The sequence below is a fragment of the Elephas maximus genome, chromosome 1 (genome assembly GCF_024166365.1).
Source record: "Elephas maximus indicus isolate mEleMax1 chromosome 1, mEleMax1 primary haplotype, whole genome shotgun sequence".
NCBI classification, from domain to species: domain Eukaryota; kingdom Metazoa; phylum Chordata; class Mammalia; order Proboscidea; family Elephantidae; genus Elephas; species Elephas maximus.
Window position 1 is genome coordinate 88,264,182 of NC_064819.1, and position 144,179 is coordinate 88,408,360.

A 144,179-nucleotide genomic window follows, 5' to 3' on the forward strand; every position below is an offset into this window, starting at 1 on the left:
TGGGCCTTTGTCAAATATCAGCTGCTCATACGTGGATGGATTTATATTTGGGTTCTCAATTCTGTTCCACTGGTCTATGTGCCTGTTGTTGTACCAATACCAGGCTGTTTTGACTACTGTGGCTGTATAATAGGTTCTGAAATCAGGTAGAGTGAGGCCTCCCACTTTCTTCTTCTTTTTCAGTAATGCTTTGCTTATCCGAGGCTTCTCTCCCTTCCATATGAAGTTGGTGATTTGTTTCTCTATCACCTTAAAAAATGACATTGGAATTTGGATCGGAAGTGCATTGTATGCATAGATGGCTTTTGGTAGAATAGACATTTTTACTATGTTAAGTCTTCCTATCCATGAGCAAGGTATGTTTTTCCACTTAAGTATGTCCTTTTTTTAATTTCTTGTAGTAGAGCTTTGTAGTTTTCTTTGTGTAGGTCTTTTACATCTTTGGTAAGATTTATTCCTAAGTATTTTATCTTCTTGGGGGCTACTGTGAATGGCATGGATTTGGTTATTTCCTCTTTGGTGTTCTTTTTGTTGATGTGGAGGAATCCAAGTGATTTTTGTATGTTTATCTTATAACCTGAGACTCTGCCAAACTCTTCTACTAGTTTCAGTAGTTTTCTGGAGGATTCGTTGGGGTTTTCTGTGTATAAGATCATGTCATCTGCAAATAGAGGTAGTTTTACTTCCTCCTTGCCAATCCGGATGCCCTTTATTTCTTTGTCTAGCCTAATTGCCCTGGCTAGGACTTCTAGCATGATGTTGAATAAGAGCGGTGATAAAGGGCATCCTTGTCTGGTTCCCGTTCTCAAGGGAAATGCTTTCAGGCTCTCTCCATTTAGAGTGATGTTGGCTGTTGGCTTTGCATAAAAATTGCATAGATGCCCTTTAGTATGTTGAGGAATTTTCCTTCAATTCCTATTTTGGTGAGAGTTTTTCTCATAAATGGGTGTTGGACTTTGTCAAATGCCTTTTCTGCATCAATTGATAAGATCATGTGGTTTTTGTCTTTTGTTTTATTTACGTGGTGGATTACATTAACGGTTTTTCTGACATTAAACCAGCCTTACATACCCGGTATAAATCCCACTTGATCATGGTGAATTATTTTTTTGATATGTTTTTGAATTCTATTGGCTAGAATTTTGTTGAGGATTTTTGCATCTATGTTCATGAGGGATATAGGTCTGTAATTTTCTTTTTTTGTAATGTCTTTACCTGGTTTTGGTATCAGGGAAATGGTGGCTTCATAGAATGAATTGAGTAGTATTCCGTCATTTTCTATGCTTTGAAATACCTTTAGTAGTAGTGGTGTTAACTCTTCTCTGAAAGTTTGGTAGAACTCTGCAGTGAAGCCGTCCGGGCCAGGGCTTTTTTTTGTTGGGAGTTTTTTGATTACCGTTTCAATCTCTTTTTTTGTTATGCGTCTATTTAGTTGTTCTACTTCTGAATGTGTTAATTTAGGTAGGTAGTGTTTTTCCAGGAATTTATCCATTTCTTCTAGGTTTGCAAATTTGTTAGAGTACAATTTTTCATAATAATCTGATACGATTCTTTTAATTTCAGTTGGGTCTGTTGTGATATGGCCCTTCTCGTTTCTTATTCGGGTTATTTGTTTCCTTCCTGTATTTCTTTAGTCAGTCTAGCCAATGGTTTATCAATTTTGTTAATTTTTTCAAAGAACCAGCTTTTGGCTTTGTTAATTCTTTCAATTGTTTTTCTGTTCTCTAATTCATTTACTTCAGCTCTAATTTTTATTATTTGTTTTCTTCGGGTGCCTGATGGATTCTTTTGTTGCTCACTTTCTATTTGTTCAAGTTGTAGGGACAGTTCTCTGATTTTGGCTCTTTCTTCTTTTTGTATGTGTGCATTTATCGATCTAAATTGGCCTCTGAGCACTGCTTTTGCTGTGTCCCAGAGGTTTTGATAGGAGGTATTTTCATTCTCGTTGCATTCTATGAATTTCCTTATTCCCTCCTTGATGTCTTCTATAACCCAGTCTTTTTTCAGGAGGGTATTGTTCAGTTTCCAAGTATTTGATTCCTTTTCCCTAGGTTTTCTGTTATTGATTTCTAGTTTTATTGCCTTGTGGTCTGAGAAGATGCTTTGTAATATTTCGATGTTTTGGATTCTGCAAAGCTTTGTTTTATGACCTAGTATGTGGTCTATTCTAGAGAATGTTCCATGTGCGCTACAAAAAAAAGTCTACTTTGCAGCAGTTGGGTGGAGAGTTCTGTATAAGTCAATGAGGTCAAGTTGGTTGATTGTTGTAAGTAGGTCTTCCGTGTCTCTATTGAGCTTCTTACTGGATGTCCTGTCCTCCGAGAGTGGTGTGTTGAAGTCTCCTACTATAATTGTGGAGGTGTCTATCTCACTTTTCACTTCTGTTAAAATTTGATTTATGTATCTTGCAGCCCTGTCATTGGGTGCATAAATATTTAATATGATTATGTCTTCCTGATCAATTGTCCCTTTTATCATTGTGTAGTGTCCTTCTTTATCCTTTGTGGTGGATTTAAGTCTAAAGTCTATTTTGTCAGAAATTAATATTGCTACTCCTCTTCTTTTTTGCTTATTGTTTGCTTGATATATTTTTTTCCATCCTTTGAGTTTTTGTTTGTTTGTGTCTCTAAGTCTAAGGTGTGTCTGTTGTAGGCAGCATATAGACTGATCGTGTTTCTTTATCCAGTCCGAGACTCTCTGTCTCTTTATTGGTGCATTTAGTCCATTTACATTCAGTGTAATTATAGATAAATAAGTGTTTAGTGTTGTCATTTTGATGCCTTTTTATGTGTGTTGTTGACAATTTCATTTTTCCACATACTTTTTTGTACTGAGACGTTTTTCTTAGAAAATTGTGAGATCCTCATTTTCGTAGTGTTTGACTTTATGTTTGTTGAGTCGTTATGTTTTTCTTGGCTTTTATCTTGAGTTATGGAGTTGTTATACCTCTTTGTGGTTACATTAATATTTACCCCTGTTTTTCTAAGTAAAAACCTAACTTGTATTGTTCTAGATCGCCTTGTATCACTCTCCATATGGCAGTTCTATGCCACCTGTATTTAGTCCCTCTTTTTGATTATTGTGATCTTTTACATATTGACTTCAATGATTACCTGTTTGGAGCATTTTTTTTTTAATTAATCTTAATTTGTTTTTGTGATTTCCCTATTTGAGTTGATATCGGGATGTTCTGTTTTGTGACTTTGTGTTGTGCTGGTATCTGATATTTTTGGTTTTCTGACCAAACAATATCCTTTAGTATTTCTTGTAGTTTTGGTTTTGTTTTTGCAAATTCTCTAAACTTGTGTTTATCTGTAAATATCTTAATTTCGCCTTCATATTTCAGAGAGAGTTTTGCTGGATATATGATCCTTGGCTAGTAGTTTTTCTCCTTCAGTGCTCTGTATATGTCGTCCCATTCCCTTCTTGCCTGCATGGTTTCTGCTGAGTAGTCTGAACTTATTCTTATTGATTCTCCCTTGAAGGAGACCTTTCTTTTTTCCCTGGCTGCTTTTAAAATTTTCTCTTTATCGTTGGTTTGACAAGTTTGATGATAATATGTCTTGGTGTTTTTCTTTTTGGATCGATCTTAAATGGGGTTCGATGAGCATCTTGGATAGATATCCTTTGGTCTTTCATGATGTCAGGGAAGTTTTCTGTCAGCAGATCTTCAACTATTTTCTCTGTGTTTTCTGTCCTCCCTCCCTGTTGTGGGACTCCAATCACACACAAGTTATCCTTCTTGATAGAGTCCCACATGATTCTTAGGGTTTCTTCATTTTTTTTAATTTTTTTATCTGATTTTTTTTCAGCTATGTTGGTGTTAATTCCCTAGTCTTCCAGATGTCCCAGTCTGCATTCTAATTGCTCGAGTGTGCTCCTCTGACTTCCTATTGTGTTGTCTAATTCTGTAATTTTATTGGTAATCTTTTGGATTTCTACATGCTGTCTCTCTATGGATTCTTGCAACTTATTAATTTTTCCACTATGTTCTTGAATAATCTTTCTGAGTTCTTCAACTGTTTTATCAGTGTGTTCCTTGGCTTTTTCTGCAGTTTGCCTTATTTCGTTTGTGATGTCTTGAAGCATTCTGTAAATTAGTTTTTTATATTCTGTATCTGATAATTCTAGGATTATATCTTCATTGGGGAAAGATTTTGATTCTTTTGTTTGGGGGGTTGGAGAAGCTGTCATGGTCTGCTTCTTTATGTGGTTTGATATCGACTGCTGTCTCCGAGCCATCACTGGGAAACTTGTTTTTCCAGAAAATCAGCTAAAAAAAAAAAATGAAGTCAGATCCCTATCAGAACTGCCTTTGGATTATAACTGCCACCTTGTTCCCTGTAAGGATGAAAGCCCAAGATTTGGATCATATATAGCTGGTTCTGTGTTTTTAATCCAATTAGGGATGGATTTTTTGTCCCTGGGTTTCTTGTGGTTCCTTCTCTCAGGCCGGAAGAATGGGTTAGGAGAAGACCAAAAAAGAAAAAGGGAAAAGCAAAGCCGCCGCGGAGCCTGAGCCGTTCTCCCTCTGGCTCAGGAAATTCCAATGTTAATGAAGCCGCCTGGGAAGGGTGGGGGAGGGTTCAGAGAGATAGGAGAGTAGCACCTCGGAATATAGCCAAAGTTGCTTGTCTTGCTTGGAATGACTATTTTATCTGAGATTCCCGAGGGGCGTGTCGCCTATGTGTCCTGGCTGTGTGGAGATTGCCCCCAGGGTTCTGGCCTGCTGAAGCCACGGTCAGATCCTCCGCTGCCAGTCCAAAGCTCAGCGTCAAGGTTCCCCTGCTGGGAAGTTGCACTCCTGGCTCCAAAATGAGCCGCTGCCTCCCGGGGACTTCTCGTCCCACCAGCCGCGTTGCTGCGCCGGCTCCGCGGACCAGCTGGGCCCCCTCCCGGGGTTAGTTCAGGGAAGTAGGGCTGTGCCCCGTGCTCGTGCCATGACAGCGCCCAGTCAAGAGCCCGGTGCCAAGGTTCCCCTGCTGGGATGCTACACTCACAGCTCCAAAATCAGTCGCTGCCTCCCGGGGACTTCTTGTCCCACCAGCCGCGTCGCCACGCCACCTGCGCAGACCAGCTGGGCCCCCTCCAGGGTTCAGTTCGGGGGGTAGGGCTGAGCCCCTTGTTTGCACCATCACAAGATTTTTGAGTTCAGCTCCCCTGGGCCCAGAAGCCCGGCGCCAAGGTTACCTGACTGGGACGCTGGCTCCAGGCTCTGAAAACAGTCGCTGCTTCCCCGTATTTGATCGTTTTCGGTCTCTAAATCTGTGTTTGTTGTTCAGGGTTCGTAGATTGTTATGTACGTGATCAATTCACTTGTTTTCCCGAGTCTTTGTTGCAAGAGGGATCCGAGGTAGCGTCTACCTAGTCCGCCATCTTGGCTCCGCCTCCCTCCCTCTTACTTTTATATCTAAATGCAAAAAAATCACCTGAAAATGTGGTGAAAATAAGATAATCTTTGTCCAATCTTTCTTTAGTATATGTAAAACCATATAATTTATTTTCTCTACTCACAGAAAGTGCATCAAGTTTTCATATAATGGTGGTAACAGAGCAGGTAGTGTCATTTCCAAAAGGACAAATACCTCTTGTGGTAGTAAAGAGTAACTTTTGACTTAGAGAGACAGAGTCTATGTCCTGTTTCCTCAATTTATTTACCAGCTGTATAATCCTATGCAAATTATTTAATCTGTTTGAGCCTCAGTTTCTCCATGTCTAAAATGAGGGCAACCTCAAAGGCTTATTGTGAGTGATCTAAAAAACCTGACCCATTGCTGTCAAGTCAATTCCAATTCATAACAACCCTATAGAACAGGGTAGAACCGCCCCCATAGGGCTTTCAAGAAGCTGCTGGTGGATTTGAACTGCCGAACTTCTGGTTAGCAGCCTGAGCTCTTAGCCACTGTTCCACCAGGGCTTCTAGGAGATAGTTAAAAGGCGTAAAGAAAGAGCTGAATAAGTGTCAGTTATTTCTATTATATTCTGTTGATTTTCTTAATAATAAGTATGGTGTAGAAGCCGTGGTGGCGCAGTGGTTAAGCACACAGCTGGTAACAGAAAGTTAAGTGATTCAAACCCACCAACTGCTCCATGGAAAAAAGATGTGGCAGTCTACTTCTATAAAGATTTGTAGCCTTGGAAACCCTACTTTGTCCTATGGATCATTATGAGTCAAAATAAACTTGACAGCGATGGTTTTGTTTAAGTATGATGTCATACCCTACCCAGAGATGCCTCGAAAGAAAGGCCTGGTGATTGGCTTCCAAAAGGTCACAGTTTTGAAAATCCTATGGAGCACAGTTCAAATCTTTACACACGGGGTCACTCAGCAACTTTTTTTTTTTTTTAAATTCACTTGATGACAAAGGCCTGATAATCTACTTACAGAAATCTGCCGATAAAAACCCTACAGATCACAATGGTCCAATGCCCAACAGATTGGGGATGGTGCTAGACCAGACAGTGTTTTATTGTGTTGTGTATGGGGTCACCATGAGTTGGGGCAACTCCACAGCACCTAACAACAAGAAGTTCACTTGTAATAGTCAAATGAGCATCTTTTGGCATCTAGTCAAATAAGTTTGTAAGTTGTTTGATTTAAACACGTACTTTTTCATAAACAAGCCAATACTTACTAATTATTCTACTGTGATCTAATGATTTTGACTCAACTATAATATTTGACTCTTGCTTTGATTTCTGTGGTTTCCCATTCCCAGAGTATGAGGGAAAACGTATGCCTCCCACTAAAATAAAACTCAAACCTCTAAACAAAGATGTCCTTATCAAAACTTGGAGCTTGCTCCAGTTTTTGTCATATTGTTTACCTTATACAAAGTGGACTCACCTACTATTACCCAAATCAGACAATATTTTGACTGCCAAAGTTCTCCTGAAAAGCTGTACCAGCATGATCCATTATTCATATGTATGATTATCCATATTTATGTTTTCCCTAATATTTATTTTTTACTGACCCTAAATCATCTTTTCACCTTTACTTTCAAAAGTCACTCTTTTCCATTTTCACATTACTTGTTGAATTCCTTAAAAGTAAAAAATATTCATTAAAAGTCAATCAATAAGTTTATATGAGAACAAATGAACCTTAAAGAACTGCCCTTGAATTTCACTTCTAGGTATATATCCACGAAATTGAAAACAGGTATTCAAACAAACCTTTGTATATAAATATTCACAGCAGCACTATTCAGAATAGTGAAAAGGTGGAAACAGTTCAGATGTTCTTCAACAGATGAATGCATACACGAAATGTGGTATATCCATACAGTTGAATATTACTTGGCCGTAAAAATATATGAAGTACTGATACATGCTACAACATGGATGAACCTCAAAAATGTTATGCTCAGTATAATTAAAAAAATAAAAGGAAACTCACTGCTATCAATTTGATTCCAATTCATAGCAACCCAAGACACGGAAGGCCACATATTGTATGTTTCCACTTATATGAAATATCCAGAATAGTTGAAGTCACAAAGACAGAAAGCAGAGTAGTGGTTGCTGGGGCTTAAGATAGGAGAAAATGACAGTGATTTCTTAATGGGTTCATTATATTCTTTTGGGATAACAAAAATGTTTTGGAACTTGATAATGGTGGAAGTTGCACAGCATTGTGAATATACTAAATGTCACTGGATTGTACACTTCAAAATGGTTAAAATTATGAATTTTGTGTTATGTGAATTTTATCTCAATACTAATCTCATTTTATCCCATGGCCTGGAGGTATTATTTGAAGAAAGTTTGAAGTTACAGATTCTATTTCTTATATCATAAGACCACTTAAAATTTTTATTTCTTCTTTTGTTGCATTTAGTAAGTTGCATCGTACTTGAGTTTTTCTACTCCATCTATATATATACTTAAATATATCAGCAGAAAGTTGACCATCAAAAGACAAAATCAAATAAGTTATCTTAAAACACATATAACTAAAAAAAGGCCTGAATCTAGAATATTTAGATGTACTAGACAACTAAACAGGTACTACACACAAGGTCTCTAAATGACCGATAAGCATATGATCATCTGATCAATTTCATTAATTTTATTAAGGGAGAACAGATTCCTACTACATACCACTACATTCCTACTAATACTAAAATTAAAATGACAAAAAATACTGAGTGTTACCATAGATATGTAGCAATTGGAACTCTCATACTATTTGTGGGAGTGTAAGTTGATACAGGAGATATGGTGGTGTAGTGGTTAAGAGCTACAGCTGCTAACCAAAATGTTGGCAGTTCAAATCCACCAAGCACTCCTTGGAAGCTCTACGAGGCAGCTCTGCTCTGTCCTATAGGGTTTCTATGAGTCAGAATCAACTCGGTGGCAACAGGTTTGGTTTTTGGTTTTAGGTTTTAAGTTGACACAAGCACTTTGCAGAATTAGTGTGAAAGGAGCCCTAAGGTGCAGTGGTTAAGCACTCAGCTACTAACTGAAAGGTCGGCAATTGGAACCTATCAGATGTGGCAGTCTGCTTTCATAAAAACTACAGCTTTGGAAACCCTATAGGACAGCTTTACTCTGTCCTATAGGATCATTATGAGTCGGAATTGACTAGACAACAATGGGTTATTAAAGTTGGACATACACAAACTTTATGACCCAGCAATTCCACTCCAAGTTATAGTTCCAAGAGAAATATCTACCTAAGTTCACCTGCTCACTGGAAGACATATACAGAAATATTCATAGAAGCATTATTCTTAAGAAATGAAAATTATAAACACCCCCAAATGTCCATGAACGCTACAAGGGACAAATGAACTGTGGCATATTCATACAATGAAATACAATGCAGCAATAAAAACTGTTCTCCACAGTTACATGTACCAACATGGATCAATTTGACAAGCTTAATGTATAGTGAAGGAAGGGAGGCGTAAAAGAAATACTGTTATATGATTTCATTTATATGTATTTCAAAAACCATAAAATAGTGGTTATATGGGGGATAAAAAAAATATGGGGGATAGGAAACAGTAATTACAGAAAGGGAATTGAGGATTCTTCTGGAGTATTCTTTATGTTTTACTTCTTGACTAGGTATGTTCACTTTGTAATAATTCATCAAGATGCACCTTTATGAATTCTTCACCTTTTTGTACATAAAATAATTTATTAAAAAAAAATCAGTGTATCCCTTCCTTAAAACGAGGGGTTGGGGACTTCCGGCCAACATGGCACCATAGACAGAAGCACCATGCTGTCTCTTCACAGCTAAAACCCGAAAATCTAAGTAAAACAGAGACAAATATCATTCCTGGAATCCAAAGTGTCAAATAAAGAGATAAAGAACTCAGCAAACACTGACTGGAATAAGAAGCTGAGAGCGAGGAGAGGTAACATGCAGAGGTCCCTTATCAGCTAATGCAGCACAGATTCACCATCTTGGACTCCTGTTGGGCATCAGCGGACAGGGAGCATGAGAAAGCAGCTACATGGAGTTCCCAGCAGGAGACAGGGCACCTGGTAACCAGCAATACACACTTTCCCTGCCCCCTTTCTCTCCCTGCTGCTCTACCTGTGAGCTTCCTAGCTGACTGCAGTGGTTTGGCTGGCCAGGAAGTACAGCATTCATACCACTTGGATTCACCCCACCCACATCACAGATCAGGGGAAAGGGAGTACAGGAAAGCAGCTTCAGGAACTTCCCAGTAGGAGACAGAGCACCCAGTAATGAGCAATATACACTTTCCTAACCCCCACCCTTTTTCCCTCCACTTTTTGGCCTTCTCTGTTTCATGCCATCCATAGTCTCTTGGCTGGGAGGCAACTGCTTTCACCCCAGGCCTCTGGGATTTACTCTGCCCACACCATTGGGTCCCTGAGGTGGTGTTTCTTCTTTCTCTTTTTTTGGTTTCTTCCATGCCTCCCATGACCTGCCCCTCCTTTCCATTGAACACGTGACACTGTGCTGGTGGGGTCTCTGGGGCTTTTTTTTTTCTTGCTTGTTTTTCTTTGTTCTGTTTTATTTTGTTTGTTTGTGTTCTTTCTCTTTTTGCGCTTGGGAGCCCCTTCTAGCTGGGCTTCACTGCACGGCATAGGAGCTACTCTCCCAAACTGTGCAGCAGTGTAAGTGGAATAAAAAAAGTAAATTAAAAAAAAAAAGTGGAATACATGGGGGCATTTCTTTTTTTTCTTTCTGTCATTCTTTTCCTTTTCCCTATTCTTCCCTTTCTGTCTTTCTTCATTTCTCAGTTCTCACCTGTGTACACTTGTTATTTTCCTGTCTCCTGAATACCTGGTGCTGTGTAACATCTACGCCGCCTCTAGCCAGGCTATACTGCACAGCCTGGGAGCCATTTTGCTGGCCTTTGCAGCCACACTGGTGAGCTCTTGGGGGATTTTCTTTTCTTTTTTTTTTTTTCCTTTTCCAAATTTTTATCTAGTTACTTTTTTCTTTTTCCCCTCTTTTTTTTTTTTTTACTTTTTGTGTTTCTCCATTTCTCAGTTTCTCATCTCTCCACTCCAACAGCAAGCTCCCTTAGCACTCTTTTTTTCCCGTTTTTTTGGTTTCTTTTGGGCTCTTGTTTCTCCTTTTTCCCATACACATATTAGCTCCACATATCACAAACTCCCTGTCTTTCCTGCCTATCTGCACTGTGCACTGAACATCAGACCCCCTAGCAGCACTGGCACATTCTACCAGAACCTACCTGACACTGACTCCTGGTCTGCCCTGCCGGCCCTAGTATGTGCCACAAAAAACCCATCCCAGCCCCTCCCTTCAGCTGGACCTTCCCTGCTGCACCATAGCTGAATGGCTGGCCCCAACCATTGCACAAAGAGGTGAAAAGTATCATGACTACAGACAAGCAAACAACAAAGAATGCACAGCCTGCTTGCTCAGACATAACCAAATAAAACAAAAAAGCAGGAAAAAGCAAACAAATCTACCATGAAGAAACAAATAAAATAACTACTGAATGTCCTGAAGACAGTAGGCAATATCGAAACATATTTTTTTAAAAAAAGAACAGAATGGTTCCAGAAGGCATCCAAAATAAAACATCTGATGACTCCCAGTAGAAGAAAAGGCACTAGAACTACCTCATAGGGAATTCAAATCTCTAATATGCAGAGCTATCCAAGAGGTGAAGCAATAAGCAGACAAAATGAGGAAAAAATAGACAAATTTATTGAAAAGGCAGACAAATTCATGGAAAATACAGACAAAAAAATGGAAGAAATCAGGAAAATAATAAGGAAGAAAATGCCAAAATAAACTCACAACAAGAAATCATGCAAAAACAAAAATTAGAAATCCAAAAGACAAACAACAAGATTTCAGAAATGGACAGTGTCATAGAAGGGCTGAGGGGCAGATTTGAAATGATGAGAGACAGGATCAGTGAAATGGAAGACAAACACTTGGATACAACTCTGTTTGAGGAAAAACCAGAAAAAAGAATGAAGGGGAATGAGCAAACCCTGAGAATTATGTGTGGAACAATCAAAAGCAAAAATTTGCTAGTGATCAGAGTTCCAGAACAGGGAGAGAAAACAGAAAACACAGAGAGGATCATTGAAGAATTGCTGACAGAAAACATCCCTAATATCATGAATGATGAAAAGTTGACCATCCAAGCTCAATAAACCCCATATAGGATAGACCCCAAAAGAAAAACACCAAGGCATATCATAATCACACACGCTAAAACCAAAGACAAAGAAAAAATCCTGAGAGCAGCTCGAGAAAAACAAAAAGTCACATACAGAAGAGAAGTAATATGACTAAGCTGTGATTATTCGGTACAAACCATGCAGGCAAGAAGACAACGGGATGACATATATAAAACCTTGAAAGAAAAAACTTCCAACCAAAAATAACATCCTGCAAAACTTTTGTTCAAATATGACGGTGAAATTAGGACATTTCCAGATAAACAGAAATTAAGGGAATATATAAAAACCAAACCAAACTTACAAGAATTATTAAAGGAAGTCCTTCAGTCCAAGAACAAACAACATCAGGCCACAGCCTGAAGCTAGGATGCAAGATTGTACTAGCCAGATATGGATGTAGGAAATGAACTCTCTAGGACTATCCAAAACCAAAAGAATTGCAACAGGGAATCAGAGAGGTTAGTCTGTAAGTGACAACAATGTCAGAACAATAAAAGGGGGAATAAACAGTGTAGGTATTGAAAGTTCTAATGGAGAGGAAGGCAAGGCAATATCAAGTAATAATAGACTGGTTAAAACCTAGAAGATAAGGGTAAATTTCAAGATAACCACAAAGAAAGTTAACGAACATACTCATCAAAATAAAGAAGAAATACATAAATTCTCAATAAAAGCAAAATCTACAAAAACAAAAGGAATGAAAAAGAAATCCACAAACAAAAAGAACTTAGCATAGGAGAGTAAAAGGAACAAAGAAAATGTTAGCACCACAAAAAAAGCTCTACAAAATGATGCCAATAAACTCACACCCATCAATAATTACACTGAATGTAAGCGGACTAAAAGAGTCACAGAGTAACAGAATGGATAAAAAACAAGATCCATCAATACGCTGCCTGCAAGAGACACACCTTAGAAGCAAAGATGTAAATTTATTAAAATTGAAAGGACGGAAAAAAATATATCAAGCAAATAACTACCAAAAAAGAGCAGGAGTGGCAATACTAATCTTGGATGAAATAGACTTTAAAACAAAATGCACCATAAAAGACAAAGAAGGGCACTATATAATGATTAAAGAGATGATCCATCATGAAGATAATAAACCGTTACACACCCAATTACAGGGCTCCAAGATACATAAAACAAACTAACAGTTCTAAAAGGAGATATTGATGGTTCTACAATAATAGTAGGAGACTTCAACACACCACTCTCGGTAAAGGGCAGAACATCTAAAAAGAAACTCAACAAAGATACAGAAGAGGTAAAGAGCAAAATCAGCCAACTTGACCTCACAGACATATAGAGAACATTCCACCCAACAGTAGCAAAGTACACATTCTTTTCCAATGCTTATGGAATGTTCTCCAGAATACATCACATCTTAGGTCACAGAGTAACCCCCAACAAAATCCAAAACATTACATAATACAAAGTATCTTCTCTGACCAAAATCTCATCAAAGTAGAAATTGACAACAGGAAGAGTAAGGAAAAAAAAATCAATTACATGGAAACTGAATAACACCGTGCTTAAAAGCCACTGGGTAATAGAAGAAAGCAGAGATGGAATCCAACAGTTCTTAGAATCAAATGAGAATGAAAACACATCATACCAAAACTTTTGTGACACAGCAAAGACATTGCTCAGAGGTCAGTTTATAGCAATAGGTGCACACACCAAAAAAGAAGAAAGGGACAAAATCAAAACATTAGCTACGCAACTGAACAAATAGAAAGACAACAGCATGAGAAGCCCACAGCAACCAGAAGAAAGGAAATAATAAAAATCAGAGCAGAAATAAATGAAATAGAGACTAGAACAAAACAATAGAAAAATCAACAAAAGCAAAAGTTGGTTCTTTCAAAAGAATCAACAAAATTGACAAACCACTGGCCAAACTGACAAAAGAAAAATAGGAGAGATCGCAAATAATACAAAAATGAAATGAATTGGGGTTAATTACAACAGACCCAACTGAAATAAAAAGGATCATAACAGGCTATTATGGAAAACTATATTCCAACAAATTTGAAAACCTAGAGGAAATGGACAAATTTCTAGGAACTCATTACCTATCCAAACTAACACAAAATGATATTGAAAATCTGAAAAGACCCATAACAAGAGATTGAAAAAGTACAAAAAAAAAAAAAAAAGAAAGAAAACCTCCCAACAGAAAAGAGCCCTGGCCCAGATGGCTTCACTGGAGAATTCTACCAAACATTCAGAGAAGAGCTTGCACCAGTACGACTCAAACTATTTCAGAACATAGAAAAGGAAGGGATGTTTACAAATTCAGTCTATGAAACCAGCATAACCCTGATACCAAAAGCAGGCAAAGACATCAGAAAAAAAGAAAATTACAGACCAATATGTCTCATGAATATAGATGCAAAAACCCTCAACAAAATTCTAGCCAATAGAATTCAGCATTGTATCAAAAAATAATAAACCACAACCAAGTAGGAGTCATACCAGGTATTCAAGGATGGTTCAACATTAGAAAATCAATTAACGTAATCCACCACATAAACAAAAGGAAAAAAAAAGATTCACACGATCATCTAAATCGACCCAGAAGAGGCATTTGGACAAAGTCCGACACCCATTCCTGATAAAAACTCTCAATAAAATAGGTATAGAAGGGAAACTTCTCAACGTAATAAAGGGCATCTATGAAAAAACCAATGGTCAATGTCATTCTTAATGGAGAGAGGCTGAAAACATTCCCCTTGAGAACAGTAACAAAACAAGGATGCCCTTTATCACCACTCCTATTTAACATTGTGCTGGTAGTCCTAGCTAGAACAATAAGGCAAGACAAAGAAATAACGGGCATCCAAATTGGTAATGAAAAAGTTAAACTCTCCCTATTTGCAGTTGATATGATACCATACATAGAAAATTCAAAAGAGAATTACTGGAACTAATAGAAAAATTCTGCAGAGGAGCAGGATACAAGATAAACACACAAAAGTCAGTTGGATTCCTATACACCAATAAAGACAATGATGAAAAGGAAATCATGAAAACAATACCATTTATAATAGCCCCTAAAAAAATAAAATACTTAGGAATAAATCTAACAAGAGATGTAAAAGACCCATAAAAAAGAAACTACAAAACACTAGTCTAAGAAACCAAAAGAGATCTACATAAATGGGAAAACACACCATGCTTATGGGTAGGTAGACTCCACATTGTGAAAATGACAATTCTACCCAAAGCAATTTACAAATAGAATGCAATCCCAATCCAAATACCAACAGCATCCTCTAAAGAGGTGGAAAAACTTATCATTAACTTTATATGGAAAGGGAAGAAGCAATATTTAATAAGAAGAATAAAATAGGAGGACTCACACTACCTGACCTCAGAGCCTACTATACACCTACTGTAGTCAGAACAGCCTGGCACTGGTACAATGGCAGATATATTGAGCAATGAATCAGAATTGAGAACCCAGATGTAAATCCATCCACCTATGATTTCCTGATCTTCGACAAGGGCCCAAAGTCCATCAAATGGGGGAAAAGACAGTCTTATAACAAATGGTGCTGGCAACATTGGATGTCCATCTGTAAAAAAATGAAACAGGACCCACACCTCACACCGTATACAAAAACTAATTCAAAATGAATCAAAGGCCTAAATATAAAGCCAAAAACTATGAAGTTCATAGAAATAAACATAGGATCAACATTAGAGGCTTTAGTACATGGCATTAACAAGATACAAACCACAACCGACAACACACAAACTTCAGAAGATAAGCTAGAAAACAGGGATCTTCTAAAAATTAAACACGTATGCTCATCAAAAGATTTCACCAAAACAGTATAAAGAGAACCTACAAACTGGGAAAAAAAAATTTCGCTATTACAAATCAGACAAAGGCCTAATCTCTAAAACCTACAAGACAATCCAACATCTCTGCAACAAAAAGTCAAATAATCCACTTAAAAAATGGGCAAAGGAAATGAACAGACACTTCTCCAAAGAATACATTCAAGCAGCCAACAGACACATGAGGAAATGCTCTCGATCACTAGCCATAGAGAAATGCAAATCAAAACCACAATGAGATGCCATCTCACCGCAACATTACTGGCACGAATCAAAGAAACAAGAAATAACAAATATTAGAGAGGCTGCGAGGAAATTGGAACTCTTATGCACTGCTGGTTGGGATGTAAAATGATACAATCATTTTGGAAAACGATATGCCACATCCTTAGAAAGCTAGAAATAGAAATACCATATGATCCAGCAATCCCACTCCTAGGGATATGTCCTACAGGAAGAAGTGTCATCCCATGAATAGACATATGCACACTCATGTTCATTGAAGCATTGTTCAGTGTAGCAAAAAGATGGAAACAACCTAGATGCCCATCAACAGATGAATGAATAAACTGTGGTACACACGCACAATGGAGTATTACTCAATGAGAAAGAACAATGATGAATCTGTGAAGCATCTCATAACTTGGATGAATCTGGAAACCATTTTGCTGAGTGAAGTAAGTCAATCACCAAAGGACAAATATTGTACGAGACCACTACTCTACTGAAAAGTTTTACACCCACAATAAGGAAATAATCTTTGATAGCTATGTGGGAGGGGAGCAGTGGGGATGGAAAAACACTAAATAGAAGATAGATAAGTGCTAACTTTGGTGAAGGGTAAGAGAGTACACAATACTGGGGAAGGCAGCACAACTTGTACAAGGCAAGGTCATGAGAGTTCCATAGACATATCCAAACTCCCTGAGGGACCGAATTGGGGCTATGTGGCTGTGGGAACCATGGTCTCAGAGAACATCTAGCTCAACTGGCATAACATAGTTTATGAAGAAAATGTTCTATATTCTACTTTGGTGAGTAGCGCCTGGGGTCTTAAAAACCTGTGAGTGGCCGTCTAGGTTACTTCACTGGTCTCACCCCTTCAGGAGCAAGGAAGAATGAATAAAACTAAAGATACAAGGGAAAGATTAGTCCAAAGGACTAATGGACCACATCTCCCACGGCCTCCACCAGACTGAAGCCAGTACAATTAGATGGTGCCCGGCTACCACCACTGGCTGCTCTGACAGGGATCACAATAGAGGGTCCCGGACAGAGCTGGAGAAAAATGTGGAACAAACTTGTGATTCAAAAAGAAAGACAAGACTTACTGGCCTGATAGAGACTGCAGAAACACTGAGAGTATGGCATATGGACACCCTTTCAGCTCAGTAACGAAGTCACTCCTGAGGTTCACCCTTTAGCCAAAGACTGGACAGGCCCATAAAACAAAATGAGACTAAAAGGGCACAGCAGCCCAGGGATATGACTAGAAGGCAGGAAGGGACAGGAAAGCTGGTAATAGGGAACTCAAGGTTGAGAGGGGAGAGTGTTTACAGGTCATGGGGTTGTTAACCAACGTCATAAAACAATATGTTCTGTTTAATGAGAAACTAGTTTGTTCCATAAACATTCTTCTGAAAAAACCAAACCCGTTGCTGTTGAGTCAATTCCGACTCATAGTGACCCTATAGGACAGAGTAGAACTGCTCCATAGGGTTTCCAAGGAGCGCCTGGTTGATTTGAACTGCCAACTTTTGGTTAGCAGCTGTAGCTCTTAACTATGCCACCAGGGTTTACTGCATCTAAAGAACAATAAATAATAATAATAATAATACATCTGCCTAGTTTATACAGTGGCTCTATCAAATAAATTAATGTATGTCTTATATTTATAAAATGTCTCCTATGATAAACATAAATATAGTGGGAGAATATGGAGCCATCATGGGGGAATATGAGAAAAAAATAGTATTAAGAAAGGTTACTTTCACAACTACATGATGTTGTCCTGTTTTTCTCAGAATAGTAAGCACATGTAAAGGGGAAATTTATCTATTTCATAATCTATAATATAAAAATATTATATGGGTTTAATATAAAAATCATCTTGGCAACCCCTGAGAATTATTTTGGCTTCTGATATGGCTCACCTAACTCGCATACCCAAAGTCTGTATTATGTTAGGAACATTTTCCTGATTGCTTCTGAGGGTGCCTTGCCTTCCAGTCCCTCTGGTTCTTCTCTCCTGGACATGTCGGAAGAAGGAGGTGCTAATTTATTTTGAATCTCAGAGGCTTAAACAGAAGGATGAGGCTAAGATGATAATGGACTAAAAACTCATGGGAAAGCTCCCTATGGATTTATTGATTCTATAGATGGCCATAAATTGGAGTTGGTTTCTTGGAATTGACCCTTCAATATATTAGAGAGAGCTTGGTTGATTCTACAGAGGACTGAGAAGAAATCTAAACAGCAAGCCAGTGTCTGAGTATTATGTTCAAGCCACGGGTCAGTCTTCCATTCCTCCCCATTTACCACCTCAGGTAAATGCAGAGCGCTTTGGGGAGGGAAGGAGAACCATAAACAAAGGTCACCTTGTTTTTTCATTTCTTCATAGGATGGGGTGAAGGGAACATTCAGGTATAGAACTGTAAAGTAAGCAAACTAAAAATAATTTTAAAAAGAGTGATTCTACAAGACACATATATTTTTGTTTAAGTGAAGAATAATGGGATTGTGAAGAGTACTGACCTAGGATTCAAAATTTTATATTATTTAAATCTTTGCTTCTAAATTTACTCTGTAAAACTTGGGCAAGTTCTGGAACCTCTTGGTGCCTGAGCTTCCTCTTTTCTAACATTAAAAAAAAAAAATTGTTACTTTACGTAACTATTATGGGAACAAAATAAACATATGTGAGGGGATTGTTCCGAAACCCTGGTGGCATATTGGTTAAGAGCTACAGCTGCTAACCAAAAGGTTCGAATCCACTAGGTGCTCCTTGGAAATTCTATGGGGACAGTTCTACTCTGTCAGAATCAACTCAAAGGCAACGGGTTTTTTTTTTTTTTTTTTGAGGGGGTTGTATATATGTATGAAAGAAATTTATATACACATATAAAGTTTATTATTTAGGTTTATTTAACATTAAATGTGAACATTGTCATATCTGGAAATCTTTGTCATACACTGTTTTTTATGAGGAAAGTTATGAGAAAATACAAGTACTACTCTTCATGTTATTTACCTTTGGAACCTTGCTTTTTCATTTAAATAGTTTTTGAAGTGCTTTTTTAAATCACTCCTCTAGATTCAAGCTTCTCTTTGTGGTATAAAGCTTGTGGATAATAAGATAATGATTTTGTACGGAAACCATTTTAGCTCTGGCAGTCTCATCATTCAGATAAATCAAAGATTGTTTAAATCAATGACAATTTAGAATAAGAGAATCTGACAGAGAATATGGGATTAAAACTATAGCAAATGTCCTTAGACAATAACAGTAATAATAAATATTTATAGTAAATCAGAGGTGTAGCAAACACCTGAGTATACTTGCTATTTTGTCTTATTCATATATTATATCAGAGTCATGCTTAGAAAGTTATTAAAGAGTGTGTTAGGTTGTAAACATTTAAAATAATAGGCTCTACTTTTCTGAAGCTATGTAGTCAGATACTTCTTCCCTGCTCCTGCTTCATCCCTCTGCACACCCCATCTGCTTGAGATCCTTGGAGCCTTCTGTCTTCCTAGTTCCAGTTTCTCACCCTCAAGGGGACTCATCAGTATTTCCTTTACTTCCTATTTAAGTAAAATAAACTCCACTAGTTCCCATAATTTTCTTACACGGTCAGCAACGCAAGAACACCCCATGCCCCTTTCCAGACAAATAAAGCTGAAGTATTGCAGGATTTTGTCTCACTCCTTTCATCTCGAGAAACAGAGTTTAATTCCTGGAATCCAGATTTCTGGGTTTCATGGCGGTCGGGCTGGCCCACCCAAGCTATCACCCTGAGATGATCTTTGAACTTTGAGCCTTGCAGAAACTGGTCTCCTAAAAGTCACTTTTAAGTCCAAGGATAGTCCAGCTATTTGGTAAAGGCCATTTTGCCTTAGGCATTGTGCTCTTTTGAAGAATTACCTATGTGTAGTCAGTTTGAAGGCACAGAAACTACAAAGGTCAGAACAGAGCTATGTTTTAGGGTTAATCAGTACTTATTTTAATTGTTCTTCAAGACAATGCTGGATGGAATCTTAGTGACCACAAGTTGTGTCACTTGAATAAGGTGGGGTAGAAGAATCTTTGAAATTCTCTCTTTGGAATGTTTTTTCACTCTTTAGTTGTAAGACTGGAAACCCTGGTGGTGTAGTGGGTAAGTGCTAACCAAAAGGTCGGCAGTTGGAGTCCACCAGGTTCTCCTTGGAAACTCTATGGGCCAGTTCTACTCTGTCTTATAGGGTCTCTATGAATCAGAATCGACTTAACAGCAAGAGATTTTAAGTTGTAATACTACCCTGATTTGTAAATTGTATATTAAATAAACTTCCATTTCTATTATAGGCTTAATATTATTTTTGTTTTAACAATCTTTATTTATCATCTTTATTCTTTTTCTATATTCATGTATTCAACTGATACTTAACTGAGCATCTACTATGTGCTAGGCTTAATACTGGTATCTTATATATTTATAATTTTCCTCTGTCATCTCTTTTTTCTTCCCGATTTTTTTTCTCCCTTAACTCTACATTCTGAGTTACTTACTGCTATTATTATCATACCATCCTTACTCATTGTTTTCTCTCATGTTCCTATAAATCTTCGATAATTAGGCAATCTATCACGTGCTATTTGGCGCCCTGGTGCGCAGTGGTTAAGAGATTGGCTGCTAAAAAAAAGATCGGCATTTCGAATCTACCATCTCCTCCTTGGAAACCCTACAGGGCAGTTCTACTCTGCCCTACAGGGTCACTATGAGTCAGAATCAGCTTGACGGCAAAGGGTTTGGTGGGCCATGTGTTGTGAAAACCTAAGGTACATGCTATATATTCCTCTTCAATAATTTTACTGTTCCCCTTGAAGTATGTGATTTAACTTAATTCATAACAGTCCAAGTTTACCTCAGAAACTCAATAGCATGTTGAGCCCATTTGGGGGAACTTTCAGAAAAAAATAAAGATTGTGAAGATGAACTGACAGTAATCTTTGAGGATAGGAGGAGAAACTCTGCTTTCTTCAGACTTAGAAATGCAATAACTGAGCACAGAGAACCAAATAATGAGATTCTCAAAGATTCTTCAGCAAGAAAAGAATCAAGATAGAGTGCAGGTAGCATTCTTCAATTGCCCCTTATTGGATAAAGAACTTGGATGCTGATACTGACTAGAGTGCATGATTCTCTAAGTAATCTTGGAACACAGGAGAGGTCTCCCTTTGACCACAACAGATTACACAATATTTGGGGCAGAAATACGTATAAAGATAAAATTATTTCTCAGTGTTGAATCAAAAAAAAATTTTTTTTTATTTCTATTCTAATCCTTTTATCAATTGCTAATGGTATCTGTCCCATTTATTTGGGAATATAATATCATACAAGACATAATCAAATTTCCAAGGCTCTATTCCTAAAGGCTGACTGCCACAGGATGAGAAAGGAAAGAAGAAAAGAAATTGGATAGGATCAGTTTGAAATGATGAGTAACATTATAGAGATAAGATATATAAGATTTACAGAAAGATGTCAAGAAGATAATCAACTTAATTTTCCATAGAAGGTCCCAGGCACCTGGAAATTTCCATAATCATCCCTAAGTAATTCTACCATGCTCATAATACTACTGTTATTGCAGCTATTGTTGATAATTCTGTTTGTATTATATATTATATTTGTATAGTTTCTTTTTTTGGAATTTGAAAAGCAAACTCATATTCAATTCTCATGGAAGCACTGCGGAGTTTATATGCAAGTATTTTGATTCTCATTTTCCGGGTGAACAAACTAAGTAACAATGGTATGAAATGACATATTTAAAGAATATTGGTGTTTAGTAATTATAATAAATGTATTTATTGATTGTTGAGTTAAATCCACTTGAGAATTATCAATAAAACCTTTAAAATGTTTAAGAGTTAAGTGGAGCATAGTTTAACTTTGCTTTGGCTCTTGGGCTTGGAATGCAAAATTAAGTGATGTGCCTAGGTTTGGCTGTGATGAAATATCAGATGATGTGTGTTAAATTGATTTAGATCATAGAGGAAAAGAAATAATGATATCCAGATGCTAAAATAATCTAACACATCATAACACTAAATGAAAGAGTTTAATAGTTGCTGGTTTCAACTAAATTCAAGTAATTAATATGCAGTAAATGTCTATAATGTTCAATGTATCCTGTTACTACCAGTCACAAGCTTACTCTTAAAAATATAATCAATGTAGTCAGGAAAACAGGCCACATACAGAGAAGACCTACATATATAATAAAATGTGGAATATACCCTAAGGGAATTGCAAAAAAAAAAAAAAATTTTAAGTGCTCTGCAGCATCAGTAAAGAAGTAGAGCAGGAAATATTTATCATTTTTGCGTCTGAGATGATCAGTGAAGGATGGTTAGCAACAATGGAGTTTCACATCAACATAAACAGAAGAGGGGAAGTAGGAAGTTAGACTGGATTAGTGAATATGTTTGCATGGTTCCAACCATTGTTATACAAGGTCCTGAATGTTAGGGTGCATTTTATACAATGTGTTAGAATATGACCACCTATCATCTGTCAGTTTGCCATACTATGGTGGCTCTTGGGTTGCTGGGATACTGGAAGTTATGCCATCGATATTTCAAATATTTTAAATATCAGCAAGGTCACCCATGGTCAACAGGTTTAAATCAAGCTTCCAGGCTAAGACAGGCTAGGAAAAAGATCTGGCAATCTACTTCTGAAAAATTGGCCAATGAAAACCTTATGAATAGTAGCAGAACATTGTCTGATACAGGGCTTGAAGATGAGCCCTTCGGGTTGGAAGGCACTTGTCTTAGGCTGGGTTCTCTAGGGAAGCAAAACTAGTAAAGTGTATAAATAGAGATTTACATCAAGGAAACAGCTCACGCTATTGTAGGGGCTGGAGTGTCCCAAGCCCTTAGGTCGGTATAGAGGCCTTTCCCAATTCATGGAGCTGCAGAAGCTGGTGAAACCAAGATCACAAGATTATAAATTGGTATAGAGCCCCAAATTTCAGGGAGCCAAATACTTGAAACTCTCTCTGGTGATTTCACTCAGAAGTTAGGATCCCACAAAGTTTACCCAGATATTTTAAAAGTAGTGTTTTCACAGCAAGCAATGTTCTGAGACTGATTGTTTTTTGCATACGTGTGTATATGTTTTTATCTTGTTTTGTTTTTCCTTTTTAAAAAATCTCATGAAATTGGCAATTAGAATTAAAGCTTGGAAGAGGTAAAAGGAGCCTTGGCATTCCATCCTTTCACTGTACAGATTTTCTGAAGTACTCCAGTCCATGATGTTTTTGACTGGCTCTATGTGAAGAAGACGAAGATGCCAAGATGCCTTGGCTCTGGCCTCTGCTGCTGATCCACCTATCACCTGCATATTGTCACTTGTTGGCCTTTATTTAGGAAGTTCTGCCTTCCCCCAATCTGTTCAAATCTACACTCCGTTTTCACCATTAAATATCCATGACATGTACAGCTGATGGTAGTACTGTTGCAACTTTTTAAAAGAGAAGACCCAAAAAATCCAAAAGGAGTGAGTAGCTAACAGAACACCCATGATGTGAACAAAATTTCTCAACTACTTTGTTGGCAATCCTTTTATTATTTTCTCAACAATATTTCCATATTGCATTGACAATTTTGATTCAAACTTTTGTCATAGTCAGGACATAGATGAAAATGACATTATTTTACCATAATCAGGATATAGATGCAGATTACTGGACAAATGAGAATTTCATGTCAGCATCTCTGGTCCCTAATTCTCAGTGGCTTCTTTTTTGTCATAGATACCCATTTCCAGTAGTGGGTATTTAGAGGTCTTAGCTGGAATTTAATAAAACAGTGTCAAAATGTGGATCAATAATCAGAGCTCACTAAATGATTTCATCTTACTGGGCTTCTCTGACCACCCCTGGCTTGAGACACCACTCTTTGTAATCCTTCTGGTGGCTTACATCTTTGCCCTATTTGGAAATACTTCTATTATCCTAGTTTCTCACCTGGATCCTCAGCTTGACAGTCCCATGTACTTTTTTGTCTCAAATCTATCCCTTCTGGATCTCTGCTATACCACCAGCACTGTCCCACAAATGTTAGTCAACATTAGGGGACCAAAAAAGACCATTAGCTATGGTGGTTGCATTGCCCAACTCTACATTTTCTTGGCCTTGGGTTCCACTGAGTGTATACTTCTAGCCATTATGGCCTTTGATCGTTATGCTGCTATTTGCAAGCCCCTCCACTACCCAATCATCATGAACCAGAAACGTTGCATCCGCATGGCCACTGGGACCTGGATTAGTGGTTTTGCTCACTCCCTTGTCCAGTCCACTCTCACAGTGGTGGCCCCGAGATGTGGACAGAGGGTGATGGACCATTTCTTCTGTGAAGTTCCTGCCATTTTGAAACTAGTTTGTACGGATACTCGTGTGAATGAGGCTGCGCTCAATGTCCTAGGGGCTTTGCTGCTCCTGGTGCCCCTCATCCTCATCCTGGGTACTTACATGTTCATTGCTCAGGCAGTAATGAAAATCCACTCTAGAGAAAGTTATTGGAAGGCTTTTAATACATGTGCTTCACATTTGTTGGTGGTCTCCCTCTTCTACTTCACAGCCATCAGTATGTATGTCCAGCCTCCCTCTAGCTATTCTCATGACAGAGGGAAGGTTATGGCTCTCTTCTATGGAATTGTCACACCTACCCTCAACCCCTTTATCTATACACTGAGGAACAAGGACGTGAAAGCTTCCCTTCGAAGGGCACTGAACAAGGAGTTTTGGGTCAAGAAAAGATGATCTCTGAAAAGAAGACTTAAGATGCAAGAATGGATGTGTTTGCCTTTCAAAAAAGATGTGGGACATGGAAGTGATGAGGAACAGGGTATCAAGTGACATAAATTTCAGAAGCCAAACAGGAACAAGAAATAAATAATTTTACATAGTTTATCCACTTATGGGAATATCTGTTTTACAAAATTGAATCTGACTAAGTCTTGTCGCTTTTCTCCCTAACCCTAATTATGAATTAACCTAGTCTCAAGGGAGAAATAGTGTAATACGTCCAGAAAAAGATATTAGAAAGTTGTATATTTGACTTAAATTATTTATAAATTAATCCCAAGTAAATTAAAAATGAGCCTGTCTTTTGGAAAAACATGGCACTGCTATCCTGAGTTAACTAGAATCCTTACAGATTGACAGAATTTAGTCATCTTCCAACATTCAATGTCCAAATATATTATCTACCTAAGACTCTTTTAAAGGAGTCATGGTGGTACAATGGTTAAGAACTCAACTGCTAACTGAAAGGTCAGTGGTTCCAACCCACCAGCAGCTCCACAGGAGGAAAGATCTGTTGACCTCCTCCCATAAAGATTCAAAACCAAAAAACCAAACCCGTTGCCATCGAGTTGATTCTGACTTATAGTGACCCTATAGGACAGAGTAGAACTGCCCCATAGAGTTTCCAAGGAATGCCTGGTGGATCTGAACTGCTGACCTTTGGGTTAACAGCCATAGCACTTAACCACTATGTCCCCAGGGTTTCCCCCATAAAGATTACAGCCTAGGAAACCCTATAGGACAGTTCTACTCTGTCCTACAGAGTCAAATGCATCAGAATCAACTAGGCACACAACAACAAGGCTTTTTTTCAAGTCACAAGAGCAACTGAAATCAATAGACAATTAGGTTAAAAGCACATAGGAGAAATACGGAAATGGAAATCCACAAAAAATTTAGAGTTGGTGATTTTAACATTAAATTATTTTTGTCATAAACCTTTGTCAGTCTTATGCTTTTGTGTTAAACAAGAATGAGGTCGAGGGCAATAAAACAGAACTTACTCTGTGAGGAGAAGAGAAAGAAAAACCTATAGGGTATTTTGGACAGTGAACGATGGTAGAAAAAATCTGAGGTGGAAAAAATTCTAACTTAAGTTACTAGTGATTTACATATTTGACAAGGAAGCTTCCCTCACCACTTGATTGGGGAAGTTATTCAAATTTCAGTGCAGGGATTATAAGAACTTCATGTCTAATTCAAAATCTTGGTTGATCCGTTAGCTTTATTAAAAATACATTTCGGGGGGCGGAGCCAAGATGGCGGACTAGGCAGACGCTACCTCGGATCCCTCTTACAACAAAGACACGGAAAAACAAGTGAATCGATCACATACATAACAATCTACGAACCCTGAACAACAAACACAGATTTAGAGACGGAGAACGAACTAATATGGGGAAGCAGCGATTGTTTCCAGAGCCTGGAGCCAGCGTACCAGTCAGGTACGGCACAAGCACAGAGACCTGCTCCACCCCCCTGAACTAACCCCGGGACGGGGACCAGCTGGTTCCACGGGCGGCGTGGGACGCAGCCGGTAGGAGAAGTCCCCGGGAGGCAGTGACTGATCTTGGAGCAGAAAGAGCAGCATCCGAGCCGGGGAACCGTCCCGCAGGGATTAGGACTGCACGCAGGTACGCCATAAACACGGAGAGTTGCTCCACCCCCTGAACTAACCCCGGGAAGGGGACCAGCTGGGTCGCGCGGGCGGCGTGGGACGCAGCCGGTAGGAGAAGTCCCCGGGAGGCAGCGACTGGTATTGGAGTGGGGAGAACAGCGTTCCAGCCAGGACACTCGGTCGCGGCACAAGCACAGGGAGCTACTCCACCCATCTGAACTAACCCCGGGAGGGGGCCCACCTAGTTCACGGGGGCGGCACGGCCACGCGGCTGGAGAGACGAGAAGTCCCCGGGAGGCAGCGACTGATTTTGGAGTTGAGAGTGCACCGTCCCAGTAGGGGAGCCTTGACGCTGGGCGTGGGGCTGGAAGCGAAGGATCTGACCGTGACTCCAGCGGGCCAGACCCCCCGGGGGCAATCTCCACACAGCCAGCACACATAGGCGACGCGCCCGCGGGAATCTCAGATATAACAGTCATTCCAAGCAAGACAAGCAACTCTGGCTATATTCTGAGGTGCTACTCTCCTATCTCTCTGTTCCCTCCCCCACCCTTCCCAGGCGGCTTCATTAACATCTGAATAGCCTGAGCCAAAGGGAGAACTCTGATAGGGATCTGACTGCAGTTTTTTTTTTAGCGGATTTTCTGGAAAAACTAGTTTCCCAGTGATGGCTCGGAGACAACAATCCATATCAAACCACTTAAAGAAGCAGACCGGGACAGCTTCTCCAACCCCCCAAACAAAAGAATCAAAATCTTTCCCAAATGAAGATACAATTTTGGAATTATCAGATACAGAATATAAAAAACTAATTTACAGAATGCTTAATGATATCACAAATGAAATTAGGATATCTGCAGAAAAAGCCAAGGAACACACTGATAAAACTGTTGAAGAACTCAAAAAGATTATTCAAGAACATACTGGAAAAATTAATAAGTTGCAAGAATCCATAGAGAGACAACATGTAGAAATCCAAAAGATTAACAATAAAATAACAGAATTAGACAACACACTAGGAAGTCAGAGGAGCAGACTCGAGCAATTAGAATGCAGACTGGGACATCTGGAGGACCAGGGAATTAACACCAACATAGCTGAAAAAAAATCAGATAAAAGAATTAAAAAAAATGAAGAAACCCTAAGAATTATGTGGGACTCTATCAAGAAGGATAACCTGCGGGTGATTGGAGTCCCAGAACAGGGAGGAGGGACAGAAAACACAGAGAAAATAGTTGAAGAACTTCTGACAGAAAACTTCCCTGACATCATGAAAGACGAAAGGATATCTATCCAAGATGCTCATCGAACCCCATTTAAGATTGATCCAAAAAGAAAAACACCAAGACATATTATCATCAAACTCACCAAAACCAAAGATAAACAGAAAATTTTAAAAGCAGCCAGGGAGAAAAGAAAGGTTTCCTTCAAGGGAGAATCAATAAGAATATGTTCTGACTACTCAGCAGAAACCATGCAGGCAAGAAGGGAATGGGACGACATATACAGAACACTGAAGGAGAAAAACTGCCAGCCAAGGATCATATATCCAGCAAAACTCTCTCTGAAATATGAAGGCGAAATTAAGATATTTACAGACAAACACAAGTTTAGAGAATTTGCAAAAACCAAACCAAAGCTACAAGAAATACTAAAGGATATTGTTTGGTCAGAGAACCAATAATATCAGATATCAGCACAACACAAGGTCACAAAACAGAACGTCCTGATATCAACTCAAATAGGGAAATCACAAAAACAAACAAATTAAGATTAATTAAAAAAAAAAAAATACACATAACAGGGAATCATGGAAGTCAATAGGTAAAAGATCACAATAATCAAAAAGAGGGACTAAATACAGGAGGCATTGAACTGCCATATGGAGAGTGATACAAGGCGATATAGAACAATACAAGTTAGGTTTTTACTTAGAAAAATAGGGGTATATAATGAGGTAACCACAAAAAGGTATAACAACTCTATAACTCAAGACAAAAACCAAGAAAAACGTAACGACTCAACTAACATAAAGTCAAACACTATGAAAATGAGGATCTCACAATTTACTAAGAAAAACGCCTCAACACAAAAAAGTATGTGGAAAAATGAAATTGTCAACAACACACATAAAAAGGCATCAAAATGACAGCACTAAAAACTTATTTATCTATAATTACCCTGAATGTAAATGGACTAAATGCACCAATAAAGAGACAGAGAGTCACAGACTGGATAAAGAAACACGATCCATCTATATGCTGCCTACAAGAGACACACCTTAGACTTAGAGACTCAAATAAACTAAAACTCAAAGGATGGAAAAAAGTATATCAAGCAAACAATAAGCAAAAAAGAAGAGGAGTAGCAATATTAATTTCTGACAAAATAGACTTTAGACTTAAAAAGGCTTCACCAAAAGAGTAAAAAGACCACCTACAGATTGGGAAAGAATTTTCAGCTATGACATCTCCGACCAGCGCCTGATCTCTAAAATCTACATGATTCTGTCAAAACTCAACCACAAAAAGACAAACAACCCAATCAAGAAGTGGGCAAAGGATATGAACACACATTTCACTAAAGAAGATATTCAGGCAGCCAACAGATACATGAGAAAATGCTCTCGATCATTAGCCATTAGAGAAATGCAAATTAAAACTACGATGAGATTCCATCTCACACCAGCAAGGCTGGCATTAATCCAAAAAACACAAAATAATAAATGTTGGAGAGGCTGCGGAGAGATTGGAACTCTCATACACTGCTGGTGGGAATGTAAAATGGTACAACCACTTTGGAAATCTATCTGGCGTTATCTTAAACAGTTAGAAATAGAACTACCATACAACCCAGAAATCCCACTCCTAGGAATATACCCTAGAGATACAAGAGCCTTCATACAAACAGATATATGCACACCCATGTTTATTGCAGCTCTGTTTACAATAGCAAAAAGTTGGAAGCAACCAAGGTGTCCATCAACGGATGAATGGGTAAATAAATTGTGGTATATTCACACAATGGAATACTACGCATCGATAAAGAACAGTGACGAATCTCTGAAACATTTCATAACATGGAGGAACCTGGAAGGCATTATGCTGAGCGAAATTAGTCAGAGGCAAAAGGACAAATATTGTATAAGACCACTATTATAAGATCTTGAGAAATAGTAAACCTGAGAAGAACACATACTTTTGTGGTTACGAGGGGGGGAGGGAGGGAGGGTGGGAGAGGGTTTTTTATTGATTAATCAGTAGATAAGAACTGCTTTAGGTGAAGGGAAAGACAACACTCAATACATGGAAGGTCAGCTCAATTGGACTGGACCAAAAGCAAAGAAGTTTCCGGGATAAAATGAATGCTTCAAAGGTCAGCGGAGCAAGCGCGGGGGTCTGGGGAACATGGTTTGCGGGGACTTCTAAGTCAATTGGCAAAATAATTCTATTATGAAATCATTCTGCATCCCACTTCGAAATGTGGCGTCTGGGGTCTTAAATGCTAACAAGCAGCCATCTAAGATGCAGCAATTGGTCTCAACCCACCTGGAGCAAAGGAAAATGAAGAACACCAAGCCCACATGACAACTAAGAGCCCAAGAGACAGAAAGGGCCACATGAACCAGAGACCTACATCATCCTGAGACCAGAAGAACTAGTTGGTGCCCGGCCACAGTCGATGACTGCCCTGACAGGGAGCTCAGCAGAGGACCCCTGAGGGAGCAGGAGATCAGTGGGATGCAGACCCCAAAGTCTCATAACAAGACCAAACTTAATGGTCTGACTGAGACTGGAGGAATCCCGGCGGCCATGCTCCCCAGACCTTCAGCTGACACAGGACAGGAACCATCCCCGAAGACAACTCATCAGAAATGAAAGGGACTGGTCAGCGGGTGGGAGAGAGATGCTGATGAAGAGTGAGCTAATTATATCAGGTGGACACTTGAGATTGTGTTGGCAACTCTTGCCTGGAGGGGGGATGGGAGGATAGAGAGAGAGGGAAGCTGGCAAAATTGTCAAGAAAGGAGAGACTGAAAGGGCTGACTCAAGACGGGGAGAGTAAGTGGGAGTAGGGAGTGAGATGTATGTAAACTTATATGTGACAGACTGATTGGATTTGTAAACGTTCACTTGAAGCTTAATAAAAGTTATTAAAAAAAAAAAAAAAAATTAACCCCAAACTGCACACCCCCATGTACTTTATTCTCAGCCACCTCTCATTTGTGGATTTCTGCTATTCCTCTATCATTGCTCCCAAGATGCTGGGGAACTTAGTTGTACAAGACAGAACCATTTCATTTTTAGAATGTGTAGTGCAATACTTTCTCTTTTGTACCTTTGCAGTGACTGAATCCTTTCTATTAGCTGTAATGGCCTATGACCACTTTGTGGCCATTTGCAAACCTCTGCTCTACACAGTTGCCATGTTCCAGGGACTCTGTGCTATGCTGGTGGCAGGATCATATGCGTGGGGAATAGTATGTTCCTTGATACTCGCATGCTCTGCTTTGAAATTATCTTTTCATGGTTCCAACACAATCAATCACTTCTTCTGTGAGTTCTCCTCACTTCTCTCCCTTTCTTGCTCTGATACTTCTCTCAGCCTGTTGTTGCTTTTCATCTTTGCTACTTTTAATGTGGTGAGTACGTTACTCATCATTCTTACTTCTTATGTGTTTATTGTTGTCACCATCTTGAAAATGAGTTCAGCCAGTGGGCGTTGTAAGACATTCTCTACCTGTGCCTCTCATCTGACTGCCATCACCATCTTCCATGGCACCGTCCTCTTCCTCTACTGTGTGCCCAACTCCAAAAACTCCAGGCACACCATCAAAGTAGCCTCTGTGTTTTACACAGTGGTGATCCCCATGTTGAATCCCTTCATCTACAGTCTGAGGAATAAGGATGTCAAGAATACAGTCAGCAAGATAATGGACACTAAAGTCTTTTCTCATTGACCATATTATTTTAGTAGAATTTGTCCCAAAATTTTAAATAAAGTGTGTCCAAAAAGGCCATTTTAAAAGATACCTTTAAAATTAATACTTAATATTGCCCACATGTGTCTGTCAGTTTCTCGTACTGTGGGGACTTGTGTGTTGCTGTGATGCTAGAAGCTATGCCACCAGTATTCAGATATCAGCAGGGTCACCCATGGAGGACAGGTTTCAGCTGAGCTTCCAGACTAAGACAGACTAGGAAGAAGGACCCAGCGGAGTACTTCTGAAAAGCACTAGCCTGTGAAAACCTTATGAATAGCAGTGGAACATTGTCTGATGTAATGCTGGAAGATGAGCCCCCCAGGTTGGAAAGCAGTCAAAAGGTGACTAGGAAAGAGCTGCCTCCTCAAAGTAGAGTTGACCTTAATGACGTGGATGGAGTCAAGCTTTTGGGACTTTCATTTGCTGATGTGGCACGACTCAAAATGAGAAGAAACAGTTGCAAACATCTATTAATAATTGGAACCTGGAATATATGAAATACGAATCTAGGAAAATTGGAAATCATCAAAAATTAAATGGAACACATAAACATCGATATCCTAGGCATTAGTCAGCTGAAATGGACTGGTATTGGCCATTTTGAATCGGACAATCATATAGTCTACTATGCTGGGAATGACAACTTGAAGAGGAATGATGTTGCATTCATTGTCAAAAGAACATTTCAAGATCTATCCTGGAGTACAATGCTGTAAGTGATAGGGTAATATCCATACGCCTACAAGGAAGACCAGTTAATACGACTATTATTCAAATTTATGCACCAACCACTAGGGCCAAAGATGAAGAAATGGAAGATTTTTATCAGCTGCTACAGTCTGAAATTGACCGAACATGCAATCAAGATGCATTGATAATTACTGGTGATTGGAACATGAAAGTTGGAAACAAAGAAGAAGGATCAGTAGTTGGAAAATATGGCCTTGGTGATAGAAACGATGCCAAAGATCGAATGATAGAATTTTGCAAGACCAATGACTTCTTCTTTGGAAATACCTTCTTTCACCAACATAAACGGCAACTATACACATGGACCTGCCAGATGGAACACACAGAAATCAAATTGACTACATCTGTGGAAAGAGACAATGGAAAAGCTCAATATCATCAGTCAGAAGAAGGCAGGGCCTACTATGGAACAGGCCATCAATTGCTCATATGCAAGTTCAAGCTGAAACTGAAGAAAATCAGAGCAAGTCCATGAAAGCCAAAATATGACCTTGAGTATATCCCACCTGAATTTAGAGACCATCTGAAGAACAGATTGGACACATTGAACACTAATGACCGCAGACCAGACAAGTTGTGGAAGGACATCATCCATGAAGAAAGCAAGAGGTCACTCAAAAGACAGAAAAGAAAGAAAAGACCAAGATGGATGTCAGAGGAGACTCTGAAACTTGCTCTCGAGCATCAAGCAGCTAAAGCAAAAGGAAGAATTGATGAAGTAAAAGAACTGAACAGAAGATTTCAAAGGGACTCTTGAGAAGACTAAGTAAAGTATTCTAATGACATGTGCAAAGAGCTGGAGATGGAAAACCAAAAGGGACGAACATGCTCGGTGTTTCTCAAGCTGAAACATCTGAAGAAAAAATTCAAGTCTCGAGTTGCAATAGTGAAGATTTCCATGGGGAACTTATTAAATGATGTAGGAAGCATCAAAAGAAGATGGAACGATTACACAGAGTCATTATACCAAAAATAATTACATTGTTCAGTCAATTCAAGAAGTAGCATATGATCAGGAACCGATGGTACTGAAGGAAGAAGTCCAAGCTGCTCTGAAGGCATTGGCAAAAAACAAGGCTCCAGGGAATTGATGGAATATCAGTTGAGATGTTTCAAGGAACAGATGTAGCGCTAGAGGTGTTCACCAGTCTATGCCAAGGTATATGGAAGACAGCTTCCTGGCCAACTGACTGGAAGAGATCCATATTTATGCCTTTTCCCAAGAAAGGTGATCCAACCGAATGTGGAAATTATAGAACAATATCATTAATATCACACGCAAGCAAAATTGTGCTGAAGATCCTTCAAAAATGGCTGCAGCAGTATATGGACAGGAAATTGCCAGAAATTCAGGCCGGTTTCAGAAGAGCATGTGGAACCAGGGATATCATTGCTAATGTCAGATAGATCCTGGCTGAAAGCAGAGAATACCAGAGGGATTTTTACCTGTGTTTTATTGACTATGAAAAGGCATTCGACTGTGTGGACCGTAACAAACTATGGATAACACTGCAAAGAATGGGACTTCCAGAACACTTAATTGTGCTCGTGAGGAACATTTACAGAGATCAAAGAGGCAGTTCTTCAGACAGAACAAGGGGATACTGATTGGTTTAAAGTCAGGAACAGTGTGTGTCAGGGTTGTATTCTTTCACCATACCTATTCAATCTGTATGCTGAGCAAATAATTCGAGAAGCTGGACAATATGAAGAAGAATGGGACATCAAGATTGGAGGAAGGCTCATTAACAACCTGCGTTATGCAGATGACACAACCTTGCCTGCTGAAAGTGAAAAGGACCTGAAGCACTTACTAATGAAGATCAAAGACCACAGCCTTCAGTATGGGTTGCACCTCAACATAAAGAAACAAAAATTCTCACAACTGGACCAATGAACAACATCATAATAAACGGAGAAAAGATTGAAGTTGTCAAGGATTTCATTTTACTTGGATCCACAATCAACAGCCATAGAAGCAGCAGTCAAGAAATCAAAGGACGCATTGCATTGGGCAAATCTGCTGCAAAGGACCTCTTCAAAGTGTTGAAGAGCAAAGATGTCACCCTGAAAACTAAGGTGTTCCTGACCCAAGCCGTGGTATTTTCAATCGCATCATATGCATGTGAAAGCTGGACAATGAATAAGGAAGACCAAAGAAGAGTTGACGCTTTTGAATTGTGGTGTTGGCAAAGAGTATTGAATATACCATGGACTGCCAAAAGAATGAATAAATCTGTCTTGGAAGAAGTGCAGTCAGAATGCTCCTTAGAGGCAAGGATGGCGAGGCTGCATCTTACATACTTTGGACATGTTGTCAGGAGGGATCAGTCCCCGGAGAAGGACATTATGTTTGGCAGAGTACAGGGTCAGCGTAAAAGAGGAAGACCTTCAATGAGGTAGACTGACACAGTGGCTGCGAGAGTGAGCTCAAGCATAACAACGATTGTAAGGATGGTGCAGGACCGGGCAGTGTTTCGTTCTGCTGTGCATAGGGTCACATTGAGTCGGAACCGACCCGATGGCACCTAATAACAACAACTTAATGTTCACAATGGCAAGGACGTGGATATTGTGTCAAAAAGACTAAACTTGGCTTTGTCTCTTCATTGCAGGAAAAGTTAAGCATCTCTCTCATCTTTAGTATTAAATCTATGCAAATTGTGAGAACATGAACTGGTTCATAATCTGATAGTGAAGAAGAAAAGATAATATAGATATGTGGGGCACCTTGCATAATCTGAATAAACATTAATTCCATCCCTCCTTCTTATTAAATACTTGAGATATAGTAGGCTCTCAGTAAACACACATTTTTTGATGACATATCTACAAATGGCAGTAAAGGTAAGACATAGGCTTTTCCTTCAAGGAATGCATAATTTGGTGGTAATGCTGGGGAAATAATGAATGGGGCTGTTGTAAAAGACAGGCTAGAATAAATATTTTAAAATGTTTGAAGCAAGGAATAGAGCAAATGCATTTAGAGATATTAGAAATAACCTTCATAAAAGAAGTATTATTTGAAGGTGGCCTGGAGAATGGGCAGGATTTTAGGAGATTCATTTCAGTGAAGAAGGCATTTTATTCAGGAGAGACTGGAATAAACAAACTAAAGGAAATAAGAATGTAATATTGAGTCAATCAATTATTATTGAGTGAATACTGTGTAGTGTATGTGTGTGCTCACACCCATGTCTGCCTGTGTAGTATGTTATATTCAGGTTATTTTGACATGACTGCAAAGTTGAATAAATATTGTCTATATCCTGTGTTTTCAAAAGAAAAAAAAAAAAAAAATACATTTCATAGCCCCTGGCTATAAACTGCATCACAAATACATAGTATCCAAAGATGCTTAGACAAAACAGATTATCAGTTCAGCAGAATCTCATCTTCACTTTCTGAAATGCAAATCAAATCTCATACTTTCTTAATGGATATATGCAGCTCCATGAACAGAGCAATGTACAAGCTGTGTGTTTTTGGAGGGGAAATAATTTATCATCTTTGACTAGTTTCCCTGCCACCAACTGGGAATGCTAATATTTGTCTTAATTTGAATAAGAAATGTGAAAAAAATATTATAAAGCCATGATAATTAAAAAGAACAATGGTATAGAATAGACTACCCAGAATCAGACTCACATATACACCATTGCTGGATTTACGATAAATATGTTGCTGCCATAGAGCGAGGAAAGGATGGTCCTTCCAGTAAACTGTGTTGGGACAACTGAATATTCATATGAAAATGTTTAAAATTCTCTGAAAAGAAAATATGAATTGCTGATCAATATTTAAAAGGAGTCACATCTTACTAACACCCAGGGAATGCAAATTACCAGGTAATGAGAGGCTATCAGAAACATTTGAAATTTAATGATGTAAGTATTATTTATCAAAAGTGTGAGAAGCAGCTAAACTGATACTTTGATGATAACTTACAGCCTTACATGCTTAGATTAGGAAAGAAAAACATCCTAAATATTGACAAACTAAGTATCTAACTTAAAAATTAGTAATAAAAAAAGAAAAATCTCAAGTGCAAATAAGGAAGTGATACAGATAAGAGCAAAAGTTACTGAAATAGAAAACTAAAATTTATAAAGGAGATTTAAAATTGGTTACTCAAAAATATTATTAAAATGTCAATTTTAAAAATAAAGGCTGATAGTCACAAATTAATAATATTACAAATGAAAAGGAACCATAACTTCAGGTAACAGTGAAATAAATGTGTGTGTGTGTGAGAGACAGAGAGAGAAGGAAAACTAGACAATATTTGAAAGTGCTTTTAGTTATTTCTCCCACAGGATATTGAATTTAATATTGTAGCTTTGTGTCCCATAAAGCAATTAATAAATAATAAAATGTTTATTTGAAATTCATATAGTTCCACATTATCTTCTACTTGGTGACTTATGAGATCATGAATTAAGCACTCGTTTTTTCTGAGTAGCAATACAATTTCTATATCATACTCTCCCTTTTCACATATTTGCCCAAGCTTTTTAGCCATTTCAAAGTGCCCTTCATCCATAAAAAAAAAAATTTTTTTTTCATCCATAAGTGTGTTTAATCATTTTTACTTACTTGAGTTTTCTATAATTATTTCAAAATAATGGATTAGGGTTCTTTAACAAGGTATTGATAAACATGAACAATCTTCTGAAAATCCTTCATTGTGTTTTACTAGATTACTTCATTTTTTAAAATAAATACCTTCATAGTGTGAATTCTAGGATCTGAATTAGATATCTGGCTGGGAATATTAACCATCAAGCTGAGTTCAACATTCTGCCAAAAATTATGAATATTGGAAATTGCAAATATTGAAGCTAGGATCTAATATAAAACATGCATGAAACTTCCCCCAAAAGATAATATACTCTCATACACTGAGATTAACACACATCTTAGGATATTTCATATAAACTTCCCCTTCTTCCCCCCATATCAGCATGACTCCTGGTCTTTTCCAATTCAGCATATTCAGCTGTGTCTTAAAATTGTTTCTTTCCACAACACTAATAAGTCCTAACCACATGAGGTGTCCTCTTCTCAGATGGGTCGTATTTAAACACTTCATCATGTAGAAATGCCTTTCCAGACAAGTTCTTCCCAAGCCCATGTAATATTCATGTCTGTATCCTGCACATTGCCTAGCACCATAATTTGGATGTAGTAGATGTTCAGTAAATACACCCAAAGTAATTGGATCTAGAGCTACCTCTCTCTTTTCAAACACAACTACAACCCTTCCTCCTTCTAAAAGGAATAGTGCAAAACTCTATTTCCCGCTGATGAAACACAGTGAGCGCTTCTACTTTCTGTGGCTCTTGAAGGGTAGAGAAATGAAGCTGGAACATTGAGAAAAGGCTCTTAGAGAAATAAAAGGTACTTGGTTATACAAGAGAAAGAATCTGCTTCCTCAATTCTAATGTAATCTGGGAAAGGGTTCTAGGCATTACAAAGACTTTTTGGTCACAGTCCTTCTCACAACTCATCACTCTTTTTACCTCATAACAATATGAAACAAAATATATTCTAATGTGTATTAAGAAAAGAGTTTATTGTATTAATTTATTCATTCTATTAAAGCAATGTACTTCTCAAACAGGTTGTGTGCTGCAGGAAAATTAAGTTCACTAAATAAAAATGATATATCCTTCTGGGTTTGTTAGTTTTACTTACAGGTTTAGATAAATGTCAAAGTAACTAAACATACACATAATTTATACTATTGTTTTGTATTAAAACTAACATAGATATATTATGTAGTGAAAGCTGCATAAATTCTTAAACAAAGCCTCAAAGAAATCTGGTGCTGATGACGGGAGTGTGGAGCTGCTCACATTACCATCTTGTTCCTTTCAAGGAAAAAAATGTTTTAAATGAACACAGTATCAGTGAACTGTGGGACAACTTTGAGCCACCTAATATACATGTAATTAGAGTCCCTGAGGGTGTAGGGGGTGGGGGAAACAAAAACATTTGACAAAATAATGGCTATGAATTTTTCACTTTGTTGAACAAACTATAAACCCACATGTGCAAGAATCTCATCAAAACCCAAGCACAGAAACATGGAGGAAACTCCATCATGACACATCATAATCGAGCTGCCCAAAACCAGTTATAAAGAGAGAAGCTTAAAACAGCCAGAGAGAAAAGACATAGTACGTACAGAGGAAGAAAGCAAAGAGCACAACAGAAATTTCATTGAAGAAGACAGTGGAATAAAACCTTTAAGGTACTTAAAGAAAAAAAAAAACTTGTCAATTTAAAAATCTATTACTTAGCAAAAAAAAAAAAAAAAAATTTCCAAAAATAAAGGCACTACTAATGTATTTTTTTTTTTTTTTTTAGAGATACAAAAGTTGAAAGAATTAGTCACCAGCAGATTCAAACTACAAGAAATGTTAAATATAGCTTTTTGGGTAGAAGAAAAATGATACCAGATGGATGCCTAGATCTGTAAAAATGAAGGAAGACCACCGGAAATAGTTAACTACGTGGGTAAATAATAAGATATTTTTATTACTCAAATTTCTTTAAATGACAATGTAGTATGAAGCTTACAATAAATGTAAAAGTAAATGTTTGACCACAAAACCATGAAAGTTGGGAGGGGATAAATTGAAGTATATCATTGAAATTTTCTCATACTATATGTGAATAGGTGAAATATCACTTAAAGGTAGAAAGTGATAAGTAAGCTAAAGGTATGTAATATAAATGCTAAAGCAAAGTTTCCCCCAAATTCTGTCTCTCGAACACGGTGTTAAATAAAGCCATCTTGCTGCTTACCTCCTCCTGTGTCACTATTGGCTTGCGGCAGGGGGCTCGAATCCGCAATTTGCTGTAACAAATTCTGGCGCCCAACTTGGAGCACTTTGCCGCTTGAGACGCAACCTCCCTGGGCGGGGCCTGGACCGGCCAATTAACCCTTAAGCGGCCGCTGGAGGTTTTTTTGTTTTTACCTCTGAAGAGAAACATTGCCTGGTCCTTATTCTCGCCATGGCACCGCCGGTCCCTAACTGCGCAGAAACAAGGTAAGCAGGGCGCAAAATTGGCTAAGGAAAAACCCCAGGGGCGAGTCCGCAAATCCTCTCCCTGTTGCGCTCAGGGCCAGGGCAGATAGAGCAAACCCAGAGGGGGCTTAGACTCTTGGTTTCTGAAGCAAGTGCTGCTTCGGATGACTGACCCTGTGAGTAGGTTTGCGTAAGGGACTCTTGGTGGCTCTAGAGTCTTGGTTTTGGTTTTTTGAGTGTGTGAACGAGGCTGTCAAGATTACTTCTGTCATTCTAAGGATTGTCTGGGAGGTTGAGGCAGCTGAGGCTTTCAAGATTACTTCTGCCATTCTAGGGATTGTCTGGGAGGTTGAGATTGCCGAGGGTGAATGTGAGGCCGGCCAAGTAGTTGGTGCATGTGTGTATGCATATGTGTGTATTTATATGTGTGAATGTGGGAACCTTACTTGAACTTGACTGACGGAGAGTGTCCAACTGAGGCACGTGAGATACTGCACCGTCTCCGTCGCCGTGTCAGCCCCTATCTGTATAAGGCCGGTTCCCAAATCTGTGAATACTTTTGGTCCCGGTTTTTGGAGCATGACGACTGGTTTCATAAATTTTCAGTAGCATATCAAGCTCAGGTGTTGTTGGAAAAACGTCTCAGTGAGAATTGGGGATCAAAAATCAGTATCTGGGGCATTTTAACTGAAATTAAGTTAAATAACAGCAGAGATTGAATGTCAGGTAAATCAGGCCACAAACTGCATTCAAGCAGAAAGGAGAAGAGCCTGGCCTTCCATCACAGTTGAGAAACTACACCGGGGACCAGGGATGGGAGGGGCATCCTCCATACTGGTACAGTCCCCCTTGGGATGCATTCTGACCAGTTGGAAGCGCTATGGTTATGCCCCAATGACTAAGAAGAGGATGATTTTTCTATACAATAGTGTTTGGCCACAATATAAATCGGCAAGTCAGGAAGCTTGGCCTAGGTTTGGGCCATTAAACTTTAATACAATTTTTCAATTGGACCTGTTTTGTAGAAAAGAAATGGGATGAAGTCCCCTATGTTCAAGTTTTTATGTCACTATATCTGAATATGCACCCTTCTAACCAAGTTCTTTTTCAAGGCAAAGAGAAGCCAAAAGTGCTTCCCGATTCTTCCAGTGAGAACTCCTTGCTGCTTGCTGGAGAGATGCGCTCCGGTTCCGGCTGCGGCTCCTCCTCCTCCTTATGGTGGCAGTGATGCTGCTGCTGGAGGAGGACAGTGTCGGAGGAGGAGAACGCACACTTCCCCGCCGGGGCCAGAACCAGTCTCTAGTACTAGTCCATCAAGAGGAGCAGAAAGGAGAGACACGGAGGAGACGGATGTTGGAGATGCGGCTTCAGGTATGGTTTCTCCTTCTTGTACTGGGCAGGGTACAGTTTTCAGTGAGGGAGCCCCCAAACACCAGGCAGGGCAATATCCCCTTCGAGAGACACCAGCAGGGGTGGGTGAAGCAGGCGGTGCCCAGAGGCCGATGCTGGTATATGCTCCATTTTCCACCTCTGACTTAACGTAATTGGAAAGATCACACCCCGCGGTATCGGAGTGACCCTAATCACATGACTGAACTTTTTCTTTCTGTGTTCTCAACTCACCGCCCTACTTGGGCAGATATACAGACTTTACTAACTACCCTCCTTACAACAGAAGAGCGTCGGATGGTGTTAGAACAGACACAAAAGGAGGCAGACAGACTACATGATTTAGACCCCACTAATGAATCAAAAAACAAAAAACAAGGCCCCCAGGTGTGGAAGCTGTCCCTACCCAGGGTCCGGGATGGGGGATCATAATAGCGCTGATGGGCGGGGTCAACTTCAGCTGTATCGGGATTGTCTTATTGTGGGTTTAAAGAATGGGGTCCCTAAACCTAAGAGCTTGCAAAAATTAAGAGAAATAATACAAGGAGAAAAAGAGGACCCTTCTACCTTTTTGGACAGGGTGACAAATGTTTTCCAGCAATATATGGATATGGACCCTGAGACCCCAGAAAATTCCCGACTTCTGAATATGACTTTCATTTCCCAAAGTGCCCCAGACATACGTAAAAAGTTACAGAAGCTAGGAGGAGGTTTGGACATGCCTATAGGACAGCTGCTCAAAATTGCATTTAAAGTATATAATAACAGACACCAGGCAGCTGAACAAAAGCAGAAACAAAAAATGAAAAAGAAGGCTGCTTTGCTGGCTGCTGCACTGTCACCTCCAAATTCTAGGAAAGAGGAGGGGCCTAGGAAGTGGTTAAGGCCAAAACATAGACTAAGACCCTCTTTGGGGTCAGACCAGTGTGCATATTGCAAAAAGTGTGGACATTGGAAACATGAGTGTCCTGATGCCCCAAAGAAACTGGTCCTGCCAGCCACCTTGCAGGCTTACCAGGAAAGACCATCCCCTGGAGATGAGTTGGAGTGACGGAGCCCAGGGCCGGCCGATATCGCCATTGGCCATCTCCCACCGTGAGCCCCTGGTGACCCTTAAGGTGGGAGGACGCCCCATAGACTTTATCTTGGACACTGGAGCAACCTTCTCGGTATTAAACACAGCCAAATCGCCGCTTAGCCCGCGGACTGCACCGGGGGTCGACATTACTGGAAAATTGAATACTCACCCCTTCCTACAACCTGTTAGCTGTGAAGTTGGAAATGAACTCTCGTACCATGAATTCTTACACATGCCCGAATGTCCAGTCTCCCTCTTAGGGAGGGATATTTTGTCAAATCTTGGGGCTCAGATATCCTTTGGGCCCTCCTGACTTTTAATTCAGATTCCCCCAGAGGCTGCATGCGCTTTCCTAGCGGTCATCCTTAATGAAGAAACAATACCCCCTGGAGAAATCCCTCTTTATATAAGAGTGAGAGTGCACCCGGAAGTCTGGGCTTCAGAACGGACCAGGCCAGCAAAGTCAGCCAAACCAGTAAAGATTACTACTTTAAAGCCCGGAGCCCCAGTTGTCAACCAGAAACAGTACCCGTCTGGTAAAGAAGCTTTGGAAGGCATGACACGCTTGGTGCATTCGTATGTAAAAATTGACCTTTTAAGATATTGTAGGTCTCCCTACAATACCCCCATCTTGCTGGTAGTGAAACCAGGAACAAAGGAATACCAATTTGTACAGGATCTGAGGGAAATTAACCAAATAGTAGAAGATATACACCCAGTAGTCCCAAATCCCTATACCTTCCTTGTCGCCATACCCAGCCAGTGTAAGTGGTTTTCAGTGCTAGATTTGAAAGACGCATTCTTCTGCATCCCATTACATCCTGACTCTCAGCAATTATTTGCTTTTGAATGGACGGATACAGCTACTGGGGCGAAACAACATCTTACATGGCAAGTTCTAGTCTAAGGATTTAAAAATTCTTCCACTATTTTTGGTGAAATTTTGGCAAGGGATTTGAGATTATTAAAACTGAATCGAGGTCTGGTTTTACAATATGTTGACGATATCCTGGTGGCTAGTGAAACTAAAGAAGACTCTGATCAGAATACCGTCTTAGTTTTAATCATTGGCAGAGTGTGGATACGGGGTATCTGAGAAAAAGGTCCAAATTTCTCTTCCACAAGTTAAATATCTGGGATTCCAGATTTCTCAAGGACAGCGAGACTTCCTCCCAGATGGAAGGGAGGCAGTCATGAGGGTGGCAGTCCCTGTCTCAAAGCGAGAGCCAAGAGGGTTTCTGGGAATGGCTGGGTTTTGTCGAATCTGGATTCCCGGGTTTAGAGTTTTGGCAACACCCCTTTATGAAGCCTTAAAAGGAAAAGAAAGGGAACCTTTAGTATGGACTAAAGAATGTCAGCAAGCCTTTAAAAAAATTAAATATAAGTTGATGACGGCCCCAGTGTTGGGACTGCCTGATTTACAAAAGCCATTTGAACAGTTTGTGCATGAGAGGAAGGGGATTGCTGTGGGGGTTCTGACTCAGACTTTGGGCCCAGCCTGGCACCCTGTGGCATACTTCTCAAGGCAATTGGACACTGTGGCTAAGAGATGGCCACCGTGTTTACAGGCGGTGGTTGCAACCTGCAACTTGCTCCTGGAAGCTGAAAAGTTCATACTTGGCCAAAAGGTGACTGTAAATACCCCACACACAGTTCTTCCTCTCTTAGAACAAAAAAGGGGATTCTGGCTTATAGCAGGCCGCATGGGATGGCATCAGGCTATCCTATTAGATAATCCTAACGTTGTTTTAAAAGCTGTCTCCTCCTTGAACCCTGCTACCTTGCTGCCAATATCTGAGGACCCGCCAGTACACGACTGTGTAGAGGTCATTGAAGAAGTCTATTCAAGTAGGCCTGACCTGTCTGATGTCCTGACCTGTCTGATGTCGCACTGCAGGATTCTGACATTAAAATATTCGCAGATGGATGTGGAGCAGCAGGATATGCAGTGGTAACCCTGACAAATATCTTGGAGGCTGCCCCCTTGCCTAAGGGAACTTCAGCCCAGAAAGCTGAGCTCATAGCTTTCAGTTGGGCTCTCCATCTGGGAAAAGGGAAGCGAGTGATCATTTACACGGACAACAGGTACGCTCAATTAGTTCACATTCCCACGGGGTCTTATGGAAGGAGAAAGGACTTCTGACAGCTGCTAATAAAGAAATAAAAAAATATGTCTGAGATCCTTGAGCTTTTAGAAGCTATTCACGATCCCCTTCAGGTGACAGTGGTATATTGTCCAGGGCATCAAAAGTGGCAATCCTTTGAGTCCACTGGAAATCAAAAAGCTGACGTAGAAACAAAAAAGGCTGCCTTACAAGAATGGAGAAAGGCAGGACAACAGTTAGCCCTGATTCCCCATTTAAATCTCATTGAATTCCCCAAACCAACATATACCCCAGCCAAGATTTAGATAGAGCAAAAGAGTGGAGGTTTCAATCTTCACTCTGCTCTAGTTGGCTGACTAATTCTGAAGGAAAAATATTGTTACCAGAAGACCAAGTGTACAACATAATATCAACTCTACATGAAAGCACGCACTATGGAAGAGACACAAGTGTTGAATGGATTCAACAAATAGTTGTGGGACCAAAGGTTCTTAAGACAGTATGTGAGGTCACTAAAAGATGTCTGTTATGTGCTAAAAACAATCCAAAGACAGGACCCCACCCAGCAGAGCCAGGAATCCAGCACCGAGGAACGAACATGGGAGAAGATTGGCAAGTAGATTTTATGGTGATGCCTCGAGCACCTGGAAACTTCAGATATTTACTGGTTTTTGTAGACACGTACTCTGGGTGGGTAGAGGCTTTTCCTTGCTGGACTGAACAAGCTTGAGAAGTGACTAAGGCGTTACTTAAGGAGATTTTTCCCTGATTTGGCTTGCCACTTTCAATTCATAGCGACAACGGGGGAGCCTTTGTGGCCCAGGTAAATCAAGAACTTAGTAAGGCCTTAGATATCACCTGGAAACTGCCCTCAGCATAGAGACTACAATCTACTGGAAAGACTGAAAAGATGAACTATACTTTGGAAAAGACTCTTGCTAAACTTTGCCAAGAAACTCACTCCACTTTGTTATAACCCAGAACCCAGTGTCACTTTGTTATAAAAATTACCAATTGCCCTGCTTGATTTGGGTGGCCCCGCGAAGTGGACTTGAGTCCTTATGAACTTATATATGGGAGACCATTCCTGAAACGGTCAACTTTTCCCACCTCCGTCATGACAGAAGTTGAGAAGAGAGATTGGGTCCGATCCTTAGGAGCAGTGTAAGCAACATTAACAAATATGCCACTTCTTGTTTGTCTTTCCCCTCTGATGTGCCTCTTCATAGGTTCAAGCCAGGAAATTAGGTCCTGTTAAAGGTTTGGAAAAATCAACATCCAGAAGATCAACTGGCCCCCATCTGGTTGGGACCATATGAGGTCCTTGTGACTACTCATTCCTCTCTGAAACTGGCCAGAGTAACTGCATGGGTGCATCATACAAGAGTTAAAATGGCCCCGCCTCCTCAAAAGGAACCTAACAAAAAGACTGAGGAATCCTCATATACCTACACCCCAGTTCAAGGCCTAAAATATAGATTCTCAAAGATTCCAACATGGCTGTAATCCTTATTCTTTTTCTATTCCAGGTCGGGCCTGCCTCGACTAGAAAAGAGTCAAGCCAGGCTCCTACAATTCCCCAGTCAGGAGGCACCTTGACTTTACAAGTAGGAGATACCCTGACTCTCCCTTTTGTTATTTTGACTTTAACTCCTGTAGGTCCTATTTAGTGGATTCGGGAATCCTCAGATGAAGGGCAGTCTATGGTTTGGGAAGCAACTGGGGATTTTCATCAAGCTTCCCCCATGACAGACATTACTCAGTCTAAAAATTGTGATTTTTCTATTATCCAGAATGTTACTCTATCTAATACAGGGACATATCTCTGTGTGAAATATAGGAAAGGATCTCCTATGGATGTCAAAATCAGCTGGGGGCAGGGGACTCATGTGATTATTATTGGAAAAAAAGAATCATCTCACCTTCCAGATGGCTGGGACTGGTCATCTAATGGTCTAGTTACCATATCCCAAGCTGTGGCTAAGGGAGGGAATCTCAGCGATTGCTGGGTGTGCCACCATTTGCCATGATCTGGTGCACCCCTAAGTCCTATGGCTGCCCATTTTTCGACTCTGATAAAATTATGTCTGGGGGTGTGTTAACACACCATTCTCCCCGAACACCTCTAAAGGCGAGATTAGTCCAATATCCTTTTTCCATCCCTTGTTTTTTTCCTCTTTAATCTGTATAACCATAGTGAAAAAGGAAATTGAGAATTAAAATCCCAATTACCCCGAGTACGAATAGGTCAGCAAATTTTCCGGGATTTCCAGCACCTCTCTTCATGCAATTACTCTCTCGTCAACCCTTATTTGTTACATTTTAATTCAAGCCTTCAAGATGTCCCGAATGAAGATTTGTCTTTACGTGCCCCTCCAGGTTATACTTTTCTATGTGGAGGTAAGCCATACCCCAGTAGTGAGTCACCCAATTCCTCTAATTCACCCTGGGCTTGGGCCATCCAATGCTTAAATGGGATCCACTTTGTGGGTCAATGCACCTTAGGGTTCCTATCTTCCCCACCCAAGTCTATTCCACCACCAGCATTCCACATCCATCAAGAAAAAAGCATGATGTTTTCTCTGTAGGTCCCGTTACATTAGAAACCCAGAGTGACAGATATAACCTGGTGTTAGAAGAAACTGGTTTTGGTTGGTGGTTTCTGAGGACCCTAATCCCCGGACTAGGCACGTACCATATGGAAATGGCTATTAAAAACCTTTCAGATACAATCCATTTGTTAGCCATGGGTACAGAAAGAGCCCTGAAGGCCCAGTAAGCCTCCTTAAATTCCCTGGAGAAGTGGTCTCAGACAACAGAATTGCATTGGACTTCCTAATGGCAGAATCAGGGGGTGTTTGCACCATAATTAATAAGACTTGTTGTACCTAGATTAACACTTCGGTGGAAGTGGACATCGGATTAAAAGCAATCCACAAAGTTGCTGAATGGACAAATCCCATAGCACGGCCCAGTGGACTGTGAGATTGGATCTTGAATCTATTCCCATCCATAGGATCGTGGTTAGTCCCTCTTGTCACCTTGGAAATTGTGATTTTAATGGTATTTGTGTTTCACGTTTTCTAAAAATCTGTGCCAAAGGAACTGAGACCACCTTAAAGGCAAGAAATATATTTGCCCTAATTGGCTGAGGGAATTCTCCAGTCGACCAAGGGGATGTTCACCATCTGATTCAATTAGACACTATTGCCTCTTATGCTAACTCTGCTTCTAACACCCACCCTAAATAAACATTCCCTGACTTCATGCCCCTCTTCAGCAGGGAGCAGCCAGATTGAGCGATGCCCCATTTCCCAAGATTGAGAAACCTTCAGAAAAAGGGGGGATTGAAGTAGAGAAAATACACTTTCTGTAGTGTTTTAGTATTAAAATAAGAGAAAATATATTTTCTAGTTAGCTGTATAAGCTGTGATTAAAATCTTTAGTCTTTGAAAATGTTGATTATTTGCTCTGGAATCTGTCTCACGATTGTTCCATTGTAGAAAAACCAATTCCATTGTAGAAAAACAAGGCAATCAAGATTTTTGTTGTTGATTAAACCATGTTTCTCTCTGAGGTGACAAAAACAATGAGCAATACCATCAGGACCTGAGATAATTGAGCAAATCCCGGACCCATCTTGTGACCAAAACTGGGATGGCATAAAGAGGCCTGCAAGACGTCAACAATAAGTCACTTTGTCATTACGTCCCCCTCAAAGAAGAATCAATATTCCTGGGAGTTTCTAAACCCTGACCCTCTTTCTATAAAACCCTTTTGTAGCCCTCTTGGGGCAGACAGAATCTGGGGGAAACTTTGCCCCCTCTGTCTCTTGAACACGGTGTTCAATAAAGCCCTCTTGCTGCTTACCTCCTCCTGTCTCACTGTTGGCTTGCGGCAGGCGGCTCGAGTCCACAATTTGTGGTAATGGGTGTCACTCAGAAAGAAATACCCCATTGTCTCAACTTCCAGCACCAAAGCCAGGACTCAGAGATTTTACCTTAGAAAAGAAGTAGGCTATGGAATGGAAAGCTCAAATTTCCTCCCTAAAGGAACTAATTCTATTTGTAACAGAATGTGAAGAGATTCAAGCTTCAGGGTACTCTCAAAAACTGGAAGTGTGGTGAAAGGCAACTGGAAGAACATTGACAGATTCTTGGAGATACAAGCTAAACTGTAAGCCTGCCATTTTTCCAGAGACAAATGAGGAAAGAGACGGCTGGGAATACCACTCCAGAAGTCAGAAAGTCTTAAACACTAACCTCAGAAACTATCCCCTCTAAGTAGCTGAGCTTGAGTGAAGTAGTCTTTGAAGGAATTCATGCCCCCAGGGCATTGTTGAAAACAAAAGAGCAAACAGCCAACAATTAGCAGAGCTTAACAGTGGGATAAAACCCCAGTGCTGTCCAGTCGATTCCAACTCATAGCGACCCTATAGGACAGAGTAGAACTGCCCCATAGATTTTCCAAGGAGCTCCTGGTGGATTCGAACTGCGGACACTTCGGTTAGCAGTCGCTGTGAGTCCAAATTGACTTGATGGCACTGGGTTTGGTTTTGGTTTTTTAACAGTGGGATGGAAACCCTGGTGGTGTAGTGGTTAAGCGCTATGGCTGCTAACCAAGAGGTTGGCATTCAAATCTGCAGGGCACTCCTTGGAAATTGTATGGGGCAGTTCTACCCTGTCCTATAGGGTTCTATGAGTCCGAATCAACTTCACGGCAGTGGGTTTAGTTTTTTTTTTTGGTAACAGTGGGATAGACATGTAGATGAATGCAATAGAATTGAGAGTACAGAAACAAACTCAGACATCTATATGCTGACTTTTTAGAAGGGTGCAAAGACCATTTAGTGAGGAAAGAATGGTCTTTTCAACAAATAATGTTGGGAAAACAGGATATCCATTTGTAAAAGGATGAAATTGAACCTTTACCTTATATAATATAGAAAAATTAACTCAAAATGGATGAAAGTTCTAATTGTAAGAGCTAAAACTACAAAACACTTAGAAGAAAATATAGAGGTAAATCTGCATGACCCCAGATTTTCCCACTGGTTGTTAGATAAGACACCAAAAGCATAAGCAACAAAAGAAAAAAATAATAAATTGAACTTCATATAAAAAAAAAAAATTCTATCTTTCAAAGGAACCCTGGTGGTACAATGGTTAAGAGCTATGGCTGCTAATAAAAACTTTGGGAGTCCAAATCCACCAGTGTTCCTTGGAAATCCCATGCCCTATAGGGTCACTATGAGTTGGAATCAACTCGATGACAACAGATTTGGTTTGGGGCTTTTTTTTTTTTTTTATGCTTCAAAGAACACTATCAAGAAAAAAAAAAGGCAACATACAGACTTACAGAATAGGAGAAATATTTGCAAATCTATATCTGTTAAGGGGCTTGTATTTAGAACACATAAATAAAAGTCTGTTGGAAACCCTGGTGGTGTGGGGTGGTTAAGTGTTACAGCTGCTAACCAAAAGGTTAGTAGTCTGAATCCACCAGGCACTCCTTGCAAACTATGGGGCAGTTCTACCCTGTCCTATATAGGGTCACTATGAGTTGGAATCGACTCGAGGGCAGTGGGCTTGGTTTTGGCTTTAAAGAGCTATTAAAATTCAGTAATAAAGACAAATAATTCATTTAAAAAATGGACAAAGGATCTGAATAGACATTGTTCAAAGAAGATATATAAATAGCCGATAAGGACATGAAAAGTTTCTCAACATTATTAGTTGTTAGGGAAATGCACATCAAAATCACGATCAGATACCACTTCATACCTATTAGGATGACTACAATCAAAAAGTCAGATAATAACAATTGTTGGCAAGGGTGTGGAGAAATTGGAACCCTTGTACATTGCTGGTGGGAATGTAAAATTGTCCAGCCACTGTGGAAAACAATTCAAGAGTTCCTCAAAAAGTTAAACATATGATTACCATATGCCCAGCAATTTCACTGGTAGGAATATACCTAAGAGAAACGGAAACGTATGTCCACACAAAAACTTATACATGAATATTCACAGCAACGTTATTCATAATAGCCAAAATGTAGAAACAACTCAATGTCCATCACCTGGTAAATAAAAGAACAAAATTGATATATCCATACAAAGCAATATTATTTAACCATAAAGAACGAAGTACTTACTGATACATGCCTCAACATGGATGAAACTTGCAAACATTTTGCTATAACATTGTCAGTGACAGAAGACCACATGTATGATTCCATTTATATGAAATGTCCGGAATAGGAAAATCTAAAGAGGCAGAAAACAGATTAGTGGTTGCTTAGGACCGGGGCTGGGTCGGGGTGGGGGTTATAGTTAAAGGGTACTGTGTTTTCGAAATGATAAAAATGTTCTAAAATTGATTGCGAGAATGGTTGCACGTATCTGTGAATATACTAACAACCATTGGATTGTGCACTTTTAAATGGGTGGGTTATGAATTATATCTATAAAAAACCTGTCTAAAAAAACACAAAAACCACAAAACTTTTTGAAATAATTATACAAGCTTGTGTTGAAAGGCACAGAGACAGTTTAAAAAGAAATGAATTCTCTCCACCCTCAGCCTTCCATGGGCAAGAAACAAGCTGATATAACTGCTTATATGCAAACACAGGCCATTTCTTATGGAAAGTGAACAATGACTGTGGAACCACGAGTCCAGAGTGTGCCAAGCACTGCATGAAGTAAGACTGGGATCTGATCATGGAACTGGTGATATATGCCAGGGTGAGTTTCAGAATTTCTAGGTGCCAGTGACTGCTGTGTGCCTTCTTTCCCTTGCCCATTTTAGAAAGGGGTGTCTGTTGCAGTTATTCTGCACTTATTTCCACAATATATGCTATATGTGTAGGGTGCAGATAACATGCCTCTTTAGTTCACAGGCTTTCAGATTTAGTTCACAAGACTTCAGATTGGTTACTTGAAACTGAGGACAGTTTTTGATGAGCCTTACCTCCATCTGGAATTGATTTAAATGAGATCTTGGACTTTGAGCCAATTCTTTATGGAAAGATACATTGAGGTATTATTGGAAGGGTGTTGTTGTTTGCCACTGAGTTGATTCCAACTCATAGAGACCCTATAAGACAGAGTAGAACTGCACTGTAGTTTTTCCTAGCCTGTAATCTTTACTGGAGCAGATCACCAGGTCTTTTCTCCCAGGAGCGGCTGGTGGGCTTCAACCACAGACTTTCAGTTAGCAGCTCAGCACTTTAATGAAGGGAAGTAGAGTGTATTTTCCATATGGGAGGGACAAGAGGGACAAGAATTGTGGTGGTCTGGGTAGATAAATTCCAAAAATGGCTGCTGTAAACTCCTTCCTTTTTAGTGTGTATATATTACTTCTCATATCAAGTGGTGGAGTTAATTCTCCTGGTCTTGAATCTTGGTTGGGCTTAGTGATTTGCTTTACCAACGAGTGCAGTGGACATGGAATCCAGAGGTGTAGCAGGAGGGGAAGGGGAGCAGAGGGGTGCACTTGCTCCTGTGAGCAAGTTCAAGAGGGTGCCAGACAAGGCACAGAATGATATTCCAAGGTGCCACAAATATGAAAGGTGCCCCAAATATGAAAGGTGCCCGGCTAAGGCAGACTGAGGGTGGAAGGTGTTTCTGTTGACATGTAGCTGCTATCAATGTCTATTCATCTTGAAATTGAGGGCGGGGTGGGGTGTGCAACTTGGAGATTGCCCTTGGGCACTCGAATTGGTGAGGAGGGGAATGCAATTTAGAGATTCCCACTGGGCACTTGTCACCCTCTCCACGTTCCTGGTTGCATCCTGGAAATTCTGGAGCTAGATCACAAGAAACCTTGCGGCTTCCACCTGGGAAATCTCCTTCTTGAAACCTAAATGCTGTGTTGTGAAAATACAACCCACAAAGAAAAGCCATGTACAGGTGCACTAAATTTTCAGTCAACGGCCAGCATCAATTGCCAACTAAATGAGTGACCCATTTTGGGCATTCCAGCTCTGCTGGGTCTTCAGACTGACTGTGGCCATGACTGACATCTGCCTGTAACTGTATAAAAGACCTCATGCAAGAATTTCTCAGCTGAGCCCAATCAAGCCACATGTACCAGAGATACAATAATAAATTGATGTTTTAAGTCACTAAGTTTTGGGGTGCTTTGTTATACAGTAATAGAGAGAGAAGATAGACACAGTGCTTAAGGAATTAGAAATCTTTCCCATCTGAACAAGCTGTGTATGATTTCCAAATTATTATTGAGATTACTTGAATAATAAATTTTGTACTATTATTTCAGTATTTAGGAAAGAATTTTTTTTCTTACATGTCTGTCTTCAGAGGAAAAAATATGTTAAAAATTAACTAAATTCAATTCTACAGAAAGAATTAAGAATAATTGACTATGAGTAAAGCATTGTGCCAAATGGTGTTGGTGACACAATTATTTATCAGATCTGAGTCATTGTCTCAAGGAGACAGTATTTCAATAGAGATTTTTTAAATATTTGAAGAGGGGGTAAGTGAAAAGAGATTATTACCAATGAAGTAAAGAAGTTAACCCTAATCTTGTACCAAGAAATTCCAATCTGATTTCACTTTGAGTGGAGAAGTAGCAGATAGGAAATATTTGTATTTTTTTTTAATCCAGATGTGTGGTCAACTGTTTGTCCTGTATCTATTAATTATATGAAATAAACTTAAGATCAAGCCCAGTTAGAAAAATTAACTTCTATACACTCCATTATCACTAATCAAATCTTTATCCCAAGCCATCATACCACAATCATAAAATCATTTCCACTCATAAAAAAAAAATGTAAAGTACCATTTCAAATTAATCTTTCAACTAATTGTCAATGAGTATCACTTACATGAACTAAGAATAGTATATAAAGGTTTAGTAAAGTCCCTCATTCAGTACATGCTTCTGCCTTCCTGAATTTGGAGACTAATCCTTCCCAATTAAATACTGGAAAAAAAAATCTAAGGATCTCTGATGACATGAGACAAGAACAAGGATATATGCTCTTTGAAAATAATAAAAATTTAGAAATTGAGGTGGAGATTTGCAAATCGTTGGGATCATGAAGCAGGAGATACAGATTAAGAGAAATAGTAAAAAATCTTTAGAATCTTTCAAAAAATCAATTAATGAATTGGCTATTTTATACAAATACTCTAAAGGACTGTTTGTATAAAAGGGACCAGAATACACTTTCAAATATTAAGATTAGAAATAGTAAACTGGAGGAAGATTTGACTCAATATGAAAAAGAACTCTGAAAAGTTTTTGTGTTAAGCCCTAGAATAAGGTGGCATAATGGTTAAAAGCTCAGCTGCTAACCAAAAGGTCAGCAGTTCAAATCCACAAGCTGCTCCTTGGAATTCCTTTGGGACAGTTCTACTCCGTCCTATAGGGTCACTATGAGTTGAAACCCCCTCGAGGGCACCTAACAACAATAACAACAAGGAAGATATATTGGGGTCCTATAGCTGGAGTGGAAAACCTGGTGGCGTAGTGGTTAAGTGCTATGGCTGCTAACCAAAGGGTCAGCAGTTCAAATCCACCAGGCCCTCCTTGGAAACTACTGGGCAGTTCTACTCTGTCCTATAGGGTTGCTATGAGTCGGAATTAACTCAACGGCACTGGGTTTTTGGTATAATTGGAGTGTTTAAGCATAGAATGGGTGACAAATTAAAGTGGAAAAATGGATACATATTTGGGTAGCATGTTGGCCAAGACAGCCCCTAAAATTTCTTCGAAATCCTTATAATCTCAAGAGTCTAAATTTATAAACTCATTGCTGACAAGTTGCTATAAACTCATTGCTGACCAGTCAATTCCAACTCATAGTGACCCTATAGGACAGAGTAGAACTGCTCCCATAGGTTTCCTGGGCTTTAATCTTTAAGAAAGCCAACTGTCACATCTTCCTCTCACAGAGCAGCTGGCCTTTTGGTTAGCAGCCCAGGGCTTAACCACTGCATCGTCCAGGCCTCTTACGAGTTTATAGTAGTATCCAAATTATAAGCATAAAAAAAAAAATCACATGATCCAAGTTGCCTCTGCTTTGTAGCTTTACACAAAGAGGACATGATTCAACCTAAACTGCATTTATTTTGTAATAAACAAATTGAAAAGGCAGTTAAACCCTTTTTGTTGGGAGTTCTTAATCTAAATGACAAATTACAATGCTTTTCAATAATTTTTGTCCAATGAACACAAGTAAACTGAAATTCCAGACAAGTAGATGTGATCATCAAACAACTCAGCAGAAAAATACTCCACAGGAACATGCCATGGAATTACCAGTTTTAGTCCCAGGGTATTTGTAAGAATCCCCAAATACCCAGAGCACCCAGGACCTCTCTGCCTCACCAGACGGGCTTCATAGCCTAACCTCCAGTGCATAAAGGATTAAAATGGCCTTATTTTTCCTCTCCACAGGTCAGATTTTACAGAAAGTGGCTGAATTACAGATACCTGGGTTTGCTGCTCAGTGGTAGCTTATCAAACTCAGAGCTTCTCCTCAAGTTAAGGGAAGAAGTTCCTGGATGTGCTCTGGTGAGTTTCCTTGGGCTCTAAAAAGGAAAATTGCACCGAATAATGAAAAGCCAATGAGCTACTGAATTTGAGTGGGTGAGATAAAACCAGTCATCATTATGTAACTCATAAAAGCTGAAATAAAAATTTATGATCTATGGATTTCTTAAATGGAAGTTAGAAATCAAGGAGAGGAAGTTGTAAACATCTTTCCTTCCAGAAACATCTTGTGGAATGCAATTCCCATCTTCCCAACACAGACTTTCTTTGTGCAACCATCACAGAGGAAATTCGGATGAACAGACAACGGGATGACACCATTTTGTATTTCTTTACTTATTATTTGCTGACCCTGAATGGCTTATAAGAGGTGTGAGACCTTTTATATATCAAAGATCACAGGTAATTGTTCAGATATGGTAGAAAAAAATGAAAAAAAAATAGTACATAATCGAGCTAATTAACCATATTTTCCATCTTCACAAGTAATGATCAATTTAAAAAAAAAAGCACACAGAGAAAGGTTGTAACAGCATAATGGGACATGTTTCCTGTCAAAACTAGTCATCCTAGCTTTCTGTTCTCTCCTATTTCTTAGAAAGAAGTTCTGATATAAATGAAATTCAAGAAAATTCTGAGTTGGTCTAGTTTATATTTTATATTTTGAGAAATACAGAGAAAATGATTTGCAGCCAAAAATAAATGGTTAAGAAAAAATTACATTCCTCTTATCATACTTGTTCTTATGTTTAATAAACATCAATATTCACCTCAAACTATGATAGAAAGATAGGATTTTGAATGTCCTCTTTGTTATAAGGCTGTGAATAAGTTGGGGAGAAAGAAATATTAGGGTTAAAGAAGCAAAATTAATGTAAGATTCTGAATTAATGCTCAAAGTAGAAAGCTAGAATAGCTCTGGAATTTCATTCAAGAAGAAAAGTGATCATCTTTATCTTCTTAGTTAAGAAAGTAAGATGTAGAAATTATGGTCATGAGCTTTAGAACCCACTGAAATCTTATAAAGTAAGAGAAAAATATTTTGTTATGGTATCTAAGCACCAAACAATGACACATTCCGAGTCTCTTCATTTATTTTTCTGCTTCTGCTTATGGTATGAAAGATAAATGTGGCAACCAGTATATTAAACAAGGGTTACATAGATATTTATATCTGATAATGTAATAAAGTTATGTATCATATATATAGATTAACATACAAATTACATTAATAGAAAAATGTGGCAGTCTGCTGCCATGAAGATTTACAGCCTTGGAAATCCTATGGGCAGTTCTACTCTGTTCTGTAGAGCCACTATGAGTCAGAATTGACTTGACAACAATGGTTTTTTGGGGGGGAATTATATATTTATGCATAAGATGCCCTGGTAGTGCAATGGTTAAGCTCTGGACTGCTAACCTAAAGGTCAGTGGTTCAAACCCACCTGTCTTTCTACAGGGGAAAAGGCCTGGTGATCTGCTTCTCTAAAGATTACACCCTAGGAAATCCTATAGGTCGCTTTTGCTCTGTCCTATAGGGTTGCCATGAATCAAATTGACCCAATGGCACACACAACAACAACATATGTATGCATATATATTCAAGAGAAAAAGAAAAATGCAGAAAGGCATAAGAAGAAACTAAAAACTACACAAAATTTCTCTATATGACCACTGTGTTAATTAATATCAATATGAATGATATTAATTAATGGATAGAAGAAACACAGACACTTCTGGGTAAATCAAACAATATTTCCATATATGTGGAATAAAGTCCATTTTGCTGGGTTACAGAACCAAAAAATCAGCAACATTCTCCCATACACACAGAAATGGAAGACCCAAAAATCTCACCCAGTAACTTACAGCTCCAAAAGAAAATGTCTGAGTAAATGTGCCATAATAATCTCTAGAAAGATAAAATGTCATCCTGCATGCGTTAACACAAACACACACACACGCACAAAAAATCAGATGATTTATTTAAAATATTGTCTAGAAATGAAATCATTTGCTTTAAGTTATAGACTGTTTTAAGGCTCCTATTGGATGATTTGTTCTCTTCCAGAAAGTATGTACCAATCTGACCATCCTAGTTGCATATTTTAGGTTTGTTTTATTTCGTATAGAATAGCACTATTTTATTTTAGAATCTTTGCTGATTTGATGGCTACAAAAATTATAATTCATTGTTGCTTTAAATTTTGTTTAGTTAAGAATTAGGAAAACTTTTTTCCTGTGTTTGTTAATAATATTATTTCCTCTTTAAAAAAATACACTGGTAAATGTGAGTTATTTTACTGTTTCTATTAGGAACTGGAGCCCTGGTGGCTTAGTGGGTAAGAGTTCAGGCTGCTAATCAAAAAGTTAGCACCAGCCACTCGTTGGAAATCCTATAAGGCAGTTCTACTCTGTCCTATAAGGTCTTGATGAGTTGAAATTGACTCCATGGAAATGTGTATTAGGAACTTAGTATTTTTAAGATTAATTTATATATTTTATAAGGATAGTGATTGTGTACAGTAATTACTGCATAGATACTATCAATGTAATATGTTGCTCATGATTTTATTTTTCTGAGAAATGTTTAGCAAGAAGAAAAATAATTAGGTTTTTTCAGTCTCATAGGTGAAACAAAATTATAATAATAAAATCAGTGTGACAGTAAGAGTATACGAATAGAAAGAGTAATTGGAAACAATCATACTTCAGAAATTTATTTATAAATACAATGTGCATATATGATCTGAATAAATTGCCTAATATTAATAAAAATTTGTTGTTCCATATATCCCATTAATAAAATCATACCTATTTTATTTATTGTATAACATATGTATAATTTCCTTCCGTTTGACTGAAATGAGTGACACTAAAAATTTTAATCTTCTTATGCTTCTATGATTGTGTCAGAGTCAATTAAAATTGCTCAATTATTTGCAATGATGAAGTGGTGATTCTGACTTTTTTCCTTAACTTCACTAAGTGTGTTAGACTGTTAAATAATAAAAATTTTCTTCCTTTGCATTTCCAGCTTGTCTTGCAGCCAGCATTGCTCTTGGAAATAGAGAAGGAATATGTTTAATTTCACTACAATGAGTGGGTTTTTTCTCATGAGCTTCTCTGGCAATCCTGAGATAGAAATCTTATATGCTTCTTTGTTTTTAGTCTTATACTTAGGGGCTTTAACTGGTAATACTCTCATTATCATTGCAACTTCTATGGACAATAGTCTCTACTCACCTGTGTATTTCTTCCTGAAACATCTCTCCTTTTTGGATCTGTGCTATATTTCTGTGACTGTACCAAGGTCCATTTGCAACTCTTTCATGCATAATGGCAATATTTCCCTCTGGGAGTGCATACTGCAGTGTTTTGCATTCACTGTCTGTGGTTCTTCTGAGATGGCCATGCTCACAGTGATGTCCTATGACCGCTACGTGGCCATCTGCCTTCCACTGCGCTATGAAATCATCATGGATGTCAGCACCTGTGTTAATGGAGTCTTAGCCATCTGGATCAGTGGAGTCATCTCTGGAGTCATGCATACAGCTGCTACTTTCTCCATCCACTTCTGTGGTCCCAATATCATTCACCAGTTCTTCTGCAATGTCCCCCAGCTCCTGAAACTCTCTTGTTCCAATGACTATGTCAGTGAGCTTGGGGTCTCTGTTTTCCTGTCCTTGGTGACATTTCTTTGTTTCATCTTTATTGGCCTCTCCTACACACACATATTCTCTACTGTGCTGAGCATCCCATCTGCTGAGGGCAGATCCAAGGCCTTTTCTACTTGCCTCCCCCACCTATGTGTTGTCATATTATTTGTCTCTACTAGTGTCTTTGAGTTTCTAAAGCCACCTTCTGACTCTCCAGTTCCATCTGATTTTTTGCTCACTGTTTTTTATACTGTTGTGCCCTCAACACTCAATCCAATGATCTACAGCTTGAGAAACAAGGCCATGATGACAGCTCTAAGAAAGGTTTTAAAAGGAAAGAAAGCCTAACTTTTTTATTGAGGCACATCTATTAATTTTTGGTTAGGAGACAAGTTCAAAACGTAATGGAAAAGCATAACATAGCCAATCAAGAAACGAAAGCTAAATAAAAAACTCGTTAAAGGGAAAGTTGTCATATGAATTGGCTATCACTGAGCAATAAAAATATTGAAACTTAAAGTTACATGTAAATTACTCTTGTAAACACAGTAAATTTAAATCTCCACAAAGCCAAGTGTGGCAAAAAAATGTAAATTTCTGTAATTTTAAAGAACCCACTGGATTTCCCTCCCTAGCATCTCATTTTTATCAGGATGATGAAAAACTCAGTGAATTTGAGGCTACTTCCTCATTTTTGCATGAGTTACTCTGGAGTTTAGGGTATTCACGTGTTAATGACAGCCACCTGGCTGTCAATGTCATCTGGCCATTTAGAGGTCCACTAAGGCTCTATCAACCTCTTAGGGCTTCATTCAGTAATACACTGGAGGTAATGCAGAAAAGTCTCATTATACCATTTATATTGCCTCTTCATATGCAATACATTAAATTGCCACTAATGGAGATGGATTTTTTAAACACTGCAATCTGATAGTCTCTGAAATATATGTTTTTAAATGTCATAATTGATAAATGAATGAATGAATAAAAGAAGAAATAGAAATAATCTCTTTCCCGTATAATGAACAAATCGTATGCAATGATAAAATCATGAAAAAGATATTAAGTCACAAAAGATAGAAAATGAGGGTTCAACATTTATCTAATAATAGTTCCAGAAGGATCTATTGATCTATTTCTCTATGCTTTGAGAGAATGGGCCACAGGAAATATTCAGAAAAATAACTACTAAAGGGTTTTTCATAATAAATAAATAAAGACAAAAATTTTCAGGTTTCAGAAGTACAACAAAAATTGATTAGTATACATAAAATGAATTCACACATCTATATATACTGAAACTACAGTATAACAAAACAAAGACATAATTTTTTAACAGTTGCAGCAAAACTTTATTATTTTACCTTTTTCATTTAGCTTTATAATCCATTGGAAAATAATTTATGTCTATGGTATGAAGAGAGGTTATTATTCATTTTATTCATATGAATAGCCAATTTAACTTGTATCATTAATTGAAAAACAACATCTTTTCCCCACTGAATTGCAATGGTGCCTTTGTTACCAATCAGGTGACTATGTATGTATGGGAGTCTCTAAACTGTTCAGTTAGAGTCTCTAAACTGTTCAATTGATGTATGTCTTTGTGCTTATAATATCAAACTCTCTTAGTTACTGCAGTTTTGCAGTATTTTTTTTTTTTTTATGCTGATATTCTAAGTCTTCTAACTCTGTTCTTCTAGATTTTCTGGGCTATTCTACATCCTTTGGATATCCATATAGGTTTAAGATCAATTTTTCAATTTCCACAAAATACCTGCTGAAATTTTGATTGGATTTACACTGAATCTACAGGTTAAATAGAGGAGAATTGTCTTCTTTAAAAATTATGTCTTCTAATCTTTCCTGAATTTATTTAAGTGTTTAAATATTCTCTCAGCAATGACATAGTTTTCAGTATAGTGGTTTTGTACAACTTTAGTTAGATTTATTTCTGTGCATTTGAAGTTATTGTAAATTATGTTTTTAAAATTTAATCATCTAATTTTTGTGGCCAGTATTTAGAGGAAACCCTGGTGACGCAGTGGTTAAAAATATTTAGAAATACAATCAATTTTTGTGTAGTGATCTTGCAGTCAGTACCCTTGCTTAATATACTTATAAATTCTAATAGACCCTTCTGAATTATTTAAATTTCTGTATACATGTTATGCTGTGTGTAAATGAAGGATTTTATTATTTCTTTTCCAATTTTTAGAATATTTTTTGTATGTGCACATTTTTATCCTGGCTAAGAAATCTGCCAATGTTGAATAGCAATGGCGGTAGTGGACATTCTTATCTTGTTCCCCAGATCAAGGAAAACACATTCACTGTTTCAAGGAGGCTACCAAAAAGGATCTCATTGTTGGGGCATCTCCAAGGAGCTCACGAATGTGCTCAAAGACTAAAGAATTTGCTTTAAATATCTCACATAGCTAGAGGAAAGGCACCAAAGCAAGTTATTCTACTAGTTAAATATGACCATGCTTGCCCCTCCTGTCTACTGTTTCTCCCCCTTCAACCCTGGAAGGATCAGAGATAGCATCAAAAGTGTGGGTGAAGGCAAAAAGTGTGAGGTGAGGCTGGTAAGAATAGAAAACGTGGCAATGACTCCTATACCTTCTGAAGACTTCCAGCCTGGAATAGGCCTGAGATGGGTGAGAAGAGAAGCTTAACTTTGCATGGATTATTACATTGGGTTAAGTGTATTAATTTCTAACTTGATAATAGTCTTGTGACTAACAGAGACTATAGAATGTTTTATTAAACATGAGTGATAAGGGTAACTGTAAGGTCCCAACAGCATAGGAAATATTAAAACTTCAGAATATGTTTAATTAAGAAATAGAATCAAAAAAATTTTTTAATTGCAATATTTGAATCATGGTAAATATTTAAATGTATCAGTAATTATAATTACAATAATAAAGAGCTAATCTCGATAAAGGGCTTAACATATGTAAGGCATGGTGCTAAGTACTTCAAAAAGACAATATTATTTATTCTTCCCAATAACACGCTGAAGTAAGTTTCAATATTATTATCCCACTATTATAAATAAAGAATCTGAGCTAGAAAGAGACAAGCAATTTATCCAAAATTCACATAGCTAAAGTGGGCAGTTGGGATATGATCCTAGAAAATCAGGCCCCAGATGCTACAGTCTTAATACTAACCCTAACTCTAACCGTACTTGTATATTTAGTTTAAATCCTACACCTAATCCTTTCTTAGCACTGGAAAATAGAAGCAAAAATTGTTAAAATATTAGGAAAACAACACAAGGCATAAGCAGATTCAATTTTTTTAAAAAAGATATCTGACTGAAAAAAAATTTATTTTGATGAGAAAAGAAAAAGAAAAAAAAGGAGAAGGAGGAGAAGGAGAAGAGGAAAAGGAAGGTGAAGAGAAAGAACAAGAAAGAGGAGGAGGCAGAAGCAGAAGGTGAAATATCTGCTATTAGTATACCATGTCTAACAGTATGATAACCTGACCAATATGGACCAGGAATGAAATAAAGAAAATTCATTTCATTTCATTTTCTAAATTCAGGGTCAACTGAATGTATTCACCTTTTCTCCACACTGGAAGGGTGATAATGGCTCCAAAAAATATGTATTCATATTCTAGTCCCCAAACCTGTGAACTTTATCTTATTTGAGAAAAAGGTCTTTATAGATTTCATTAAGGATATTGAGGTGAGGACTTTATTCTGAGTTATCCAGGTCTGCCCTAAATGCCATTACAATTGTTCTTGTAACAGAGAGGCAGAGGGTTGTTTGATACACATACACAGGGGAGAAGATGCTGTGAAGACAAAGGCAGAGATTGAAATGACAAGGTCACAAGCCAAGGAATTCCTGAAGCTGCCAGAAGCTGGAAGAGGCAAGGAATGAATTCTCCCATGAGCCTCTGGAGAGTGTGGTCCTGCTAACACCTTGATTTCAGATTTCTGGCCTCCAGGACTGTGAGAAAAAAAATTCCTGTTGTTTTAAGACACCCACTTTGTGTTAATTTGTTATGGCAGCCACAGGAAATTAACATATCTGGTAAAATGGAATAAGCACATTCCACCCCATCTTGCCCACTGAATGCAACCACAAAACCTGAATAGAATGCAAAATCATACAACTACAGTGGATACAGTTTGGCAGTTTTTTATAAAGCTAAACATTTACTTACAATATGACCCATTAATCCTATTCCTAAGTAATTAACTTTAAAGGAAAACTTACATTCATACAAATGTTTTTAGCAGATGTTTTCATAATTACCAAAACTGGAAACAACAAAAATGTTCTTTGGTGTGTGAACAAATAAGCAACCTGCTGTACATTTGTAAAATGGAATAATAGCAGTAAAAAGAAGCAAAATTCTGATACACACAGCAGTTTGGATGAAACTTAAAGGCATTACATTAAGTCAAAGAAGCCAGTCTCAATGTAACCTAACCCTACAAATGCCAGTAAATTTCCATTAGTCCTTAAACTAGCCCAAGCCAGTTTGTTCCACCCCACATGTGCGGAAGGGCCAGCTGTGACCCTTAATTGACCTCAACAGAGGCTGTAGCAACAGGTGGAACGAAGCAGAAGGAAAATCATCACCCAGACCCTATTCCAAAGTAGAGGTCTGATGACAAGAAGCACTTCACCTCCAGTTTCCTGGCTGCCATAATTCCTATTAAGTCTTCCTTCTAGAATCCCCCACACCCCCCCGCCCCCAGTACCCTTGCACAGCCACCATCTTGCTGCCCAAATCGTGTATAAGCCCTGCATCCCTGTAGCTCCAGTGGGTCGGATCTGAAGAAGTTCCTCACAGCTCCTTACTCTGCACATTGCAACAAAGTTACTTTCTCAAAGACAAGTGTCCGGTATTTGTCATGTCTGAGCACGCCAGACAAGGGCCCACCTTCCTGGGTTCAGTGAAATCAACAGGTTACATACTATATTATTTCACATTAATGACATTCTTGGAAAAGCAAAGCCATAGTGATGGACAGCAGATCAGTGGTTGCTGTGGATTATGGGTGGCGGAGGGCCTGACTACAAAAAGAGAGCATGGAAAGTGATTTGAGGTGATGGAACTGCTCTGTATCCTGATTGTGGTGACTGCTATTGGAAACTATTAAAAAGAAACAGAAAACAAAAACCTCATTGCCGTTGAGTCAATTCTGACTCACGGTAACCCCATGTATGTCAAATTTGAACTGCACTCCATAGGGTTCAATAGCTGTGACTTCTTGGGAGCAGATCATCAGGTTTTCTTCCATGGTGCCTCTGGATGGATTCAAACCAATCTTTAGGTTAGCAGTGGAGCAATTAATGGTTTGCACCACAACTGCCCTATAAAAAAATAAAAATCCATTGCCATTGAGTCAATTCTGACTCATAGCGACCCTGTAGGACAGAGTAGAACTGCCACATTGAGTTTCCAAGGGGCACCTAGCAGATTTGAACTGCCAACCTTTTAGTTAGCAGCCAGAGCTCTTAACCACTATACCACTAGGGTTTCCAGCAATTGCCCTAGGCTACCAGAAAGTCCTTAGTAATTTCTTTTTATTAATAATACAAGTGATAGCATGGGAAAGCCTGAAACTGCTTATATGGCTCAGATAGAAAGGGTTCTTCATTAAAAGTTTAATTGACACTTTTGTTGTCTCTCCACTGTCTGTGAAGATACATGATAAAACGGGAGTAACCGAGCCGTCACTATTTTTCCCCTTGGTATCAATAAAATTTGTGATTATATCTGGAAAAGGGTAAACTAATGAATTAGAAAAGATTTACTTGTCTATTTGAATATAAATGGCAGCCCCCCTGAAGTTCTCTAAGGGTTATTTTTTAAAATTACATACAGTAAAATTGATTATGTTTAGTGCATATTTCTATTAATTTTAACACGTGTGTAGTTTCCTGTAAGGAGCCCTGGTGGTGCAATGGTTAAGAGACCAGCTGCTAACTGAAATGTTGGCAGTTCGAACCCATTCAGCAGCTCCATGGGAGAAAGACCTGGCAATCTGCTTCTGTAAAGATTACTGCCTAGGAAACCCTGTGGGGTAATTCTACTCTATCACATGGGGTCACTATGAGTTGAAAATTGACTAGACGGCACACAACAACATAGTTTTCTGTAGGTCCCTGGGTAGTGCAAACAGTTTGCACTTGACTACTAACCTAAAGGTTGGTGGTTTGAATCCACCCAGAAGTGCCTAGGAAAAAAGGCCTGGAGATCTCCTTTCCAAAGGTCATAGCCTTGAAAACCCTATGGAGCCCTGTTCTACTCTGACACACATGGGGTCACCATGAGTCAGAATCAACTTGACAGCAATGGTTTTTTTTTTTTTTTTAATTTCCTGTATTTCCTTTTGAGACTTATTTCACAGCATAATGTTTTCAAGCTTCAATCTAACTTCATTTCTCTTTATGGCTAAATAATATTCAATTGTGTATATGTACCACATCTTGTTTATCCACCTATCTGTTGATAGACATTTGGATTATTTCCATAAATAGATTTCTAAAAGAAATCATTTTTAATTTTTAAAATATTGGTCCCTCTGAGCTTTTTAGTAATTTGAGTGGATGATATGCTAATCACTTTTCTTTGCAAACACACACCTTTTTTTACAATCCTCTTAAACTATTTAATTCTGAAATGATTAATGGAATTTTGGCCTGATGAGCACAATAAAATGGGAATATTGTTCACTAATTAAAATATTATTTTGGGTTTCTTATTTTTCTTTTCGTTTTTTTTTTGTTTGTCATTGGATGCTTTTAACATGTATTGATTGGATTTACTCATTCTTTAAAAAAGAAAAAAAACCCACATATCTCTCCAATTTTGATGTGTTTTTATATAAAATATATTTCTATAAATTTTATTTTATTTGAACTATCCCACAATTTTCTCTGAATTATTCCACTACATTAATTTGCTGAGCTCTCTGGATTCTCTATTAACCAACATGTATAATATTAATTCTAGCTCATTTTTTATAGCCCTTTTACTATTTTTACCAAGGCTTTAATGAAAATATTGATCAGATTATAATCAAAGTCTATGCTAAAATAGAAAATTCCTTCCTCAAAACTGAACCTAATTTACAAACTCAGAGTATCTCTTCAATCACTCATGAATTGTCTCTATGATTTACTGGGACCAGTGAAACTGAAATTGTTAATGAATGAAAAATTCTTCTTATTAGAGAGGCCTAGATCTGAACACACATCACAGAAAAGAACAGTGTACATTTTTTTCCCTCCCTGAAATGCATAGGCTATAAGATTCAGTTAAATGAAGATGATAATTAACGCTTTCCACTGAGGTAATAATACCTTGAGGGAGAGCTCTGTAAAGTCCTAGTCCTTGAACTCATCGTGTGTACCTGAAACACCAGTCATGCTGAAAAGATTTGTTCCCTAGTGTCTGGGTAACACCGGCTTCATTTCAACTACCATGGGCTTAATGGGGAATTTAAATGTCCCTAAATCTATGCTTCCTGTTCAGTCTCTTATGAAAGTGTCTCAGTCTTTTTCTTACATGGAAATTTCACTGACTGAGCTGCCAGCCCGATTCCCAAGTAGAGAAGTTTCATCTCAGGATTAACTGAGATTTGTTCCTACTGACTAGGATCATTCCTGGTGAGTGTAACTTTTGGAAATTTGATGAAATTTATCCAACAGTTATGTAGCATCTGCTAAGTGCCGGTGACTATGTGAGACACTGTAAATATAACCCTACATAAGATATATTATTCGTTCCCAAATCATGACTAGCTTAAGTAGGCTGAGAAACATATGCAAATAATTAAGTATAACATTAATATAAATTATAAGGAATCTCAGTGAGTGAATGCTGGCTCAAAAGCTAACATTTCATACTACTTGGGTTGCCAGGTAAACTCAGGAGACTTTTTTAAAGGAGAACAATTAAATCGAAAGATAATTAAGTGTTTGCCAAGCAAATGGAGAAGGTATCTAGTGGTAGGAATTCCAGACAGAAAGAATAGCATGATTAAAAAAAAGATTTTTCTAACTGAGCATAATGTAGCAATACGATTGGTACATTAAGAGTAATCTAAGTAATTCAGCATTACTAAAGTGTGTGTTTGACATGGGGATGGGAAAGTCACAATGAGAGATAATACTGGAAAGGCAGTCGGGAACATGTTGTGGAAATATTGTTTGCCATCTTAAGTTTTTTGGTCATTATTATATAATCAATAATGCAAACAAAGAGTTAAAAAGCAAAATCTGAAATGTAACAGATGATCATCCCGGCAACAGCATAGAAGTTGGATGGGAGGGACATTGAACTTCAGAACAAGATTGCCAGAGATGATGAAAATGTTAACTTATGTAGAAGTGGTACAACAGAAAGCAATAAAATTTGGATGCTCGATTGGATGTGCCATCCTTTAAAGTAGAGACCAGTGGCAGGGAGATGGTTGGGAAAAAAGATGAAGTTTCAATTTGAGAGCCTCAGTTGGAGGTGGTTGTATGCCAACCATGAAGGTATATATGAGAATCTGGAGCTGAGATCTATGGAAATGCTTGAAACATTCTCACCCAGTATGTGTGCAAATCATGTAGAAAAGCAGCTAACTCATCTCCTTTAAATGGCTCTTAAAAAATATTTTTAGTAACAAAAAAGGACAAAAAAGAGATCAAGTACAGAGTTTTGAATACCATCAAATTTCAGTAGGTATATAGAGAGGACTCAGCCAAAGAGAGTGATATCCATACAGGGGAGAACCAGCAGGGCATGCCATCACAGACCAAAGGAAGAGAGATGTTCTAGAAGGAAAAACTGTACAGTAATATCATATATTCGAGAAAGAAAATTTAAAATAATAATAAGAGCACACTGAATTTACTATTGAGATGGTCATTTGTGGATTCGCTAGAGGTGCTTAGGAGGACTCATAAGGATAGAAGCATGACAATCATGGTTCAAAAATGAATGAGATGTTAGAGCGAACCCAGAAATAAACACTGTTCTCTTAGGAGCACGGCTATAAAGAGAACAACAACAGCAAAACTAAACCTGTTGTCATTGAGTTGATTCCAACTCATGGCGACCCTGTAGGACAGAGTACAACTGCCCATAGAGTTTCCCAAGGAGCAGCTGGTAGAATCAAACTGCCAACATTTTGGTTAGCAGCCTGAGCTCTTAACCATTGCACCACCAGGGCTAAGAGAGACCTTAAGAAAGAACTAAAAGTGGAGTTACAGCTTTTCTTTTAGCAAAAGAGCAGATTGCCACTTACAAAAAGCTAGCATAGGGAGAAGGGGGTAACCTGGAAAGGAGGAACGAGCTCTCTCCCTCTCTCTCTCTTTGAAGAGTGAGCAGTTAGAAAATTGTAGAGATAATTTCATTTGTATGTAGGTAGGAAATTGAGGGACTTCGCACCTAACTAGCCACATTTTCTTATCTAAGTGATTGGCAATGCCGCCTCCAGGAAACAAGAGGAGAGCAGTGAGGAAGCCGCTTAATGAGTGCTGTACTTTCTGAACAGCTTCTGTGATAAATTAGAGAGAGTCTTATTGAAAGCAGGAGATCTACTTTCAGGAAAATACAATGTTTCAACAAATGGGAGCTCAAAAATAGGGGACAAGGTGTAGAAATATTTTACAGGATAAAATAAATTTGCAAATACATGGTTAGTGAAGGAAGAAAAAAATCTGTTTTGAAAGCAAATAATGTACAGAGAAGACACCATACTTTCAAAAAAACGTTAGTTCTACTCTAAGATAAAGAATTATCAGTGGGGTGAAATGCAGGTATTAATGATATTAATTATATCTCCATAGAAATAGGGTTCCCTACCTTCCCATTTGAGAAGTGATGCATAAATACAATTTGCAAAGAGTGAAATTAAAATAATAAAAATCAAAATATATTGATGGGAACTGCTGAGAGCAGAAGTGTGTGTGTGCGTGTGTGTGTGTGTGTGTGTGTGTAGGCTTTTTCCTGTGGTTTACTTCCTCCTTCCTCCTCTTACGAAGAAACTTTAATATAAAGGCTAAAGGATGGATATTTTTTGTCTAAATTACACTAATAATGTGTATTATAAATGGAAAATATAAGTAATGCTCTTGATTTTCAATCTAGTAACAATACATTTTTAAACACAATTCAATTGCTTTCAGATATTTCTTTTAAGTTCCAAAGCTATTATCTAATACTGGGAGCAAGATAAACCAAGCATTAGACTTGTCAGCCATGGGGATTAAGTTATGCTTACAGGAGGAACAGGAAAGGGGTAGGGGCAAGAAGGCTATGGAAGCTCTTTGAAGAAAAGAAGCGTTGCCTCCCTCTAAACCCTGCTGTTACACTTAGTAAAGCAGGGGGCTGGGACCATGGGGCTAGATTAAGGGCTCTTCCAGTCCTGGTACTGTTCCTTCTGGAGAAAATGGTTCTCCTAAAACATTAGTTTCTGTGAGTTCTCAAAATAAATTATAGCAAAAACAGAATTGCTAGCTCAAGAGGTCTTCAGCCTTTTCCTATTCTTTAGCAAAAAAAAAAAAAAAAAAAAAAACACAACATAATGACCCTATAGGACAGAGTGGAACTGCCGCATAGGGTTTCCAAGATTGTAGATCTTTACGGAAGCAGCCTGACACATCTTTCTCCATTGAGCACCAGGCGGGTTCAAACCCCTGACCTTTAGGTTAGCAAGCAGCCTAGCACTTTAACCAGGCCCCCTGGCTTCCATTGTTAAGATGTGAATAAGTGGAACAAACCATAAGATCTAATGGAGTAACTCAAAATTACTTGATAACTATTTTTATTTGTCTGTATAGAATTGAAATCAGTTGTGTATATACTCAGTTAAACACATATTTTCTTAGTGCTTATATGTTAGACGGTGCAAATAGTTAAGGATGGTGCAAATGGTTAAGAATGGGGGTTCACACACATTCAGAGGTAACTCAAAAAAAAGACCTAGCTATATACTTCAGAAAATTCAGCCACTGAAAGCCTTGTGGAACACAGTTCTGGTCCAACACGCAGGGGGTTTCCATGAGTTATAATTGACAGATTGGCAACTGGTTTGGTTTTTTGGTTTTGTACGTTAGATACAATTGTCAAAGGTAGAGGAATGAACAGAAAAGATGAAGGCATAGTCTTTGCTGTCAAGAAACATAGTGAAAACAATACTAATTGACTTCTCAACAGATTCACAGATTTTTAAAAAAAGAAGAAAAAATCAGCAAGTGATTCTGATACACAGAGTGACTCTATGATTCTATAGTAGCACCCACCAACCTCCCTAACAATTTTGTTACATCTGTTATTAAGTTTTTTTGTTTCGTTGGTTGGTTTACTTTGAGGAAAGGGCACCCACTAACGTATTTCAACTCCTAGAGAAAAGGAATAAAGAATTGTTTATTCTTGTTTACTCCATTACCTAGCATTCTGCCTATCACACAGTAGGAATTAAAGACATTTTAGAAAATTTTATTATTTGCTAAAAATAAATTTGATTGAAAATGTCCAACCCAAAGTCATTTCAAGTGTCTTGAAAATTAAATGATGTTCTCTGAGGATAACAAATTATCATTTACAAGTTGTTCCCTGAAGTTTCAGTGACATCTACATGTTACCAGTTTGAGACTTGTTTCACTCCTCAAGCTTGCTCTAAAAAGTCTACACCAACCAAACTTCATCTTTTAAAAATGTTAAAAAAAAAAAAAAATCTTTTAAAGGCAAGGAATATGATTATCCTTATCTTAAACACCTTCCCTAGGTTTGCCTGGACTCTGTTCCTAGATTCATTTAAAAGGTAGTTTCAGACTGCTGAAAACCCTGGTGGCGTAGTGGTTAAGTGTTATGGCTGCTAACCAAGAGGTCAGCAGTTTGAATCCTCCAGGCACTCCTTGGAAACTCTATCTGGCAATTCTACTCTATCCTTTAGGGTTGCTATGAGTCGGAATCAACTCGGCAACAGTGGGTTTTGGTTTATCAAAGACTTAACTTAGATGGTTAGCAAAGGAAGTTTTAGTGCAAACCAAAGGTATTACATCAGGGCAATACTTAAGGTAATACTCTTTTTTTTTTTTTTTTTTCCAGTTGCCTTTGGGTCGATTCCAACTCATGGCATCTCCATTTGTTCAGAGTAGAACTTCACTCCACAGGGTATTCAAGGCTGTGACCTCTCGGAAGAACATTGCTAGGCCTGTCTTCCCAGGTGCCTCTAGGCAGTTCTAACTGCCAACCTTTCGTTTAGTAGTGGAGCACTTAACTCTTTGTGCCACCCAAGGACTCCAGTGTACTACTAAATTACTATGCATAAGAAGTAATTATACTGGTATATCAGAATCATTTTCACTGAGTTACTTGAGAGTAAAGATTTTATCATCTCTGTTAATTTTTCTACCTTTGACAATCCAAACTCTGATCCAGAAAATTATCATTACTTTTTTTAATCTATGCAATGTTGTTGAATAGTTAAGTGCTCAACTACTAGCAGAAAGGTAGGTGGTTTGAACCAACCCAGCAGTGCCTGGAAAGACAGACCTGGTCATCTGCTTCTGAAAAGCCATAGCCTTGAATACCCTATGGAGCAGTTCTACTCCGCATGGAGTTGCCATGAGTCTGAATCAACTTGATGTCAACTAATAGCAGCAATGCTTTGAATAAATGGTTAAAGATTTTCCTGAACTGAACACGGAGGACACTGAGTTACTCGACATAGGTGTATATTAAGTATCATATGCTCTTTCCCTACAATTCCTTGGCTTCCTAAACAGAATCATACTTGCTGTCTTCAAAATGATCAAGGCCAACTTGACCTCAATGAGTGGATTCCTCCTCATGGGGTTTTCTGATGACCGTAAGTTTCAGATTTTACATGCACTGCTATTTTTGGTGACATACCTCCTGGCCTTGACAGGCAATCTGCTCATTATCACCATCATTACCTTGGACCATCATCTCCATTCCCCCATGTATTACTTCTTGAAGCACCTCTCGCTTCTGGATGTCTGCTTCATCTCTGTCACTGTCCCCCAGTCCATTGCAAACTCACTTACGGACAATGGTTACATCTCCCTTGGTCAGTGCATTCTTCAAGTTTTATTTTTCATAGCTCTGGCCTCATCCGAAGTGGCCATCCTCACAGTGATGTCTTATGACCGGTATGTGGCCATCTGTCAACCACTACTCTACGAGGTCGTTATGGATCCCAGTGCTTGTAGACGTGCAGTGATAGCTGTGTGGGTTGCTGGGGGCCTTTCTGGTCTTATGCACACAGCCATTAATTTCTCCATACCTCTCTGTGGGGACCGAGTCATACATCAGTTCTTCTGTGATGTTCCTCAGATGCTGAAACTATCCTGCTCTTACGATTTCATTAATGAGATGGCAGTGGCTGCATTCACAACCTCCACAGCATTTATCTGCTTGATCTCCATTGTGCTTTCCTACATCCACATCTTCTCCACAGTACTGAGAATTCCATCAGCTGAGGCACGGACCAAGGTCTTCTCCACCTGTCTACCTCATCTATTTGTGGTTACTTTCTTCCTCTCAGCTGTAAGCTTTGAGTTTCTAAGGCCACCCTTTGATTCCCTATCAGCTATGGACCTCATGTTCTCCATATTCTATACTGTGATACCTCCAACGCTCAATCCAGTCATCTACAGTTTACGGAATGAAGCCATGAAGGCAGCTCTGAGGAAGGTGCTGTCAAAAGAAGAATTTGTTCAGAGAAAGATGGGTTTAAAAGCCATTTTTAAACTCTAAAGAACCATGTGAATAAAAGACATTGTTAATATGTTTTAGATCTTTAAAGGGATGAATCTATTTCTCCCCAGAACTCTTCTTCCATTTTTTCTTTTCTTCTCAAAATCTCATTTTTCCTAAATTAAAGATGTTATGCTCTTAAGGATGTTGGACCTTCTGCCTCTAATTAAGATGTCTCTTTAAGACATCTTTTGGGAATTTGTCTGAAACAAAAGGGAAAATGCAATTAGTTTGGGGGCTGGCTAGCATAATTTATAGTTGGTTTTGACAATAGGTTCAGGTAAGGATGACTGTGTTAATGTGTGAGTATATGCACAATGCATGCATGTGATTTTTAGTGGGCCTCCTAGTTCCCTATCCGTATTAAGTTTCCTTTCCTATTAAGTACTATAATAGCTATTTCCACAATTTTTTTTTAAATGCCAGGTATTCTTATACGTTTACTTTTAACCCTAGCAAATAATTCTTCTTGCTATGCCATATTGTCACTATTTCACCCATGAGGACACAAAATTTAGGAGAGAAGAATTCATTTTCTTGAGATTTCTCAAATAAAAAGTGGTAAATCTGTGATTCAAACTAATATTTCTCTGACTCAAAGCTTGTTTATTTACCTCTATTCATTGCAAATTTTTGTTTTACCCAGATATGAGTGTGTGTGCATCAGCTATAAAAACAAGCATATACTATTATAATCTATTAATGAGATAACTATCAGATATGTGCTTTTCCATTAATGGAAACTTATATACTAATTCATTTCCTCTCCTGATCTGTAGAACAGTTTGAGGAGATGTTTTTGCAGAGTTGGGGTGGGGGTTACCTCCTGAGTCCATAAAGTACAACAATGAGTAGTACATGAAGAGATCAAACCTATGATTGTGTAAGATAATGAGTCACAAGTCTTGTGTATGTTAAGATCTGACTCATTTTTGGGTAATGCTACAAATTCCTTCAAAAAAGCCTCATAATTCATAAAAAGACAAAATTAAACCACTGCCTTCAATTAAAAAAATAATAAATTTATTGTGGTAGACTATATATAACAAAAATTGCTGTTTTAATCATTTTCCAATGTACAATTCAGTGATATTAACTACATTATTCATGATGTTGTACAACCATCACCTCTATTTCCAAAATTTTTTTAGCACTCCAGATAGAAACTCCTCACTCCTTAAACAATAATTCCCCATTCCCTCCTCCTCCCAGCCCCAACCAAAAGCCTGTTGCTATTGAGTTGGTTTTGATTCAGAGTGACCTTATAGGACAGAGCAGAACTGCCCCATAGGGCTTCCAAGGAAGGGCTGGTGGATTTGAACTGCCAACCTTTTGGTTAGCAGCCCAGCTCTTAACCACAGTGCCACTAGGACTCCTCCCAGCTCCTGGCGACCATTAATAAGCTTTTATCTCTATGTATTTTCCTACTCTAGATATTTTCTATGTGTGGAATCATATAATATTTGCCCTTTGTATCTAATTACATTTCCCTAAATGTTTTCAAGGTTTATTCACTGAGATAAATTAAACTATGTGCTCTAATAACAATGGGAATGAGCAATTGTTGAGTAATGGAGGGTTATTTTTAATACAGCATTTTTTAAATTAATGGATCTGTCTGTAACATAAATGTTTGGTCATACATTTCTTTTCTTCCAGTCTACGGTTGGAATTGATGACAAAAAATTAGACCCATATTTTACAGGCCTGGAACTTGGTAAACAACCATTCCTTTCTTTACATGTGCATTATATATATATAATATTTACACACACATATACTAGATATATATATGTATGTAAAATGTAAAGAGGTTACATGTTATTTGCATAAAATTCCAAAATGGAGCTAAACAAAGACATAATTAAAAGTAAAAAATAAATCCATTGCAATTGATAGTGTGCTACTTATGAATGCCCTTCTAGATATTTTTCTATTCATACACATGCCTATGTAAATATTATATTGCAAAGTAATCTCACTGTACGTAATGATTACTAAACTTATTTGTTCCAAAATAATGTCATAAGCATGTTTCTAGTTGAAAATATAAAATTATTGCACTGGCTGTATGTCATATTACACCTGTTTAGAATGTTTTCATTTCTGTTGTCATTATTCTAAACAATACTTTGATGAACTTCTTACTCCATACACTTATTTGTGCACATGTATGATAAGCTCCTTAGAACACACGCGTGGTAGTAGAATTCCCTTTTCTTTCTTATCCCATCACCTGTATGTGTTCCATACATCCTTGCACCTCCCTGGGTGCACAACGATCCTCTGCTTTATCTCTTTTAAAAGAGGAAAAATTCCTTGGAATGCGTTAATATTAAATTTTAATTACATAGAGTGTTTTTTCCAGCAAAAGGAATTTTGAAATTCTCAAAGGAAAGAGAAAAAATGATACTAAACAGAGATAATTAACATCGTAGAATTTCCTGTTTATTTGAGTGAGATAATTTTGAGCTAGTTTTGGTGTTGCTGTTGTTAGGTGCCATCAAGTTGGTTCCAACTCATAGTCACCCTATGCACAACAGAATGAAACACTGCCCAGTCCTGAGCCATCCTCACAATTGTTGCTGTGCTCGAGCCCATTGTTGCAGCCACTGTGTCAATCCATCTTGTTGAGGGGCTTCTTTTTCACTGATGCTCTATTTTACCAAGCATGATATCCTTTTCCAGGGACTGATCCCTCCTGATAACATGTCCAAAGTATGTGAGACATAGTCTTGCCATCCTTGCTTCTAAGGAGCATTCTGGTTGTACTGCATCCAGGACGGATTTGTTCATTCTTTTGGCAGTCCATGGTGTATTCAATACTCTTCACCAACACCGCAATTCAAAGGCATCAATTCTTTGATCTTCCTTGTTTATTGTCCAGCTTTCGCACATATAAGAGGCAACTGAAAACACCATGGCTTGGGTCAGGTGCACCTTAGTCTTCAAGATGACATCTTTGCTTTTCAACACTTTACAAAGGTCTTTTGCAGCAGATTTATCCAATGCAATGCATCTTTTGATTTCTTGACTGCTGCTTCCAAGCGTGTTGATTGTGGATCCAAGTAAAATGAAATCCTTGACAGCCTCAATCTTTACTCCATTTATCATGATGTTGCTTACTGGTCCAGTTGTGAAGATTTTTGTTTTCTTTATGTTGAGGCACAACTCATACTGCAGTCTGTGGTCTTTGATCTTCATCAATAAGTGCTTCAAGTCCTCTTCACTTTCAGCAAGCAAGCTGTGTCATCTGCATAATGCAGGTTATTAATAAGTCTTCCTCCAATCCTGATGCCCTGTTCTTCTTCACATAGTCCAGCTTCTCAGATTATTTGCTCAGCATACAGATCGAATAGGTATGGTGAAAGGTACAACCCTGACGCACACCTTTCCTGACTTTAAACCATGCAGTATCCCCTTGTTCTGTTCGAACAACTGCCTCTTGATCTATGTACAGATTCCTAAAGAGCACAATTAAGTATTCTGGAATTCCCATTCTTCACAAAGTTATCCATAATTTGTTATGACCCACACAGTCAAATGCCCTTGCGTAGTCAATAAAACACGGGTAAACACCTTTCTGATATTCTCTGCTTTCATCCAAAATCCATCTGACATCAGCAATGATGCCCTTCATTCCAAGCCTTCTTTTGAATCCAGCTTGAATTTCTGGCAGTTCCCAGTCAGTGTATTTCTGCTGACATTTTTTCATTACCTTCAGAAAAATTTTATTTTTGTGTGATATTAATGATATTATTTGGTAATTTCCATACTGTGTTGGATCACCTTTCTTTGGAATGGGCCCAAATATGGATGTCTTCCAGTCACTTGGCCAGGTAGCTCTCTTCCAAATATCTTGGCATAGACAAGTGAGACTCTCAGTGCTGCATCCGTGTGTTGAAACATCTCAACTGGTATTTGTTTTTCTCCAATGTCTTCAGTGAAGCTAGGGCTTCTTCCTTCAGAATCATCAGTTCTTGATCATAGGCTACCTCCTGAAATGTTTGAACATTGACCATTCTTTTTGTAGAGTGACTCTGTGTAATCCTCCCATCTTCTTTCGACGCTTCCTGCATCATTCATAATTTTGTCTATATAAACCTTCAGTATTGCAACTCAAGGCTTGAATTTTTCCTTCAGTTCTCTCAGCTTGAGAAATGCTTAGCATGTTCTTCCCTTTAGGTTTTCTATCTCCAGGTCTTTGAGCTGCTCTTGAGCTGCTCTTTGAAATCTTCTATTCAGCTCTTTGACTTCATCATTTTTTTTCCTTTTGCTTTAGCTACTCGAAGTTCAAGAGCAAATTTCAGAGTCTCTTTTGACATCCATTTAGGTCTTTTCTTTCTTTCCTGTCTTTTTAATGACCTCTTGCTTTCTTCCTGTATGATGTCCTTCATGGCATTCCACAACTTGTCTGGTCTTTGGTCATTAGTGTTCAGTGCATCAAATCCATTCTTGAGATGGTCTCTAAATTCAGGTGGGATATACTCAAGGTCATATTTTGGCTCTTGTGGACTTGCTCTGATTTTCTTCAGTTTCAACTTGAACTTGCTTATGAGTAATTGATGGTCTAATCCACAGTCAGCCCCTGGCCTTTTTCTGATGGATGATATTGAGCTTTTCCCTCTTTTCTTTCCACAAATGTAGTCAACTTGATTCCTGTGTATTCCATCTGGCGTGGTCCACGTGTGTAGTTGCTATTTATATTGGTGCAAAAGGATTTGCAATGAAGAAGTCATTGGTCTTGCAAAATTCAATCATGCGATCTCCCATATCGTTTCTACCACCAAGGCTATATTTTCCAACTACAGATCCTTCTTTGTTTCCAACTTTCACATTCCAATCATCAGTAATTATCAGTGCATCCTGATTGTATGTTTGATCAATTTCAGACTGCAGAAGTTGGTAAAAATCTTCAATTTCTTCATCTTTGGCCTTAGTGGTTGGTGGGTAAATTTGAATAATAGTTGTATTAACTGGTCTTCCTTGTAGGCTTATGGATATTATCCTATCACTGACACGGTTGTACTTCAGGATAGATCTTGAAATGTTCTTTTTGACATGAATGCAACACCATTCCTCTTCAAGTTGTTATTTCCAGCATAGTAGACCATATGTGATGTCCTATTCAAAATGACCAATGGTCATCCATTTCAGCTCTCTAATGCCTAGGATATCAATCTTTATGTGTTTCATTTCATTTTTGGTGATCTCCAATTTTCCTGGATTCTTACTTTGTACATTCCATATTCCAATTATTAATTTGTTTGCAGGCGTTTCTTCTCATTTTGAGCTGTGCCACATCACCAAATGAAGGCCCCAAAAGCTTGACTCCATCCAAGTCATTTAGGTCGACTCTACTTTGAGGAGGCAGCTCTTCCCGGTCATATTTTGAGTGCCTTCCAACCTGAGGGCTTATCTTTCTGCACTATATCAGACAATGTTCCACTGCTATTCATAAGGTTTTTACTGGCTAATTCTTTTAAGAAGTAGACCACCGGATCCTTCTTCCTGGTCTGTCTTAGTCTGGAAGCTCAGCTGAAACCTGTCCACCATGGATAACCCTACTGCTATTTGAATACTGGTGGCATAACTTCCAGCATCACAGCAACACACAATCCCCACAGTACAAGAAACTGACAGACATGTGGGGGGAGCTAGGTTTAAGAGGGAAAATATTCTTGGAGCCTCACCAACACCCTCAGATAAATAAGATGCACTATTTATAAAGGAAGTCTTTATTCAACCAAATATGTCATTCAGAGATTACCTATCGAAAAGGAATGAAATGCCTGCAAAAATTGGCAGATTAATCTTAAGAAGTCACACACCTCAATGATGGAGTTATCATGGGCAGTTTCTCAATTTGTTCTTTGTTCCCTTTTTCATTTATTTGTTCATCCCAAATTTCTCATCTCAGTAAATCTTCTGTCCACCTTTTGTTGAAGTCAGATCCTTGAATATTCCCATTTACTCAATGCTTTCATCCAATCAATCAGCACTATTGATTATATCTTTTATTTCTATTGTCATCTTTTTGGTCCAGACAAACATTATGTTGGACTGGTCCATTGGAACAGCCTTATAACTGGTTTCCACAAACTTTCAATTTTTAATGAAATATAAATTTTATTTTGAATACAACTTTTTTTTCTCTGTTTTGCATTTTCATCAACTTTATTATGGCAAAATTTACATATAGCATATTGCATCCATTTACATTCTATAAACCCAAAAACCCAAACCCACTGTTGGGGAGTCATTCTGACTCAGAGACACTCTATAGGACAGAGTGGAACTGCCCCATAGGGTTTCCAAGGAGCCAGAGGCTGGTGGATTTAAATTACTGACCTTTTGGCTAGCAGCCAAGCTCTTAACCATCGTGCCACTGGCGATTATGTATGCTGATTAAACCACCACTCATAATCAAGATACTGAACATTTTCATTACCTCCTAAAGATTCTTGCTTCTTTTTTTTGGTCCTTCCTTCCTCTTTCCTTGCCCCCAAAACTGCTAACCTGTTTTCTGCCACTATATATTAGTTTGCCTTTTCCAGGATTTTATATTAGTGAAATTATATTCACTCTTTGGTGTCAAGCTTCTTTTGCTGAGCATAATGTGTTTGAGATCGATTTACAGTTGGGTTCTCTTTTCTTGCTAAATTGTATTCCATTATACAAATATATCATATTTTGTTTATTTACCCAGTGGTTTGTGAACAATTGGGTTGTTTCTGGTTTGAGGCTATTATAAATAAAGCTTTTTATGAATAATTGTGTACAAGTCATTTTGTTGACATATGTTTTGATTTTTTTTTTTTAAATAAATCCTTAGGACTGGAATACCAAACACTCATTGCCATCAAGAAGATTCTGACTCACAGTGACCCTATATGACAGAGAAGGACTGCCCCACAGGATCTCTAAGACTATGAATCTTTACAGAAGCAGATGACCACATTTTTCTACCACAGAGCTGCTGGTAGACTCAAACCGCTGACCTTTGGGTTAGTAACTGAGTGCTTAACCACTATGCCACCAGGGCTCCTTTTTAAGGCCTAGAATAGCTGGGTTTATATGGTAGGTGTTTGTTTAATTTTTAAAAGAATTATCAGACTAATTTTGTAAGTGTTTGTTCCATTTTACATTTCATAATAATATGCAGCAGTGCCTAAGAGTCCCAGGTGCTCCACATTCACACAAACACTTGGTATTGTCAGTATTTTTAATTTTTGGCTTGATAAAATATGTGTACAGTGGTGTATAAATATGGTTTTAATTTGCATTTCCTTAATGATTAATGAGGTTGAGCATCTTTTCATGGGCTTATGATCTGTTTCTGTATCTTCATTTGTGAAGTGTTCAAATCCTTTGCCCATTTTTAAGTGGATCGTAGGTCTTTATATTATTGAGTTGTAAGGCATATATGATTATGTGTGTATATCTATATATCTATCAATATATTCTGGATTCAGTCTTTTTTCAGATATAGTAGTGTTACAAATATTTTCCCCAACCTCCTGGGGCTTGCCTTTTTATTTTTTATTGGGGGGGGGAGGAAGAGGGTTCTTCTGCAGGGCAAAACACTTTTTTAATTTTGTTGAAGCCCAATGTCCGTGCACTAAGACAAGGAAAGTAAAAGAAATCTACAGAAATTTGACTAGAGGAAAAAAAATTTTTTTTTTTCTTAATCCTGGAAGATATATTTGACTACATAGGAAAATCTCCAAAAACCAACAGAAAAAGCATTAGAAAAACAAAATAATTGAGCAAATTTCTTGGCTCAAATATAAAATTTATTTCTACACACCAGAAAAACAAAGAGTGAAAATATAATTTTTAATAACTACCAATGTAAAGGAGTCCTGGTGGCATAGGGGTTAAGAGCTTGGCTACCAACCAAAAGGTTGGCTGTTCAAATCTACCTGCCGTTCCTTAGAAACCCTGTGAGGCAATTCTACTTTGTCCTATAGGGTCACTATGAGTCGGAATTGACTGCAACATGTTTGGTGATTTTTTTTTTTTTTCTGGTTGTATTAACACAGGGATGGTCAGGTAGACCAGTGGAAGAGAAGAGAGGGCCCAGGAAAGATTCTCACATACACAGTAATTCTAAATCCGTAAATTGTACTGGAACAATTAGTTATCCACATTGAAGAAAGAAAAACAAATTGATTGAAACCTACCTAACTCCATATCCAAAAATCAATTCCAGGTACATCAAAGATTTAAATATTAAAATCAAAACTTTTAAAAGTTACCTCAAGGACATCTTTATACCCTTGGAATAGGAAATAATTTCTTTACAAAAGACAAAAAATGTCTTTGTCATAAAGGAAAAGACTTATTTTAACAAATTCCACAAATTACATTAGAATATTTGTACAACAAAGAAAACTATAAAAAGTGAAAAATCAAGTACAGAATAAGATAGAATGTTTGTTACCCCCATAAGTGACAAGATTTAGAATAGTATTCTGAAGATACAAATAATTCCTACAAATCAATAGGAAAAAGAAAATGACTCAAATGAAAATGAGCAAAAGTTCATGAACAAGCCCAACATGGTCAATCAACAAGTGAATAAAAATCAAATATTTTTAATAAAATGGAAAAAATAAATTAAAACTACAATGTGCTAATATTTCACACTAATACTTGTTGTCAGAGCAATACCAAGTTAGGTAAGTGTATAGATCTAGGAGAACTCTTATAGAAAGTTGATGGAGGTGTTAATTGCTAAAACTACTTTGGAGATAGTGTCACGTTATTACGTGGGGGGGGGTTAGATGTGAAAAGGAAAAGCATGGCCTCTTGGGGAATTTCAACTGGGGGCCATTTGGGGGACAGGGAAGTAGGAAAAGGAGCTTGGAGTGATGTACAAAGAGAAACAAACTCTGCTCTTACTGGCTTATGTCTTTAAAAATTACTGGAACTTCCTGGATCAAAGGAGAATGAAGAACACCAAGGTCACACAATAACTGTGAGCCCAAGAGACAGAAAGGGCCACATGAACCAGAGACTTACATCATCCTGAGACCAGAAGAACTAGTTGGTGCCCGGCCACAATCGATGACTGCCCTAACAGGGAGCACAACAGAGAACCCCTGAGGGAGCAGGAGATCAGTGGGATGCAGACCCCAAATTCTCACAAAAAGACCACACTTAATGGTCTGACTGAGACTAGAGGAATCCTGGCGATCATGGTCCCCAAACCTTCTGTTGGCCCAGGACAGGAACCATTCCCGAAGACAACTCATCAGACATGGAAGGGACTGGACAGTGGGTAGGAGAGAGATGCTGATGAAGAGTGAGCTATTTGTATCATGTGGACACTTGAGACTGTGTTGGCATCTCCTGTCTGGAGGGGGGATGGGAGGATAGAGAGAGTTGGAAGCTGGCAAAATTGTCATGAAAGGAGAGACTGGAAGGGCTGACTCATTAGGGGGAGAGCAAGTGGGAGTACGGAGTAAGGTGTATGTGACAGTCTGACTTGATTTGTAAACGTTCACTTGAAGCTCAGTAAAAGTTAAAAAAAAAATTACTGGAACTAAATATTACAAACTTTTAATTGTTATTGCTTTATAGAAATTGAAGTGTGAATTTTAGTTGCATTGCTTCTAAGTGCCAGAGGGGTAAAGAAAACAGAATAGTTTTATCACTCAGTTCAGGCTTCCACTATGAAAGATGACTCCTGGCCCCTCCACACACAAAAAAAAGAACTGGGTTCTCAAGGGAAATAGCATGTTTAAAAAGATCTGTCTGATTATGGGAAAGAAAGGTTTGAAGTTGGTGATCAGCTTTGATAGCTACTCACACACCAAAAACAGCTTTGGTGAGTTTTCCGATCTTGGATAAGAAAAGAAGGAAATATTTTGTGGGAACTCTGACAGAACCTTATGTTCATCGAGTTCAGTTTGAAAAAACAGAGTGTTAATTCTAACAGGGAAGGGTGCTAACTAACTTCCCTGAAAATGGGCAGATTAAGAAAGTTCAAATATCAAATTTATATGAATGTATTATGATAACGAGCTATTTAAGGAAAATCAGTTAGTTGAAAAATGTTCATATTTTATGTGTTTATGTAAGTACACAGTAAGACAGCTGTGAAACACTTATTCAAATAATTCCTGATAACACTAGGAGGGACACCTTGGATAGATATGTTTTCAGTGTAACTGTGGCTTTCCCCAATGCTCCTGTACATCTTTTATTAAAACTTAGAGATTTTTAGCTGAAACTTAGCAGTATGAATTATAAGGCCAAGTATTTGGGATTCAGATCTCAATTAAATACTCTGAGTCTTAGTTTTTCCTATAAAAATGAGATTTAACTCCTAGAAGATAAAAATGTCTGTGTGGATTAAATAAAATTTATTTAATGATGATTTCTAGCATGGTGCGTGTCTCATAAAAAATAAACACTTAAAATTGTTTAGTTTTTTTTACTTCCCTGTTGGAAGATAATTACTTGTGCAAATTTGGCAAATTAAAATATTTAATGAACCAACGTAAAAATTAAGTATAGACAATAATGCTATATATCATTTTGCCAATTCAAGAAAAAAGAGGACAAAAAAATGAAACTTGAAAAGGGAGATATATGTTGGAAACAACATAATTGCTCCAACACAGTTGTTCCAAAATTGCTCTCTAGTTCCCCCTGATTTTTACTATCTAATAAAAAAAAAAAAAAGAGGTTTTGATGGAAATGGATGAAGTTGGAGGAATTCTAGATAGATTAGCCTTATGATTCATTTTCACAGAGTAAAAGAGACTTTAAATTTGGCAGCAAAAACAAGTTTTTAAGATTTTAGTTAATTTAATATCTGTTTTTATTGTAAATCTAAAACCACTGACCCATGTCAGTCAGTAGGATGTATAAATAGAATGCTAAAATGCCAAGTTCATTCTTCAGGGAAGAGAAGAAGTGGAGGAGGCAGAATAAGTCTGGAGCGTTAGTTGGAGATGCTGACATTGGAAAAATAAAGCAAATGAGAGAGCTATTGAATTGACCAACAAAAGTCAGTTGACCAACAAAAAATGGCAAGGAATGGGGAGCAAGGGCTAGCCTCAAGATTTAGCATTCTCCCAGTTATCATTTGTAAGATGAATTATAAAATACAAAAAAAAAAAAACATTTGGTAAGATGTCACATGGTTCAGAAAAAAGCCCAAAGAGACTTTGATACAGCAGTTGTTCCAGCTGTTACCTAGAACTCACAGATGGAGGGAAGAAAAATCAAGAAATATGAGGGACTCCTTAAGAAGTGACTCATCAGCCCTCGTAGACTGATAAGCGTCTTAATAAAGGGAGAGATACTGTTTATTTCCATCCCACAAAGCCCAAAACATTGGGCAATAAGCCAAAGCTTGATTTCTTCCTTCTCAGAAATATGTAGCCCTTTATTCCTCCTGAGATTCTCTTTTTATATTGCAAATAATAAGAAGAGAAAGTGAATGAAATGAAGATTCAAAGAGAAAGTTAAGTTAGGTACCAGAAGATGCTTCACAAAATTAAACACCAAATCTGAGGATGATGTGTAAGTATTTCCTTTGAAAAAGTATTTTTGCTCTTGATTTCAATGATATGCCATTAAATAAGATATTAATTGAAAGGGCAATAATGCTACACAATTTGACCCTTGGCTCCACAGTTACAGGCGCTCTCCCTATGACAGAATTGTTTGGCTGGTAGGAACCTTAGGGATTGCTCTGTCCAACAGCTAATCCATTTTTCAGTTCCCAATACTATATTTCCCCTAAAGGGGCATTCCATCTGCTGAAATAAGACAGGATGGTATGCAGAAATACAACACATTCAGTTCTCAGAAATCTGTAGTCAACAGCTGATTATGGCTTTTCTGTTGACTTAAAAAAAGCATTGGGTTTGTTAGTGGAAATGAAAGTTGATGGGGTTTTTGGTGGTACTAATTTAACTATTTTTGTGTGTGTGTGACAGAACCAGTGACTTTAACACATTTGTCTCAACTATAACTACCAGGTTACTAGTACAGGCTGTAAGCTACATGTTTGGATTTCAAACATGTAAAGCACAGCTGATACATTAAAAAAAAAAAAAAACTACCAACCCCACTGCTGTTGAGTCGATTCCGACTCATAGGGACCCTATAGGACAGAGTAGAACTACCGCTTAGAGTTTCCAAGGAGCGTCTGGCGGATTGTGAACTGCGGACCCTTTGGCTAGCAGCTGTAGCGCTTAACCGCTATGCCACCAGGGTTTCCAACTGATACATAGCAGTTACTTAATAAATAATTGTTTTAAGGAGCAAAGAAAGATAAATGAATGGAAATTTAGTTTAATACCTTTCTACTGCATCTTCCGTTTTCCGTATCCCATTTTCTTCCAGCTACTACCACAATTGCTATCTTCGATCTGATTATGGCAAACATGACTATGAGTGGATTTCTCCTCTTGGGGTTTTCTGACATTCGTGAGCTGCAGATTTTACATGCTTTGCTATTCTTGGTGATATACCTATTAACCTGGGCAGGTAACTTCATCATTATCACCATCACCACACTGGACCAGCGTCTCCAATCTCCAATGTATTACTTTTTAAAACACCTTTCCATTCTGGACCTCTCCTTCATTTCTGTCACAGTCCCCCAGTCCATTGACAATTCTCTGACAAATGATGGCTATATTTCTCATGACCAGTGCATACTCCAGGTTTTCTTCTTCACATCTTTGGTTTGGGCTGAGGTGGCCATTCTCACAGTGCTGTCTTATGACCGCTATGCAGCCATCTGCTTCCCACTGCACTATGAGGTCATCATGGATCCTAGTAAGTGTAAGTGGGCTGTGATAGCCGTGTGGCTAAGTGGAAGCATCTCTGGAATCTTGTACACAACAACCACATTCTCTATCACATTCTGTAAGGCCAAAATAATCCACCATTTCTTCTGTGATGTCCCCCAATTGCTAAAGCTCTCCTGCTCCAATGATTACCTTCGAGTAACTGGAGTGGCCACTTTCATGTCTGTGGTGGCATTCATCTGCTTCACCTCCAGTGTCCTCTCCTATATCCACATCTTCTCCACGGTTCTAAGAATACCCTCTGCTGAGGGCCGATCCAAGGCCTTCTCTACTTGCCTGCCCCACCTCTTTGTTTTCTCATTTTTTCTCTCCACAATTATCTTAGAGTTTCTAAAACCAACGTCAGATTCTCCAACTGTTTTTGACCTTATGATTTCTATCTTTTACACAGTAATGCCCCCGGCACTCAATCCTGTTATCTACAGCCTGAGGAATGAGGCCATCAAGGGAGCTTTCAGAAAGTTATTGTTGGATGGAGAATCCACCAGGAGAAAAATATTTTTGTCCTGGTGTTGATGGCTGGACAATATTATATGCAAGGAACTTGTTAAATAGTACTGAATTCCTTCAACATGTGGTGTTAAGGAAAAAACCAAAAACCAAACTCACTGCCGTTGAGTCGATTCCGACTCATAGCGACCCTTTAGGACAGAGTAGAACTGCCCCATAGAGTTTCCAAGGAGCGCCTGGAGGATTTGAACTGCCGAAGTCTTGGTTAGCAGCCATAGCACTTAACCACTATACCACCAGGATTTTCGTGTTAAGGAAAAGCAATAATATTTTCCCCCCCGTTGATTAAGAAAGGAAACCCTTCACATAGTTCTTACACCTTTTTAGTAATTAAAACCATTTGTTCATTCTTTCAAATTAAGAGAAAATAAACAACTATAATCTTATAACGTAGGCCCGCTCCTCTCCTTTCCCTCCCAGTACATACAGACATAGACACAAACATATATGCAGACACACCAACAATTACAAGAACACTTTCTATTTTTTTTTTTACTCTGAGTAGGCAATACTACAACAAAGAAACAATGAAATAGTGATAATTTATCCACAATCCCACCAACTAAACAAATCAATAATTTTTATTTCAATCATTTAATTTCAAATATCCATTCTCATTCTTGTCTTTATACACGTGTATTGGTACAAGGAGCCCTGGTGGTGCAATGATTACGAGCTTGGCTGCTAACCAAAAGGTTGGCAGTTTGAACACACCTAGTAGCTCTTTGAGGAAAAAGACCTGGTGATCTGCTTCTGTGAAGATTCAAAAACCCGTTGCCGTGGGGTCAATTCCAACTCATAGCAACCCCATGAAGATTACAGCCTAGAAAACCCTATGGGGCAGTTCTACTTTATAATATCGGTCCCTATAAATTGAGAATTGACTCAAATGCACCCCAAAACAATGTACAGCCACATAGTTTTACTTTTATGTTCATAGATCCATGGCATTCAACAGAATTCACATTATAATGTAGTAAAACCTGCAAAAGCTGGCACCTATGTAAGGGGGAAACCTGCCAGACAAGGAAAACTCAAATATTTACTACTAAAACCAATGATAGAAGAGTGGTAACACTACTCCCTGTCAAAGGCAGAAAACTTGCCATACCTGGAAAAACAAGGCAGTCCCTTTGAGTTCGGCTATCACCGGTTTTGCTGTATATTTAACCAATTAACTGTTTTATACATATAGGTTGTTTCCAATTTTTAAATGTTATAAATAATGCTGAAAATGGAAGTCCTGCTCTTCATAAAGAATAGGATTGCTGAAGCAAAGTGTATAAAAAGTTCAAATCTCTTGAAAGTATGTGACTATGTTGCTTTCCCACAATATTAAACCATTTTATGTGGCCATTAGCCATGTATGGCCATGTCAGTTCTCCTACATGTTTCATATGATTTTATTAATTTACACAAGAAATATTCATAGAGAGCCTATTAGGGGATTGAAATCATACTGAATGCCTGGAACACAAAAGTGCGTAAGATACACACAGCACTGGATTTTGTAGAGATTTTTAATTTTGCTGTTTGTACAGCAGCAAAATTTTACTTTTTATAATTTTTTAAATATTCATGACAGCTTCAGAGATGAAGCATGATTATAATATTTATTTTTCATATTTTCTATTTCAATTCTGCACATTTTATGTTTTTTGAATCTTATAAAAAGTTTTATAAATATTAGAACTCTCTTTTATAATGGCAAAAAAAAAAGCTTTTCTAAGTCCCTCTTTAATTTAGTTTTCAGGCTACTTTTTCTGTGCACACATTATACCTTATATGTTGAATATGTATTTTTGAAAGTTGTGAAAATAAAGCTTAACTAGCTCAGGCTATCAAATCAGTCTTATATGTTTAATACTCAGATCTATTTCCTCCTCAATTATTAGGCTATTCAATCTACCTGCAATAATGTGTAAATCACATTTTTTTCTTTCTAAGTTGTATACCACTTAAATATTTTAGCACAATTTCTGAAATAATTATTTTATTAACTATTATTTTAATGTATCTACTGAATCACAAAAAGAACATAGCTATTATTTGTAGTGTTATACTTTCTTTTTATTAATCTTTTTTATGTTTATGCTAGTTAAATAATATTGTAATTGTTGTTTGCTACACTATTTTGCATAGTAGAATCATTCTTTGATCTATAAAGTATTGTTATTGTCTTCTTATTCTCACAGATGAATTTTTAACCTTTTCAACCATTCCAATATTGTGTTTGTTCTTGAGATGATTCAGTCAATATCTATAAATTAACTTGAGAAATGTTGTGCTCTTTGAAGTTACAAAGTTTGTTTTCAGCAGTAAATACTAAAATTTTGTCCACACCAAGTCAAATCTTGTTAATGCTCTTTATCAAAGTAATTCACATTTCTCAATAGGCTTACTATGCATTTACATTTGTGTAATTAATATAAACCTCATTTTCTATTCATGTTTAACAAGCATGTTTGAACAGCATCTTAAAATATCAGAATTACCACATTACTATTACCACCTCCTCAAAAAGAAAACAAAAACTTCTGGGTGTCCCATAGCATTTCCAAGGAGCCTGGTAGATTTGAACTGCCGACCTTTTGGTTAATAGCTGAGCTCTTAACCACTGGCAAAAGTTATATGAAAAATAAATAAAATGGTGGGGGGAAAAAAAAGAAGAAAAGGAATGGAAAGCAAAGGAGAAAGGAGGGCAGGTGAAAGGAAGAAAGGAGAGGAAAGAAATTTTAGTTTTCCCTAGAGAGCCTGGGTGGCATAATGGTTAAGAGCTTGGATGCTAACCAAAAGTTCAGCAGCTCAAATCCACCAGGCTCCTTGGAAATGCTATGGGACACTTCTGTCCAGTAGGGTCACTGTGGGTTGGAATCAACTTGACGACAATGGGAATGTTTTTGTTTTGTTTTAAGAGACGCATGAGAGAACTTGAGACCAAAAAGCTGTAACATCATAAGCAAAGTAGCAATTTTGTAACAATTTCTGTTTTATTTACAAAATTACAAAAAACACGGCAATTGAAATCTAGTCTCCAATTTCTTTAAGCAACAATGATTAACAGTTTGTAATATTTAATTCTAATAGTTTTTAAATATATAACCCATTATGAGTTGAGTTTATTTCTACTTCCACCACCCCAGGCTATTCTTCCTTCTTCCCTGTTCCCTCAAGAGGTCCATCCTCTGAATTCCCCAAGGGGAAGAAAAAAAGAAAAAAAACACGATTGCCGTCTAGTTGATTCCCTACAAGACAGAGTAGAACTGTTCCCAAGGAGCAGCTGGTGGGTTTGAACTGCCAGCCTTTTGGTTAGCAGCCTTAGCTCTTAACCACTGCACTGCAGAAAAAGGCCATCCTTTTCACATCTAAAACCTCCCTATGTAAAGTGAAATTGTCTCCAAAGTAGTTTTAGAGATTTACACCTCTGTCAACTTTGTAAGAGATCTCATAGGTTTACATATTACCTAAATTGGCATTGACAATAAAGATGGGTGTGAAATAGTTTTAATTTACTTTTTTCATTTTGTTAAAAACATTTAATGTTTATTCATGTGTTTATTGACCATTTTAGGCTTGTTCACGGACTTTTGCACATTTTCATTTAAGTCATTTTCCTTTTCTTACTGATTTGGATTCAAGCTGCCAACTTCTTGGTTAGCAGCCTGAGGTCTTAACCACTGTACCACTAGGGCTCCTGTCACTTACAGGAGCAGCAAGCATTCTCTCCCATTCTATAGCTTGATTTTTAACTCACTCTATGGTTTCCTTTGATGTGCAGATATTCAAACTGTAGTTTGTGGAATTGATTAAATAAGTCTTTTCCTTTTTGGTAAAGACTTTTTTATGTATTTTATTAAGAAATCCTTTCCTATTCTCAATGACATAAAGATAATCTCTTCCAGTTGCTTTTTGAAGTTTTGACTTTTATATTTAAATCTTTAGTCTACTTGGAATTGATTTTTGGATATGAAGCCAATAGATTTCCGCCTACTTATTTTTCTTCCTTCAATGTAATAACCAGTTTTTCCAGTACCATTTACTGATTTGACATTCCTGTGTATGTGAGAATCCCTTCTGGGCCCTCTGCTCTCTTGCACTAATCTACCTATCCCTGTGTTAATACAGCATTGTCTTAATTACTATGCATTGTAAGTCTTGCTAGCTAGTAAAACAAGTCCCTCCATTTTGTTCCTCTTCTTCAAATATTTCCTAGTTACCTTGCATTCTTCACCTTCTGTGTACATTTTAGAATCGGTACACCAAAATATAATAAAAAAAGAATTCTTTTTAACAAGAGTTTTATTAACTCTGCATATCAACAAATGAAAAATAAACTTATTGCACATATCATCTCCCCAATAATAATCAAGGTAAATACCCATATTAATTTAATATTTTTCAGGTACAGTTTTATAATAGTCTCTGTAAAATTCTTTCCATGCTTTATTAGATTTAATTCTGGACATTTTTATTTTGGTAGTTATTAAAAATTATGTTTCTAAATTATGTTTTTACTCTTTTTTTCATTTTTTTATTGTGCTTTAAGTGACAGTTTACAATTCAAGTCCGTTTCTCATATAAAGACTAATGTACACATTGTTATGTGACCCTAGTTGCTCTCACTGCAATGTGACAGCACACTGCTTCTCTCCATGCCATATTTCCCGTGTCCGTTCAACCAGCTCCTGGCCCCCTCTGCCTTCTCATCTTGCCTCCAGACAGGAGCTGCCCACATAGTCTCATGTGTCTACTTGAGCTAAGAAGCACACTCCTCACCAGTATCTTTTTATGTCTATAGTCCAGTCTAATCTTTTTCTGAAGAGTTGGCTTCAGGAATAGTTTTAGCTTTGGGCTAACAGTGTCCGGGGGCCATGACCTCTGGGGTCCTTCCAATCTCAGTCAGACCATTAAATCTGTTTGTTTGTTTGTTTTACTAGGATTTGAAGTCTCCATCCCACTTTTTTCCTGCTCCATCAAGGATTCTCTGTTGTGTTCCCTGTCAGGGCAGTGATTGGTGGTAGCCAGACTAGTTCTTCTGGATTCAGACTGATGGAGTCTCTGGTTTACATGACCCCTTCTTTCTCTTGGGATCATATTTTTCTGGTGTCTTTGATGTTCTCCATTCTCCTTTGCTCCAGGTTGTTTGGGACCAATTGATGCATCTTAGATGGTCACTTGCTAGCTTTTAAGACCCCAGACACCACTCACCCAAGTGGGATGCAGAACATTTTCTTAATACACTTTGTTATGCCATTTGGCCTAGATGTCCCCTGAAGCCATGGTCCCCAAACCCCTACCCCTGCCACTCTGTCTCTCAAAGTGTTTGGTTGTATTAAGGAAACTTCTTAACTTTTGGTTTAGTCCAGTTGTTCTGATTTCCCCTGTATTGTGTGTTGTCCTTCCCTTCACCTAAAATAATTCTTGTCTACTCTCTAATTTTTTTTTTTTTTTACTCTCTAATTAGTGAATACCCCTTTCTCTTCCTCTCCACCCTCGTAACCATCAAAAAATGTTTTCTTCTGTGTTTAAACCTTTCTTTGAGTTCTTATAATAGTGGTCTCATACAATATTTGTCCTTTTGTGACTGACTAATTTCACTCAGCAGAATGCCTTCCAGATTCCTCCATGTTATGAGATGTTTCAAGGATTCATAGTTGTTGCATAGTATTCCATTGTGTTAATATTCTATAATTTGTTTATCCATTCATCCTTTGATGGGCATCTTGGTTGTTTCCAACTTTTTGCTATTGTAAATACAGTGCTGCAGTGAACATGGGTGTGCATATAGCTATTCCTGTGAGGGCTTTTATTTCTCTAGGATATATTCCAAGGAGTGGGATTGCTGGATCGTATGGTAGTTCTATTTCTAGCTTTTTAAGGAAGTACCAAATCTATTTCCAAAGTGGTTGTGCTTACATTTTCTCTCTTGGTTTTTCTGGTGTGTAGAAATAGATTTTATATTTGGGCCAAGAAATTTTCTAAATTATCTTATTTTTCTAATGTTTCACATGTAAGTTCTTGGAGATTTTTCTGTGTAGGCAAACATATCTTCTGAGATTAAGGAAATTTTTTTTCTTCCATTCAGATTTCTGTAGATTGTCTTTATATTCCTTGTCTTAATGCACTGACATAGATCACAAGTATAGTACACTTACTGCAATATTTCAGACTTCACGAAGGGTTAGACAATTCTCTAAGCGTCATTTAAAATGATGAAATAAATATTATCTTTGCTCTAAACTGATTCCACAGCACTTGGAGTCCAGGTCAGGGTGATCAGTAATGAAAGTTATGAAGATGGAAGTCCTGCCTGGAGTGCCTGGAAATCAGACCCCGAAACCTTTTGCCATCAAATTGAATCTGATTCATAGTAACCCTATAGGGAACTTCCCATAGTATATCCAAGGCTATAATCCTTACAGAAGCAGACTGCTGCATCTTTCTTCCTTGGAGCAGCTGGTGGATTCAAACTACTGACCTTTCAGTTAGCAGCTGGGGATCCTGGAAAGCCTAGCAGTTGGAAACAACAACTGGGCAGCTGGGACAAGCTCTGGGCCAGATACCAATAGAAATACAACTATAGACATGAGTATTTAATATCAGAACAGCAGGGAGATGAAAACACTGAGCTTGTCACTTTTGTTATGGGCCAAAACCTCCAGCGGGGTAGAAGTGATTTAGGATCAACTTAGTGTTCCAAGTCCTGGCAGAAGTAGAAATATGTCCTCTCCAAAAAAAAAAAAAAATTCCCCAAGATAGTCCTGTGTATCTTCCCTAATATTAAGATCACACAACAAAATCAACAGCAAAGATTACTACAGACACAAGAAGGTAAACCACTATGCTTGAGATTCAGCAGATACAAGAAATGACATACTTAGACTCAAAGAACTACAGACATTGAAATTTTATGATACAAAATACAGAATCGCTGTGTAGGACATATAATAATTCATTAAAGATATAACTACAAACCGGAGTATGCAACAACAAATCATAAATGTGTAGAATAATGTAAAATCTTGAGACTTCAAGAAATGAAAGATATGATAGTTGAAATTAAAATATCTTAATAGAGATGAAGTTAACCAGCATATTAGATGCAGCTGAAGAATTACTAAACTGAGAGATAAAGTAAAAAATTTAATCTAGAGTAAAGCAAAAATAGTTAACAACATGGAACATATGTAACAAACTATAGTAGATAAATTTGAGGACAAATTATGTACAGCTGCTCCCATCAGGAGATGGAGTCTAATTCCTTAACCCTTGGATATGGAATGCCCTTATGACTTGCTTTGACCAATGGAATGCAGTGAAAGTACCATCAAGTTACTTCCAAGACGAGGCCTCAAAAGATCTTGCTTTTACCCTTTAGGAATACTGCTATCACAACTAAGAAAGCTGGGTGATCCTGCTGGGGAGATCACATGGAGGAAAACTGATGCATCCCAGGAAATAGCCCCTGCCACCTGCCAGAGATGTGACTGAGGTTATGCAAGAGCAGCTAGTCTCCAGTCAACCTGCCAACTGATCAGAAATGAATTGGTAAACCCAGCTGACCCCACAAGAAGAAGAGATTACGCATCCCAGCAGAGCCCTTCCCAGATTGCCAACCTATAGAATTGCAAGAAAATAAATGAATGTTGCTGTAAACCACTATATTCTGAGTTAGTTTATTACACAGCCGCAGATAACCCATAAGGGAAATTAATAAAGATGGAAGATTGAATAAGAAATTTTGAACTATATCTAATTAGAGCATGAGAATAAGAGAAGAGGAAAAAATGTAGATCAGGCAATATTTACAGAGGTAATAGCTGGAAATTTTCCAGAACTGGAGAGAAATTTTTCATCTATAAATTCAGAAAGCACAGTGTATCACAAGTGCACACACACACAAAAAAACTAATAACTGCACACATAGTACTGAAACTATGTTACACCAAAGAGGAGGTATTGAAATGAGCCAGAGATAGTGGATAGCTCTCCTGTAAAGGAAGAACAATTAGAAAGTTAACGAACATCTTAACATTTACAATAAAACCCAGAAAAGAGTAAAAAAAGATATTTAGAAGTATTGAATAAAATAATTGTTAATGTAGAATTGTATATTCATCAAACTAACCTTCAAGAATGAGGAATTTTTAGCACTATTTGCAAATAAAAACAGAGTTTACAACCAAGAGATTTGTACCTAATAAAATTCTTTTAGTTTTTATTACTAAAACATTCAGACTTAAATAAAATTAGAGAGTGGTATAATCAATCTCCATGCACACATCAACCGGGTTCAACAATGGTTAACATTTACCATTTTTATTTCATTCATCCCCCATTTTTTTTGAAGTATCTTTTTAGCTAATCCCAGGCATCATGTGATTTGATCTTTCAATACTTCAGTACATAGTATAAGAACATTTTTAAAAAATTACAATAACTTTATCATATGTAAAAACTTAAACTAAAATTTCTTAATATTATCTAATACCCAGTCCATGTTTTATGTTCTCAGTTGTGTAAGAATGCCTTTTTAAAGCTGATTTGTTGGATTTAGATTCCAAAAAAGGTCTACTCATTGCTTTTGGTTAATAAATCTCTTAAAACTCTTTTACTATATAACAGTGCCACTTCTACTTTTCTTTTTTTTTTGCATTTATTTGTTGACATAACTGGGCAGCTTGTCTGGTAGAACTTCCTATGCTCTGAGTTTGGCTGATTTTATCCTTATGGAGTCATTTCACATGTTTATTTATTCCCCCCCCCCCCCCATTTCCCGTAAACTCATAGTTACATATTGAAGTTTGGTAAATTTATATTCAATTGTTTTAGGCTAGAATACATTCTGGGTATTGCTATATAGCATCACATCAGGTAGTGTATAATAGAGGTACTTCCACTTTTAACTATGCTGAGGTTATTCACCATTTGCCATCATGCCTGGCAGAGTACAGGGTCAGCAGAAAAGAGGAAGACCCTCAAGGAGGTGGATTAACACAGTGACTGCAACAATGAGCTCAAGCATAACAACGATTGTAAGGATGGGGCAGGACCCGGGCGCGTTTCGTTCTGTGGTGCACGGGGTCGCTATGAGTCGGAGCCAATTCGACGGCACCTAACAACAATGACAACAAGGTTATTCAGTGCATTCAAATATTATAAGCTGTTCCATCTATTTGCCATAGCATCCCCCCTGTTTATCATTGCTTAGATTCATTATATGGTAAGGTTCACAAAATGAGGATTAAAATATTTTAGCTTTTCTTTTGCATTTATTATATGTAAACATTCTATAAAAAAAGTATTTTCTTAATATTTTATTGTTTACCTTGAGGAAAGGTAAATGACAAATTTATTAATTATTATTAAAAGAATTTCTAAATGATGTACTTCAAAAAAAAGAAAAATGATACCAACCTGAGATTTAAGAATGAATAGAGGACAAAATGTTAGAGTGTAAGAAAATCTAGACAATCGTCGCCTGAATGAAATAATAATAGTGTTTAATCTGGGGTTATAAAAAGTGGAAGGGGGTGACATCACCGAAAATGGTGGAACTCCAAAACTGTCCCTCCACTAAAGCAGGGATTAAGCTGACAAAAATGGTTGAAATCAACTTCTGTGGAACTCTGGAATCCAATAAGAAACTTAAAACCACTAGGGGAATGCTTAATAAAGAAAGAAGGTACTGTGGCATTTTAAATTGCCCTCCTACTGTCCCCTACTCCCCAGCTCTGTCGTGGCTCTGAAGACAGGAAGCATCATGCCTTCCTGCTGCCAGAGAGAGCAGTGCCCACCTAGTCGAGAAAGAATTGTGGTGGTGTGTTTTGACCTGTCTGGTGGCTCCCTGAAGGATTGGCTTAGGGGCTTGCCTTTGTTTCCCCTTACTGGGCGCTTTCTCAGGGCTGAAGTGGTTTCCTGGGTAGCGTTTGTCAAAGCATTTGCAGGCAAATGTACTAGCCGCGGCCACCTCAAATCAAAAGCAAAGCTGTTGCGGTTGAGCCGATTCCAACTCATAGCGACCCTGCAGAACGGAGTAGAACCGCCCCCTAAGGTTTCGGAGGGCCGGCTGGTAGGATTCGAACTGCAGATCTTTTGGTTAGCAGCCAAGCTCCGAACCACTGCGCCACCAGGGCTCTGCAGCCATCTAGAGCATGGCATAACAGTCTGGACAATGGCGGAGAGTAGGGCTTTGAACAGCTCCTGCATATATGGTGCAGAGAAAGACAGAAATAGCCCTCATTTTCAGAGTTGCTAATCAAGAGGCTTCACGGTTGAGTAGTAAAGGAGCTTTGAAATCTGCAGATGAGGACGTTATTAAATTTTATACTTTTATTCGCTTGCATTTTCTAACCTCTAGGTTGTCCATAGTGAATTTCTGACAAATGAGGCATTCAGCCTTTCATTCAACTTTTCATGATTTAAACAGGTATTTGCTTGTCTACCTGTTTGTCCCAAGCTGTTATTAATTTCATCAGGGTAGGGATCCTATGATATTGTTCACCAATTAATTAGTGTAGTACAGTACCAAGCATATAATATTCACTGAAACAAAATTGTGCTAATTTAATTATAATCAAGATTTTAAATAAAAATACTTATGTATCTCTTTTAACAGGAAAGGTTAGTGCTCCCTTCATAGCTTCTAAGAGCATAATGTTCCCTCCTAATGTGGATGCCCAAGTTTTCACTTCAAAGTTTGTATTGAGAAATACTGTTGAAGTCACTGTATAAAATTAGGTTATCCTTGGAGCCCTGAAAGAGGAATAAAAGAGGAGAACATTAAGAGATCTGAGCAGTAGAATGGTAGTCCTAACTCAAGGTTAGAAAAAGCCGTAACAACTGACCTCATTCAAAGAAATAAATGATTTTTGATTCATTAAATGAATAAATCCTTAGTCTTCTAATGCAGGGATTATAGGTTATTTTCCATGACGGGTAGTTGGGTGCTGAATGTGAGTATGCAGAATTCAGTGAAGGACCGTGAAAGGGAGAGAAGACTGTCCTTACTGCCAAAACTCAGAGCATAGGCAGAAATTATATAAGAAGGAAAAAGCAACACATTTTGGCAAGGAAGTATCTTTTCTCTCCAAGTTTCTTTTGGAAATTCTGCACTAAATGTAGGAAAGAAGAGGGACTCCGGTCGTGGAAGGGGTTTCTTGATGCTGAATTTTCTGAGGTTGTCTAATTCGGCTTCCTCCTGGAGAGATGATGGAAATTGTGGGGGTGGGATGGAGGGAGTAGGGATGGAACTGGTGAAGTGGTCTGCCCAAATTTACACAGTGCCTGGGGCAGCCAGGACTCAGGTATCCCAACCCTTGCACCAGTGGACTAGTGAGGATTTCTCCACCCCCACCCCACATCACCCTTCTCATTTTTGGTGGTAAATTAATTTTATGCTTTAATATTTCTGCCTACTGTAGAATCAAAACAATCCCATCAGGGCCCTAGCATTTTTTTTTCCAACCACTTTCTCACCATTGCTGACGTGTCACAGGTTAAAGAGAGAAATACAGGCATTTCCTGGCAGTGGGGCGTACTTCAGAAGCAAATGAAAGGGATCCTCAGAGCCAGGTTTCCTTGTTCCCTGCTATCTCCCAAAAAACAGGAATCCCAGGAGAAATTCTGTTCAGTAGTCAGGAAGCTGGCCCCTCCAATGCAGACAGCTGCAGCAGACAGACTAGTATAGATCTCTGGAATAAAACAGGACGGCTAAAGGGAGCTGGTATGTTCACTCATTCATCTGTTCAGCAAGGATTTATTTGGTGCCTAAGTGTACTGGTTTTACCTGTTCCTTTTATACGTGCCAAGTAACTCTAAGCGTCATTTATCAGTTTTGTGGTTGGTACAAAACGTGCCTAAAGAAGTACTTGATTCTGGGTGTGGTTGTGAGGATTGAGTCAGGATTAAACCAGAGAAAGGATTATTGAATATAATTACTACAGAACAAACACCGACGAGGATGAAAATAAATGCACCCCTCCCGTACTTGACGAGGTGGCCGAGTGGTTAAGGCGATGGACTGCTAATCCATTGTGCTCTGCACGCGTGGGTTCGAATCCCACCCTCGTCGGATAGCAAAGATTTTCTTTAATCCCCTGTTCCAGGTCAGATCACTGCCTAGGCAGCGTTTACCTTTGGTGTATTAGTTTCCTTATCATTAAATTGAGTAAACTTCCAAATTTATCTTCCCAGTTCAGTACTCACTGAAATATTCTCTCAAACTTCGGGAAAATCCCTCCTTGGTAGCATTTATGATTGTAAATTAGGTTAAAAGTAGAATCCTTTGGGTAGTGTTTCTCCTCTAGAGGGTAACCTCCTTGAAAGCAGGAGACATATTTATACTCACCACAGAGTTTCCAGGTTTTTTGAGGAAGTGATTGAATAATTAGTTGAGGCTATGGAATAATTGTCTTACAAACTTAAAGTAAGTGATACAATTGTCCACAGAGATATGTACAACGAATTACTTATACTGTACATCATGGGTTATTTTCAGTCTAATTTTAACTATACAGCAATTTTCACCAGGTATGCTAACTTTTTTTTTTTTACTCAAACATTATTGCCTAAAGATCCCTAACTTTGAAGAAGAGGGTGTGACTCTGCTTATAGATATGACAAAAATATACCTCGTACAACATCCCCAGTTAGAGCCAATAATTCCTTCTTAAGCAAGACACAGAAAAATGTCAATATTGTTGAGTTTCTACTTACATTTCCATCTTGTCAGTCCTTCAGGGAAAAATATCTATTGCTTCCTTTAAGGTTTTGAATAGGCACTACATTCATATAACTCTAAAAGTATGAATATCTATCAAAATCCTGCAGTCACCCCTATTCCCCAGCCACCTAATTATGTACCTAATTATGCTCCCCATAGATAAAGCCAAAAAAAGAAAAAAAGAAAGAAAAACCTCACTGCCAACAGTGGATTCCGACTCTTAGCAACCCTACAGGAAGGGTAGAACTGCCCTCTAGAGCTTCCAAGGAGTGGCTGGTAGACTCGAACTGCCAACCTTTTGGTTAAGAGCCAAATGCTTAAGCACTGTGCCACCACTGCTATTAATCCCTTCAAGGAACATACTAAGAACATATGAATGTGTATTATATAAAGCATATATTCCTCTTTTTATCTCAAAAAGAGTTAACACAAATGATAACATACTGTACACATTGGTCTGTGCCTTGTCCTTTCCCCATAGCCAATATACCCTGGAGAACTTTTCATACCACAAAAGGAGATAGCTTATTCTTTTCCCAGATTGCACAGTATTCCAATATATGGGTTACTCTATACTGTTTAACCAGCCCTCTATTGACTGAGATGTAGATTTTTCCCTCATCTTTTGCTTTTACGAACTATGCTGCAATGGAAAAGTTTATACATATATCATTTGGAATGTGTGTTTATATATGATACTGTAATATACTTTTTAGGAGTGGACTTACTATGCCCTAAGATATATTCTTTTTAAATATTTAGAGATATTGGCAAATTGCCCTTCAAAGGGATTTTATTAATCTACACTCCCAACCAGTAATGATTGAAGCTCCTATTTCCCCTCACTGTCCCCAGTATGGTGTTTTGACAACTTTGGGATCTCTATTAATTTAGTAGGTGAAAAGTGATATTGTACAGTTTAATTTTCATTTCTTTTATTACAATAAAATATTTGCTATATTTATGAAAATAGCTGTTTTGCTTTTATTCATTTGAACTTTTTTGTTTTTTTTAAAGTTGAGAACAATATTTTGTGAAGCGAGGTCTCTGGGCACATAGGTTAAAAATTTATATACAATTTCCTTCAGTGTAAAAACTCACTCAAGACCATTCCTGGGTAAGATATTTTGATTTCGATACTTCCAATAGAAATGTTCTGATTCTTCAAAGCCTCTGGAACGCGAAATGCCGAAAAAGTAACAAATAGGGACCAAAGTAGGAGGAAAGAAAGAATGTGGAAAGGGAGCCATTCAGCAATTCATCATACATTCCTCGGCGTCTAGTATGTATTGAGCACTCTAGTATGGGGCAGGCTGGGTCCCTGGGTGGTGCAAACCAAAGGTTAGCGGTTTGAGTTCACCCAAGGGTGCCTGGGAAGAAAGGCCTGGCGATCTACTTCGTAAAAATCAGCCGGGAAGGCAAACTAGTTTGGTTTCTGGTTTGTGGGGCAGGCTGGGGCGGGGAGGAGGAAGAGGAATCCAAGGTGGGCATTTGTGATGATTCCTGTGCTCCCAGACCTCTGGCAGAATCCGGTAGCCACAGCCTTTCACTCTTTCAACGACTTTGTCTCCTTGGTAACTGCATACACTCTAGCCAGCTGACTCCGTGCACCTTCAAACACTCTGTCTTTCCGGAAGCACAAGCGGCTTAAAGGAGCATAAACCAAACCAAAACCAAACCCACTGTCGCTGAGTCTGCCCCCTAGGGTTCCCAAAGAGCGGCTAGTGGACTCGAGCTGCCAACCTTTCGGTTAGCAGCCATAGCTCTTAACCATTGCACCACCAGGGCTCCTGGAGGAGTATAGCGGAATTTTCTGGTTACTCCGATTCAGTGACTCGTTAGGCTAGGAAAACTTGTCCAGATTTTGCTTGTCAGTTTCCTGGGGCCACAATCACTTACAGTCAGGGCTCAATGAGCCAGAAGTAACAGACAGCATTTCTGCTTCTCATTAAATGGAAGCCTATCCTCCAAGGATCTTGGTTTTTCCCATTCATAAAATAGAAACATTGGACTAGATCTTGACAGCTCTTTTTCAAGTCTGATGTATGGCGACTGGGAAACGAGAGGATGGCCCGAAACCAACGAGTAAAGGTCAGGGAAGAGGACATTGACTAGCCGATTCGTAGTTGTTGCAAGGATGTCTTTTAGCGTAAGTTTTAGGACGTCGCGATGAGTACCCGGGGGTTGAGTGCCAGCAGCTGTTTATTACGGAACAGAAAAACCTAGAGCAGCCTCTACATCAGCATTGCTCACAGCGTGAAATTCTTTTCACCACAACGACAGATAACTGGGCAACTCGGGAGTTCATTTTTTTTTGTACAGATGCCAGGGCACTTGCTGTCGTAAGTTGACCAGTACGCAGTACCACAACCACCGAGATGACTGCACCACCCGGGATCCTAGAGAGGACCGGAAGTGGAGGCAGGTCCTCTGCCCCGGCCGGAACGTGCCTAGTTTTGCGGCGAGCGTGCCTGTGCAGTGGCGAATTGTGCCCGGAAGTGTTGCCCTCGGCTCACTTCTCCGGCTTGGCCTAGAGTGGGTGTGCACTCCGAAGTGGAAGCTGCGGCCAGGGAAGAGGGCGTGTGCGCGGCGACAACCTGACCTCCGCTGCAGGCAGCTCGTGGTGTGGGAAGAGCCCCTCTCGGTCTTCGTCGCCCCGGCCCAGGCTACGGCCTTCAGAGCGACCCTCTTTTCGTTTCCTTGCCTGGGCTGGTATACCCAGCCCGTATTTAGGGCCAGCGTGTTCTTGGTAACCTCAGTTTTCTGTCTCGCAAGTTACCTGCTGAGCTGTTTGTGACCCTGCAGTTTTAGGGAGTAGTTAGTCCTGTGCTCACTCTTTCCGGTCTTCTTGTCAGAGGATGATTTCACTTCGTTGAATAACTCTTGTAACAGCCCTGTGTTCGCACGGAAACAAGTCCTTTTTCACTGCCACTAAAATTTTTCGGTGTTAGTAGTGTTTCTTATAGCGAAAACTTTCCTGACCAAGGGGGGGAAAAACTCAAGTAAAGTCATCCGTTTGTCTAAATCCTGACTGGAGGGTACCTTCCTCTGAGCTAAGCTCGGGATGGCGACAGCCTCTGGGGCCCTCCCTGCCTTGAGTGGCCAGGCTTCAGAGGAACAAGAGGAGATTATCAAAGTAAGGGTTAAGGAGGAAGACCATATTTGGGATCAGGGATCCTGCCTACAGAGAAACTTGTCTCATATCCGAGAATTCTCTCGTCAGCGCTTCAGGCAGTTCTGCTATCAGGAGACACCTGGACCCAGGGAGGCCCTGAGTCAACTCCGGAAACTTTGCTATCAGTGGCTGAGCCCAGAGATACATACCAAGGAACAGATCCTGGAATTGTTGGTGCTGGAGCAGTTTCTGACCATCCTGCCTGAGGAGCTCCAGGCTTGGGTGCGCGAGCATAACCCTGAGAGTGGAGAGGAGGCGGTGACTGTGTTGGAAGATTTGGAGAGGGAGCTCGATGAACCCAGACAGCAGGTGAGAAATTGGCGGTGTCATCTCTGGAGAATTTGGGTGCCTGGATATCCAGGGTGAAGTAAATGGGATTAACTTCACATTGGTGGCTGCAAACTCTGGTTTGGGCCGTTATTTCTTATTTGAGCCCTGATGTGTATGAATAGATTGATGCTTATAGGGTAACAGTCTGTGTAAGTGATAGCTGAACCAAATAAGTAGATGATTTAACCAGATGGGAAACTTTGATTTATTGCTTATCTGTGGAAAAAGATATTTTATTTGGTGACTGTGAAATTAAAGAAATATAGTGGGTGAAATTGTACAAAATCACTAATGTCTTGTGTAGCTATCTTTTTTATGATGCCCACTATTTTTACCATATGTGAAAATAAATCAGCATAATACCTTCTAGGAGAGACAAATAGAGAAATAGCCTAATTTAGTGGAAACATCAGGAAAGATGAATCATGAGATCTGGGTTATGTGATAGACTCTGCCACTAATTAGCTGTGTAACTTCAGGCATATCACACCTTCTCCTGACTTTAATATTTTCATCTGTATAATGAAGAGATTAATTGTGTGAATTCCTAGGTACTTTTGAATTTTTTTGAGTACCTGAAAACCCTGGTGGCATAGTGGTTAAGTGCTACGGCTGCTAACCGAAAGGTCGGCAGTTCGAATCCACCAGGCATTCCTTAGAAACTATGGGGCTGTTCTACTGTGTCCCATAGGGTCACTATGAGTCGGAATCTACTCGACAGCATTGGGTTTGGTTTTGGTTTTTGGTTTTGAGTATCTAGAGTCATTGGTATCTGAGGTGTACTTAGCCTAGAATTCTGCTTTTTACCATTATCCTAGAGGTTATTTTTAAGAGTATATTTATTTTTTGTGACAGTAATTTTAGAACATTGTGGATATTGCCAAACATCCTTACATTTCTATAATAATATCCTCCGTACATTTATTCGAACTTTTTGAAATTGTTTCTTGTGTATAGTATGGTCTGCTGAAACACGTTTCTGGAATGCAAAATTTCTAATATGATGTTGGTGAACAGGGAAATGAGTTAGTATAATGCTGAAATTGTGCTAGCTCCTATCTGAGTTTTCCCAGCAAGTTGCTGTTTTGGGCCAAGTAAGAACAGTTGAATGCAAAGTACATGATTATAGCCGAATGCAGCAAGTTACAGAGATGTACTGTACTGCACATCATTCTCATCCATCCCCTCCGCCTTTGTCTTAACTCAGTTTCGCCACAAGTTCTGTCTTGGAAGTACGTCCTTAAATAGTTTCCTCCCATTTTTGTGTTTTTTTGCTAAACTTTTTTGTATTCTAGAAAATGAGCAAGCAGAGGGGTTTGCAAGTGCTACAGAAACATGCTGGTGGTTCCTTAAAAAAAAAAAAAAAAGTTGCCATCCAGTCAATGCCAACTCATAGTGACTCTATAGGACAGAGTAGAACTGCCCCATAGGGTTTCCAAGGAGCGCCTGGTGGATTCGAACTGCCAGTCTTTCAGTTAGCAGCCATAGCTCTTAAGCACTATGCCACCAGGGTTTCTGGTGGCTCCTTTTAGTGAGCGTAAAATGAATGTAAAAGAAGAAAAGCTTTAACAATTGAAGAAAAGCGTAAAAATTATAAAACTTTTGATATAACTTGTGACATTGGTTGTGCGACCAGTGTAAAGGAGTCAATGTTGCGCACAATTAGAGACAATGCTGGGAAAATAAAAGAAAGTTATCTAGCTGGAACAACTGTTAGTGTTACGAAGTCTGTTAAAACAAGGTATAAGGAAAAGGAAGAAACGGAATGTTTGCTTAGTGTATGGGCTAAATACCAAACAAGCAGTCAGGGACAACCTTTCTCAAAAGAGAAAGCTTTATATGAAGATGTTATGAAAAAAGCTGAAAATGCTGAAGAAGCACCTTCCTTTAGTGCAAGTAGTGGCTGGGTTAGTGGTTTCAAGAACTGCTATGCATTACACAATCTTAAGCTCTCTGGTGATGCTGGTGGAGATGAAGAAATTGCGAACACATTTCCTCCAGTGTTAAGAAATTTGATTGATGAAGAACACTATACCCTGGTTCAGAATTTTAATTTTGATGAAACTGGTCTCTGTTGGAAGCAAACACCCTCAAGGGCCTATGTGTTCAAAGAGGAAACACAAGCCCTAGGATTTAAGGCTACAAAGGATCAATTGACGGTGGTGCTGGGTGCAGATGCCAGTGGAGGTTTAGAGCTAAAGCCTGTTGTGATTTATCACTCTGCCAACCCACAAATTTTAAAAGGAATTGTAAAGACTAGACTTGGTATCTACTGTAGATGTAGCGAGAGAGGCTAGATGACAGGGCAGATCTTTATTGATCTTTTAGGTAATGTTTTATTTGTAGGTATTTTATAAAAATATTGCAGGAGAAAAAGTTCATTTTTTAAAATTCTTATAATTTTCAGTAATAAACCACGCCATCCTTTCAGCAGTTGCTGAGCTTCCTTCAACTATCAAAGTCCTTTTTTTACCTAATGCAAATTATTTACACCAGCCACTTGATCAGGGTGTGATTGCAGACTTTAAAGCTTATTATTAAGGCAGACGTTCAAGATGTTAATTACAGCTACAGTGACAATGCCCAAACAGTATTTGAATTCCGGAATAAATTCGTCATTAAACTTGCAATTGATATTATGGGTTTCCCCCAATATCCAAAAGTAGAGGGTTCCTATGAAGCCTTTTGTAAGCCCAAGTGGTATAAAGCAAAGAAGCAGTTACCATTATATGGGAAGGATTTTTTAGCATTCCCAGACTCAAAAAATAGCCTCTCAAATCATACCAAATAACACAAAATAAAAAATAATACATACAGTAAAAGCAGGAATGAGATGATAGATACACAGCCTATATAAAGTAGAAATAATGTACATACAGTGTAGTTTCACTTACCAGAATTGGGAAGACAGCGAGCACACCGGAAGGCTTCAAGGTGGGGGTAGTGATAATGGCAGCCCAGTAGCCTAGCTGGCAATGGTACATGGGGCTGGATTGAAGAGTGGGATTTAACTGTGCATCTGATTAACCCCCCTACAGCTATTCCATCACTTGCAGTTAATGAGCATGTTTCACCTGAAATTGGTGCCCTACATGGATATGATCGCAGTAGGCCTCAAGAAGTGTCTGCTGCTGTTTGGAGGGGTTTTAGTGGGTATGACTCCCACGCTATCTGTTACTTGCGCTGCTCTGTGTGCGCTGCCTCTTTAATGACTCACTGAAAAACAAACACTAAATGTTATTTTTGCTTTTCCCCTTTTTTCTGTTAAAGTGAAAATCCTCTCTGGTTTTCTTTCTGTTAGTGAGAACAGGTACTAATGTAGGTCTCCCCTAAAAGCAAAATGGTATAAAGCGAACTTTCAAAAAGCAGGGGGTACTTGAATTGTACAGGCCTACAATGATGTCACAAAAGCCTGTTTGCGTGGGATGTGGCATAAAATTTTCCATGATTTAATTCATGATTTTAAAAGACTTTGAACCTTCCAAAGAGCTCCCCAAAATCAAAGCAGGTTGTGTTGCTCTTGCAAAGGAGGTTGGATTTGAAGAAGTTGGGAGTGAGGATTTTGAGGAACAGCTGTAATACCATGAAGAGGATCTTTCTTATTTTCGTATGATTTCTGACTGAGAAAAGGAAATAGTGTTGTGGAAGACACTTTTTGCTGCCAACATAGTATCCATTCTCCCCTTCTTTATTCCTAACATTGGTTTTATTCATGTTGGCAGTGTACCTAGCTAAATACTTTTCCAGCCATCCTTTCACTAGAGTTGGCCGTGCAACATAGTTCTGGTCAGGGAGAAATAAGCATATTTTTCTGGGGAAACTTTTACTTTCCTGGTAAAATGGAACAGATGTGTTTGTTTTCATCTTTTCCCACTTGCTGCCTTGAATATTATGATATCTGGGGCTGTGATAACCCTCCTGTGAACATGCGGTAATGGTAAGCATGAAGATAGATATCAATATGGTAAGAATGGCAGAGCAGAAATGTAAAGAGAGTTAGGGTCCTTGACAAAACTGTTAGGTAAGTGAACCAATGCCAGCAACTTCCTTCCTCTGGACTTCTTGTTATGTGACAAGAAAAACCCCTATTTGTTTAAACCACTGTAAGTAAGGTGTCCTAATGTACTGTTATTGAGGAATATATGCATTTCTAATGAAGACAGCAGTATTTACTGTTTTACCTCAGCAAAAAAGAGGAAGACCCTCAATGAGATGGATTAACGCAGTGGCTGTAACAGTGGGGTGCAGCATAACAACGATTGTGAGGATGGCACACAACTGGGCAGTGCTTTGTTCTATTGTACATAGGGTTTCTATGAGTTGGAACTGAGTCAACAGCACCCAACAGCATCATTTTACAACCAAAAGTCTCTAATAACTTTTTTTTAATCAAACCCAGGGATTATGAAGTGAAAGACAAATAACTGTCATAACCAGCTGAAGTAATTTCACTTTTGAAATTTGTTATTGCCATCCCAAAACACCCATCAAACTTGTGGAATGGGCAGAAGTGGAGTCATCGTGTTCCTTACAAGACCAGGCCCACCTGCCTTGAATCAGCTCTCTGGTGGAAAAGTAGAGGAATCAACAGGATAGGAGGGCGTGTGTGTCTTTATGTGGCATGGGGGAGAAGGCGACAGTGAAGAGTGCATCACGATGAACCATGTTGTTAGGTGCCCTCTGACTCACAGCAACCCCATGTACAACAGAGCGAAACACTGCCTGATCCTGTGCCATCCTCCTAATTGTTATGCTTGAGCCTATCTTTGCAGCCACTGTGTCAAATCATCTCGTGGAGGGTCTTCTACTCTTTCCCTGACCCTCTGCTTTACCAAACATGATGTTCTTCTCTAGGCACTGGTCCCTCCTGATAACATGTCCAAAATATGTGAGAAAAAGCCTTACCATCCTGGCTTCTAAGGAGCATCTTGGCTGTAGTTCTTCCAAGACAAATTTGTTCATTTTTCTGGCAGTTCATGGTATATTCCGTATTCTTCAGTAACACCATAATTCATGAGCCATATCCATGCTTTATTTCATATCTTAGTTGCTGTAAGGGCTAGGGGTACTTGTGCTAACTTTACAGAATTGCTGTGATTGTTTAATATAAACAGCAGGTTACACTCTGTCCCAGAAAATGTAGATCTTTCACTCCAAGACCCCGTTTTGCCCCAGTTATGGAAAGCTTTGGGTGAAATGAAACACATACTGGTATATCATACAAAGTAGTCCACATAAGGTGTCTCATTCTAAAGACCAGACGGAAAATTTTTACCGAAGGGAACTGGCTCAACCATTTTATAAATTTTGTTTTGGAAGAAAATTTGGTGTTTTATATACTTTGCACAGCCTGGGAAGAGGGAGTAAATTTATAACATCATATTAAATTTGGGGAAAGGGAGCAAGACACAAATTAGGTTTCCTTAAATCCTACCATGATGTTATCTACCTTGGCATTCGTTTCCTCATATGTCATTGAATATTCCCTTTTGAAATATTCTGGTTTATGTGCAATTTTAGGTTCAGTGTCCAAGGACATTTACTAGCCACATAGCTGAGCAAGTTTTGACACCTTAATCCTTTGACCATTTGAGTATCTTGTTCTACCTGGAGAATCTGCATTATTACGTCTCATGGTTCTGACAGTATTTTTTCTCTACCAATTCACTAGTATATAGAATTAAGGAGAAAAAAAACATTGCTGTTGTCATACAACTAGTAGTCACAGCTTAATATTTTTTAGGCGGGCCAAGAAACTTTTCTCTGTAGGGTCTTAGATTTTTAATACTATTCACTCTGCACACTAAAATCATTTCAGAAACTTCTTTAGTCACTTGATGAATTTTAGGTGACTAGGATGACAGTCCCCCACGTGTCTGTCAGTTTGTCGTACTATGGGGGCTTGTGTGTTGCTGTGATGCTGGAAGCTATGCCACCGGTATTCAGATACCAGCAGGGTCACCCATGGAGGACAGGTTTCAGCTGAGCTTCCAGACTAAGACAGACTGGAAGAAGGACCCGGCAGTCTACTTCTAAAAAGCATTAGGCAGTTAAAACCTCATGAATAGCAGCAGAACATTGTCTGATATAGTACTGGAAGATGAGCCTTCCAGGTTGGAAGGCACTCAAAAGATGACTGGGGAAGAGCTGCCTCCTCAAAGAAGAGTCGACCTTACTGACGTGGATCTAGTAAAGCTTCCGGGACCTTCATTTGCTGATGTGGCATGACTCAAAATGAGAAGAAACATCCATTAATAATCGGAACCTGGAATGTACGAAATATGAATCTAGGAAAATTAGAAATCTTCAAAAATGAAATGGAATGAATAAACATCGATATCCTAGGCATTAATAAGCTGAAATGGACTGGTACTGGTCATTTTGAATCGGACAATCATATAGTTTACTGTGCTGGAAATGACAACTTGAAGAGGAATGATGTTGCATTCATCGTCAAAAAGAATGCTTCAAGATGTATCCTGAAGTACAACGCTGTCAGTGAAAGGATAATATCCATAGGCCTACAAGGAAGACCAGTTAATACGACTATTATTCAAATTTATGCACTAACTGCTAGGGCCAAAGATGAACAAATAGAAGATTTTTATCAGCTGCTGCAGTCTGAAATTGACCAAACATGCAATCAAGATTTATTGATAATTACTGGCGATTGGAGTGTGCAAGTTGGAAACAGGAAGGATCAGTAGTTGGAAAATATGGCCTCAGTGATAGAAAAAATGGCGGAGATCGAATGATAGAATTTTGCAAGAACAATGACTTCATTGCAAATACCTTCTCTCACCAGCATAAATGGCGACTGTACACATGGACCTTGCCAGATGGAACACACAGAAATCAAATTGACTACATCTGTGGAAAGAGAAGGTGGAAAAGCTCAATATCATTAGCCAGAACAAGGCCAGGGACCGACTGTGGAACAGACCGTCAATTGCTCATATGCAAGTTCAAGCTGAAACTGAAGAAAATCAGAGCAAGTCCACGAGAGCCAAAATATGACCTTGAGTATATCCCGCCTGTATTTAGAGACAATCTCAAGAATAGATTTGACACATTGAACACTAGTGAAGTGACTAAAGACCAAATGAGTTGTGGAATGACATCAAGGACATCCTCCATGAAGAAAGCAAGAGGTCATTGAAAAGACAGGAAAGAAAAGACCAAGATGGATGTCAGAGGAGACTCTGAAACTTGCTCTCAAATGTCAAGCAGCTAAAGCAAAAGGAAGAATTGATGAAGTAAAAGACCGAACAGAAGATTTCAAAGGGTGTCTCGAGAAGACAAAATAAAGTATTATAATGACGTGCAAAGAGCTGGAGATGGAAAACCAAAAGGGAAGAACACGTTCGGCGTTTCTGAAGCTGAAAGAACTGAAGAAAAAATTCAAGCCTTGAGTTGCAATAGTGAAGGATTGCATGGGGAAAATATTAAACAATGCAGGAAACATCAAAAGAACATGGAAGGAATATGCAGAGTCATTATACCAAAAAGAATTAGTTGATGTTCACCCATTTCAAGAGGTGGCATATGATCAGGAACCGATGGTCCTGAAGCAAGAAATCCAAGCTGCTCTGAAGGCATTGGAGAAAAACAAGGCTCCAGGAATTGATGGAATATCAACTGAGATGTTTCAACAAACAGATGCATCGCTGGAGGTGCTTACTCGTCTATGCCAAGAAATATGGAAGACAGCTTCCTGGCCAACTGACTGGAAGAGATCCATATTTATGCCTATTCCCAAGAAAGAGGATCCAACCAAATGTGGAAATTGTAGAACAATATCATTAATACCACATGCGAGCAAAATTTTGCTGAAGATCATTCAAAAACAGCTGCAGCAGTATATCGACAGGGAACTGCCAGAAATTCAGGCTGGTTTCAGAAGAGGATGTGGAACCAGGAATATCATTGCTGATGTCAGATGGATCCTGGCTGAAAGCAGAGAATACCAGAAGGATGTTTACCCATGTTTTATTGACTATGCAAAGGCATTTGACTATGTGGTTCATGACAAACTATGGATAACATTGTGAAGAATGGGAATTCCAGAACACTTAATTGTGCTCATGAGGAACCTTTTACATAGATCAAGAGGCAGTTGTTTGGACAGAACAGGGGGATACTGATTGGTTTAAAGTCAGGAAATGTGTGCGTCAGGGTTGTATTCTTTCACCATACCTCTTTAGTCTGTATGCTGAGCAAATAATCCAAGAAGCTGGGCTATATGAAGAAGAACGGGGCATCAGGATTGGAGGAAGGCTCTTTAACAACCCGCGTTATGCAGATGACACAACCTTGCTTGCTGAAAGTGAAGAGGACTTGAAGCACTTACTAATGAAGATCGAAGACCACAGCCTTCATTATGGATTGCACCTCAACATAAAGAAAACAAAAATCCTCACAACTGGACCAATGAGCAACATCATGATAAAAAGAGAAAAGATTGAAGTTGTCAAGGATTTCATTTTACTTGGATCCACAATCAACAGCCATGGAAGCAGCAGTCAAGAAATCAAAAGACGCGTTGTGTTGGGTAAATCTGCTGCAAGTGACCTCTTTAAAGTGTTGAAGAGCAAAGATGTCACCTTGAAGACTAAGGTGCGCCTGACCTAAGCCATGGTGTTTTCAATCGCATCGTATGCGTGTGAAAACTAGAGAATGAATAAAGAAGACTGAAGAAGAGTTGACGCCTTTGAATTGTGGTGTTGGCGAAGAATATTGAATATGCCATGGACTGCCAAAAGAATGAACAAATCTGTCTTGGAAGAAGGGCAGCCAGAATGCTCCTTAGAGGCAAGTATGGCGAGACTGTGTCTCACATATTTCGGACATGTTGTCAGGAGTTATCGGTCCCTGGAGAAGGACATGATGCTTGGCAGAGTACAGGGTCAGTGGAAAAGAGGAAGACCCTCAAAGAGGTGGATTGACACAGTGGCTGCAACAGTGGGCTTAAGCATAACAACAATTGTAAGGATGGCGCAGGACCGGGCAGTGTTTCGTTCTGTTGTGCATAGGGTCGCTATGAGTCGGCACTGACTCAACGACACCTAACAACAACAACAGGATGACAATACTAGAAACAACAGTTTCTGTTCATGGATATTACTCATGAATATAAAGTTATTTCCTATTTGTTTTTAAAGCAGAACATTTTACTAGCTGACACGGCTTCTGTTTTTCTTTTTAGAGAGAGAAAACCATAGAAGCATTTAGCATAGGAAAGTCACTAATATACAAGTAATATGTATATTAACTTTCTTATCCAGCAAAAATTAAGTAATTCTCTGTTTTATTGCCAATTATAGGATAACCCTGATTACTTAACCTAGCATTTCTTTTCAGCATACACAAATGGGGAGTTGATAAACTTTAGCCAAGCAGGTTAAATAGATCCGGGCATGCAGATAAACCATATTTTATGGTAATTTGAGTTGTGTTACAACTTCATTGCAAGATTCCTGTAGTTTAGATTCATCAACAAATAATATTTCTAAGCCATATTAAGAACTTATATGTGCTTTATAATCGCCTTTTGCTCTCATTTCATTGTGGACATAAAGTCTTTTTTTGTTTTTGTTTTTTCCCATTGTACATGCTTGGCTTATTTTAATTTGCCATAATAATTATTTTCTATTACTTAATTTGTCAAGCTTGACTAATTTTAATTTGCCATAATAATTGTTTTCTATTGCTTAATTTGTTATGTGGCATTTAAAATCTGACACCATCTCAGACATCAGTGAAAGCATGATTACTTTCAGACAATATGGTCTTCCAGACTTATTTTATTTTCTGTATGCCAGATCAAGACAAAGTGCATAAAAAAAACACATATCTGAATGTACAAAGTACTACAAATCAATAAGAAAAAAAAGACACCCCAAAAAATCAACAAAAGACTTAAATACTCACTTTACAAAAGAAGGATGACCAGTTGGCCAATAAAATTATAAAACATTTCTCAATTTTATTGTTGATCAGAAACATTAAAACAACCGTGTGATACCATTTTATTCCAACCAGAATGGATAAAATTAAAAGTGCTGATATGACCATATTTTGATGAGTATTTCAAGCACCTGAAACTCTTTTGTGCTACCAGAAGGAGTAAATTGTTATGACAACTTGGGAAATACCTACTATATATAATCATACTCCACGATCCAGCAAACCTATTACCATGTATATACCTAACAGAAACATACCCGAAGACGTGTAAGAGAATATCCATAGCAGCATTATTTATAATTGCCAAAAACTGAAAACAGCTCAAATGTTCTTTAAGAGTGGGATTGAATACTATACAATAGTGAACATGAATGAACAATTGCTACATTCAATGATGTGGATGAATCTCACAATGTTGAGGAAAGAAGCCAGACAAAAATGAATACATCTTGTATGATTCTGTTTATATAAAGTTGAAAAGGCAAAATGAATCTATCAGTTGATCTCAATTCAAGTCCTTTCTTTGCAGAGTAGTGGTTATTTTGGGGGAAGAAGCTGGGTCACAGGGTGTCTTAGTTATCTAGTGCTGCTGTAACAGAAATATAAGTAGATGGTTTTAATAAACAGAAGTTTATTCTCTTACAGTTTAGGAGGCCAGAAGTCCAAAATCAGGGCCCTGGCTCTAGGGGAAGAATTTCTGTCTCTCTCTGCCTGTCTGCTCTGAAGGAAGGTCTTCATCAGTCTTCCCCTGGGTCTAGGAGATTCTCAGTGCAGGAACCCTGTGCCCAAAGGATGCGTTCTGCTCCTGGCTCTTCTTTCTTGTTGGTAGTAGGTCCTCAGCTTTCTGATTATCTGCCTATATGTCCCCATCCCAAGTTTCAGCATCCCATTTCTTCCCAATCAATGCCCTCACTTTAACTTCAGACACCATTCGAGGTTGGGAATTTAGTTGGCATTGTAATTTGCCACTCTTATAATAAGACTCTGGGTTTGGCTTTCGACAGTATCAGCTCTGTTACTACAAGAAGGCTTTCTTTCAGGGCACAAGTGGCAACTTTAAGGTAACTTATGTGTCACTTGAGCTTTGACTCTGAAGCCCTCAGCTCATCACTTTCTTTCACCACTTTGTTTAGCCATTGGACCAACTACACAACTTCCTTATACTTCTCATTCTGACAAAATTGTGGAGAAGTGTCAAACATGGGACCACCCAGAGCCTTGCCTCTCACCAGTACTTGATCTGTTGATGGTGATATTTTGTATATTTCTATTGCCACCTCACCATGAATTAGCAGTACCCTCTTTATTACTGGAACCAGACTCACCAACATCTTTAAGACCAGCCAGACTTACAACCAATTTAGAAAAGTCATTCTTAAACAATTTTGCTTCTGTAGAGAACCCAGCCTAAGATACAAGGTAACCTTCCAAGATGCTGATTAAATTTTATTTCTTGACCTGGTTCACTTTGAGATGTCATTGAGCTCTATCCTTAGGAGTTGTGCACTTTTTTCTACGTTTATAATATGTCAATAAAAAATTGTATTAAGAAAAACTCATCCCATTTTAATGTCTCCTGCATGATAAGTGAGGGTACTTGACTATGTGCATATTCTTAGATTCATATTACATGTGAGTAAGAAGTTATTTCTATAAAGCCAAGGCCTGGTGAGGGAAATTTCCAGAATTAACCATGTAATAAATGCCCACCAGAGGAAGAAATGAGTTCTTATTTGGAGTTTACAAGTTAGACCTAGAGCATAAAGGGAAGTAATATATATGGTATGGCATGGGTTGATTAGTTTTCCGTACTAGGGACTTACTGGTAGATCAAATTATTTTCCTTTGTTTGTCCTCGGTAACATTTGACAAGGCAAATTATTGACAAGGCTTGTGTGCGTTGTGTCTTCTACAAGGCATTTTGCAAGAGAGCAGGCGTGGCAAGAATATGAAGTAGCCAGGCCACTCCCATTTCAAGTGGCACACTCACAGAGGTAGAACCAGAGGTGCCATACTTAAAACTTCCAGTTGGAGAGTCTAAGTCTTTATGTTCTTTCCACTGTGTACTAAATATAAATAAAAAATTCCTTTTTGGGGGAAAGGACAGCTTTTTTCTGAGGAGCTTTCACTCTTAGCTCACAGTATTAGAATTAACCAAAAAACAAAAAAAAACAAACCCAATGCTGTCGAGTCAATTCGGATTCACAGCGACCCTATACGACAGAGTAGAACTGCCCCATAGAGTTTCCAAGGAGCGCCTCGTGGATTCAAACTGCTGACCCATAGGTTAGCAACCATAGCACTTAAGCACTATGCCACCAGCATTTCTGAATTAATCAAAAAGATGTGAGTAATCCTAGAGGCACTGTTCTCTTAAGACAGTTTTAGGAGGGTATTGGCCATTGAATACTTATTTTCACTATGTGACCACTAGACGTCACAATGGTGGAGATTCAGAATAGATCCTACCTAACATGCCTTCACATCCCAGCTTACTTGTTGCTTAATTGACCAACAGATACATAGAAATGGCTCCCAAAACTAGGTCCTCAGACACCCTGGTAACTCAGAACTGAAGCCACTCCTGAAGTCCATCTTTCAGCCAAAGATTAGACAGGCCTGTAAAACAATAACACAAATGAGGAACATGCTCCTTAGATCAATCAGGTATACAAGACCAAGTGGGCAACACCTGACCAAAAGCAAAGATGAGACGGCAGGAAAGGACAGGAAAACTGGATGAATGGATATGGAGAACCCAGCTTGGAAAGGGAAAGGGGAATAGCACTGACACGTTGTGGGGATTGCAACCAATGTTACAAAACAATTTGTGTATAAGTTTTTGAGAAACTAATTTGGGCTGTAAAGTTTCACCTAAAGCGCACAGTAAAATTAAAAAACATATGTAGAAATAAGTAGAAGGTTTTTAAGCCGATGACCACCAGTTGCGTCGAGTGATTCTGACTCATGGCAATTCCATATGTGTCAGAGTAGAACTGTGCTCCATAAGGTTTTCAGTGGCTGATTTTTCTAAAGTAGATCACTAGGCCTTTCTTCCCAGGTGCCTCTGGGTGGACTCAAACCTTTAACCTTTTGGTTAGCACCTGAGCACTTAACCATTTTTATTTATCCAGGAACTTTTTAACTCAATGTAATCTTCCCTAGAGTAGTATAACACACTGTTACACAACTTTTTGGTGTTGTTAATGGCATTAATGCTTTATCCTTCATCAGGAAACTGATGCTGTTATAGTGGGAAAAGTTATAATAAGTTAATAACACAAATACAGTGTTACACTGAAGGAGATGCCAGATGGGAACATTCAGGGTTTCTGCCAGCAAACTGCCAAACAGTGGGCTGTTAGCTACTGTATTAGTTTATTAGGGTTGCCGTAACAAATGGCCACAAACTAACTGGCTTCAACTAACAGTTCTGGAAGCCAAAAGCCTGAAGTCGAGGTTTCGGCAGGGCCATGCTCTCTCTGAAGATGCTAGAGGAGAATCTTTCCTTGACTCTCAGTTGTTGGCAATCCGTAGCATCGCTTGGCTTGCAGCTGCATCACTCCAATCTCTGTCTCTGTCTCCATCTTCAAATGGCCTTTGCCATGTCTCTGCCTCTTCTCCACTTCTTATAAGGACAGCAGTGTGACCCAGCTTACTTGATCACATCTGCAAAGACCCTATTTCTAAATAAGATTACATTCCAGATACTGGGGGTTGGGGCTTCAACATAACTTTTTGGAAGACACAATTCAACCCACAATAGCCACCTTCTCCTATTGTACACTGACTGTTGTTTCCTAGCTTGGCACAATCAGATATTAGACTGTAACAGCCCAGAAAAACATACGTATTGGATGGTTAGATAACTAAATTTACAGGCCCATACTTTAGTAAATTGACTTACACAAATGCTCAAAGAGAAAATACATTGGAGATTTAAATTGGTTCTTCTGGTTTCCCAAGAAAGTGGAACCTAATTGAACACCAGTGTAATAAACAGTGCCGTATGGATAATTTGGAGGTACACATCCTTTTATATTAAAGACAGTGGTTTATTTTAAGCATTGTCTTGTTAATCATGTGGTATCAGTTCAAGTTCTAGCTATTTCAAGTGTTTTTCATTTAAAATAGATCCTGTTGAATATTTAAATAATGGTACCTTTCAAAGTCTGCTGCAAAAGACCTCTTTGAAGTGTTAAAAAGCAAAGACATCACTTTGAGTGCTAAGGTGTGCCTGACCCAAGCAATGGTATTTGTAATTGCCTTATATGTTGCAAAACCTGGACAATGACTAAGGAGAAGTGAAGAAGAATTGATGCATTTGAATTATGGTCTTGGCAAAGAATATTGAATGTACAATGGACTGCCAAAAGAATGAACAAATGTGCCTTGGAAGAAGTACAGCCAAGAATGTTCCTTAGAAGTGAGGATGGCAAGACTTCATCCCACTTACCTTGGACATGTTACTAGGAGGGACCAGTCCCTGGAGAAGAACATCACGCTTGGTAAAGTAGAAGGTCAGTGAAAAAGAAGACGATGCATGACAAGATGGATTGATACAGTAGCTGCAACACTGGGCTCAGACATAGCAACAATTGTATGAATGGCACAGGACTGGGAAGCGTTTTGTTCTGTTGTACATAAGGTTGCTACGTGTCAGAACTAACTTGATGGCACCTAACAGCAATAACAATAACCTTTCAAAGTCAGCTGTAATAATTTATTTTCAGTGTTCCTGCCACATGAACTTATTTGTGACCATTGTTGTCCTCACCTTTTTACCTCTTCCTTATTTAACCATATCTTTTGTAAAATAAAGGTCCAGGAGAAATCACCTGCCATTTAAAAAAAAAAAAAATGATAGCTAACATAAAAGAGTGAGTAAGCAGAACCTAGGTAAGCTGAGGAACACAGCGAACTAGTTATTGCCCATTGAAATTAATTCTAAGGAAATTACTGTATTGGGTAATAATGAGATGTTACTACATTAGTTTCATCCATAGCCAAAGCAGATATCTGTGCTGCTTAGAACCCAAAACTTAAAGATAACAGAAAATGAATTTCTACCCACACTCTCAGGAAAGGAGCCCTGGTGGCCTAGTGTTCAAGAGCTCAGCTGCTAACTAAAAGGTTGGTAGGTCAAATCCACCAGCTGCTCTTTGGAAACCCTGTGGGGCAGTTGGCAGTTCTACTGTCCTACAGGGTGGCTATAAGTTGGAACCTTCTGCTAAATGGCAACGGGTTTGTTTGGGGGGGGAGGGGCGTGTCTCAGGAAAAAAAACCTAATTGCTTAGTTATAAGAAGGGAAGGGTTAAAGCCCACAAACTTTATTGATATGTGAAAATAAACATGAAAGAATAGCTAGGAAAAACTTTTAAGAGTAAAGAAGAGGGGATAGCCCTACTAGATATTTAAAGTATCATAAAGCCTCTTTAAGTAAAACTGTGGTACTGGCATGTGAATAGATGGATCAGTGAAAGTACAAAAGTAGACCTAAGCACATATGAAAATTTAGTATACTAAATGCGCCATCTCAAACCACTTAGTGCAAGGATGAACTTTTAAATAAATGGTGTCGGGACTAAAGGACAGCCATTTTGAAAGGAAACAAATTAGATTCATACCTTATACCATATACCAGAATAAACTTCAAATGTGTCAGAAATCAACATATAAAATTTTAACCATACAGGCACTAGGAGAAAACATAAATGACTTCTTTTAAAATCTGAGTGTGAGGCAAACCTTTCTAACCATTACTTAGAATTTAGAAGTAATATCAAGAAAATAGTAATAAATTTTTTATACGTGAAAAAGCAGGGGGAAAAACTCACAAGCAAAGTTAGAAAATAATAAGTTGATAAAAATATTAGCAAAATATATCATGGATAAAAACTAATGTCCTTAATAGAAATGCAATTTAAAATATGTAAGAGACATGAGCAGTTTTCAGAAATATAAAGAGATGGCTTTCAAGTATGTGAAAAAATACTTAACTTCAATCGTAATAAGAGCAAATTCAAACTACACTGAAATCCCATTTGTCACCTCTCAGACTGGCAAAAAGTCAAACGCTGGAAAACAGTCCGTTGGCCTGACTGGGGGAAAACAGGTGCTCTCTTACATTGCTGGTAGGAGAACAAAATGGTAAAACTCCTACAGAGAGTATTTTGGCACTATCCAGCAAACCTCTTCTGTGTGTTTACCCTTTGACTCAACAACACCACTTCTGGGAATTTACCTTGAAAATACATATATACAAATAAGAAATAACATAGACAGTTTACAATATAGCATTACTTCTAAAAGCAAAATATTTGAAACAACCTAAAGGCCCATCTATAGGTAAGGGGTTGAATAAACCATGGTGCATCACTATAATGCAGTAGTATTCTCACTTAATAAAGAATGAGGAAGATCTCTATGAACTGGTATGAAATTATTTCCAGATTATATTTTTACATTAAGTGAAAACGGAAGGTATGAACTACTATATATATTTTATATATTTACATACAGAGGCATCTCTGATTTATTTTCACATTTTATATATACATATGAAAAAGAAAAAATAAGTGCACACATTTGTATTCAGTTTGTGTGTATATATACACATCTAAGTATTCATATACACAAACGTGTATATATATGTAATGTTTTTACTTATTTTTGTAAAAATATAAGGTAAAGCATAACTAACAAAAAATGGTTTCTTATGGGAGTGGGTGAAAGTAAAATGCAGGGTATATGATTATGAGCAAGACTTCTCTAAGAAAATATATTTTGATTTTTTGATACCAAGTAAATGTTTCAAGTGTTTTACAAACAACGTTGAAAGGGGCAGTGTGAGAAAGAGATTGTAGGGGCCTAACGTCCTGGGTGTTGTAGCATCGTTTCTACACGGCTTACATAGTTGGATTTTGCATATGCTGGTGATTTTGTGGTTTGTGGTATGTTTCCTTCCTTCCCTCTCCCATTCTCCATGATTCTATAAAGTTTAAAATTAACCTGTGTTCCTCTTGAAGAAGCAGAACAAAAATCACTAAGATCTGGGATGAGACAACCAGACAATGGGGGTCCATCTTGTGACTGAAACCAGGATGGCATCAGAGGACCTCTAAAGAATACCCACAGAAGGTCAGCATGTCTGAAATATGGTCAGCATATCTGCCTCTCAAAGGGGAACTGCCATTCTCCAGATTGTTTAAGCCTAAGCCCTACCCTTATAAAACCCTCCGGTTGGTCTCCAGCAGACAGACAGACTTTGGAGGAGCCCATTCCCCTCTGTCTGTTGCATACTGGTATACAATAAAGCCCGCTTGCTGCTTACCTCACCCCTGTCTCAGTATTGGTTTTGTCTCAGTCACACAGAAAATTCAGGTCACTTGAATATAGCATTCTGACTATATACCTTCAGTGAGATACTACCTATGGAAAAAAAAAAAGCTACAGAGGTACACTGAATTTTACTTAGTAGATATGCTTTTGAAAGTGTTCTATAACAGATTTAGTACTGTAATTTTGGAACTATTTAAAATGTGTTTATTGTGGTAGGTTAGAGCAAATGAGTAAATATATTGTGATTTTTTCCCCCCAAATGTGGAAGAAGGGAAATACAAATATGAAATGGGGAAGGGTGAGAAAACCCCTATGGTGTTGAATTGAACTTATGATATTTTATAAAATATATTTCTCAGCTCTATCCATGAAAGGGCCTAGAAGCAAAAATTCATTAACAGTGAGCCAAGATCTTTGTTACTAAACACTATTGCCCTATAAAAGGAATCAGGACTTCTTGGAAAAAGTAGTTGGAACTAGGGCTGAAATAGGGAGAATACAAGGTGGGAGATGTATTGTTGATTGTTCCTGAAAACATGGATGTGCTAAAGAACTAATGGGATCGTATGAAACGGATCCAGGAGCCGGCCTGAAGGGGTTCCCGCTGGCCAAATTTGTGCATCAGTTTGAGCATCTCGGTAGATAAGGATGGACTGGATTATAAGTCTATAGTGATAGTGAAAAAAAGAGGCAAAAGGAGAGGGATGGAAAGCTCCTTACAGAAAATTGCTAGCTAATAAATATAGAAGGAATTATAAAAGTAGGAAGTCACCGTTTTGCTACAGCCAGTGTAAAAATTGATTCAGGCAAGGATCATCAATGAATGCAAAAACTGTTGGGTGAAAGACTATTAGTGAATAGGATAGTCACATAGCCCCAAATTATTACTGCATAGCTGATTTATTTATTATAGTGGGAAAATACGTTTTTAGAGTGGGTAGACCTGGTAGTCACTGCCATAACCAAATGCTCAAATTTATCATTATCAACAGTGAAATAACTTGATAACATGTTCCCTGTGATGTGACACAGTAAGTACACATCACCTATGTAACATTCTTCCAAAAATGATTGGCCGGAATCTATTTGTGAAGAAACAATCAGACAAATTCATAATATCGGCTATTCTACATTACAACTGGTTCTGACTCTTCAAAATCTAATTTAATTTTTAAAAAGGCAGGAAACTATTTTAGATTAAAAGAAACATAGAAGACATAATAACGCAAAACAATGCATAAACACTAATTGGATCATGGATTTAAAAGAATAAGCAAATCATGAAATAAATTTTTGGGACAACTGGGAAATTTAATTATAAACTATATACTAGTTGATTAGTGTAAAGAGAAGATAATGTTTTCTACCTACACAGTTATCCAACTTGGTTGGCTTTTTTATCCATAACACACTATGCTAATGTTTTTCACAGTTGGTCTAAAATAGCTGCCTGGATCCTTCCTTGGTTTAACAGTTTGTCTCTCTCAGATAATTTGCATTCCCCCCCCCCGCAAAAAATTTAACTGTTCACACTAAAACTTATTTATATATATTTTTTCGGTTATCACAATTTAGGAAAGATTTCTTTAGTGTATTTCTACTGCTTTTTTCCCAAAAATTGGAATCACAGGGATGCATATCAACTCCTGTCTGTCGGAAACAGTTTCTGTTGTATGGCTCTAGCATTTCTCATTTCTCTTCTTATTATGTCTTGCACTCCTCTTCAGAATTCAGTGAGGGCTGGTTTTTTTCTTCCTACATTCTGTTTCAGTGGAATCAGAACTTTCTGAAGTTTTGAAGTTTAGCTATGGTTTGTGAAGTGATTACTTATATTGATTCCTAAATGTAATTATTTGTCCCCAGGTTCCACCAGGCACGTATGGGCAGGAAGTTCCTATGGAAGAAATGACCCCTCTGGATATTGCAAAGAAGTCCTTAGGTACCCAGCTCTATCCTGTGGTGGACAGAATGGGATGTGACTGTCCAGAGCCATATCTGCTGCAAGATAATGGTGAGGATAATTTAATCCTTGGAAGGAGGATGAGAATCGGGGGAGGGAAGCATCTAGTCATTGAAGAGTTATCAAACCTCATTCCGTTTCAGCTTCTACTAACTAAATATAGTTCAAGGAAAAGTAGCGTAATGTTATTAAAGGAGTTAAAAAAGCCGTCAGGTTCTACTGTGAAGCACATGGGGTCACCATGAGTCAGATCGACTCGACAGCAACATGTTTGGTTTTTTGGTTGAATAATGTCAACAATTGTTGAACACAAGACTATCCATGGATATTTCGTAACGGAGTTAAGTACTGTGGATAAATCAGAGATGCCTGTGTATGTAAATGTTGAGCTCTTGTCACTCTAGCTCCATTTTTGTTGCCTCCGCTCCCAGTTGTTGTCACATATGGCTCCTTAAGAATCAGAAATTCTATTGAAGAAAATGGAATTTCTGAAGCCTGTGTTCCTAAGAGTTCTAAAGGCTGTAAATGGTGTAACGTGTAGTGGAGACAGGCACACAGGCTGGCTTGGTTCTGGAATAGCTTTCTTTTCCAAAGAGAGAAGTGTGATGGATACAATTTTCTTTTCCTCTTATATCCCTAGCAACTGCCTATTCCCTTCTCATCGTATACCTGTTAGTATTGATTCTACTAACTTCTGGAGCTCACATTCTCCTGGTTCTCACTTGTCATTCCCTGTATATTCCTCTCCTCCCCCAAATTCATCCTTGTTTACCTTGCTTTTCTGCTCATAGTCCTTACTACTGCTTCCCACCACTTCTCCTTTCATCCATCATTCCTTATTCAAACCCTTTTAACTCATCACTCTCAAAGTCATTTTCTATCCACTTTGCTGCTCTGTACTAGGCAGTTGAGGGAGTTACACAGATAATATTCCATGCTCACTAGGAGTTGACAATTTATTGCAAACATCAGTGCAGGATAAATAATCCACTAAAAATAGATTAAAACAGGCACCGCACAAAATGGATCAGTGGGGAAAAAAATACTATTCATGCGGTAGTCTTTACAGTTGCATTTTGAGATAGTACTTACTGTGAGTAATGTCGTCTTCAATTACGAAGTTAGTAAACAAGTTTTTACTGACCACCTTTGTACGTAGTAGTATGTTAGATAATGTGAAAGCTACTGGAGAAGTAAGTGATCCCTGCTTCTTTAGAAACTTACGGTCTCATTAGATCTATATATGAAATGGTAAAAGAAAGTACTACAGTGCTAATAATTTTTGTTATGAATAGCTTATCAGGAAAGGTAAACTTACTGTGAGCTTAAATTAAATGATCAAGGAAGTCTTCCTGGAACAGCTGAGAGTTATAGTGAGGCCAGAACACACAGTAACATATCACTAATTCGAACCAAGATTTAGAAATTATGAACATTTGAGAATGATTTAAATTACTAGTTCAACATTTGAGATGCACATTGGTAGGGTAAAGAGTGTTACTTGAGTAAAAGTATTTTTTATAAGCAGCTATAAGACTGTCTGGAGGTGATGTGATAATTTTTTTCCATTTTTTCAGAGCAGTTTTCTTAAGGTTTAGTAAACTAAGTTTGAATTAGCCTCAGCATTTGTAATTATGAATATTCTAAACATTAATGTGCTTTTTAAGTCAGAGATTTTTCACTAGTGCAGGCTCATATGCTACCCCTCCCTTATTGAAATTAGTAATGTGGTTATTTGTATTGGCTTTGTGGTTTCACGAGCCCCACAAGGGAACTGATGTAAGCATATTGTATTGGAACTTAAACTTCAAATGTCGATATAAGAGCTAACCTAACCTGACTGAAACAGAAAATGTGGTACAATCTGGGACCTTTTAAAAAATCTATTAATGTTTTACTGAGGCTTCTTTAGCCCCCCCCAAAAAAAAAAAAGTTCTTGTCTAGTTAATAAAGTAAAAATAAATAAATAATAAAATTAAAAAATAATAACACTAATTTGCTTCCTGTTTTACATAAAACTTTAAGGCTAAATCCCAATACTGCTCTGGAAAGTCACCTTCTGGCTTTACTATATCAGAAATTTTTGTTCCTGGATAGAGTCCTTCATTAATCCTGCCTTCATTGCTCCAAGCTTGGACACCCTAACCAAAATTGTGTACTCCGCTTATATATCCATAACCCCTACTTCCATCCTAAGCTGTAATGGTTTTTTGGGCAATATCTGTATTTTAAAATATGTTTCCAAATATCCTAATTTATTTTTTCCTTTATGTTTTAGGGTCGTTTTCGTGGCTTTCTATGATGTCCCAGAGTGTGGGTGACAATAACCTCAGTGGCTTAGATGCTAATGAATCAGAAATTGAACCAGAGAACATGAGAGAAAAATTCTTCAGAAGCTTAGCAGTGTTACTGGAAAACAAAAGTAATAACCCTAAGATATTTTCTAAAGCAAAGTATTGTCAATTGATAAGGGAAGTGAAAGAGGCTAAAGCTAAGGCAAAAAAGGAATCACTTGACTACCGTCGCTTGGCTAGATTTGATGTGATCCTTGTCCAAGGAAATGAGAAACTGATTGAGGCTGTAAATGGAGAAACAGATAAAATACGGTATTATTTACCCAGTGAGGACTTATTTGACATTTTGCATGATACACATCTCAGTATTGGACATGGAGGACGCACCCGCATGGAAAAAGAATTGCAAGCGAAATACAAGAACATCACAAAAGAAGTTATCATGCTATACCTGACACTCTGCAAACCATGCCAACAGAAAAATCCAAAACCCAAGAAAGTTCTAACATTACAGCCAATTAAGGAAGTTAACTCAAGATGCCAAGTGGATCTTATAGACATGCAGTTGAATCCTGATGGAGAGTGTGATGGTTAATGTTATGTGTCAACTTGGCTATGCCATGATTCCCAGTATTGTGTGGTTGTCCTCCATTTTGTGATCTGATACAATTATCCTCCATTTTATGTGCTGTAAATCCTAACTAATATATGTTAATAAGGCAGGATTAGTGTGGGTTGTATCTTGAGTCCCATCCTTATGCAAGTCATGCCCTTACTCCAGTCACAACCTTACTCACACCCTTACTCTGATGTAAGGAGAGTTTCCTTGGGGAGTAGCCTGCATCCAATATATATATATATGGATGCTCTGGCAAGGCTCTCCCTTGCTCTCGATCCTGCATCTGGCTCATCACCAACTGACCGCCAGTTCTCGGGACTTGAACTAGCAGCCCGCCATCTGACCTGCCGATTTTGTGACTTACCAGCTTCCAGAGCCCTGTGAGCCAGCAGCCTGCCATCTGACCTGCAGATTTTGTGATTCACCAGCTTCCAGAGCCCTGTGAGCCAACAGTCTACCATCTGACCTACCGATTGTGGGTTCCTTAGCCCCTACGACTACGTGAGTCAGGAGAAGCCTCCAGCCTGACACCTGACCTGCAGATTTGGGACTTGCCAGCCTCCACAACCACATGAGCCATTTCCTTGAGATAAATTTCTCTCTCTCTATATATATATGTATATACTTTACTGGTTTTACTTCTCCAGAGAATCTAGCCTAAGACAGGGAGTGTAAATTTATTGTGCATAATTAAGACCTCCATACGCAGTTAAGTTTTTTTAGGTCATTAAAATGTAAAAGGCCCAAGGAAGTTGCACATGCTTTTTTAGATGTTTTTACAATCATTAGAACACCTAGTGTTTTACAGTCTGACAATGGAAGGAAGTTTTCAAGCCAGATTGTTAGTGAACTCAGTAATTTAACTTTTTTTGTTGTTAATTGTGCTTTAAGGGAAAATTTATAGCTCAAGTTAGTTTCTCATACAAAAATTTATACACACATTGTTATGTGACCCTAGTTGCTCTCTCTATAATGTGACAGCATATTCCTCCTTTCCACCCTATATTTCCTGTTTCCATTCAACCAGCTCCTGTCCCTTTCTGCTTTCTCATCTCACCTCTGGACAGGAGCTGCCCATCTAGTCTCTTGTATCTACTTGAACTAAGATGCACACTCTTCATGAGTATCATTTTATGTCTTATAGTTCAGCCTAATCTTTGTCTGAAGAGTTGGCTTTGGGGCTGGTTTTAGTTCTGGGTGAACACAGAATCCAGGAGCCATGTCTTCTGGGGTTCCTTCAGTCTCAGACCATTAAGTCTGTTCTTTTTACTAGAATTTGAGTTCTGTACCCCACGTTTCTCAAATTCAGTAATATTTGGCCAGAGTTGAAATTTGTCCATGGAACTCCTTGGACCTGCCAACATGAAAATTCTATAGAAAAAACTAATGTGGATATCCAAAATAGGTTTATCTCCTGGATGGAAGCTAGCAACTCATCACACTAGGCTGAATTTTTGTGGTTCATTCAGATGACCCAAAATTAGCCCTATCACAGAGACATGTAACAGACTCCAAGTGAAGGTACATTTAGTCTTGAAGCAAAACCGAGCTTATCTCATTCTCAGTTAACTGAAGAATTTGTGGCCAGCCTGAACAAAGAAAATGAATTAGAACAAGCTGACAAAGAGCTAGAAAATACTCTAAGAGCACAGTATGAAGGAAACATTGAGACTGGAACAGATAGTGCTATTGAAGAGAACCTTCAAGGACCCCTCCTGAAAGTAGACCAAGATCTTTATCTAGTTTGTGAAAAAGAATGCACAGGTGCTAATAGTTGTATACCATGTGATGGAAATGTCCATGCAATCTGTGGAGTGCCTGCTCAAAGTGAGACTGATGGCTATGGCCACAGAATAATTTGTAGTCTTTATTATGAGACCACTACAGTAGAAAGGAAACATGATTAAACTCAAAGAAATTTGGCTGTTCAACCATCCAAAATGCTAAAACCTTCAGAGACACTGTTTTCATCAAAGAAGGAGATTGAGTAAGAGTTTGAGTATCTGCGATAGATCAAAGAAGGGGAAGGGCCTCATTGCACTTTACTGTGATCATAATGAGTGAGAATTACTGGTACAAGCTTGACGTGGCATACTAAAGCACAATATGTCCACCTTGAATACATTCTCTCCAAAGAAAGACTATTTTGGATGCCTTTTTTTCCCCCATGTTGGAAATTATAACCTTGAAGCCTATCTTACTTGTTGTTCTGGGGTGATGAACAGTAGCTCTTTTACTCCATCTGTTAGGGTAATGAGAAAGCTAAGATCCATGGATAAATGGTGTGTTGATTGTATGTTTCCACAAAAGAGTGAATTTTGGAACAGATGAATTTATTTTTACTGTACTTCAATTGTGCATGAATTTGGATAGTGAGGTAAGCTGAGAAAGGGCATTTTAGGTCACGTAAAGAAATATTTAGCAGGGCGTGGGGAGGTAAAAATTTGGCTGAGTGGTATGGGCTCATTTGAATAAATATTCTTTTGGGTAAACACCTAGGAACATGATTGCTAGCTTTTATGGTAAGCTTATATTTAACTTTTTAAGAAACTGCCAAATTGTCTTCCAAAGTGGCTGTACCATTTTGCATTCTCACCAGCAATGAATGAGAGTTCCTGTTGCCTCACACCCTTACCAGCATTTGATGTCGTCAGTGTTTTGAAATTTAACCATTCTAATAACTGCATCTACATGTGAAAGCTGGACATTGAATAAGGAAGACCGAAGAAGAATTGATGTCTGTCATGGATTGAATTGTGTCCCCCCAAAGATATGTGTCAGTTTGGTTAGGTCATGATTCCCAGTATTGTGTGGTTATCCTCCATTTTGTGATTGTAGTTTTATGCTGAGAGGACTGAGGTGGGATTGTAACACCACCCTTAATCAGATTGCCTCCCTGATCCAGTGTAAAGGGAGTTTCCCTGGGGTGTGGCCTGCACCACTTTTATCTCTGAAAAGATGGGAAGATTGAGGACAAGGACCTTCTTTCACAGCCGACAGAGAGAGAAAGCCTCTTGGAGCCAACGCTCTGAATTGGGACTTGTAACCTACTAGACTGTGAGAAAATAAATTTCTCCTTGCTAAAGCTATCCACTTGTGGCATTTCTGTTATGGCAGCACTAGATGACTAAGACAATGTCTTTGAATATGGTGTTGACGAAGAATATTGAATATACCGTGGAATTCCAGAAGAATGAACAAGTCTGTCTTGGAAGAAGTATAGCCAGGGTGCTTTTTTGGAGGCAAGGATGCTAAGACTTTGTCTCACATACTTTGGACATGTTATCAAGAGGAACCAGTCCCTGGAGAAGGACATCATGCTTGGTAAGATAGAGGGTCAATGAAAAAGAGGAAGACCCTCGACAAGATGAATTGACACTGTCTGCAACAATGGGCTCAAGAATAGCAACGACTGTGAGGATGACGCAGGACTGTGCGGTGTTTTATTCTCTTGTGCATCGTGTGCCTATGAGTTGGAAATGGCTCGACAGCAGCTAACAACAATAATAACTGTAGTGGTATCTCATGGTTGTTTTAATTTGCAACTCCTTAATGGCACGTGATGTAGAGAATCTTGTTTGTGTGCCTATTTGCCATTCATATATCTCCTTTGATGAAGTGTCTGTGTAGATCTTTCACTCATTTTTTAATTCGGTGGTTTGTTTTCTTACTGTTGAGTTTTAGGAGCTCTTTGTATATCTTGCATACAAGTACCTTATCAGGTACATGTTTTACAAATATTTTCTCCCAGTCTGTGGCTTGTGTTTGCATTCTCTTAACCATGTCTTTCACAGAGCAGAAGTTTTTAATTTTAATAAAGTCAAATTTACCAAGTTTTTGTTTCATAGATTATGCCTTTGGTGTTGTATTTAAAAAGTTATCGCCAAAGCAACCTGGATTTTCTTCTGTTATCTGCTAGAAATTTATGGTTTTGCATTTTACGTTTAGGTCTGTTATCCATTTTGAGTTGATTTTTGTGCAGTGTGTAAGGTGTGTGTCTAAATACTTTTTTTGCTCATGAATATCCAGTTGTTGCTACACCATTTGTGGAAAATATTATCCTTTCTCTCATTGGGTTGCGTTTGCTTATTTTTCAAGATCAGTTGACTATAATTGTGGGCTTTCTGTAATGTTCAACGTCTGTTTGTCTATACTTCCACCAATACTGCAGTGTCTTGATCACTGTAGCTTTACAGTAAGTCTTGAAATCAGGTAGTGTCAGCCCTCCAACTATTTTTCCTCTGTATTGTGTTGACTATTCTGGATCTTTTGCATTTCCAGGTAAGCTTTAGGATCAATTTGTTTATATCCATAAAATAACTTGGTGGGATTTTGATTGAGATTGCCTTGAGTCCATAGATCAAGTTGGGGAGCACTGGCATCTTAATATTTAATCTCTTTATCCATAAACATGGACTATTTCTCCATTTATTTATATCTTATTTCATCTGAGTTTTATAGTTTTCCTCATATAGATCTTGTACATATTTTGTTAAATTTATACCTAAGAGGTTCATTTTTTAGTGCTAATATAAACGGCATATTTTTTATTTCATTGTTCATTGCTAATATATAGGAAAGCAATTGACCTTTGTATATTAACCTTGTATCCTGCAGCCTTACTACAATTATTTATTAGTTCCAGAAATCTTTTTCTGAATTGTTTCTAAGATTTTGTGCATAGACAATTGTATCATCTGTGAACAAAGCCAGCTTTATTTCTTCTTTCCCAATCTGTATACATTTTATTTCTTTTTCTTACCTTTTTTAATTGCATTAGCTGAGACTTCCAGCCTCGTTCTTGATCTTAAGGGGAAAGCACCTTGTTTTAAGTATGATGGCAGCTGTAGGTTTTTTTTGTAGATGTTCTTTATAAAATTGAGGAGGTTCTCCCTATTCCTAGTTTGCTGAGAATTTTTATCATGAGTGGGTGTTGAATTTTGTCAGTTTTTCATCTATTGATATGATCATACAGTTTTTCTTCTTTAGCCTTTTGATGCGATGAATTACATTAATTGTTTTTCAAATGTTGAACAAGCCTTGCATACCTGGAATCAGTCCCACTTGGTCATTGAGTGTAATTGTCTTTATCCATTCTTGGGTTCAGTTTGCTGATATTTTGGTGCAGACTTTTGCCTGTGTTCATGAGAGAGATTGGCCTGTATTTTCCTTTCCTGTAATGCCTTTGTTTTTGGTACTAGGGTAATGCTAGCCTCATAAAATGAATTAAGTAGTAGTCTTTTGCTTGTATTTTCTGAAATAGATTGTAGAGAATTGGTATCATTTCTCCTCTAAATGTTTCATAGATTTTCCTACTGAAACCACCTGGACCTTGTGCTTTTCAACTTCTTTAGTATAGACCATAAGTTGGGAACTTACTCAACAGCAACAGCAACATAATTTATTAAAATTTATTGTTCAGTATTCTGTCATCTACAACTATTTTGTACATTGTGGTACCCACAGAGCAGCAGCTCATTTCAGCAGCTGATGCAGAAGTACTCACTAATCTCACTTTTATTGAACAGTACAACAAAACCTGTCACTGTTAAGTCAATGCCAACACATGACAAACCCATGTGTTACAGAGCAGAACTGTTCCGTAGGGTTTTCTTGGCCATAATTTTTATGGAAGCAGATCACCAGGCCTTTCTTCCACAGTGCCTCTGGGTGGCTTCACACCACCAACCTTTAGGTTAGTAGTCTAGCACAAACCATTTCTTCTACTAGGAAACCCTATTTGAACAATGTTGTTGTTAGGTGTCGTTGAGTCGGGTCCGACTCATAGCGACCCTATGCACAACAGAGCAAAACACTGCTCGATCCTGCACCATCCTTACAATCATTGTTATGCTTGAGCTCATTGTTGCAGCTACTGTGTCAGTCCGCCTCATTGAAGGTCTTCCTCTTTTCCACTGACCCTGTACTTTGCCAAGCATGATGTCCTTCTCCAGGGACTGAACCCTCCTGGCATATCTCCAAAGTATGTAAGACCCAGACTTGCCATCCTTGCTTCTAAGGAGCATTCTGGTTATACTTCTTCTGAGATAGATTTGTTCATTCTTTTGGCAGTCCATGGCATATTCAATATTCTTCGCCAACACCACAGTTCAAAGGCGTCAACTATTTTTCTGTCTTCCTTATTCATCGTCCAGCTTTAACATGCATATGACGCGATTGAAAATACCATTGCTTGGGTCAGGCACACCTTAGTCTTCAAGCTGACATCTTTGCTTTTCAACACTTTAAGAGGTCCTTTGCAGCAGATTTACCAAATGCAATGCATCGTTTGATTTCTTGACTGCTGCTTCCATGGCTGTTGATTGTGGATCCAAGTAAAATGACATCCTTGACAACTTCAATCTTTTCTCTGTTTATCATGAGTTGCTAATTGGTCCAGTTGTGAGGATTTGTTTTCTTTATGTTGAGGTGTAATCCATACTGAAGGCTGTGGTCTTTGATCATCATTAGTAAGTGCTTCCAGTCCTTTTCACTTTCAGCAAGCAAGGTTGTGTCATCTACATAACGCAGGTTGTTAATGAGTCTTCCTCCAATCCTGATGCCCCATCCTTCTTCATATAGTCCAGCTTCTCGGATTATTTGCTCAGCATACAGCCTAAATAGGTATGGTGAAAGAATACAACGATGACACACCCCTTTCCTGACTTTAGACCAATCAGTATCTGTCCGAACAACTGCCTCTTGATCTATGTAAGGGTTCCTCCTGAGCACAATTAAGGGTTCTGGAATTCCCATTCTTTGCGGTGTTATCCAAAATTTGTTATGATCCACACAGTTGAATGCCTTTGCATAGTCAATAAAACACAGGTAAACATCCTTCTGGTATTCTCTGCATTCAGCCAGGATCCATCTGACATCAGCAATGATATCCCTGGTTCTATGTCCTCTTTTAAAACCAGCCTGGATCTCTGGCAGTTCCCTGTTAATATACTGCTGCAGCCGTTTTTGAATGATCTTCAGCAAAATTTTCCTTGCATGTGATATTAATGATATAGTTCTATAATATCCACATTCAGTTGGATCAGCTTTCTTGGGAATAGGGATAAATATGGATCTCTTCCAGTCAGCTGGCCAGGAAGCTGTCTTCCGTATTTCCTGGCATAGACAAGTGAGCACCTCCAGCGCCGCATCCGTTTTCGTTTGTTGAAACCTCTCGATATTCCATCAATTCCTGGAGGCTTGTTTTTCGCCAATGCCTTCATAGCAGCTTGGACTTCTTCCTTCAGGACCATCGGTTCCTGATCATATGCTACCTCTTTGAAATGGTTGAACATTGACTAATTCCTTCTGGTATAATGACTCTGTGTATTCCTTCCATCTTCTTTAATGCTTCCTGCGTCATTTAATATTTTTCCCATAGAATCCTTCACATTTGCAAATCGAGGCTTAATTTTTTTTCTTCAGTTCTTTCAGCTTGAGAAACGCCAAGCGTTTTTGGTTTTTCATCTCCAGCTCTTTGCACATGTCATTATAATACTTTGTCTTCTCGAGTTGCCCTTTGAAATCTTCTGTTCAGTCTTTTACTTCATCAATTCTTCCTTTTGCTTTAGCCATTTGACATTCATGAGCAAGTTTCAGAGTCTCCTCTGACATCCATCTTGGTCTTTTCTTTGTTTCCTGTCTTTTCAGTGACCTCTTGCTTTTCAGGTATAATGTCCTTGATGTCATTCCACAACTCGTCTGATCATCGGTCACTAGTGTTCAGTGTGTCAAATCTATTCTTAAAATGGTCTCTAAAATCAGGTGGGGTGTACTCAAGGTCATATTTTGGCTCTTGTGGACTTGCTCTGATTTTCTTCAGTTTCAGCTTGAACTTCCATATGAGCAATTGTTCCATAGTTGGCCCCTGGCCTTGTTCTGACTGATGGTGTTGAGCTTTTCCACCTTCTCTTTCCACAGATACAGTCAATTTTATTCCTGTGTGTTCCTTCTGGCGAGGTCCAATGTGTATAGTTGCCATTCATGTTGGTGAAAGAAGGTATTTGCAATGAAGAAGTTGTTAGACTTGCAAAGTTCTATCATTTGATCTCCAGCATTATTTCTGTCACCAAGGCCATATTTTCCAACTACTGATCCTTCTTCTTTGTTTCCAACTTTCACATTCCAATCACCAGTAATTATCAATGCATCCTGATTGCATGTTTGATCAATTTCAGACTGCAACAGCTGATAAAAATCTTCTGTTTTTTCATCTTTGGGCTTAGTGGTTGGTGTGTAAATTTAGATAATAGTTGTATTAACTGGTTTTCTTGCAGGCGTATGGATATTATCCCATCACTGACAGCATTGTACTTCAGGATAGATCTTGAAACATTCTTTTTGACGATGAATGCAACACCATTCCTCTTCAAGTTGTCATTCCCAGCATAGTAGACTATATGATTGTCCGATTCAAAATGGCCAATACCAGTCCATTTCAGCTTACTAATGCCTAGATTATTGATGTTTATGCATTCCATTTTATTTTTGATGATTTCCAATTTTCCTAGGTTCATACTTTGTACATTCCAGGTTCCAGTTATTAATGGATGTTTGCAGCTGTTTCTTCTCATTTTGAGTTGTGCCACATCAGCAAATGAAGATTTTGAAAGCTTTATTTCATCCACATCAAGGTCGACTCTACTTTGAGGAGGCAGCTCTTCCCCAGTCATCTCTTGAGTGCTTTCCAACCTGGGGGGCTCATCTTCCAGCACTATATCAAACAATGTTCCACTGCTATTCATAAGGCTTTCACTGGCTAATGCTTTTTGGAAGTAGACTGCCGGGTCCTTCCTAGTCTGTCTTAGTCTGGAAGCTCAGCCGAAACCTGTCCTTCATGGGTGACCCTGCCAGTTTCTGAATACCGGTGGCATAGCTTCCAACGTCACAGCAACACCCAAGCCGCTACAGTATGAGAAACTGGCAGACACATGGGGGACTTGAACAATACTTCACTGTAAATACTAACGTTCCAGTTATACCTTTTTTCCCTAAAATTTATACAATCCTTATCATAAACAGTTCAGCTAATAAGATTTCAAAGTGTCATGATCCTTGGTACATTATGATTTTGGGGTGCTTTCCAAACTCACTAAGTGTGCAGTAACTGTAATTGGAGTAATAGTGGTGGTTGTATACATTGCAATTTGGTAACGTGGGAAATTAAGAGGTGATCATCCTTGTTAATAAGTAAATAACTTTACATTCACTACAAAAAACATTCTGAGTGGATTTGAAAATGGCAATGTCAGACATTTGACTCAAGAATTAAGAAAGACTTTAGGATTCAAGGGCTCTTCCAGTCCCAGAGAAGTCTCTGGGTGATGCAAATGTTAACCGCTGGGCTACAAAAAAGGTTGGCAGTGTGAACCCCTGCCCCCAGAGGTCCCTTAGAAGGTAGGCCTGGCAATATGTTTTCAAAAGGTCATAGCCTTGAGAACCCTATAGAGCAGTTCTACTCTGTACACATGGCAACTGGTTTGGTTTGGGTTTTGGACCAGTCCCAGAGGCCCTTCCAGCCTTTGCTCAGTTAAAGAAATAATTTTTGAGTCCCCCCTGTTGTCTTTTTAACAAGGCAGGGGAAGCTGGGTAGATGTGTGGTGGCTCTTGCTTATTTGAAGAACTCCCTTCCTGTTCAGCATCACCCTCAATTCCAATTAAAGGCAGAAAACTAGGACCCAAATGTTAACAGTTTTAGATTATTAATTTTGTGATTTTTTTAGTTATTTAATGTTTATTTAGCTTCTAAATAAATTGAGGAAGATACTAAAGAGCATCCTCTTGAAGTCTCAAAATGAGGAAGGCAGAACAGAAAATAAGGAAATTTCTGATGACGCCTCCACAACTGCAAGTTGTAGTTTCCACCTGCGCAGCTCCTAAGAGCCACGGGAATACGCCATTTTCCTCCCTCAGGCAAGGAGCAGGCGTTGGAATCTGAATTATAAAATCGTTCAGTGAGCCCAGACCAAACCCCCTGCTTGGTGTCTCAAGCAGAGTAAGATCGTTTTGATGGCAACGGGCTTACATTTCAACTTTTAGTCTGAAGTTACCTTAAATCACAATGTCCAATCCACTGCTTGGTGCTGTGTCCTGTGCAAATTCCCCTCTTTCCACCTACATGCTCTGTAACATAGGCTCTGTACCCGTGGTCTATCACACAAATATACCGGGATTTAACTCTTCCTGAGGGTTCAAAAGCAATCATGGATCAACAATTTCTAAAGTAAAATGGAAAAACCTTAAATGCAAACCATTTAAAAATATATTCTGGTTTCTCAGACTCTAAGCACTCTAAATCACAGATGAAAAATGGTTACCATTTCTTCAACACTGTGTTGTGTTTTGTGTATTTTCTCACATTGTCTCAAGAAAAACTCTCAAAAGTAAATATTATTATGTACATTTTACAGATGAGGAAACTGAAAATTGGAAAGAAGTGAAGTAAGTTGCCCAGATTGCACAGCTAGTAAATAAGCTGGAATTTAAAGTCATTTTTTCTCATTTAAAAGTTCTGGCCTTAAATACCAAATATTATTATTTATAAAAGCAAACAGTATCTGGTATGGTTTAGGAATAATAGTTCTTAAAATTGTATGATGCATGAACTTATTTGATTATCTGATGATAACTTTGGCCCATGACCAAATAAAATGAATAAATTTTGTATATACTTTCAAGGTGTTCACTGACCTCTTTAGACCCTCGGGTGTCCATGAACCACTGAAAGAAACCCTTGACTTCTGTAAATCAATAAAGAGTAAATCACAAATAGGTGTTAAGGAAACACAAGCTGTTTTGGAAACACTTCTTGATATTTGTCTTTGTTCATGTTACTACAACAGAAATACAACAAGTGGGTGGCATTAACAAACATTTATTTTCTCAGAGCTAGAAGGCTAGCAGTCTGAATTCAGGTGTCAGCTCTATTGTTAATGCCAATTAACAATATCCAACAAATGTACACTCTTCTATTTTTTCTGGGTTGTGAAGAGACTAGGAAATAAAATTAATAAAATGCTTTTTGTAAACTACAAAATACAACATATTTGTTATTTAATTTTTTTTTTTTATCTCCTGGACAACATTTAGAATTAAATAAATACTGAAGACTTTACCAAGTAAATTTCTTGGAACAAGTTTGTTCATTTGTTCATTCACTCACTGTTTTGTTAATTCATTTACCCTTCTTCCTTCCCTCCATTTCTTCTTTCATTTATTGGAAACTTTCAATGAAGATTTGAGCTGACACTTTGAATAATCCCAATAAAATACCATTAGCAAAGTGGAAGGGGGACCAGTAAGCAACATCATGATAAATGGAGAAAATATTGAAGTTGTGAAAGATTTCATTTTACTTGGATCCACAATCAACCCTCATGGAAGCAGCAGTCAAGAAAACAAACATATTGCATTGGGCAATCTGCTTCAAAAGACCTCTTTAAAATATTCAAAAGCAAAGATGTCAGCTTAAAGACTAAGGTGTGCCTGACCCAAGCCATGGTATTTTCAACCACCTCACATGCATGCAAAAGCTGGACAATGAATAAGGAAAACTGAAGAATTGATGCCTTTGAATTATGGTGTAGGCAAAGAATATTGAATATAAAATGGACTGCCAGAAGAACAAACATCTGTTTTGGAAGAAGTGCAGCAAGAATGCTCCTTAGAAGCAAGGATGGAGAGACTTCGTCTCAAGTATTTTAGGCATGTTATCAGGAGGGACCAGTCCCTGGAGACAACTGTAGTGTTTTGTTCTGTACCTAGTGTTGCTATGAGTCGGAACTGACTCAATGGCACCTAACAATAGTCCAGGTTAAGAAAGCTTCAGTGACTGAGAGAAATTTTACTTGGAGTGATAATACAGAGTAAAATGCTGTGATTATGTTGCTAAGGAAACCTGATATTTCTTAGATAAAAACAACTCTTCCCTGCCTCTGAAATTTGAGATATATTGGTCACCTTTTGTGTGTGTGTGTGTGCCTATTTTCACTTTCTTCCTTCTTTTTTTTCAAACTTAATGTTAATTTTTTTAATGTAGAAAACTATAAATTACAATTTGCCTGATTGAAATCGAAACAATTGCCCATTGGCTAATGGGAGAGTTTCAGGCAAAATTTATTCAGTTTTCTTGTTCAAAATATTTTAAGTCAAAATAAATGTCACTTGAAGCTCATTTTAGACTGAAATACTACCTGCTGCAGAAACACAATTACATAACTCCCTTGTAGGTTAATTTTTTCAACAATCAGGGTCACCTTACACAAGTTTCACCTTCATCCAAATTATTGGTTAGACAAAAAAAATAAAATATTTTGCTTTTTCAGATTGGTTTCATTTAGAAATTAATTTGTAGAAGCTGATTATTTTTAATAATAGTTTAATCTTTATATATGATAAACGTATTACAGTTTATATCTAGTTTTTCAGTTTGTCTAAAGGTCATATTCCACCAACCACCACTCCTCTGTCAGTTTGTTATCCTGTGGTGGCTTGTATGTTGCTGTGATGCTGGAAGCTACGCTGCTGGTATTTTAAATACCAGCAGGGTCACCCATGGTGGACAGGTTTCAGCAGAACTTCCAGATTAAGACAGACTAGAAAGAAAGGACTGGCAAGCTACTTCCAAAAATTAGCCAATGAAAACCTTATGTATCCCAACAGAACACTGTCTGACTCTCTTGCTTCGGACATGTCACCAACCAAACCAAACAAAAAATCCATTGCTGTTGAGTAAATTCTGACTCATAGTGACCCTATAGGACAGAGTAGAACTGCCCCCTCGTAGGGTTTCCAAGGAGTGGCTGGTGGATTTGATCTGCCAACCTTTTGGTTAGTAGCCAAGTGCTTAACCACTCTACCCCCAGGGCTCCAAGGAGAGATCAATTGCTAGAGTAGGACATCATGTTTGGTGAAGTAGAGGGCCAATGAGGGCGTGGGAGACCCTAGTGGGACTGATTTGCATAATATCCACAAGGATGGACTTGAACACGCTGGTGATTTTGAGGATGATGCAGGACTGGGAATGTTTCATTCTGTTCTACATAAGGTCGCCATGAGTCAGAGTCCAATCTTTTTATTTATGTAGTTGGTTCTTTATGTCTTAAGTAGGCCTTTCCTTTACTAAATTCATGAACTTTTATATATATATTATAGATTTTGGCTGAGACAAGGACTCAGGATTCTGTTTTCTTGAAACTACAGAGTTAAGATAAATATTAAAAGATGTGCCTGAAATACTTTCTGAACTCTGAAGTTGATTGGAAATCAAGGCTGAGGCCCTATGTCAAAGTGACCCATTTGGCTCAGATAACGGAGGTGCTAGTAGGATGTTCCATTCTTACCGACACGATTTCCAAGAGTAAATTTTCTCAGCTCATAATTTTAGAGAACACTGTAGCCTATGTCCTTGATCTTAATTGACATAACAAAAGCAGTTTTTGCTAGCTTAGAAAAAGAATTAAGGAGCAGCTGATAAAAGCCCTTCACCTCTGCATCCATTTCTAACCAACTCTCTCCTCTTACCTGAGAGACTGTTCTTTGCCTACAATTTCTCCTCTTCACCTTCTTTGCTTCTTTCAGGCAATCAACTAATTTCAAATTAGTCATACTTTTAACCAACTTATGTAGCCCTGGTGACGCAGTGGTTAAGAGCTCAGCTGCTAACCAAAAGGTTGACAGTTTGAATCCATCAGCAGCTCCTTGGAAACCCTATGGGGCAGTTGTACTCTGTACTATAGGGTCACTATACATCAGAATCGACTTGACGGCAATGGGTTTTTACCCACTTATACTATTATTGTACTTTCTATTCAGCAGTTGACTTAAAATATGATCGTTTCCAAAATAAAAGGAATAAGAAACAAAATATTTGTTTACAGCCTGGGAGCATAGAAGTACTTGTGACAAAGATCAAAGACTTGTAAGAGGGGAGAGAGTAGGAATGGAAACCAATCTATTTTCTCAGCCTAACCTCCTCTCTTAATCCTCCTCCCCATCCCCGAAGAAAGATTATGTATAGCATCAGGGACTGGGGGTGTTGACAGTGTAAGCTCAGAAGACTTTGCAGCAGCATCATACTTGTCTTTGGAACTAGGATGCAGGAAGATGAAATCTCACTTAGCTATTTCAAGTTTAAAATGCTTAGGAATATGCAAAGCGCTAAAAGCAAACGTATTTGTTCGTCAGTATTTACCACCTAACAGTCTTAAATGAGTCCCCAGGAACAACAGAAGCTGGAGATGCTCACAGTTGAACTCAGGACCTCAGGCATGCAATGGAAGTGCTTTACCACTGAGCTACCTCCCCACAGAATGCTCAGTGGTAGATCCCCTACGGCATACATAATTTTCTTTATGAATACTCGATCAAATTTTCCTTAAAATATATTTTGTGTGGTTTGTTGTGCAAGAATTACTTGAATTTTACTGGTCTTGAATGTCAGAAAGAAGAAACTGTAGTTTATGTAAACCAATGTCACTAACAACTAGATTCATTTAAACCTGACTAGCTCAGAACAAGCGGTTTCAAAATTGGCATATACCTATGTAGGACCATAAACATAAGTCGTTCAGATCAAGAGCCATTTGGAAAGGCCAGCATCAGAAAATATAGAAACATAGGCAGTTACAGCAAGCCACTGGGAAATTTCTTGATGTATAGTGCAAAGTCTATCTGTAAACAGAGCCAATTCAGCTGGGTAATAGGCCTCAGATACAACCATGATGCAAGGTGCCTCTAAGTCTCACGTTTAGGGCCTGGAATTACCCACAGTCAACCTCTATCTAAATCTTAGCCTGGCCTAAGGGGAAAAATCTCACTCTGCAGATTGGGTGAGTAAACCTGTATCCTGGGGAATAAAAAGTGTAACGGACATGCTGAAGATTAAAATATAAATCCAGGATATAATGCTTTTGAAATGGGTTTTAGTTGTAAGGTGGTGATCCTCAAAGTGTGGCCTTAGGTCCAGTAGTATCAGCATCACCTGGATCTAGTTAAAAACACAAATTCTTGGCCCCACCCCAGACCTAAGGAATCAGAAAATCTGGGGGTAGGCCCCAGAAATTTGTGTTTTAATAAGCCCTACAAATGATTCTAAAGTTCAAAAACCACTGGTGTAAGGCACTGATGGAGCAGTGGTGGTGCAGTGGTTAAGAGTTATGGTTGCTAACCAAAAGCTCAGCAGTTCAACGGCACCAGCTGCTCCTTGGAAACCCTATGGGGCAATTTTACTCAAGTCCTATAAGGTCACTATGAGTCGGACTCGACGGCATTTTTGGGGGTAAGGTATTGATCAAGACGGCATTTATTGTATCTTTTTTTTTTTTTTTTTTTTTGACGGTAACACAGTACTAAGATGTTTCCAGAAGGAGCCCTGGTGGTACAGTGGTTAAGTCCTCTGCGCCTAATCAAAAGGTGTCACTATGAGTCGGAATTGACTCCATGGCAGCGGGTTCGGTTTTTGGTTCTGGTAAGGTATTTCCAGCATTTAAAGGTAAAATGATATGACATTTCAGGCTTGAATTTTTTTTGAGAGGAAATCTGTTTTCGAATTTACATTTTTATAAAACAGAGTATAAATATTTGAAAAATATTAATTGAAAAAGTACAAACAGCAGTGGACATTTCTCTTGACACTTCTAAGTTCCTGAACATTAAAGAATCTATTCAGTAGCTGTAGGAAGAGAAGGAAAGAGGAAAGCAAAGATGAGCAAAAGCAGGATAAGAAAAGCAATAAAGCCAGAATAAAGCACATCTATACACAGGACATAGCCGGGCACACCAAGGATAGAACTCACGACGTTTTACGTACAAAGCAAATAAGCTACCCCAGAGCTACAGCAAAGAGAATAAAGAGTAAGAAGAAGGAGGAAGGAACGTCTGTTCTGTAATCAAATCTCCTGTGACTAGATTTCTAAGAATTTGGGAAGGTCGACAGTTCCGGGGTCGTGTAATAGTTATCTGTCCGAGTCTCCTTATCGAATTCCCCACACAAACCTCTCCTCTACTGAACTAGGCCGCCACGCACCACCACTCCCTGATTCCACAAAGGGCTACCAACTTCTCGGTCCTGCGGGCATCCGGGAACCGGGAGGTTTCCTGCGTTGCATCCAACCAAGCCGCAGGCTCCCCTCTTCATCAGTCCTTTAAGTTACAGCTTTGTGAGCGGCTCAAATTTTTCTCCTACCAGAATCCAAAGACTTGGCTTTCCCAGAGCTGGTCAGCGCACCAGTCGATTTCATTCACTTAGGATGGCAACGAAGAAGGGAAACAGAGGCCTTTGATTCTCCGACCTTTGCTGTTGATTGATAAAAACACCCTTGGCTTTTGCTCAGGTCTGTCTTGCGCGGATCCAAGAATTTCACCGCTGACAGTAGCACAGCGGCACCCCGGCCGCTGCTGTTAATCATGGCCTCAGTTAGAAAATCAGTTTAAGGTAGAATCTAGTCCTTCTCCGGGACAGCAGCCCGTCGTTTGTCTGTCGCGAGGCATCCGGGGGAGGAGCCGAGGTGCAGGCAACTTTCGCTCGGCGGTGCGCGGGGCTGAGCAGCAGTCTCGGACTGACCTCCGAGTGAGCGGGACCGGAGGGCTCAGTTACCTGCACACCCCGCGGCCAAGGCCAGGGACACCCAGGACTTCCCCGCCCCCCGCCCCGCCCCCAGCCTGCACAGAAACCACTTGGGACCCCGAGGAACTGCTGCTGGTGGGTTGGGGAAAGTGAGCTTCGGGATGCAGAGATGAAAGAGCCGGAGATCCAAGGAAGTTCTACGATCAGGAGAGAGGGAAGGGGCACCTGGCCATGCTGTCATCGACTACACCTGGCAGTAAACTCGGGTCGCCGTGTTGTCGCGTCACAAACGTCCCTGCATGAAAACCCTGTGAAGCACAGTTCTATTCTGACACACATGGGGTCTCCATGAGTCCAAATCCACTAGAGGGCAATTGGTTTATGGACTTCTGCTTATATTAAAAGGAGCCCTGGTAGTGCAGTTGTTAAAGTGCTCGGCTGCTTACTGAAAATTCAGCAGTACACCAGCCACTCTGCAGAATAAACATGTGACAGTCTACTTCTGTAAAGATTGCAGCTTTGAAAACCCTATGGGGCAGTTCTACTCTGTCATAAAGGGTAGCCATGAGTCGGAGTCGACTGGGTGGCGACGGGTGGGTGGATCATATTAAAGGGATTTCAGAAAGTTCATCGTCCTCACCAACGGCCTTGCGCCTTGCTGGAGGAAATGTATTGCTTATTTTTTTAGAGATTTACACTAATCTATTTGTTGTGCCCCTCTCTATTCCCAAAGGCAGTTTAGCGTTTGTCTTTTTTTTTTTTTTTTGGTTTTGTTATTTTCCCACTGTCTCTCTCCCCTTCTCAACACGGCTGTGCCCATAGCGGTCTGGGAAAGGGCAGGCCTCCCGGGCATTTTCTGGGAGCCCTGACTTGCTCCAGAGGCCCCAGCAACGGCCGGACTGGCAACAGGGCAAGGCTTGCTCCAACCATGGAGAAGGGCCTTCACGGGCACGTGAACCCGGGGAGGCCAAGGAGTCTGCAACCAGGAAGAAAGGGCGTGGTGGAGGGTGAGGAATAGGATCCCTGCCCTGCACACTTGTCCCGGCAGGAAGAGAGCAGGAGTGCGAGGAAGGCAGGACGCCGGCTCCTGCGTGACGCCGCCCCAAAGGCTACAAACGACACCGGGGAAGTAAACAGAGCATTCCAGCTGAATCCTAAAGGAGAAAAGAGGCTTTAGACTTTAAACCCTGATAAATAATATTAAGGAAAAGTATAGGGAACCTATACTTAAAAAAAAAAACTTAGTAAAAAAAAAAAAACTTTTTTTTTTTTTTAAACCCTTTGTTAAATCGACCCGATTCTACTCCTATGAATGTGTATAGGAAAAGCTCCTGGAATTGTGCAGTCTGAATCATAGTATTTAGGGAACACTATTAGCCAATAATCAAAAAGAAAAGCAACCTTACAGCTTTGGGGATGTAGCTCAGTGGTAGAGCGCATGCTTTGCATGTATGAGGCCCCGGGTTCGATCCCCGGCATCTCCAGTTAAGCTAACTTTCCTCGGGATAAGATTTTGAAGAGTTTTCTCCGACTTGGCAGGCATATTCCAGCTCTGTTTAGATGGCATATTCAAACACTACTAGGAGATTTAAAACAGATGTATCAAATTACCTGGAATATTAACCAAATGCCTCCAAAGAATTAATAGGATTTATAAATCTAATATAGCAAAATTATAAGTATTTCTAAACACTTTTAAACGTCATCGCAAGTCAATAAAACGACAAGCCTTCCTCTAAAACAAGTTATGAGTGGCAATAGCTGGAATTTGTTTCTTTGTCATCTTTTCTTCCCATAGATACTGTTTTAATCACTCAGTTTACATAGTCGGGTTTACATTGTCATACAGGAAGGCAGTGATTGGCTGAAGGTGGATGATTTGTGACTAGAAATGTAATTCTCTGGAGCCAAGTTCAAGATGATTCTGCTCTCTTCTCTTAAGACTTGATGCTTTATGTCAGATTTTTATCAGAACCATGTGAGCTTTTTAAGACTTTTTTTTTTTTAAACTCTGGTCTTTCCATCAGTGTGATCTTTTTTTTTTTTTTTTAATGTCATATATACAACCTGCTGCAAACCAATTTTTTAGCTCTTTGTTGAATGAAGCCTGGTCTGGTTCAAATGGGTGACCTAAAGGCAAATTTTCTTCCCGTCAAGACCTGTTTTATTGACACAGTCTTGTTACAAGGAGCTATGCAAATCAGGTTAAAGAATTATTTCTTTGACCAAAGGCTAGGATGAGAACAGAGATAGGTGCAAGGATACAATAAGTAATTTGCATGCAGGAGGTTCCCAATTCTATTCTTAGTCTCTCCACTTATGTCTTCTCCACCAAGGGACAAAGAGGCAAAACCTCCAGCTACTCAATCTGTCTGGTCATTTATGGTTTATTTTATTCCCTTTCCCATCTCTGTACTAGTCGTTACATCCAACCTTCCCACTTCTCAGGTACAGGTATTCTAGAAGAAGCTGTATAAAGATGCAATTTGGTGGAATTTTGGGTCGACCTTCAGAAGAGTCAGAAACATCCATAATCGGGATGTGGTTCAGAGGTGGAGCACAGAAGCCCTACCTTGGAGGACCCAGATTTAATCCCCAGCACTTCCTCTTTCCCCTTACCTCTGAAAGGCTTGGCACAGCCTGAAATCTGAAACAAAACCTAGCTTTTGGCTTTGTTCCTTTAGCAACTCTGAAAATAGATTAAAATGCCAAAAGTACAAGCAGTTAAATACAGACATACATTTTTTTTTTTGTTTTTTATTTTATTTTTTTATTGACGTATCATTCCATGTGCAGCTGGCTCAGTTGGTTAGATGCTGACACTGAGTAGGTTTTTGATCCCTGTAAGGACCTCTTTTTTAAGTGGCAAATTTAAACTTATCCTTTAACTGAAGTTCCCAACATGTATTTACTCTATGTCCTGTTTAATATCACATGACAAATATTTTCTCCCTTTTGGTTCCAGGAAGAAACTTTTCTATTTTTAATTATTGCCCTGTAAAAAAAAAAAAAAAAAAAAGGGTCTTCTCAATACATCACACTTGCTCTGGTGCACTAGCTATTGACCTAAGGAATGAGAATGTGGCAAATTGAAAACAGATGCCATATTCTCCTACACGCTCATGGTGTTTCTTGTGTTCTGTGAATGCAAATATAATCACACTGAACATATAAATAACTGAATACCACCTTTCTTTATCTTACTTTGAAAAAGAAGTGCAGAGGCTGAAATGAAGTCACATTGCTTCCAGTGCTGGGACCTTTTTGATGCTGCTCCAAGAGCTCTTTGGTGGAAGGGGGAGCAGCGTGGGGGAGAATAATACATGGATGAGTAGCTTATTCTTGTCATTAATTTTGCAACAAAGCCAAGATCTTTGGCATAGGGAAGTCCATCACTCTAACTTCTCCTCATCCTCCTGGTTTCGATTTGAAGCCAACTCCTGTTAAGTAATACATACCACACGGAACATACATAACTCAAGTAAGTTGAATTCAACCCTAAAGGACAGAGCAAAACTGCTCCATAGGGTTTCCAAGGAGTACCTGGTGGACTCAAACTGCTGATCTTTTGGTTAGCAGATGTAGCTGTTAACCACTATGCCAGTATAGATTAGGAAGGGTCTTTTCAATCAGGGGAATTTGTTCTGAGGGAAAAGTGACTGTTTCTCCTTCAAGAGGTAACTAGATACATAAACTTGCTCTCCATTTTTGCTTTATTCTCTTTGCCCTATTGGTAGGCAGAGGAGTTGTTATTATGTTTTTAGAATTAATATTTTGGTTATGCTCCTTCATAAAAATTATTGACATGACTAATTTTTAATAGGAAATTATCAAAAGCCTCTTTCTTATCTATTAAGCATAGAATAAGTTAACTGCCATCAGTATTATCTTTATCATCATCATAGTTTTACCACCATTCTTATCTAATGGCATACAGGGCTCTCCCAAGCACAATCCATAAGGCCAAAAAAAAAAAAAAAGTAATCATTAAATCAAAATTAAAGATTTCAACAAAGATAGCTTAGAATAAATTATCACATATTTGACAGATTGGAGGGAGTTATTTGCAATATTTAAAACCAACTGTCTTTGTCATCGGAAACCCTGGTGGAGTAGTGGCTACATGCTACGGCTGCTAACCAAAGGGTCTGCAGTTCGAATCCACCAGGTGCTCCTTGGAAACTCTATGGGGCAGTTCTACTCTGTCCTACAGGGTCGCTATGAGTTGGAATTGACTCCACGGCACTGGGTTTGGTTTTTGGTTTGGTCTTGGTCATCCAGTGCAGCTGTAACAGAAATACCACATGTGGGTGGCTCTAACAAAGAAAAGTTTATTCTCTCATAGTCCAGTAGGTTGGA

The 144,179-nt window shown here is 38.6% G+C and overlaps 5 protein-coding genes and 2 non-coding genes across 7 annotated transcripts; all 7 read left to right on the forward strand.

Moving 5' to 3' along the window:
* Window positions 1-23,601: 23,601 nt before the first annotated feature.
* LOC126076031 (olfactory receptor 2B2-like) lies at window positions 23,602-24,546 on the forward strand. The gene has a single exon (XM_049884431.1). It carries the CDS (start codon window positions 23,602-23,604, stop codon window positions 24,544-24,546), a length of 945 nt encoding a protein of 314 aa, XP_049740388.1.
* Window positions 24,547-57,164: 32,618 nt separating this feature from the next.
* LOC126065201 (olfactory receptor 14J1-like) lies at window positions 57,165-65,354 on the forward strand. The gene is made up of 3 exons (XM_049865072.1): window positions 57,165-58,067; window positions 58,447-58,572; window positions 65,172-65,354. The coding sequence occupies exons 1-3, from the start codon at window positions 57,165-57,167 to the stop codon at window positions 65,352-65,354; spliced, it is 1,212 nt and encodes a 403-aa protein (XP_049721029.1).
* Window positions 65,355-70,526: 5,172 nt separating this feature from the next.
* On the forward strand, window positions 70,527-71,498 carry LOC126075338 (olfactory receptor 14J1). The gene has a single exon (XM_049882941.1). The coding sequence runs from the start codon at window positions 70,527-70,529 to the stop codon at window positions 71,496-71,498; it is 972 nt and encodes a 323-aa protein (XP_049738898.1).
* A 12,401-nt stretch (window positions 71,499-83,899) lies between these two features.
* Window positions 83,900-84,853, forward strand: LOC126065310 (olfactory receptor 14J1-like). Its single transcript, XM_049865153.1, has one exon. It carries the CDS (start codon window positions 83,900-83,902, stop codon window positions 84,851-84,853), a length of 954 nt encoding a protein of 317 aa, XP_049721110.1.
* Window positions 84,854-96,838: 11,985 nt separating this feature from the next.
* Window positions 96,839-96,920, forward strand: TRNAS-GCU (transfer RNA serine (anticodon GCU)). Its single transcript has one exon. It is a non-coding gene; the product is annotated as a tRNA-Ser (tRNA).
* A 3,119-nt stretch (window positions 96,921-100,039) lies between these two features.
* LOC126073119 (SCAN domain-containing protein 3-like) lies at window positions 100,040-135,517 on the forward strand. Its single transcript, XM_049879416.1, has 3 exons — window positions 100,040-101,055; window positions 120,247-120,394; window positions 122,622-135,517. Exons 1-3 carry the CDS (start codon window positions 100,636-100,638, stop codon window positions 123,230-123,232), a joined length of 1,179 nt encoding a protein of 392 aa, XP_049735373.1. The 5' UTR covers window positions 100,040-100,635; the 3' UTR covers window positions 123,233-135,517.
* Window positions 135,518-141,232: 5,715 nt separating this feature from the next.
* On the forward strand, window positions 141,233-141,304 carry TRNAA-UGC (transfer RNA alanine (anticodon UGC)). Its single transcript has one exon. It is a non-coding gene; the product is annotated as a tRNA-Ala (tRNA).
* The last annotated feature ends 2,875 nt before the right edge of the window (window positions 141,305-144,179 follow it).

Excerpts from the sequence above, each read along its gene's own strand:
- LOC126076031 (XM_049884431.1), top strand. The coding sequence starts at position 23,602 with ATGTGGATCAATAATCAGAGCTCACTAAATGATTTCATCTTACTGGGC.
- LOC126065201 (XM_049865072.1), top strand. The coding sequence starts at position 57,165 with ATGTTTAATTTCACTACAATGAGTGGGTTTTTTCTCATGAGCTTCTCT. Across the intron at positions 58,068-58,446 it reads TGATGACAGCTCTAAGAAAG|TTACTCTGGAGTTTAGGGTA; the intron begins GTTTTAAAAGGA and ends TTTTTGCATGAG. Across the intron at positions 58,573-65,171 it reads CATTCAGTAATACACTGGAG|TGTCTGGGTAACACCGGCTT; the intron begins GTAATGCAGAAA and ends TTTGTTCCCTAG.
- LOC126075338 (XM_049882941.1), top strand. The coding sequence starts at position 70,527 with ATGATCAAGGCCAACTTGACCTCAATGAGTGGATTCCTCCTCATGGGG.
- LOC126065310 (XM_049865153.1), top strand. The coding sequence starts at position 83,900 with ATGGCAAACATGACTATGAGTGGATTTCTCCTCTTGGGGTTTTCTGAC.
- LOC126073119 (XM_049879416.1), top strand. The coding sequence starts at position 100,636 with ATGGCGACAGCCTCTGGGGCCCTCCCTGCCTTGAGTGGCCAGGCTTCA. Across the intron at positions 101,056-120,246 it reads TCGATGAACCCAGACAGCAG|GTTCCACCAGGCACGTATGG; the intron begins GTGAGAAATTGG and ends ATTTGTCCCCAG. Across the intron at positions 120,395-122,621 it reads ATATCTGCTGCAAGATAATG|GGTCGTTTTCGTGGCTTTCT; the intron begins GTGAGGATAATT and ends TTTATGTTTTAG.